Here is a 144,179-nt window from a genome sequence, read left to right as displayed (position 1 = left end):
CGTGTGCACGAGGCCTCATGTTCGGTTAGAAGCAGTGGCAGTTACAGGGAAAGCGCTGCAGCAAAAAGGACACGCTCCCTGAAGATAATCTATCAGAGCATTTGGAGCAATGAATGTGGAGGTACACGGCTGGTTCTGGCTTTGTTAGAAAGGTATTGTCATGTACTGTATGATATCTGATCTTTCATTTTTTGTACATTAATCATGGGATAAAGCCTTTATAAACCCTTTATAGGGTTATAGACATCTCAGTCAGTGATTGTATATCACCAGGATATGCCATCCATGTCAGGTAGCTGCAGGTCCCACTTCCGTGACCCACTCCCATCCCCAAAACAGGGCCCCTGAAGGGACAGAGAGCGCACTGCACATGTGTGGTGGGCCCTCCATTCACTGCTATGGGAGTTCTGAAAACATTGGAGCAAGGGCGCCCGGTTATTTTCCTAAAGTGCACAGGCTACCAGATGATTGAATGTGGGGGTCCCTGCAGCAACTTTGAGAAGGTCGGTCCTGGGGAGAAGAGGACACTGGCAGCTTTCCTCTATACCTAGAAGTCATCTCAGCTCTGATCGTGTCTATAATAAACTGGGGAGTTTCTATAACAATCTATCAAGTTTTTTATATGAACATGGGCCAGTCAGAGCCTGACTAAAAATCAGTGAATGCTCCTTAGCTGCATTGTGTATAGGAGGTCCTGTCTCCACATAAACTTGAACTGCTGTTCTGTATCTCCCTCATGCTTTACACTGCAACACTGCCTGTTCAATTTTGCTGCTGTGTGTAAGTGGAAGGCGGGTATGTGGAGAGATGATTAGGTTACAGTAAGGTCAGAAGATTATAAACTACAGGGACCCAAGCCCTCAGAGAGAAGAGGACTGTCAGGAAGCAGCTGAATGTAGATGCAGGGGACGGACATTAATAAGGGGGAAGGGCCGGGGAGGTGATTTCATCAGCCATTCATTAGTAAACTCTTGACTTCTCCTCCCGAACGGTGCTGTCAAGAATAATGGGGAGAGGAGGGACACCAGAAAGGCAACAGAAAGAAGAGGACAAAAAACTAGGCCTCCAGGCTAGGGAGGAGGGAAAGGTCACCTCCTAGGAAACCTCTAGAACTGGCCCTGACTCCTGTCAGTATGTATAGACCTTGAAGGTGGGAAAATACATGGGCCGGAACCTAAACACTAGGAGCCCTGATATGCCCTAGAGGTAGTGAAAGGGAATGAAACTACTGGTTCCTTCCCAGGTGAACAAACAAGCGTCTCCCTGAGGCCTAGTAAACAACAAGCACAGGGCAACAACCAAATACAAGAGCAGTACAACTTAACTTAGAGAAAATGGATGAGCAGGAACACAGGAAGGTCCACACACCAACACTTCCAAATCCAAGCAGAGAATATCAACCGCATGGTATGAAGTGTGACTCCAAACTAAATAGGGAAGCAGTAATGACCGCCAGCTGCACCTGACAAGAGGTGTGGTCATTACCAAACCACAACACTGAGAATCAAGAGACTGTCAGTTAACCTCACGTGCAGTCAGTCTCTCTGATCTTCTAACCTCTGTCAGCAGGTACAGAAGGTACTGTGACAGGTGCAGGACTCGCTGCGGGAGGAGAGGTTTTGGGGAAGTTGCTTGGGGTGTTTCCAAATTTTGTGCCTAGTTACACCCTTAGGTACAGTAAGGCCCCATAGATTACTTTGGGGGCTGTATTATTCCTGCGTACCATTTACATATTACTCTGGTGTCAATGGGTGGCTGAAATTAATTGGACTCTACGATTTAGACAACCCCTTTGTAATCACCAGTGTGGGCACAACACCAAAATGCACATCTTATATACTCGTAGAGGGGTAGGCGCCACTTACATCTCTCCCATTTTTAAAAGGTAATGTTAGTTTAGGTTTTCATTGTGTTTCATGTCCTGCATTTCAATGCCACTCTATCTATAGGCTACTGCAGGTTGCTTTCAGACAATAAGACGCAGTTAGCACCTTTGTACGCCATCCAGACATACCTATACCGGCAGATTAGCCTTTGTGGTTACATGTCTATAATCATATTTATATTGCTGGACATGTATTTACCCATAGCATGGGTTCCAGTGGTGGGTGACATGAAGCCAGATTCTCTGCTATGGGACCTCTCTCCAATTGATATTGGTTAATTTTTTTATTTATTTTTTTTAATTCATTTCCCTATCCACATTTGTTTGCAGGGGACATAGCTATGGAACTGGGACCTAGCTCATTGTCGGTTTTCTGGTGGGGATTAAGTGGCACCTTATTATTGACTCCCTACTATATGTATTTGATTAATTTTATGATGATTTAAATAAAGTGATATTTTTAAAGGGATATAACATTACTCACTTGTTTTTCTTGGTAATATCTTATATACTGCAGACCTTCTTATGAGAAGGACGAGACCTTATCCAAGCAATCAACGGTGGACAGGAATCTCTTCCTTACTTTTCAGAAAAGAGGTTCTGCAGCATCTGCATCTCAAAGTCTGTCATTTTATTTAAAGGATTAGAGGTTTCATATAATATAAAGATCTGACCCCTGTTTTGGAACTATACAGATTAGGCTACTTTCACATCTGCACTTTCCCTTTCAGCTATTGAGATCCGTCATAGGATATCAATACGGGTGAAAACGCTTCCGTTTTGTCGCCATTCATTGTCAATGGGGACAAAACTAAACTGAACTAAATGGAATGCATTCCGTTCTGTTTGGTTGCGTCCCCATCGCGGACAGAATAATGCTCTGACACAATAGAAAACGGATCCGTCCCCCATTGACTTTCAATTGTGTTCATGATGGATCAGACATTGCTATGGTTTAGATAATACAACCGGATATGTTCATAACGGATGCAGATGGTTGTATTAGGCCCCTTGCATACGAGCGTGTCCAGATTAGGCCCGGATGCGTTGCGGATGCGTTCAGTGAAAACTGCGCGATTTCGCAAGCAAGACCATTCAGTTTTGTTTGCGATCGTGTTCAGTTGTTCAGTTTTTATCGCGCGGGTGCAATGAGATTTAATGCGTTTTGTAAGCGCGTGATAAAAAACCTGAATGTTTACAAACAACATCTCTTAGCAACCATCCATGAAAAACACATCGCATCCGCAAGCAAGTGCAGCTCCATTCACTTTTATGGGACAAGCGTTGCGTGAAAATCGCAGAATATAGAACATGCTGCGATTTTCACGCAACGCACAAGTAATGCGTGAAAACCAACGCACATGTACACAGCCCCATTGAAATGAATGGGTCCGGATTCTGTGCGGGCGCAATGCGTTCGCATCACGCATTGCACCCAGGCGGAATACTTGCACGTGTGAAAGGGGCCTTATTGTGACGGAAGCGTTTTTTAACTTATCCATTACGGATCCAGCAAAAACGCTGGTGTGAAAGTATCATTTTCAATCTAATGAGGCACCGATGCAGACTATCGGGAATGCGGCCGGATTAATGTGGTAACCATACTCATCAGTTACCCCCTGAGATCATCTGTGCTGTCTACACTATTGCATAGTCTGTTCATTTGTGTGCCTTCAGCACCATCTAGTGACCTTTATCTGTAAGTGCATCTTTTGCCTTGTTAAGTTATGCATATTCATTAGGTCACCTGACTTCCTGCTCACAGTGCTTTATGGGAAAGAGACAGGCTCCTGCTTCCTTTTCTCTCCACCTCATGGAAGGAGCAGCTACTCATTGTGTGTCTCCTACTAAGCATCGTCGGTAAGGGATTAATTCATGTTTTTGTATTAGTTTTGTGTACACTGTACTGTATACTCAGTTCTTGTATGTTCATTTTCCTATAGTTTACCTTATCTACTGCCGGTTAATAAAAACCACAGACTACAGAAACAAGTCTCATCTTATTAACTAGTAGAATGGTGATATCTGCCTGTTGAACTGCATACAGACCCCGGGGGTACATGTTGTGAGAACAGGACAGTAAACGACGACTTCTAGCGAGAGAGACGCACCTGACTACACAGAAGTCTGTTACGGTCCACGCAATATCTGCAAACGGACACCACAGCGACTTCTATACAGTCCAGTGCTGCAAGGGGATAGCCGCTTCAAGCAATGTAGACACATTTGATTGCATACTGTGACCGCTCTCTAAGCACAGCGACCGGCATTCCACAGCACGGTAGTCTCCACGCAGTTAAGTGTCTTCACCAACACCATGTCGTGTAGCACAGTATCAAGCTACAAGACAAGATCAAGGAAGGATGGTTCCACTAAGTCGTCTTCCGTTAGCAATGCGGCTGCCATTGCCCGCGCAAAGGCAGAAGCCGCGAAGGTCAAAGCAGCCTTTGCCGAACAAGAAATGAAGATGAAAGAAGAAAAGGCACAGCTAGAGGCTGAGAAAGCAAAGCAACAGGCTTCAATAGACATGCAAAAGGTCCTCTTAGATGCGAAGCTAGAGAAACTCGCCGTAGAGAAAGAAACGGCAGCCGCCATAGCTGAAGCAGAGTTCTTGGAAGCAATGGAATACAAGAAAACCGGAAGTCACCACAGCGTGCTTAGCCAAGAACTCGGCCAGCAAGATCCCGTACAACGCACTTCAGAGTACGTCCGTCAACACTCTAGACCAAACAGCAATGCTGATCCATTCCCAGGAACCGAAGACGTCACCTATGTCATAGAAGAATCATACCGTCCAAAAGAAAGAGTCACGCTCGGAACCCAGTCCTACAAACAAGAGAGCCCAGAGCCACGTGACAAAACTCCAGCTAACTTCCCTGCACACCGAGGAAGCCAGCTTCCAGTCCAGCCTGCAGAACCACCTTATCCCACAAGACGGTATGATATGGGCTGGCCTAAGTCAGAGACTCCATACAGGTATGATCGCCCACCACACTCTCACTGTGACTTTCCACCTCCAACCAACCTTAGTAGTAACCAGAGCACAATAGACTTTGCCAGGTTCTTTACTAAACGTGAGCTAGTTACAAAGGGACTGGCGAAGTTCAGTGATCGCCCTGAAAACTATAGAGCATGGCGGGCCTCCTTTTATAACATTACAAAAGACTTGGGTCTGTCACACAGTGAGGAGATAGACTTCCTTGTAGATCGGCTTGGAAAAGACTCTGTAGAACATGCCAAGAGAATCAGGGATATTAATATAAACTACCCAGAGATTGGCCTAAAAATGATCTGGGATAGACTTGAGGAATGTTATGGTTCTGCAGAGGTCATAGAGGATGCGTTGTTTAAAAGAATTGACGAATTTCCTAGAATATCTAGCAAAGGGTTCCAGAAACTTAGGGATTTAAGTGATCTACTGATGGAATTACAGGTTGCCAAAGCCGAAGGGGATTTACCGGGGCTTGCTTTCCTCGACACTGCCAGAGGTGTCAAACCGATTGTATTAAAGCTTCCCCACAACCTGCAGGAGAAATGGGTCTCCCATGGGTCAAGGTACAAACATATCCACAATGTGCCATTCCCTCCCTTCAGTGTGTTTGTTGACTTTGTAAGGCTAGAGGCCAATATTCGTAATGACCCTAGCTTTGATCTATCACAGTCTTGTGCCACTCCCTATGACCACAGACCACACAAAGGGTCAGTGGCAGTGCACAAAACTAACATTTCACCTGCAGATTCTTACAGGCATTACAGCTCCGCCAGCCACGAAACAGTCAAAGATCCTGGTAAGCAGTGCCCTCTACACAAGAAGCCACACCCTCTTCTGAAGTGCAGAGCCTTTAGAGAAATGTCCATAGGAGATCGCAAAGCCTTCCTCAAGGAGAACCGCATTTGCTACAAGTGCTGCTCATCAACATCACATATTGCCAAAGACTGTCAGGTTAGTGTAAAATGCACTGAATGCAACAACTCAGATCACAACACGGCCTTACATCCTGGGCCTTTCCCATGGACCTCATCACAGAGTAACGGTGCCAGAGAGCATGGCGGGGAGGAAAGTAACTCTGAAGCTAACCCACCAGCAGTTACTTCACAATGCACTGAAGTCTGTAAAGGACTCATAGGCGGCAGGTCCTGCTCAAAAATCTGCCTAACAAAAGTTTACCCAAAGGGTTGCAGAGACAAAGCCATCAATGTTTACGCTATCCTAGATGACCAAAGTAATGCGTCCCTAGCCAAATCTACTTTCTTTGACATTTTCAACATCAAAGGGCCTAACACTCCTTATTCTCTAAAGACTTGTGCGGGTACTGTAGAAACAGCGGGGAGGAGAGCTAGTGGCTACCTAATTGAGTCCATAGATGGTAAAACGTGTCTTTCCTTACCAACTATTACTGAATGTAACCAAATCCCTGATAATAGACACGAGATCCCTACACCAGAGGTAGCCATACATCACCCCCATTTACAGCGTATAGCCCATCTCTTACCAAAACTCGATCCTAACGCTCAGATAATCCTACTCCTAGGAGAGATATCTTACAAGTTCATAAAACTAGAGAACAGATTAATGGCCCACATCATGCTCCTTATGCCCAAAGGCATGACCTAGGATGGGTCATAGTAGGAGATGTCTGCTTAGGAAGCATACACAAACCAACCTCCATTAATAGCATGCTCACAAGCACATTAGATAATGGACGTCCCTCTATTTTCCAACCATGTAAAAACAACTTCCCCATAAAGGAACTGCCACATAGTACTCAACTACCTTGTTCTTTCATAGACTCTGTAGACCACGACATAGCTTGTGACAGTGACGAAGACCACTTAGGTTGCTCAGTGTTCCAAAGGACCAAGGAGGACAATCAGGTAGCAATGTCCCACGAAGACAGATTGTTTTTAGAAACCATGCAAAAGGAAATCACTAAGGATGAAACAAATAGTTGGGTCGCACCCCTTCCCTTCAGGCCTCAAAGACAACGTTTGCCTAACAACAGAGAGCAAGTCTACAGACGTTTTGTCTCTCTAAGACGTAGCTTCCACAAGAAGCCAGAAATGAAAGATCACTTCTTTACTTTCATGAGGAAAATATTTGAGAATGGTCATGCTGAGGTAGCTCCCACCCTTAAAAACTCAGAAGAATGTTGGTATTTACCCATATTCGGGGTTTACCACCCAAAGAAACCAGGTCAAATTAGAGTAGTGTTTGACTCTAGTGCTAAATATGAAGGAGTCTCCCTAAACGACGTCCTGCTCTCAGGTCCAGATCTTAACAACAAGCTCCTAGGAGTACTGCTTCGTTTTCATAAAGACTCTGTTGCCTTCATGGCGGACATTCAGCAGATGTTTCATTGCTTTCTCGTTAAAGAGGAACACAGAAACTTCTTAAGATTTCTTTGGTTTATTGACAATGACCCCACAAAAGATATTGCGGAGTACCGCATGCGGGTACATATCTTTGGTAACAGCCCCTCCCCTGCAGTTGCAACTTATGGTCTCAGACACTCTGCTCAGGAAGGCGAACTAGAATATGGGTCAGACGTCAGACAATTCGTAGAGAGAGACTTTTATGTAGATGACTGTCTAAAATCACTACCAACTGTTGATTGCGCAGTAAGTCTCCTTAAGAGAGCTCAAGAAATGCTCGCATGCTCAAACCTGAGACTCCACAAAATAGCCTCCAATAGTAAGCAGCTGATAGAAGCATTTCCCTCTCAAGACCACTCAAACGACCTACAGAGCTTAGACTTAGGGACTGACTCCCTTCCTATACAACGTAGCCTTGGTCTCCTCTGGGATCTAAAATCAGACACGTTTACCTTCCAAGTCAGCCAGGAAGATAAGCCCTTTACCCGTAGAGGTGTCCTGTCTGCCATAAACAGTCTTTATGATCCCTTGGGATTCACAGCCCCCGTTACAATCCAGGGCAAATCACTACTTAGAGACTTAACTCAGGAGACATTGGATTGGGATCACCCACTTTCCCCTGAAAAAAGAAACATATGGATAGAGTGGAGAAACTCCCTAAAGACTTTATCTAACCTGCATGTTCCACGTTCTTACGCTCCTGTGCCATCCACAGAAGTAAAAACACAAAGACTTTACGTATTCTCTGACGCGTCCGTCAAAGCAATTGCCGCTGTAGCTTATCTTAAAACTATAGACAACAAAGGTCAGTGCCACACAGGGTTTGTCATGGGCAAAGCAAAACTCGCACCACTTCTCGAACATACAATACCCAGGTTAGAACTCTGTGCCGCTGTACTAGCCGTTGAATTAGCTGAATTAATTACATCAGAGATAAACCTAGAGATTCGAGACACCGAGTTTTATACAGACAGTAAAGTAGTCCTGGGCTACATTTACAACCAAACTAGGCGTTTCTACGTTTACGTTAACAACCGAGTGTTAAGAATCAGAAGGTCCACTTTCCCAAAGCAATGGCACTTTGTACCTACTGACCATAACCCAGCAGACTTAGCAACCAGGTCAGTTGCTGCCAGTCACCTTAAGGACACAGTTTGGTTCAGGGGTCCTGCTTTTCTATACAACTCAGAACATTCTTCTGCCTGTGACTCATATGAGTTGTTAGATGCAGATTCTGACAAAGAAATCCGCCCCCAGGTATCTGTGCTACTTACTGTAAATTCGTACAATCAGCTCGGTAGCCACCGTTTCATCAGATTTTCCACCTGGAAGTCACTCGTGCGAGCTATCACCTGTTTAGCACACGTAGCCCGTTCCTTCAAGCATGCCCCATTTGTTATGGAATGTAACTGCAAAGGTTGGCACCATTGTAAGAATGGATACTCAGTAAGTGAGCTAGAACAATCAAAAAATCTAATTATTTGTTCCATGCAACAAGAGACATTCGCCAAGGAACTCTACTGCATCAACAACAAAAAACCTGTGTCAAAAGACTGTGTTAGTGAAGCTCGATCCAGTCCTTGACGAGAATGGTCTGCTAAGAGTGGGAGGGCGGCTTAAAGAGGCCAAATTAGGGTTTAATGAGAAACATCCTATCATAATACCTGGTCATCATCATTTAGCTTCCTTGCTTGTAGAGCACTACCACAGTAAGATAAAACACCAGGGCCGACTATTCACCGAAGGAGCATTACGTGCTGCTGGGCTGTGGGTCGTTGGTGTAAAAAGGTGTATTAACAAATGTATATTCAAATGTATTACTTGCCGCAAGCTACGCGGGGGTTTACAAACGCAAAAAATGGCCAATCTCCCATCCGACAGGGTTAACATGGACCCTCCATTTACTAACGTGGGCCTTGACGTGTTTGGTCCCTGGTCGGTTATCACACGCCAAACAAGAAGTAGCCACGCTAGCTCCAAGCGATGGGCAGTCATTTTCAGTTGTATGTCAATTCGAGCCGTCCACATTGAAGTTATTGAGTGTATGGACACTTCTAGCTTCATAAATGCCCTCAGGCGCTTTATAGCAATCAGAGGTCCTGTAAAACAAATCCGCTCTGACAGAGGCACAAATTTTGTTGGAGCTGCTAATGAGCTAAAGATTCTCTCCAACTTGGATAATAACAGTGTAAAAAGATTCCTTAGTGAGCAAGGATGCACTTGGATTTTCAATTTCCCTCATTCTTCTCACATGGGAGGAGCCTGGGAAAGAATGATTGGTATAGCCCGCAGAATCTTGAACTCTATCTTCCTACAAGTGGGCAATGCTAGACTCTCTCATGAATGCCTTACAACCTTTATGGCCGAAGTCTCAGCCATTATCAATGCCAGACCCTTGGCTCCAATATCAAATGATCCAGGAGATCCAATACTGCTTACACCTGCCTCTCTACTTACCCAAAAGACTGGAGTAGTGAGTGCCCCTTCTGGAGAGTTCGGCACCAAAGATCTCTACAAACGCCAATGGAGACAAGTGCAAGGCCTTGCCGATACTTTCTGGAATAGGTGGAAGAAGCAATATCTTCCCACCTTACAGACAAGAACCAAATGGCACACAGTTAAGCCCAACCTAAAACCTGATGACATTGTTCTTGTTAAAGACTCTCAGGCTCAAAGAAATCATTGGCCTTTGGGCCTCATTACTAAAGTGTTTCCAAGTGAAGACGGACATGTCCGTAAAGTTGAGGTCAAGATTTTCAAACAAAATGAGACCAAACTGTTTACCAGACCTACTTCCGAACTAATCCTACTGTTATCTGTTGAGGACTCTAATAGTGACATCGGCTGATGTCAAGCGGGGAGTGTGCTGTCTTCACTATTGCATAGTCTGTTCATTTGTGTGCCTTCAGCACCATCTAGTGACCTTTATCTGTAAGTGCATCTTTTGCCTTGTTAAGTTATGCATATTCATTAGGTCACCTGACTTCCTGCTCACAGTGCTTTCTGGGAAAGAGACAGGCTCCTGCTTCCTTTTCTCTCCACCTCATGGAAGGAGCAGCTACTCATTGTGTGTCTCCTACTAAGCATCGTCGGTAAGGGATTAATTCATGTTTTTGTATTAGTTTTGTGTACACTGTACTGTATACTCAGTTCTTGTATGTTCATTTTCCTATAGTTTACCTTATCTACTGCCGGTTAATAAAAACCACAGACTACAGAAACAAGTCTCATCTTATTAACTAGTAGAATGGTGATATCTGCCTGTTGAACTGCATACAGACCCCGGGGGTACATGTTGTGAGAACAGGACATCATCTATCCCGGGGCACGCAAGTACCACTGACATATTAATAGGGTGTAATATCATTTATGCACCACATTTCCCTGAAGCCTATGTGAACCTTATTCACCAATATTGATGTGAAGGGGCATATAAGGGTCCATATGTCGGACTAGATATATGGTTTATTGTTATAATTGTTTGCTGAAAATGACAAATCTATCATTGTCATCAGTGGGATAATTGATCTTAATCTATACATGATGCCTATTGGGACACTGTATTAGGTGTCCCCTGAAGAGCCCAAATTATTGTTGTGGGCGAAACGCGTTGGGATTTAGGGGCCTAAAGCGTGGTGTTGCCAAGTGTAATGGCTTAGGTACCCATATTATTGAATCTAAACTGGCGAACAGTGTACTTGGCATCCACTGGATGATAGTTATATTTTCTATCGCATACTTCAATATTGTATTAATCATCAAATCGCCTGATACATGGCATATAAGTATGATAAAATTCTAACTGCCTGCAGTTACCACTAGGGGGAGCTCTCATTGACCTTGAAATGTAGATTACCTTGAGCAATGGCTCCCAGAATTTTAACTATGGAAGTATGTAAGAAAGCAGGGGTTTTGGCGATTTGTATCAGGAAAACTGAGCTCCAAACACTATAAAAAATATATGAAAATAAATCAGCCCACGATTATAAGGTGTATTCTTTTTATGTTGGATACAGCAGTGTGTCCCAGAACAAGAGTAACAGCTATAACAGTCAATGACATCGATAAGCGTTGGTATCGATGTTAGAAACATGGGATTACAATGACCCTCAGTGACTGGGAGTAAATTGTGTGTCACTTACATGTCATTTTCTGCTGCTCCATGTTCAGTCATAATTAATTTTTTTGCATCTGCAGATCACTGTACCACAGCGGGGGTCTCACTGTGTCCCTGCAATGAATATGGGATACAGCTGGAGGTGATGACTCTACCACAAGTCAGCGACATGGTGGCCACCGTGTCAGGATCAAATGACCTGCGCTTCAGCAAGAGGCAGATTCCGGGCTCGGTCTCTGCACTCACCCACCGGACTTTCTGCAGTCAGACATATTCACTAAAGAAGTGAGTTTCCTGCTGCATCAAAGGCAGATTCCAGGCTTGGTCTCTGCAATAACCACTGGACTTGACATTCACCGGACTTTCCGCAGACAGATGTATTCACCAAAGAAGTGAGTTTCCTGCTGCATAAGGGGCAGATTCCGGGCTCGGTCTCTGCATTTACCACTGGACTTGTCATTTACTAGACTTTCCGCAGTCAGATGTATTCACAGGAGAAGTGAGTTTCCTGCTGCATCACAAGGCAGATTCCAGGCTTGGTCTCTGCAGAAGTCAACGCACTTAACATTCACCATTGATTCAAGGAAAAATCTACCGTCCTTATTACATGCCATTGTTTTCCTCCACTGCCTAGGGGAAGGGCAGTCCTTCGGCCATGGTTCCCTAGAGGTTTCCTCCACTGGAGGTTTTTCCTCTCCTGAGTGCTGAAGGCCCGACTCTACACGAGTCAAAGGCCCATCATCAACAGGGCCACATTTAAGACCAGTGCCCTGATACCTTGCAGTTAATAAAGAAGTCAGTGTATATTAAGTAGCGGTGTGTCTGAACCTCTTTATGAATCTTCATAGTCAACTGGATGGGGGTGCAGGGTCTTGTAACCTTGCTGATCAGATAGTGATGGTCTCTCTTGGTTTTACAGCTCAGCTTATTTTTTTATCCCCTACCTACTACCTACAGGATAGGGGATATGTATCTGATTTGTGGGGATTGATGGGCCCCCCATGATCATGAGAATGGGGATCCTGTGTCCCCAACGAAATGGAATGGTAGGTCAACCATGTTCCTTCTGCTTAACCACCTCCGGACCGCCTAACGCAGGATTGCGTTCCGGAGGTGGCAGCGCTGCGCAGAGTCACGCATATACGCGTCATCTCGCGAGACGCGAGATTTCGCTCAAAGCCCGCATGCGCATCGCGGGCCGGCAAAATTTAAAGAAGTATTTCGTCACCAGCCTGCCAGCAACGATCATTGGCTGGCAGGCTGGCGATTTTCAAAAAATCCAATCCAAAGTCATATAACAGATCATATTAGTAAATATGATCTGTTATATGGCTTGTCTGCTCCTGTGCTGGTCCTTTTCGTCGGTTGGATCCAGCACAGGAGCAGACTGAACTGTGAGTAGCACCAACACTACACCTTAGCCCCAGATCACCCACCTGCACCCCAATTAACCCTTTGATCACCCCTTTGATCGCCCCTGTCAATCACTAGTGAAAGGAAAAAAAGTGATCAGTGTAAACTGTCACTTTTTTTTTTTCACTGGTATTGGCTGTTAGGTTTTAGGGATAGTTTAGGCCCCTTGGTTAGGTAGTTAGCGTCAGTTAGCGCCCACCCCACCGCACCGCAGTCACTTTTATTCGCTGTTTAGCGTATCGCTAATCAGCATTTGTACTTTTATAGTATCTGTAAGTGATCAAAACTGATCACGGTCAGATCTATAATAGTATTAGTGTCACCTTAGCTCGCCCTCCACCCAAAACGCAGTGTTTGCCCGATCAGGCCTGATCGGTCGCCCACACGTGCGTTCACCCACGCCCGCCCCACCGCAGTGACAAAAAATATATATTTTTTGATCACTGCACATTCATTTTACACGCACTGCGGCGATAAAAAAATCAGTTTTGATATTTTTTATCAACTGCAGCAGCCTCCGGTACTTCGCTAGCCTCCCCTTTGTAAGACAGGTTTGCTTTTTTTCTTGGGTAGTCTCAGGGAATACCCCTAAATTTAGTAGTCCAAAATGTCAAACAGGGGGTATTCTTCTGAAGAGGCCTACAGGATTCTGACCCAGTCGGATGAGGAGTGGGAACCCTCATCTGACGAATCTAGCGGGTCAGAATATGAACCTGTGGAAAGCAGTGGCTCTCTGACCCAAAGTTCGGACGAGGAGGTGGAGGTCCCTGGCAGCACCAGGCGTACCCGGCCCCATGTCGCTAGACCACAGGTTACGCAGGATCCGCTTCAAGAGCAGCAGAGTGGGGCTGTCGCTGCCGGATCACGTGGTGAGGCATACACCAGCAGCGCAGCCCTTCCTGGACCTAGTACCAGCACTGCCGTACAACATGGTGAAGTAGCGAGCACCAGAAGGGCAGTTGAAGCTGGTACGGTGGCACGTGCAATAGTTACCCCGTCGCAGCCACCGCAAAGACGGGCCCGTAGAGCCCCTAGAGTCCCTGAGGTGCTGGCAAATCCTGATTGGCAGTCACCAACTTCAGCCGCACCAGTAGTTCCCCCTTTCACCGCCCAGTCTGGAGTTCGGGTTGAGACGGCTCAAATCGGTTCGGCCCTGGGATTTTTTGAGCTGTTCTTGACTGCGGAGCTCTTGGACTTAGTCGTGGCAGAGACCAACCAGTATGCCACACAATTTATAACCGCTAACCCGGGAAGCTATTATGCCCAGCCTTTCCGGTGGAAACCAGTCCAAGTTTCCGAACTTAAAATTTTTTTGGGCCTTCTCCTCAACATGGGCCTGACAAAAAAGCATGAATTGCGGTCATATTGGTCAACGCACCCAATTCATCACATGCCCATGTTCTCTGCTGCTATGTCCAGGACACGATTTGAGACCATCCTACGTTTTCTGCATTTTAGCGACAATACCACCTCCCGTCCCAGAGGCCACCCTGCTTTTGACCGGCTCCACAAAATTCGGCCCCTCATAGACCATTTCAACCTGAAATTTGCAGATTTGTATACCCCTGAGCAAAACATCTGCGTAGACGAGTCCCTAATACATTTTACCGGGCGCCTTGGCTTCAAACAATACATCCCAAGCAAGCGTGCCCGGTATGGGGTCAAATTGTATAAGCTCTGTGAAAGGGCCACAGGCTATACCCACAAATTTCGGATCTATGAGGGAAAAGATCAGACCCTGGAGTCGGTCGGTTGCCCTGACTACCTGGGGAGCAGTGGGAAGACAGTCTGGGACTTGGTGTCACCCTTATTCGGCAAGGGGTACCATCTTTATGTGGACAATTTCTACACAAGTGTGGCCCTCTTTAGGCATTTGTTTCTAGAACGGATTTGCGCCTGTGGCACCGCGCGAACTAGTCGCGTGGGCTTCCCCCAACGGCTTGTAACCACCCGTCTTGCAAGGGGGCAGAGGGCTGCCTTGTGTAACGAAGAACTGCTCGCGGTGAAAGACAAGCGTGACGTTTACATGCTCTCCTCCATTCACGCAGACACGACAATCCAAATTGAGCGAGCAACCCGTGTCATTGAAAAGCCCCTCTGTGTCCACGACTATAATGCGCTCATGGGAGGGGTGGACTTCAATGACCAGATGTTGTCTCCGTATTTAGTTTCCCGCAGAACCAGACGCTGGTATAAGAAGGTGTCTGTATATTTAATTCAATTGGCGCTCTACAATAGTTTTGTTCTCTACAGTAAGGCTGGGAGAACAGGATCCTTCCTCAAATTCCAGGAAGAGATCATCGAGAACCTCCTTTACCCAGGAGGTTCCGTGGCCCCATCCACCAGTGTAGTTAGCCGTCTACACGAGCGACATTTCCCCAGTGTCGTTCCTGGTACCTCAACCCAACCGTCACCCCGAAAAAGATGTCGTGTCTGTAGCAGGAGTGGAATAAGGCGTGACACCCGCTATTTCTGTCCTGACTGTGCTGACCACCCTGCCCTATGCTATGGAGAGTGTTTCCGGAAGTACCACACACAGGTACACCTAGCATAGGGATCACATCTCACCAGGACAGGCACACAGGGCTATTAGGGCCCATTCACTCACAGCTGCTGCAAACCTCTCCTTTCACCTGGGATAAAGTGCATAACGTACTTCGCCACATCTTTGGGCGATTTGCGCTTTGCACATTGTCCCATGGGGAAGGAGAGGTTTGTTCTATAAAGGTAAAAAAAACTAAACAAAAAAAAAAATACCGGTAAGTAAAAAAGTTAAATGTTCAGTTAAAAAAGTTTAAAAAAGTTTCTATGTTCTGTTCAACAGTTAATAAAGTTATTGCTTTGCGGCCTGGTTTTTTCTTTTTTGTTTTGTTTTTTTTACCTTTCAGGTGGACCAACCGATCGACTAGCTGCAGCACTGATGTGCATTCGGACAGAAGCATTGCGCTGCTGTCAGATTACACGCAAGTCGGTGTATGCGGCGCTGCAAGACGAGATTTCTCCTCTGCAGTAAAAGATACGTTTGCCGAGGCATATGAGCTGAGGAGGTGGCGGTGTTCATATACTTTGGCAAACACTTTGTATATATAAAAAAAAAAATCCCGGCAATGATTTATTCATCCACATCGATTGATGTGAATGGAGAAATCTGGTTTGCCAGGGCATACGAGCTGAAGTGGGTATGGATGTTGGGCGGAGCTCCTATGTCCTGGCAGACGCCTTTCCCCTCCTTTTTCTTTTTTTGGCAGAGATTTTTTCATCCACATTGATCGATGCGAATGAAGAAATCTGTGCCGTTCATTTTTTTCTTTCAGCCCAGAGGCTGAACGGAAAAAAAAAATCTCATTACCCGTATGCTCAATATAAGGAGAATAGCAGAAACTCCTAATGCTGGGCATACATGTAATGATTGCGGAGACCCTCAAATGCCAGGGCAGTACAAACACCCCACAAATAACACCATTTTGGAAAGAAGACACCCCAAGGTATTCGCTGAGGGGCATATTGAGTCCATGAAAGATTGAAATTTTTGTCCCAAGTTAGCGGAAAGGGAGACTTTGTGAGAACAAAATCAAAAAAATCTATTTCCGCTAACTTGTGCCAAAATTTTTTTTTTCAATGAACTCGCCATGCCCCTCATTGAATACCTTGGGGTGTCTTCTTTCCAAAATGGGGTCACATGTGGGGTATTTATACTGCCCTGGCATTTTAGGGGCCCCAAAGCGTGAGAAGAAGTCTGGTATCCAAATGTCTAAAAATGCCCTCCTAAAAGGAATTTGGGCACCTTTGCCCACCTAGGCTGCAAAAAAGTGTCACACATGTGGTATCTCCGTATTCAGCAGAAGTTGGGGAATATGTTTTGGGGTGTCATTTTACATATACCCATGCTGGGTGAGATAAATATCTTGGTCAAATGCCAACTTTGTATAAAAAAAATGGGAAAAGTTGTCTCTTGCCAAGATATTTCTCTCACCCAGCATGGGTATATGTAAAATGACACCCCAAAACACATTCCCCACCTTCTCCTGAGTACGGAGATACCAGATGTGTGACACTTTTTTGCAGCCTAGGTGGGCAAAGGGGCCCACATTCCAAAGAGCACCTTTCGGATTTCACAGGTCATTTACCTACTTACCAGACATTAGGGCCCCTGGAAAATGCCAGGGCAGTATAACTACCCCACAAGTGACCCCATTTTGGAAAGAAGACACCCCAAGGTATTCCGTGAGGGGCATGGCAAGTTCCTAGAATTTTTTATTTTTTGTCACAAGTTAGTGGAAAATGATGATTTTTTTTTTTTTTCATACAAAGTCTCATATTCCACTAACTTGTGACAAAAAATAAAAATTTCCATGAACTCACTATGCCCATCAGCGAATACCCTGGGGTCTCTTCTTTCCAAAATGGGGTTACTTGTGGGGTAGTTATACTGCCCTGGCATTCTAGGGGCCCAAATGTGTGGTAAGGAGTTTGAAATCAAATTCTGAAAAAAATGACCTGTCAAATCCGAAAGGTGCTCTTTGGAATATGGGCCCCTTTGCCCACCTAGGCTGCAAAAAAGTGTCACACATCTGGTATCTCCGTACTCAGGAGAAGGTGGGGAATGTGTTTTGGGGTGTCATTTTACATATACCCATGCTGGGTGAGAGAAATATCTTGGCAAAAGACAACTTTTCCCATTTTTTTATACAAAGTTGGCATTTGACCAAGATATTTATCTCACCCAGCATGGGTATATGTAAAAAGACACCCCAAAACACATTCCTCAACTTCTCCTGAGTACGGGGATACCAGATGTGTGACACTTTTTTGCAGCCTAGGTGGGCAAAGGGGCCCACATTCCAAAGAGCACCTTTTGGATTTCATAGGTCATTTTTTACTGAATTTGATTTCAAACTCCTTACCACACATTTGGGCCCCTAGAATGCCAGGGCAGTATAACTACCCCACAAGTGACCCCATTTTGGAAAGAAGAGACCCCAAGGTATTCGCTGATGGGCATAGTGAGTTCATGGAAGTTTTTATTTTTTGTCACAAGTTAGTGGAATATGAGACTTTGTATGAAAAAAAAAAAAAAAATAAATCATCATTTTCCACTAACTTGTGACAAAAAATAAAAAATTCTAGGAACTCGCCATGCCCCTCACGGAATACCTTGGGGTGTCTTCTTTCCAAAATGGGGTCACTTGTGGGGTAGTTATACTGCCCTGGCATTCTAGGGGCCCAAATGTGTGGTAAGGAGTTTGAAATCAAATTCTGAAAAAAATGACCTGTCAAATCCGAAAGGTGCTCTTTGGAATATGGGCCCCTTTGCCCACCTAGGCTGCAAAAAAGTGTCACACATCTGGTATCTCCGTACTCAGGAGAAGGTGGGGAATGTGTTTTGGGGTGTCATTTTACATATACCCATGCTGGGTGAGAGAAATATCTTGGCAAAAGACAACTTTTCCCATTTTTTTATACAAAGTTGGCATTTGACCAAGATATTTATCTCACCCAGCATGGGTATATGTAAAAAGACACCCCAAAACACATTCCTCAACTTCTCCTGAGTACGGGGATACCAGATGTGTGACACTTTTTTGCAGCCTAGGTGGGCAAAGGGGCCCACATTCCAAAGAGCACCTTTTGGATTTCATAGGTCATTTTTTACTGAATTTGATTTCAAACTCCTTACCACACATTTGGGCCCCTAGAATGCCAGGGCAGTATAACTACCCCACAAGTGACCCCATTTTGGAAAGAAGAGACCCCAAGGTATTCGCTGATGGGCATAGTGAGTTCATGGAAGTTTTTATTTTTTGTCACAAGTTAGTGGAATATGAGACTTTGTATGAAAAAAAAAAAAAAAAAAAAATCATCATTTTCCACTAACTTGTGACAAAAAATAAAAAATTCTAGGAACTCGCCATGCCCCTCACGGAATACCTTGGGGTGTCTTCTTTCCAAAATGGGGTCACTTGTGGGGTAGTTATACTGCCCTGGCATTCTAGGGGCCCAAATGTGTGGTAAGGAGTTTGAAATCAAATTCTGAAAAAAATGACCTGTCAAATCCGAAAGGTGCTCTTTGGAATATGGGCCCCTTTGCCCACCTAGGCTGCAAAAAAGTGTCACACATCTGGTATCTCCGTACTCAGGAGAAGGTGGGGAATGTGTTTTGGGGTGTCATTTTATATATACCCATGCTGGGTGAGATAAATATCTTGGTCAAATGCCAACTTTGTATAAAAAAATGGGAAAAGTTGTCTTTTGCCAAGATATTTCTCTCTCCCAGCATGGGTATATATAAAATGACACCCCAAAACACATTCCCCACCTTCTCCTGAGTACGGAGATACCAGATGTGTGACACTTTTTTGCAGCCTAGGTGGGCAAAGGGGCCCATATTCCAAAGAGCACCTTTCGGATTTGACAGGTCATTTTTTTCAGAATTTGATTTCAAACTCCTTACCACACATTTGGGCCCCTAGAATGCCAGGGCAGTATAACTACCCCACAAGTGACCCCATTTTGGAAAGAAGAGACCCCAAGGTATTTCGTGATGGGCATAGTGAGTTCATAGAAGTTTTTATTTTTTGTCACAAGTTAGTGGAATATGAGACTTTGTAAGAAAAAAAAAAAAAAAAAAATAAATCATCATTTTCCGCTAACTTGTGACAAAAAATAAAAAGTTCTATGAACTCACTATGCCCATCAGCGAATACCTTAGGGTGTGTACTTTCCGAAATGGGGTCATTTGTGGGGTATTTGTACTGTCTGGGCATTGTAGAACCTCAGGAAACATGACAGGTGCTCAGAAAGTCAGAGCTGCTTCAAAAAGCGGAAATTCACATTTTTGTACCATAGTTTGTAAACGCTATAACTTTTACCCAAACCATTTTTTTTTTACCCAAACATTTTTTTTTTATCAAAGACATGTAGAACTATAAATTTTGAGCAAAATTTCTATATGGATCTCGTTTTTTTTGCAAAATTTTACAACTGAAAGTGAAAAATGTCATTTTTTTGCAAAAAAATCGTTAAATTTCGATTAATAACAAAAAAAGTAAAAATGTCAGCAGCAATGAAATACCACCAAATGAAAGCTCTATTAGTGAGAAGAAAAGGAGGTAAAATTCATTTGGGTGGTAAGTTGCATGACCGAGCAATAAACGGTGAAAGTAGTGTAGGTCAGAAGTGTAAAAAGTGGCCTGGTCTTTCAGGGTGTTTAAGCACTGGGGGCTGAAGTGGTTAATTCAATGTCTATGGGACTTATTGAAATAGCTGAGCATTGTACTTGGCTATCTCCAGCAGTCCCATAGAGCGTGTACAGAGTAGCTATGTGCATGCTCGACCTACCACTTCATTCAGAAGGGGACACAGGATCCAGTTCTCGTGATCAGTGGTGTCCCAGATATTCTGTGGATAGGGAAAAGTTTTGTATTGACAAAAACTATCTCTGGACCACATACCCATTGAAGTCAACAGGTCCGCAAAAAATGTGGATGTAACATGGATCCCATCCATATTTTTTGTGGATCCGCGATTTTCAGACCGCAAAACGGATATGGTTGTGTGCATGGGGCCTTATATAGATTAAAAATAAGAGGTACAGTCAGCAGTGTACCTCTAACGGAGACAGACCACGCAGCTGCTATGGGGCCCCTGGAGGAAGGGGACCCGGTATTGGACAAAAGGCTCCTGTCTTGAGTCCCTGTCCGGGGCTCAGGCTCTGCTTTCCAGCGCCCTGCTTCCTCTGTCCTGTCCTCGGGGGCCCCCCTTTAGTCAGTACATCATCAGAGGCTAGTGCTGTACCTGCTGGAGTCCCGACTAGCGCTCTATGTTGTCTCGCTACTGGGCTGGCCAATCAGCATTAGCAGTTCTAGCAGAGCCTGCTGCTGATTGGCTTGCCTAGCGCTCAGCAGGGAAACTTTAGTGTCCTGTGCCACGGGAGTCAGGATTTCATTCCTCTGCAAGCAACTTGCCAGTGTAGAGGATGATGAGAGTGATTTCGGCGGAAAGGTGAGAAGTGACTTTGCTGTCAGTAATATGTGTTTTGGGTGTGAGGTGAACCCCTCGTTTCCAGTGCTGAACCCCCAGTTCTACTTTCTAAGCTTTGCAGATGAACCTGAATCTTCACCCTCTCAGTCACCGACACAGTGTAACACCAACATGCCCTGCGCTGTGCACTCAGGTACAGTAAGTGTCTCTGTGTCAGCTTCGTGCACTGATGTAGAGACACATTGTTTGTCCTGCTTTACACTGCAGCTTAGCTCCGTAAGGGCATTACTATGAATCTTCCAGAAATAGCTGGGAGGTGTGTGTCCTGTCCTAGATGCACAAAATGTAAAGAATACCTGCGTCATATCACTGATAGCAAGTGTACCGTCTGGTAGTGAGGTGACCACACAATGTAGACATGGACAAAAAGCCACGGTGGCCTCCTCCTAGAACAACGTCAACGGAATTCCTCCCAAGTGCCCTCTTTTGGAGGGACAGTCCGTCTTTTTGACTTAAGTTCCTCTGTCCCACTTTTCTCCTTAAATGTCCCTCTTTTTGACCTGGGAAATAAATGTGCATCAAGAAGCGTACTTATGTGTTCTGTTCAGTCTGCTTCCATCCTGTATAGTAGACTTCAAGCTATACATGTCTTCGTTACTTGGTGTATTTACTACCTTAAAATGTCTAAAATCAGATGATTTTTGTGCTGATATAAAAAAGTTATTCCAGTACAAGAAAAAAAACAGTCCCAGGGGCTACACATGCTGTAAGAAACAGCAGAACATGTACCCACTTCACTGATCTCTGCAGCTTTGACAGTGCCTCTTCCCGTTGCACTCCACCTCCTGCTACTGTCTCAACATGGCAGAAAATGGCTGTGAATACTGCTCGACCAATCACCGGCCGCAGCCATGTCCCGCCTTAACAAATCTGGGCATAACTACTGGTAGGGGTCACATGTCTGGCTTAACTACTATGAGGGGACACATATCTGGCCATAACTACTGTGAAGGGTCACATATCTGAGCAGAACTATTGTGAGTGGGCACATATCTAGCCATAACTACTCTGAGGGGGCACATATCTGGGCATAACTATTGTGAGGGAGCACATATCTGGGCATACCTATGGTAAGGGGGCACATATCTGAGCATACCTATGGTAAGAGGGCACATATATGGGCATAACTACTGTGAGGGGGCACATATCTGGGCATAACTATGGCGAGGGGCATATATCTGTGCATACCTATGGTAAGGGGGCACATATCTGAGCATAACTACTGTGAGGGGCACAGTTCTGAGCATAACTACTGTGAGGGGCACATATTGAGCCATAACTACTGTGAAGGGGCACAGTTCTGAGCATAACTACTGTGAGGGGGCACATATCTGGGTATTACTACTGTGAGGGGGCACATATCAGGCCATAACTACTGTGAGGGGGCACATAGCTGGGCATAATACTGTGAGGGGGCACATATCTGGACATTACTGTGAGGGGGCACATATCTAGTCATAACTACTGTGAGGGGAGGGGGCATATATCTTTGCATAACTACAGTGAGTAGGTACATAACAGGGCAAAACTACTGTGAAGGGGGCGCATATCTGGGCATAACTACAGTGAGGGGGCACATATCTGGGCATAACTATTGTGAGGGGGCGCATATCTGGGCATATCTACTGTGAGGGGGCGCATATCTGGGCATAACTACTGTGAGGGGGCACATATCTGGTATAACTACTGTGAGGGGGCACATATGAGGGCATAACTACTATGGTGAGGGTCACATATCTGGGCATACCCATGGTAAGGGGGCACATATCTGGGCATACCTATGGTAAGGGGGCACATATCTAGGCATAACTATGGTAAGGGGGCACATATCTGAGCATAACTACTGTGAGGGGCACATATTGAGCCATAACTACTGTGAGGGGGCACATTTCTGAGCATAGCTACTGTGAGGGTGCACATATCTGGGCATAAATACTGTGAAGGGGCGCATATCTGGGCATAACTATTGTGAGGGGGGACAGTGTGGGCGTTACTATTACATGATGGCACAAAGGGGGAATAATTACCATGTGAGGGCATTAAAGGGACTGGGTGTGTATAGTTATGCTTTGGGCAGAGTTAGAGGGGAGGTCATGCCACACATATTGTTCCCTTTGCAATTTTATAAAGTTGAGCCATAACTACTGTGAAGGGGCACAGTTCTGAGCATAACTACTGTGAGGGGGCACATATCTGGGTATTACTACTGTGAGGGGGGCACATATCAGGCCATAACTACTGTGAGGGGGCACAAATCTGGGCATAATACTGTGAGGGGGCACATATCTGGAAATATTACTGTGAGGGGGCATATATCTTTGCATAACTACAGTGAGTAGGTACATGACAGGGCAAAACTACTGTGAAGGGGGTGCATATCTGGGCATAACTACAGTGAGGTGGCACATATCTAGGCATAACTATTGTCAGGGGGCACATATCTGGGCATAACTACTGTGATGGGGCACATATCTGGGCATAACTACTGTGAGGGGGCGCATATCTGGGCATAACTACTGTGAGGGGGCACATATGAGGGCATAACTACTATGGTGAGGGGCATATATCTGGGCATACCCATGGTAAGGGGGCACATATCTGGGCATACCTATGGTAAGGGGGCACATATCTGGGTATAACTACTGTGAGGGGGCACATATCTGGGCATAACTATGGTAAGGGGCACATATCTGAGCATAACTACTGTGAGGGTGCACATATCTGGGCATAACTATTGTGAGGGGGGACAGTGTGGGCGTTACTATTACATGATGGCACAAAGGGGCAAAGGGGGAATAATTACCATGTGAGGGCATTAAAGGGACTGGGTGTGTAAAGTTATGCTTTGGGCAGAGTTAGAGTGGAGGTCATGCCACACATATTGTCCCCCTTTGCAATTTTATAAAGTTGGGAGTTATTTGACAGATCGTCACATGACTGTACACTATATTTATTACAGGATTATGGGTTACCAGTCTTTCATTTGACTTTTTTTAAGCACCTACTGTAAATGACAGTGCTCCGCCTATAGGAAGACTCAACTCGCGCACCATGAAAAATGACGTCACCACGCGGCGCTCCGCTGTCCATGACGCCGTTCCCCGCCGCGCGCTCTGGTTGTCTATAAAGGGGGCGTGTCGTCGCTATGGAAACACTGCGTGTGCTGAGCTGCGCGCCACTGTAGTGCCCGCCACCGACAGGTAAACTGCAGGGAGCGCGTCTGTGTGCGGCGCCATAGAGGAGAGCGGGCCGTCTTCACATGTAATAAGCACCTACCGTCACAGATCAGGCTCTGGTGGTCAAAAAGTGCGCAGTAGTGTCTGTGTGGTCCTCACACGTGTGCTCCTCTGCGGTCTGTAGTGGTCGGCCATGCAGAATCACATAAGTAATAATTCAGTCACATTATTAAGCACTGGGTTTGCGCCTCACTGGCTGTAAGTTGCTATTTTGACGCAATTTACCAATGGACACGTGTTTTAAGGCTGTTTTAAGCAGTCCTGGACTAGAAAACGGCAGCTGCCGTTTGTTTGGTCAGGTGTTAACAAAATCTGAAGTATCCATAAGATCCAATGTATCCCTATGTGTATCAGTCACTGCGTGCTGCCATATGGGCCCAGCCTGGCTGTAGGGCGCCCCATTGCATCTGGTCAAGGTGCTTTAGTTTAGATTCACATGTGCAGGATTTGTTCCGGTTTTGAAGCCAGAACTAGCAGTGGATTACAAAAACAGTAACCTGTCCTTTTATACCTTTCCTTTCAAAAACTGCATGAAAAAAAACTACACGTGTGAATCTATTTGCAACTAACAGGATGACTCCATTGGATAGGTGATACATTTTCGATCAGTGGGGGTTAAACTGTTTGGACTCCCAGTATGGATGGATGGGGGGGGGGGGTTTCTGGTTTTCCCAGTTAGGCTGAATTCACATCACTGTTTAGTTTTCTGATCCATCAGAAGAACAGAAAAATAAAGAACCCGGTCTTAGTTGCGAGATCGTGGCTAGGATAGATTTGAAGGGAGCTGCCGACCAGTAGGTGTCCTGCTGCGTCATTCAAGATCTGTGGCTGACGGACACTGCTAAGTGCAGGCTGTAGATGGGGGATGGCCGTGTGCACGCCGTGATGCGGGCCCATTGACTTGGGTCTGCAATCTGCCAAAGATGAAACCTGTTCTATCTTTTAGCGTTGCGGAGAGAAGGGCTTCCGATCCCTACCTCCGCTCTGCAAAAGATAGGTGTAGTCCTATCTTCGGTCGTATGAAACGGATTGCGGACCCATTCAAGTCCATGGGTCTGCCTCCACAGCACGAAGTGCACTCAACCAGTGGCCGAATGTTGCGGACTGGCCGCTGTACGGTCCACAATTCGGGTAATGAACCAGTACACTCGTGGACATGAGCCCTAAGGCTTTCTGCATATACTGCAGATTACGCCTGGATTTTTATGCAGAAAAAAACGAAGTGTAAGGGTGCAGTCACACGACCGTAAGTGTTTTGCGGTCTGCAAATTGCAGATCCGCAAAACATGCATACTGGCTGTGTGCGTTCCGCATTTTGCGGACCGCACATGGCCGGCGCTGTATAGAGAATGCCTATTCTTGCGGACAAGAATAGGACATGCTCTATCTTTTTTTGTGGGGCCATGGAACGGAACAACGGATGCGGACAGCACACTGTGTGCTGTCCGTATCTTTTGCGACCCCGTTGAAATGTATGGGTCCGCACCTGTTCCGCAAATTTGCGGAACGGATGCGGATCCATTTATACGGTCGTGTGAATGCACCCTAATACAGTACCAGCAAAGTGTATGAGATTAGACAGATCTCATGTACACTGTGCTTTATTAGGCCTCATGCACACGGCCGTTGATTTGGTCCGCATTCAAACCGCCGTTTTGGCGGATCGGATGCGGACCTATTCACTGCAATGGGGCCACAAAAGATGCGGGCAGCACTCGGTGTGCTGTCCGCATCCGTTGCTCCGTTCCGTGGCCCCGCTAAAAAAGTATAACATGTCCTATTCTTGTCCGCGCTTTGCGGACAAGAATAGGCATTTATATTAAAGACTGTCCGTGCCGTTCCGCAAATTGCGGACAGCAAAACACACCACGGTCGTGTGCATGAGGCCTTATTCTGTGCTGAAATTGACCTACCGTGTGGATATAGAAATCCTCAAGTCAACATATCAAATTTTTTTTGGGCGGATTTCACCTCTTTTTAATGGAAGTATGAGATCTGTGGAAATACTGCATCAAATCCACACCAAAAACTGCAAGTAACACGTGGTTTTTGGTAGGAAAAAAATCCACACGTGAATTTGTGCAGAATTTCCATTACAGCTTTCACACGTATGCAATGTAGCCTTAGGGCTCTTGCTCACGACTCTGTATTTTGTGATCCGTAAAAAATACAGACTATGTTCATGTGGATTCCGTATTTTGCATAACAGAACATCTGGCCCCTAATAGAACAGTCCTATCCTTGTCCGTAATGCAGACAATATTAGGACATGTTCTATTATTTTGCAGAACTGAAACTGAATTCACACGGAGTAACTTCAGTTTTTTTTGCGGACCCATTGAAATGAATGGTTCCGCGAATAAAAAGAAACGGAAAGAAAATACACGTGTGTGAGCCCTTAGGCCTCCTGCGCACGAACGTGTGCGCCCTGTGGTCGTGCCGTGGCCCGCAATGCACGAATACTGTCCGTGGGGCAGCCACAGCGGATCGCGGACCCATTCACTTTAATGGGTCCGCGATCCGGCCGTTTTTGCGGAACGGAAGTACGGGACGAAACCCCACGGAAGCACTCCGTAGTGCTCCCGTAGGGTTCCGTTCCGTGCTTCTGACCCGCACCATTCCGCATCTCTGGATTTGTGGACCCATTGAAGTGATTGGGTCCGCATTAGAACGGCACCTGTGTATTGCGGGTCCGCAATACGGCAACGGGGCGCACACGTTCGTGTGCAGGAGGCCTTAGGTTACGTTCACACTAATAAAATCGGTTGAGGATTTCATCATGGGAAAATGGATGTTTTCCGCTGTGAAATCTCCGATTCAAACACCATCAATAGCTTTTCATTGACTTCAATGGAAAAACGTTACTATGTACACATGGTGGCGATATTTTCCGGCATTGAATTGAGATCCGCTTCTGAAGTGGCATGTTACTACTTAGAAGCAGATTTTGTATTGAAGTCAATGGGGAAGCAGAAAAAAAAAAAACTAGTGGCCAGAGATTCTGCCGCCAAAAATGCTTCTGAATTATACAGAATATCCCAACCAAGGGATGGATAACAAAAAGAAAAAGCCGCCAACACCTATTCTAAGGCTACACGGCGTTACCGTTCCCATAGAAATGAATGGGATCACCCCGGCAGTCGCAAGAAATCTCAGCAATTCCATTAATTTCTGCGGGATCACCGCAACTCTGCGATCCAGGCCGTGACCATTGTAGCCTTAGCCTAAATCCCCTTCTAAAATCTGCCCCCAAAAATGACCTGTTTTCAGTTACTAATCTGCTGCTGATTTTGCAGTGTGAACTTGGCCTCAGCATGCCCTCAAATGCAGCAGAATTTGTCGCGGAAAATTCAGTTCCATTCTTTAGAATGGGATGTTTTGGCGGGAAGCACACGGGTCTGCGTATCGGATGATTGTTACATGTGTCCTCTGAATTGTAAAGCGCTGCGGCGGAATATGGTGGCGCTATATAAAAAAAGATTAGTATTATTTCAGGGGGTGCCGCAAAAGATTCGGGCCCATCAGAGAATCCATTACACAGCAAGTTGTCTGCATCTGCTTCTCAGGCAGGATGACTTCTCTTGGCACTAACCAATTTGAATCCCACAGACAAGTGAGGTGTAGTCCCCTAGTTTGGGACTTGTCCTAAATTGCAGCGACACTAGGCCATGTTACATTCGATAAGGGTTTATGCACATGACCGTGTGTATTTTGTAGTCCACAAAACAAGGATCCACAAAAAAAACGGATGACGTCCGTGTTCCAGTAGTATTTTTTGCGGATCTAATGCCAGTCCTGGTCTGCAAAACAGACAAGAATAGGACTTGCGGATATACGGACACGAAATGCGCACAGAGTAATTTCCTTTTTTTTTTTTGTGGCCCCATTGAAATTAATGGTTCTGCATACGGGTCGCAAAAAAAACCCGGAATGGACACGGACAAAAAATACTTCTGTGTGCATGAGCCCTAATACTGTACCCTTATATTAACACCCCGTATCTGTCTCTTTCAGGGGTATGTGTGTCCAGAAAGTAAACTGGATTGATGCACCATGTCAAGCAGACAGCTGCACTTATCAGTCGTGAATCCGCCTCCGCCAGAATACATTAATCGCAAGAAGACCGGGCGTCTGACTACCCAGCTTCAGTACCTGGAGAAGGTGGTGTTGAAGACATTATGGAAACACAATTTTTCCTGGCCATTCCAACAGCCTGTAGATGCTGCAAAGTTGAACCTCCCTGTAAGGCTGTGAATCTGTAACTTGTACCACGTATCGCTGTGTAAGAGAACGTGTGAGGTTAAAGGGAACCTGTCGCCTCCCAACACCATCCCAAGCCGCCAGCAGTAAAAGAACGGGCCCATCACTAAATTGACTTTCAATGTTTTTAGTGACGGATCCGTTTTTTTTTCCGTTTTGATTTAACACAACCGCCTCCTAACGGAATGGATGCATCCTGATGTGCAAAATCAAAATGGATCCGTTTAATTCTGGTATTGAGATCCTCTGACAGACCTCAATACCGGAATTAACAACGCATGTGTGAAAGTAGCCTTACTACTTATGCTTTCACTTTTGGGAACTGCCTCAGCCATGTAGCAGAGTCGAGAGCGGTTACTTAAAGGGAACCTGTCACCTCCCAAAACCTTCCCAAGCCGCCAGCAGTACCTGCGTGTAGCCAGTGGCGTGTTTCTGATGATGCCTTTCTTCCTGAAGGCAGATGCAGCAAAAGTACTGAAAACGTTGTTTTATCCCCTGCCGGCGCGCTTCTCCACTCATGCTTGAAGTCACGATAACCGCGCCCCCTTCCCCTTTGCTTTGACTGACAGCTGGCTTTGCCGAACTCTCTGCATAAGCGCTGTCAGTCACGGCGAAGGAAGAAAGGCATCATCAGAAACACGCAGGTACTGCGGGCAGCTTGGGAAGGTTTTGCGAAGTGACAGGTTCCCTTTAAGTAACCGCTCTCGACTCTGCTACATGGCTGAGGCAGTTCCCAAAAGTGAGAGTATAAGTAGTAAGGCTACTTTCACACAAGCGTTGTTAATTCCGGTATTAAGGTCTGTCAGAGGATCTCAATACCAGAATTAAACGGATCCATTTTGATTTTGCACATCAGGATGCATCCATTCCGTTAGGATGCGGTTGGGTGAAATCAAAACGGGAAAAAACTGATCCGTCACTAAATACATTGAAAGTCAATGAGTGATGGGTCAGTTTTTGTTAGGCTCCATACATTGTTTTCAGTGCCGGATCCGTTTTTATGACCGGACACAAAACCGCAGCTTGCAGCAGTTTTGTGTCCGGTCACAAAACAGAATGCTCACAGAATGGAAGACATCCTGAGCGGATCTCTTTCCATTCAGAAATAATGCATGAGGACTAAGGCTACTTTCACACCAGCGTTTTGGCTTTCTTTTTCCGAGATCCGTCATGGGCTCTCACAAGCGGTCCAAAACGGATCAGTTTTGCCCAAATGCATACCGAGAGGAAAATGATCCGCTCAGAATGCATCAGTTTGCCTTCGATCAGTCACCATTCCGCTCTGGAGGCGGACACCAAAACGCTGCTTGCGGTGTTTTGCTGTCCGCCTGACGAAGCGGAGCCAAACAGATCCGTCCTGACACACAATGTAAGTCACTGGGGATGGATCCATTTTCTCTGACACAATAGAAAACGGATCCATCCCCCATTGACTTTCCATGGTGTTCAAGACTGATCCATCATGGCTATAGAAGACATAATACAACCAGATCCGTTCATGACGGATGCATGCTGTTGCATTATTGTAACGGAGGCGTTTTTGCAGATCCATGACGGATCTGCAAAAAAAACACTAATGTAAAACTGGCCTAAATGGAAACGTTTTTTCCCACAACGCAAGTGTGAAAGTAGCCTTAGCACCTTTGGATGTTATGTCTGCCTTTAAGATCTGTGATATAAGGGCATCTGTAAAGTGCCAGACGGTAAATGAATCTGACCTTGAACATGTCCTTGTTTCCAGTACAACCATTAGGTTGTGGTCACAAGGGGGGGGGGGGGGGGGGGGGGGTGGAATCCGCAGCAGAAATTCCACTGCAGTTTTCCAGTGATTTTCACTCTCTGCATCACAAAGGGGGAAATCAATAAATTGACAGGCTGAAAAATGAAATTCCAAACTACAGGTCAATTTCTGCTGCAGATTTTTTTTTTAACAGCGTATGGAGGAAATTTCTTAATATCTAATCACTTTGCTGTTACTGTTAATGGGAAGGAGCAGTTGTAGTTATACTCCGTCCCATTCGCATGAATAGGACGGAGGAGCTGTGATTGCACAGATGTCAGCAGTAAAGAGAGAACCTCAGGGATTGGCAGCACTACTTATCCCACAGGCTTCAAGCCGGGTGGTGCACGCAGATAGGGATTCTGGCTGGGGGGTCCCAACTCATCCAGAAGCTTCAATAACCCGCAGCACTCGCCACTAGTTGATGTAAAATGGTGATTTATTCAGTCAGACAGCTAGATTATAGCGACGTTTCGACCATGGTTGGTCTTTATCAAGCAATGAAGTCCCATTTCCCAGAGTGCCTTAAATAGTGTACAGAAGTGGGTACATTGGTGGCTGTGTACAGAAGTGGGAGTATACTTATGTCTGCACATAAAGAAAAGCTCAGAATAACATCAATGACATCAAGGTGATATAACTTATTAGAGAGGATGATCCCTGCAAAGGCCGCGCAATCCACGCTAGTATCAGTGAAGCGCCAAATGCCGGCGTTCCCGTCTCCTCATCGCGCATGCGTCAGCGCCCTATCACAGCTAATAGCTAAAGGGCTATTACGGACCAACAGTCTCTAGCTAGAGACCCACAAGAAAAAACACGGAGGGACCGTGTTTTTTCTTGTGGGTCTCTAGCTAGAGACTGTTGGTCCGTAATAGCCCTTTAATGGCCTCTATATAATATGGCATGGAAGTTTTGACTGGTACTCCCCCTGCTGTTAAATGGCTGTCGGCCTACCCAGCTCCCCGACTGACAGATGAGACGGACCCCTTCCCTCTTGGTTAAGGAAGCGTCTCCCTGACGACCGGAGGGTATACGTGACTAGCCAGCTTATAGGCCGTGCTGAGAAGAGTAATCTCCTCCCCACGCGGCAACAGCTGACGTCATAATAGGCCTCCTTTTTTCTATTGGCTCCAGCTTCCCCTTTTTTCTATTGGCTCTGGGGTTGGCAACCGCTGACGTCACGGATGGCCTTTTTTCTTATTGGCCGACGTCATGTAATGCCTCCGCTGCCTATTAGCTGTGATAGGGCGCTGACGCATGCGCGATGAGACGGGAACGCCGGTATTTGGCGCTTCACCGAGACTAGCGTGGATTGCGCGGCCTTTGCAGGGATCATCATCTCTAATAAGGTATATCACCTTGATGTCATTGATGTTATTCTGAGCTTTTCTTTACTTGAATCATGTTATGTGCAGACATAAGTATACTGTACACAGCCACCAATGTACCCACTTCTGTACACTATTTAAGGCACTCTGAGATATGGGACTTCATTGCTTGATAAAGACCAACCATGGTCGAAACGTCGCTATAATCTCGCTGTCTGAGTGAATAAATCGCCATTTTACACCAACTACTGACGAGTGCTGCGGATTATTGAAGCTTCCAGCAGTAAAGAGAAGGCATCGCTCGCACAAGCACTGCATTCTCTTCAAACAGCTGATTAATGTTGGTGCCGAGAGTCGGACCCCCGCTGATCTGATATTGATGACCTATCCTGAAGATAGGTTATCAATATAGGAAACTGGACATCCCCCTTTAAATTTACTTTTCCATGTCAATATCTTTATTAAAAGAAACTTATAAAATCCTGCAATTTCTGCAATATCCACCAGGCCTTATAATAGACCCCACTTCTTCATCAGTACAGATAGTTTTACTGTTATCTGCTTATTACAGGCAGGATTAGAATGACAGATATCACGTATATATAGATAACACAGGAACCAGCTTTAACAATAGGTGATATCACAGCTTATCTGCTCCCTCCTGACCTCTGCACAGGTCACAGAGCATGCCTAGAAAACTCTCCCATAGAAGTCAGAGGTCTTTTCCTGTCCATTGTGGTCTATGGCCCATGGCAGCTGCCGTAAAGCATGTCTCTTCATGCTGTTAACAACTTCTAAAGCAAGATGGCCGCCCCCATAATCATGGTCAGGAAACGGAATAAAAAAAATCTGCAGTCAGAAAATAAAGAGATTTGGGGAAAAAAGGATGGGTGTCAAAATCTGGTTTTCAACGGCAGGAAAAAATGTGGGTGACTTTCCCTTTAAGCAAATCCTATCTAGGGGTGGACTGTTACCTCGAAATATTTTTGAAATGTCTTGATCTATTGTACCAGACAAATGTTTCTGACACTGTATGTAAGTAATTAGTTGACCGATATCTAGATAATACCCGCTTATACACTTCATGGCTTTCACGGTATACACAGGTGACGGCAAAATCAACTTTTAATCCCATTTTATGATTTTGGTTGCGTAATGCAGGTCACATACTTTAGCTTTATGTGCAATCTAGCGATATCTAGGATATCGCTATATTCGCCAGCTGTTTGGGGGGCGGAGGGAAGGTTTGTACTAAAAGCACAATAATGACACCAAATACTGGCGCTTGCGAGCATACCAAAGTCTTCATTTTAGTGTCTTATTAAAAGCATAACTCGTCTGTGAAGATTATGCAAGGCAAATTAATTGTCTGGTTCCTGACAACTTACCCCAATTAGTCTGTTTTTCTGAGATATGATGAATAATTGACACAAGGGGTAAAGATAGAAAGGTCGCCCTATCAGTCTTGCAGCAGCTAAAGTATTTCATCACGAGCTACCAAGTCTCTGAGCGATAAAGTTCATTTTCATACTTGTCGCTTAGTAAGCAATTATTGTGTATCACGTTCTATAATTTATTATTAAAGGGGTCTCTATGAGCATCGGTGTTTGATTGGTAAGGTCTGACCACTGGCACACCCACCCATGTTTATAACTCAGCGGTATAAGAGGTAAGTAAGGTGCACTAGCCGATGCAGCTGCTTTCCAAAACTATACCAGTGCTGACCAGGGGCGAAACTAAAGGCTCATGGGCCCTGGTGCAAGAGTTCAGCTTGGGCCCCCTTCCTTCAATGCACATAGCCTTCCTGCTGCCTGAGGAAAAAATTTTAACTGTCTCAAAAATGATATTCGAATGGGGAGAGAAAAATCTAAAGTCCATTTCAGCTGTTCATTTAAAAGGAGAAGAGAACATTTTAGCAGACTATCTCAGCAGACAGACTCTCAGGGAAAGAGAATGGTACTTGAATCAAGAAATCTTCAGACAGATCTAGGAGAAGTGGGGTCTTCCAGTCCTGGATCTGTTTGCCTCAAAACAGAACAGGAAGGTGAATTTTTCCCCTCACCCATGACGGCACCCTGTGCGACTCAGGACCTCCCATCAGGACAGGAAACCTGAGAAGATAAAAAGGACACACCTCCACACAACACCAGTTCAGGTTTCCTGTCCTCCGGATGGGAGATCCTGAGAAGCAGCACTGCTGAAGACGTACCTCCAAGACACCGGAGCTGGGGAAGGTCTGTGGCTGAGTGCCGTGGGAAGTCCTATCCCTGGGGAGCGGTAGTTCTGTGGCCGTGCCGGAAGCCGCTCCCCATAAGTCTGCCTGCGCTTGCCCTCTCTCCGGCCCTGCGGGGAGCCGCTGTGGCCGTGTCCAGGCGGCTCCCCATGCTCTTCCTCGCTCTGCCCAGTTCCAAGATGGCGCCCGCGCGTCCGTGCGCTTATGCGCATGCGCGGGGCCGTCTCCTGGAGATGACGTCGGGGGGGGGCGGGGCTTAGCCCGTGCAGGACCCGGAAGTAGAGGCCGGAGCGCGTCCTTTAAAATACAAATACGGCGGCAGGTTCAGGCAGCCAGCTGGGGCACAATTTGGATGTGCCACGTAGCGATCCTGGGCAATCATGTCGGAGCCTACAGAAGGACGCGCTGAATCCCAGGAACCCTTGAGGCCTGCAAGTCCGGTACCGGTCTGAGGATGGGGAAAAAAGGAAAAGCTTCAGGGTGAGAGCGTTCCTTTTTATTCTAATATGGTGTTTCTTATGATTGTTTTTAGATCCCTAAACCACCTAAAAAATCGTCTTCTAAGACAAGACACAAGGAATGTGCGGAGTGTAAAGTGCCCCTATCTGCATCTTATCAGAAGGCGTTATGCTCAGCGTGTATAGATAATCTGGTAGCAGAGCAATCCCAGACCCTTACTAAATCCATGAAGTCTATTATTAAGGCGTCCTTTAAAGCATTCAGTAAGAGCCGTGCCAGGTCCCCAGATAAACCAGGAAAGGATACAGAGTACGACAGTATTGAGTTGGACTCTTCCGAAGATGGCGGAGAATCCGGACAACTATTGTCTAGTGATTCGGACTCCTCGGATGAAGATTATTCAGGGAGATCCTTCTTTTCCCCAGAGGACACGCAGCCGTTATTAAAAGCGGTCAGAGCAACCATGCAATTAGAAGAAGTTAAGCAGACCAGATCAGTTGCGGACCAGGCCTTTCAGGCATTAGGCCCTAAAAAACATCGGGTCTTCCCTATTCATGATAACATGCAAGCGATCATCAATAGAGAATGGAAGAATCCTGATAGAAAGTTTTTCTTACCCTCCTCGGTGAAAAGGAAATATCCTTATGAAGAGAAAGTTTCCTCCAGCTGGGATAGGGCTCCTACGGTAGATGCTCCAGTCGCTAAGATAGCTAAGAGATCTGCCCTCCCCTTTGATGATCTGGGTTGCCTGTCGGACCCATTAGATAAGAAAGCAGATATATACCTTAAACGGGCATGGGAAACTTCCGCTACTTGTCTTAGACCCGCAGTGGCAGCCACTTGGGTATCCCGGTCCTTAAGATTGTGGATTGAACAGCTAGAGAAACATCTTAGGGAAAAAAAGCCCAGGGAGGAAATCTTAGCTTCTCTTCCCACCTTTGCTAAAGCGGCAGATTTTTTAACGGATGCTTCTACGGATGTTATGCGCTTTGCTGCCAAGTCCTCAGCTATGACAAATGCGGCTAGAAGAGCCATTTGGCTTAGGTCATGGAAGGGTGACCAGGGGTCTAAGGCCAGGCTGTGTGCCCTTCCGTGTGAGGGTGATAGATTGTTTGGATCCTCCCTGGATGACATCTTGGAGAAGGCATCTGACAAGAAAAAAGGGTTTCCTGTCCCTCAAAAACCCCCCTTTTTTCGTAAACCCCAGCAGGGCTTTAGAAAACAGAGGGGTAAGCCCTATGATAGGAAGGAAAGGGATAGATTTCCAAGAAAAACTAGCGGTTTCCTGTTTAAATCCCAGGATAACAAACCAAAAGACAAGCAATGACGCCAGACTCCAGGTTGGGGGGAGACTCTCTGCCTTTCTCCCGGCTTGGGCGAACGTCACCCAAAACAAGTGGGTTTTGGGGGGGATAGCGGAGGGATTCAGGTTAGAGTTCCGCTCCTATCCCCAAGTCTTTTTCACCCACACTCCAACTCCAAAGGATCCTCTAAAATCCACAGTTCTGGAGAGAGAGGTTCAGTTATTGTTGGACAAAGGAGTGGTTTGCCAGGTCCCGGGGAGGGAGGAGGGCAGGGGGTTTTACTCCCCACTCTTTTTAATAAAGAAACCCAATGGTTCCTTTCGTATGATTCTGAACCTAAAGCGTCTAAACAAATTCCTGAGATACAAAAAATTCCGGATGGAAACTATAAAGACAACTTTAGACCTGTTATACCAGGGTTGCTGGATGGCAAGTATAGACCTAGAGGATGCCTATTATCACGTCCCAATTCACTCTTCCTCCCAAAAGTATTTAAGGACGGCTGTCCAAGTACGGGGCCAACTTCTGCACCTGCAATACAGGGCACTGCCGTTTGGGGTCTCTCAAGCCCCGAGAATTTTCACCAAGGTCGTGTCGGAGATGGTGGCATTCCTTCGATCATCTGGGATAGTAGTAGTACCATATCTGGACGACTTTTTGTTCATAGCCCAAACAAGGGAGCAGTTACAAGCAGAGCTCGCCCTGGTGTGCTCTCTGTTGAAGGATCTGGGGTGGAAAATGAATCAAGAAAAATCTTGTCTAACCCCTTCTCAAGTTTGCACCTTTTTAGGAATGCAGCTAGATTCTACGGCTCAGAAGACATTCCTCCCTCAGAAGAAAGTGTCCTCGACAATAGAGCATGTTTGGTTCCTTTTCCGGTCCTTCCAATGTTCCATCAGGGAGGCGATGGCAGTACTGGGGCACCTGACGGCTACAATTCCAGCCGTACCATTCGCTCAGATCCACACGAGACCGTTACAGTCAGATATCTTGAAGATTTGGAATGGTCTTCCACAAACACTAGAGAGAAAATTTCATCTTTCCTCCAGAGCAAGGTACTCCCTTCTGTGGTGGACGTCCGAGAAGAACCTCTCGATAGGAATGCCTTGGTCCTTCATAGAACCCATGCTGATAACGACAGACGCCAGTCCGTGGGGCTGGGGAGCTCATTCAGAAGGAAAATACTGGCAGGGAAGATGGGATTTAAAAACCCGGGTCTGCACGTCAAATTACAAGGAGCTCAAGGCGGTAGAAAGAGTACTAAAGGTGGCAGTTCCAGAGGTCTCCAACAGAAAGTTGGTATTTTACTCGGACAATTCAACAACAGTGGCCTATATAAATCATCAAGGCGGGACAAAAGTACCATCCCTAATCTTCCTCTGCCAGGAAATTTTCAAAATAGCGGAAGACAGGAACCTGGTCTTATCCGCAATACACTTGAAAGGGAAAGAGAACACGGTGGCCGATTTTCTAAGTCGAGTAGAACTCAGGCAGGCAGAGTGGAGTCTGAACGAGGAAGTTTTTTCCCAGATTGTAACAATGTTTGGGACCCCAACTATAGATCTCTTTGCCACCCGGAAGAACAGGAAGACAAAGAGGTTCTTCTCCCTAGATTACACAGAGAATCCTACAGCGGTAGACAGTCTGGCTCAGGATTGGAGCCAGGAACTCGGCTATGCCTTCCCACCTATTTCCCTAATCCCGCAGGTTCTGAAAAAAGTACGGACGGAGGGAGCCACCATAATCATGATAGCCCCAAAGTGGCCCAAGAGAATCTGGTACCCCACCCTCTTAAGTCTAGCCAGGGGCCCTCCCTGGGTGATCCCTCCGAGGGAGGATCTACTCTCCCAGGGGCCTGTATGGCATCCCAATCCGGGGATTCTTCAGTTGGCAGTATGGAGATTGACAGGGACATCTGGTTGAAGAGAGGGCTTTCTAGCAAAGTTGTTTCCACCCTTCTAGGTAGCAAAAAAGCGTCAACAGCTAGGAAGTATAATAGGGTGTGGAATGTCTTTTCTTCCTTTTTGGGTTCTAGCCCTGATCCATTTAGTCCTCCTGAAATCCCTAAGGTTTTGGACTTTCTACAAGCAGGGTTAGACAAAGGGCTCAAGGCCTCCACCTTAAAAGTTCAGGTGTCGGCCTTGAGCTACTTTTTTGACTTCCAATTAGCAAACCACCCGTGGGTCAAGCGTTTCCTTTCTGCCGCTGCCAGAATCTGTCCTTCCGTTAGACCTCTTTCCCCTCCTTGGGACCTAAATAGGGTCTTGACGGCCCTAACCGATAGACCCTTTGAACCCTTACTAGAGGTTCCCATTGACATCTTATCCATTAAGATGGCTTTCCTCCTGGCTATTACCTCGGCTAGGAGGATATCGGAGATCCAGGCCTTCTCGGCATTTCCGCCCTATACGATCATCCAGGATGACCAGATAGTTATTAGGCCCTTGCCTTCTTTTCTTCCCAAGGTTGTCTCCGATTTTCATAGGAGCCAAGATATTGTGTTGCCTTCCTTTTTTCCTAACCCCTCCAATAGCTTGGAGGAAAAGTTTCATTGCTTGGATGTCAAGAGATGCTTGTTAGTCTACTTAGATGTTACGGCTCCTTGGAGAAAGGACGAGAACCTCCTGATTCAGTTTTTAGGAGGAAATAGGGGGAAAAAAAGCATCCCGAGGGGTTATTGCTAGATGGGTGAAGAAGGCCATAGCTAGAGCTTATATTTCCCTGGGTCTCCCCCCCCCTTCAGGTTTTGGGGCCCATTCTACGAGGGCGGTGTCTACTTCGTGGGCTGAGAAAGCTGATGTATCGTTAGCCCAGATTTGCAGGGCGGCTACCTGGAGCTCCCCGCATACTTTTCTTAAACATTACAGATTACAGCTCCATTCTGATGCTTCCTTTGGAGAGAAAGTCCTTCAGGCTGTGGCCCCCCCCTAGGTTCTACTTATAGTTTATCTCGCACAGGGTGCCGTCATGGGTGAGGGGAAAACAACATTGCTTACCGGTAATCGTTTTTCTCGATACCCATGACGGCACCCGATATTTCCCTTCCCAAGCAGATATATATATATTTGTTGATGGCTTTTTGCCAGGTCTATATGACGTAATATAGATATAAAAAAAAAAAAAAAAAAAAAAAAAGGGTTTTTAACCCTTTGTCACTTCTCTCCGGAGAACAATTTATTTCTTCTACTGGTGTTGTGTGGAGGTGTGTCCTTTTTATCTTCTCAGGTTTCCTGTCCTGATGGGAGGTCCTGAGTCGCACAGGGTGCCGTCATGGGTATCGAGAAAAACGATTACCGGTAAGCAATGTTGTTTTTTTATTCCTTCTGAGGGTCTAAATAAAGTAGACGCGCTTTCGCTGACATGGCCCAGGGGCCTGCTTTATGCATTTCCACCGTTCTCCCTGATTCCAAGGACTCTGAAGATAAGAGAAGGGGCACAGGTCATAATGATTGCTCCTTATTGGCCAAAAATATATTGGTTCCCCCTGCTTCAGAATCTTTCTGCAGGGGAACATTGGATTCTGCCTTAAATTCCTGACCTCCTCCATCAGGACTCTTCCCTCCATCCCAACATTCAGCAACTAGACCTAGCGGCTTGGAGATTATTAAAAAAAGATTGTGTTTTCTGAGGCCGTTATATCTACTTTGCTACATAGCAGAAAGCAGATTACATCAAAAATCTATGTACGCACCCGGAATACGTTTTTCTTGTTTGCGGGTAGTCGCTGGGACCCTCAAGGTAGTTTTGATGTGGGCCTGATTTTACACTGCTCAAAAAAATAAAGGGAACACAAAAATAACACATCCTAGATCTGAGTTAATTAAATATTCTTCTGAAATACTTTGTTCTTTACATAGTTGAATGTGTTGACAACAAAATCACACAAAAATAAAAAAATGGAAATCAAATTTTTCAACCCATGGAGGTCTGGATTTGGAGTCACACTCAAAATTAAAGTGGAAAAACACACTACAGGCTGATCCAACTTTGATTTAATGTCCTTAAAACAAGTCAAAATGAGGCTCAGTAGTGTGTGTGGCCTCCACGTGCCTGTATGACCTCCCTACAATGCCTGTGCATGCTCCTGATGAGGTGGCGGACAGTCTCCTGAGGGATCTCCTCCCAGACCTGGACTAAAGCATCTGCCAACTCCTGGACAGTCTGTGGTGCAACGTGACGGTGGATAGAGCGAGACATGATGTCCCAGATGTGCTCAATTGGATTCAGGTCTGGGGAACGGGCGGGCCAGTCCATAGCATCAATGCCTTCGTCTTGCAGGAACTGCTGACACACTCCAGCCTCATGAGGTCTAGCATTGTCTTGCATTAGGAGGAACCCAGGGCCAACCGCACCAGCATATGGTCTCACAAGGGGTCTGAGGATCTCATCTCGGTACCTAATGGCAGTCAGGCTACCCCTGGCGAGCACATGAAGGGCTGTGTGGCCCTCCAAAGAAATGCCACCCCACACCATTACTGACCCAATGCCAAACCGGTCATGCTGGAGGATGTTGCAGGCAGCAGAACGTTCTCCACGGCGTCTCCAGACTCTGTCACATGTGCTCAGTGTGAACCTGCTTTCATCTGTGAAGAGCACAGGGCGCCAGTGGCGAATTTGCCAATCTTCGTGTTCTCTGGCAAATGCCAAACGTCCTACACGGTGTTGGGCTGTAAGCCCAACCCCCACCTGTGGACGTCGGGCCCTCATATCACTCTCATGGAGTCTGTTTCTGACCGTTTGAGCAGACACATGCACATTTGTGGCCTGCTGGAGGTCATTTTGCAGGGCTCTGGGAGTGTTCCTCCTTGCACAAAGGCGGAGGTAGCGGTCCTGCTGCTGGGTTGTTGCCCTTCTACGGCCTCCTCCACGTCTCCTGATGTACTGGCCTGTCTCCTGGTAGCGCCTCCATGCTCTGGACACTACGCTGACAGACACAGCAAACCTTCTTGCCACAGCTCGCATTGATGTGCCATCCTGGATAAGCTGCACTACCTGAGCCACTTGTGTGGGTTGTAGACTCCGTCTCATGCTACCACTAGAGTGAAAGCACCGCCAGCATTCAAAAGTGACCAAAACATCAGCCAGGAAGCATAGGAACTGAGAAGTGGTCTGTGATCACCACCTGCAGAACCACTCCTTTATTGGGGGTGTCTTGCTAATTGCCTATAATTTCCACCTGTTGTCTATCCCATTTGCCCAACAGCATGTGAAATTGATCGTCATTTAGTGTTGCTTCCTAAGTGGACAGTTTGATTTCACAGAAGTGTGATTTGACTTGGAGTTACATTGTGTTGTTTAAGTGTTCCCTTTATTTTTTTGAGCAGTGTAGAATTCTTGCAAGCAGGATTTGATAAAGGTCTTGGAACGAGTACGCTAAAGGTACAGATATCCGCCCTCAGTACCTTTCTACTTATTAAACTAGCAAAAATTCCCCTGGTTATTAGATTCCTTAAAGGTACAAGTAGATTATGGCCTTCTCTTTTTTTCGTGACAGTTCCTCCTTGGGATCTAAACATTGTTCTCTCTGCCCTCACGTTTGTGCCTTTTAAGCCGCTTTCAGATTTATCCCTGAGATTGTTGACTCTGAAAACCACCTTTCTTGTAGCTATTACTACCGTAGGGAGGTACAGGAGGGTGGGAGAAATCCAGGCCTTTTCCTGTGAAAAACCATACCTTTCAGTGCTGGGTGACAGAGTGATTTTTAGGCATTCCCCAGAGTTTCTTCCTATGGTTTTCTCCCAGTTTCACTGCCAACAAAAAATAGCGTTACCATCCTTTCCATAGCATCACCACAACGACAACACAAGGAGATTGACCCCTGACCTCTGTAGGGGCAGAAAGCAGAGAAAGGTTTAAATACCCCCTCCCACCACCAACACCAGTGTTTCCTGTCCCTACAAGAGGACAGGGGTGGAGAAAGGTCTCCTTGTGTGCCTCAGGCCGGAGAGATGAAGACAACGTGTACCTTTTACACCATAGTTTACATGGTGCCTCCCTGACCTCCTGCGGTCTTCGTACTAACGCTGGGCAGCGGGAGGGCTCGCTCCGGTATTATCTGGGGCCTGCTCCTGGGGTGCTGGTCTCCCACCTGGGCTCTAGTAGTCTTTAGCTGGGTTATGCACCCAGCGCCGTCCGGGTGCTATATAAATTGTCTGCTGCGCCGCCTTCCGTAAGTCCCCCAGTGGGGGAAAGGACTTTTTAATGCCTTTTAACTTTTCTGGGAAAATATTGTGGATCCTTTATGCCTTCCCTAATACTAATGGGGCTCCGATCTCTTTGCTCTTAGATTCCTAAAGAAACGCAAAGAAAGCCTAACAAATCCACATTTCTTGCTATAAAAGTTTACCAGACGATCATTCGAAAAAACTATGCAGTGATTGCATTGCCAGGATTATACTTGATGAACAACCATCATTAATGGATTAGTTCAGAGCCATGATGCAGGAGGAAATTAAATCTTTTGCGTCTGTCTGCGTTACACAAAGATACCCCTCTTCAAATCGAGTCTCCACATAAGCGACTGAAAACAGGGGATTCCATTTCCTCTGAGTCAGATGACTTTGGGGATAGTGCCTCTTCTTCCAAAGTATGGGAGTAGGAAGACCGACAATCTGAGAGAGATATCTCTGAAGGCAGAAGAAAATTCTATTTTGTGTCAGAGGATATGCCCAAGCTACTGAAAGCAGCCAGGGCAACCATAGGGGTAGAAGAAATACTAACAGCTCCTTCTGTTCAGGAAGAAATGTTTGGAGGTCTTAGAGTGAAGAAAACTAGGGTCTTTCCTATTAATGAGAACATTAAAGGAATGATATTGGACGAATGGTTCGTAGAAGCATCTAGGAATTTCCAGAGCTTATCAGAATCGTTTGCTGTTTGATCAGGAGGAAGCAAAAATCTTTAATACGATTCCTAAAATAGATGCTCAGGTAGCGAAGGTCAGTAAAAAGACCTCCTTACCTTTTGAGGACGCTTCACAACTAAGGGACCCTATGGACAGGAAGGCTGATCTATTACGTAGGTCCTGGGACGCTGCTATGTACAATCAAAAATTTAACAAAGCTGCTACCTCTGTAGCCAGGTCCATGTTTGTCTGGCTTTCTGAGTTAGAAAATCGCGTCTCTAGTAATGAAGTTCTAAATGCGCTCCCCCTTTTAAAATCTGCCATGGTATTCCTAGCGGATGCCTCCGCAGAATCTGTACGTTTTGCGGCTAAGGACGCTGGACTCTCAAATACGTCTCAGAGAGCCCTTTGGGTAAAATGTTGGTCTGGAGACAAGGTCTCTAAATAAAAACTCTGTTCTATTCCTTTCTCAGGTGAATATATATTCGGACCTGAATTGCATAAAATCCTTGAAGGCTTCTGATAAAAAGAAAGGGTTACCAGAAGAAAGTCTACAAAAAGAAATATCCCTTTCGTGCCCCCTCTAATCAGAACCGATCCTACAGTGGTATAGGGAAAACGGGGCGTTATAGCTACTCTAAAGGAGGGAGAGGAAAGGGTTTCCTCATCTCAGAAGGGAAACGAAAATCATTGACGCCAGGGTGGGGGGAAGGCTGAAGATGTTTCTTCCTTTCTGGGAGAAAATATCTTCAAACCCATGGGCTCTTAAGAATTATCAAATCGGGTTACAGTATTCAATTCTCTACCCTTCCCCCAAGAAGATTTATAGTTTCAAAACTCCCTGCTCTAATGTCTCAAAGCCCAATTTGGAAGAGTGTTCAGGAGTTAATATCCAAACATGTGATAACAGAAGTCCCCACATTGGAAAGAGGAAAGGGGTTCTATTCAAACCTTTTTAAGGGGTGAAAAAGAAAGAGGGTTCCTTTCGAACCATTATAAATATGAAGCTCCTAAACAAGTTCATTTCCTACCGAAAATTTTGTATGGAGACCCTATATTCCATCATTCCCCTGTTACAGGAAGATTCAGTTATGTGCACGGTAGATTTAAGCGACACATACTACCATGTCCCAATACATCAGTTCCCAACAATTCCTGAGATTTGCAATAAAAGACCACAAGCGCGGTATTCACCATTACCAATTTACCTCTCTCCCTTTCGGCATATCTTCGGCCCCGCGAGTGTTTACAAAACTGATAATAGAGGTAGTAGCATATCTGAGGAAGAAGGCATTGACAATCTTCCCTTACCTGGACAATTTTTTAATAACCAACAACTCTGCCCCCCAACTACAAAGAGACCTAGACGTCTTTCTACTTACCTTGGACAGACTCGGATGGATGGTCAACAGAGTGAAGTCAAACCTAGTACAGTCGACCAAAATGAGGTTTCTAGGAGTTATCCTAGACTTTCAAACAGTTAACCAGTCTACCTCGGGACAAGATATCAGATATCCAAAGGAAGATCACAGTATTTTCTTCCAGAAAGACATATTCCATCAGAGACTCAATGAGTCTTCTAGGTATCCTCACTTCCTGCATCCCATCAGTCCAATGGTGTCAGATTCACTTCAGACCTCTTCAAATGTGGATACTCAGCGTATGGGACAAACAAGTTTTCTCTCTAGGTCAGAGTTACCATACCTCAAAGAACAAAATCCTCACTTCAGTGGTGGATGATCCAGGAAAATATGTCCAGAGGAGTAACATGGAGGAAGATACCTCACACCCAGATTACCACAGATGCAAGCCAGTTGGGCTGGGGTTTGAAAGTCTGAGATGTATATTATCAGGGTCTATGATCCAATTCAATCAGGATTCAGTCGTCGAACTATCGGGAGCTGAGGGCGGTATGGAAAACTCTAAAGATTGCAGAGTCACAGCTCCAGGGCCATCACTTAAAAATTCTTTCAGACAGTGCACAGCATCTCCATATTGCCGCATGTTTTATAAAATAAAAAACCCACTTACCTCTCCTGTTCCTAGCCGCCGCCGCCGCTCCTCACCCACAGCGCGATCCTCTTCATCCTGCTGTCGGCTATGTTGTGAAGGCTGCGCACAGAGTGAGATCATAGAGCGCACTCGCGCTGTGCGCAGCCTTTACAGCTGAAAGCCAAGGACCTGTAAGCGGTGATTACAGTGCCTTCACCGCTTCCTGGTCCTCCGGTACTAATGAGCGCATCCATAATGGAAGCGCCCATTAGTATTCGCCCCATAACACGCAGGGGCATTTTCCCCCCACTTTTGGCAGAAAAAATGCGTCTTATGGGGCGAAAAATAAGGTACCATCCTTTGTTACAAAGAAAAGAAGGTTACACCTCCCACTGGGTTGAACGCCCATTCCACAAGGGCTTTGTCCACTTCTTGGGCTGAAAGGTGCAGTTTTAGATGATCAGATATGTAGGGCAGCCACATGGTCCAACCCTATGACCTTTAGACATTATAAACTTGATGTTATGGCCAACCAGGATCTGGCGTTTGGACGGAAAGTCCTATAGACTGTAGTTCCTCCCCCCTAAAAAAGTTATACTCTGAAAGTCCTATTAGTGCTGGTGTGGAGGCGTTGGGGAAAGATAACAATTACTCTTACCGGTAATTTCATTTCCCGTTGCCTCCACAACGGCACTGTGTTTTCCCCTCCCACACAAAAAAAAAGAGAATTCTATATTGTTTGTTTGTTCTATGCTACACATTGTATTTTCATGTGAAGATATTATGAAATGTCTTCGGTTCTCTGTTATTAACTGAAGTAGGTAGGAGGTGTGTTTTTATTTTGGGCTTCCGCTGTTTCCTGTCCTCAGGAGGTGGGATCAAGCTCCTATCAGTGCCGTTGTGGAGGCTATGAGAAATCAAATTACCATTAAAGGGTTTCTGTCATGAGAAATAACGTTATGTAGCTGACTGATATTAGCGATGTACATAACAATTTGCTTTATAACTCCCTGCCTGCCGCCGTTCTCTTAACCCCTTAGGGACACATGACGTACCGGTAAGGCATGTTTCCCGAGTCCTTAAGGACACATGACGTACCGGTACGTCATGTGGTGTTCCGATCACAGCGGGCGGTGATCGGAACACCGTGTTGGCGATCGCCGCAAACCGCAGGTCAATTCAGACCTGCGGTTTGCGGCTTTTTATTGTGTGGTCAGCAGTGCCATCGGGTCCCCATGGGGCTGTGGGGGGGACCCGATGGCATGGAAGGCATCGCGCTGCCTTCCGGTGAAGAGCCTGTGAGATCCAGCCCCCTGGATCTCACAGGCCGAAAGCTGTATGAGTAATACACACAGTATTACTCATACAGCCAATGCATTCCAATACAGAAGTATTGGAATGCATTGTAAAGGATTAGACCCCCAAAAGTTCAAGTGCCAAAGTGGGACAAAAAATAAAGTGAAAAAATAGTTTCCCCCCCCCCCAAAAAATTAAGTTTCAAGTAAAAAATAAACAAAAACTTCATTTTCCCCAAATAAAGTAAAAAAAAATAGGGAAAAAAAAAGTATACATATTAGGTATCGCCGCGTCCGTATTGACCGGCTCTATAAACATATCACATGACCTAACCCCTCAGATGAACACCGTAAAAAACAAAAACTGTGCTAAATAAACCATTTTTTGTCACCTTACATCACAAAAAGTACAACAGCAACCGATCAAAAAGGCGTTTGCCCACCAAAATAGTACTAATTAAACTGTCATCTCATCCCGCAAAAAATGAGACCCTACCTAAGATAATCGCCCAAAAAATAAAAAAACTATGGCTCAGAATATGGAGACACTAAAACATTTTTTTTGTTTTAAAAAAGCTGTTATTGTGTAAAACTTACATAAATAAAAAGTATAAATATTAGGTATCGCCGCGTCCGTATAGACCGGCTCTATAAAAAAATCACATGACCTAACCCTTTAGATGAACACCGTAAAAAATTTAAAATAAAAACTGTGCTAAATAAACCATTTTTTGTCACCTTACATCACAAAAAGTGTAATAGCAAGCGATCAAAAAGTCACACGTATCCCAAAATAGTGCCAATAAAACCGTCATCTCATCCCGCAAAAATCATACCCTACCCAAGGTAATCGCCCAAAAACTGAAAAAATTATGGCTCTCAGACTATGGAAACACTAAAACATGATTTTTTTGCTTCAAACCTGGTCTATAAAAAGATCACATGATCTAACCTGTCAGATGAATGTTATAAATAACAAAAAATAAAAACGGTGCCAAAACAGCTATTTCTTGTTATCTTGCCTCACAAAAAGTGTAATATAGAGCAACCAAAAATCATATATACCCTAAACTAGTATCAACAATACTGCCACCCTATCCCATAGTTTCTAAAATGGGGGCATTTTTTTGGAGTTTCTACTCTAGGGGTGCATCAGGGGGGCTTCAAATGGGACATGGTGTCAAAAAAACCAGTCCAGCAAAATCTGCCTTCAAAAAACCGTATGGCATTCCTTTCCTTCTGCGCCCTGCCGTGTGCCCGTACAGTAGTTTACGACAACATATGGGGTGTTTCTGTAAACTACAGAATCAGGGCCATAAATATTGAGTTTGGTTTGGCTGTTAACCCTTGCTTTGTAACTGGATAAAAATTATTAAAATGGAAAATCTGCCAAAAAAGTGAAATTTTGAAATTGTATCTCTATTTTCCATTAATTCTTGTGGAACACCTAAAGGGTTAACAAGGTTTGTAAAATCAGTTTTGAATACCTTGAGGGGTGTAGTTTATAGAATGGGATCATTTTTGGGTGGTTTCTATTATGTAAGCCTTGCTAAGTGACTTCAGACCTGAACTGGTCCCTAAAAATTGGGTTTTTGAAAATTTCTGAAAAATTTCAAGATTTGCTTCTAAACTTCTAAGCCTTGTAACATCCCCAAAAAATAAAATATCTGTCCCAAAATGATCCAAACATGAAGTAGACATATGGGGAATGTAAAGTAATAACTATTTTTGGAGTTATTACTATGTATTATAGAAGTAGAGAAATTGAAACTTGGAAATTTGCTAATTTTTCCAAATTGTGGGTAATGTAACGGCCTGGGTAAGTAAAAGCGTTTTAAAGTTATCAGCACTTAAAGTGACACTGGTCAGATTTGCAAAAAATGACCAAGTCCTTAAGGTGAAATAGGGCTGAGTCCTTAAGGGGTTAAAATAAAGACTTTTAAAATATGCTAATGAGCCGCTAGGTTTTATTACGGCATTGCTTCAGCACCTAGAGGCTCAGTCTACGCACCCTTTGGCACGCCCAGGTCCAGTTGATTGACTTTCGAGTTCTCCTCAGTGTCCCATAAATCCCACGCCTGCGCCGTCTCGTTTAGTATTCGGCACAGGCTCAGTGAGTGATGGACGTGCTCCTGCTGCCGGCGCCGAAGGAAGGACCCCTTTAGGGTCCATTCACGTGGATCCGCAAAACACGGACATCAGCGATGTGCGTTCCTCATTTTGCGGACCGCACATCACCGGCATTTTCCTAGAATAGGACATGTTCTATTTTTTTCGGTATCGGAATTGCGGACGCGGAAGCGCGGATCCGCAATTCCGGATCCGGGCAGCACATCGTGCTGCCCCATAGAAATGAATGCGTCTGAAATTCTATTCTGCAAAATGCGGAACGAAATTGCGGACGTGTGAATAGACCCTAAAGGGGTTATCAAACATTAAATTTTAACAGACCCCATCAGAGTGGCTATACCCGCAGTGGGGTTCATACTTACCTGGTCCCCACAACTGGGTTTTGGCTCCAATTGTATTGTTATATCTCACTTGGGGTCCTGTTCATTAAAATTTATCCAAATCCTTTGACAACCTAATATCTGCAGGTATCTCCCAGCTTGATTCCTATGTCTATTTCTGAACGCGCAAAGGGACATTTATGGAACTGTTGTACCATAAAAAGTCACAAATTATGTTGCATGCCATATTTCTACTCTAATGTGCAAATTTTCACTTCTCCCACCACTTGTCAAAAGTGGTGAGAAAACTGGCTGTGCTTGGCAGTATAATTAAGATCTACTTGAGCTCATAGCCTATTCATCCAGAAGAGCATTTGTGAGGTCAGAGGAACTAGCCCGCAGTCTCCATTCAAGTTCATCCCAAAGGTGTTGGATGGGGTTGAGGTCAGGACTCTGGGCAGACCAGTCAAGTTTTTCCACACTAAACTCGCCTCACCATGCCTTTATGGACTGTGCACTGGTAGTACAGTCTTGCTGGAACAGAAAAGGGCCTTCACTAAAAAAGTTCCCACAAAGTTGGAAAGGTACAGTCGTCGAAAATGTCTTAGCATGCCGAAGCATTAAAAGGGTTGGCTCATTTCATACATTGATGGCATATCACTAGAATATGCCATCAGTGTCAGATAGGTGCTGGTCCTCTGGGAACCCGGTCCTATATCTAGAACAGGTAGTTCTATAGCTGTGAATGGAGAGTGCACCGCGCAAGAGAGGATGCCGCTCATGGCTAAGGCAGTACTCTATTTTCGGAACTCCCATAGCAGCAGCTGCCCTCTTCATTTCAGGGCTGTATTGAGGAAATAGCGTGAGTTTCAGAGGTGGGACCCACATCAATTTGACAATAATGGCATATCCTAGTGATATGCCATCAATGTGTGTGATGAGCCAGCCCCTTTAATATCTGGAACTAAGGAACCTAAGCCAGTCCCTGAAAAACAGCCCCATAGTATTATCCCTCCACCATATTTTAAAGTTGGCACAATGCAGTCAGGCAGGTAGCATTCTCCTGGCATTCACCAAACCCATACTCCTCCGTCAGCCAGGTGGAGATGTGTGATTCTTCACTCCACAGAACATGTTTCCACTGCTTCAGAGTCCAGTGGCATTGTGCTCTGCACCACTCCATCTGATGCTTGGTGAAGGTAGTCCTACACGCAGCTGTGTAAACCCATGCCATCAAGCTCTAGTGTTTAGGCTGATGTTCATGCAGCAAGCCCCTGAGGAGTGTGTGCATAGGATGGGAGTAGTAGTGGCTCAGATGAGAGGACGTGTCAGTACTCCCTCACTCTGTTACTCCCTGTGGATCAGTGCAGTGGAAAGGTGATATAAAGACTCAGGCCAGAAGTAAAGGGATAAGTCTCTTTACTCCGTGCAAAAGATAACTGAGCCATAGTCACTGACCTGCAGCAGAGTCTGCAAAGCTGTGGCTTTCCGGTCATAGTGCTGACTATATAAAACTGTAGCTTTTCAGGACAGCCGTCATAATTCTGTTAATCTCTCTGGAGTAGTGGTCCCACCGAAGAGCTGGATAGTGACTGGTCCCGAAGACCTTTTGGAGCAAGAGCAGTTGGACCTGACTCCGTACTCCACACTGTCCCCCCTCTGGGTAGGAAGTAGTACCAGCCCATCCTACCAAGCGGTGAGGAACAGGGTTGTTAACCCAGTCCCTTCCAGCCATACCTTGTCATGCTGGTGTAAAGGCATAGCATAACATAACCGCTAAATAATAGCAGATACCCCCACTTAGAGCTCTGCAGTTATTTAGTCGGCAGAGCGTTGATGCACCTCGGCACTCGGTGACTTTACGTGGTCTCCACTTCTTGGCTGAGTCGCTGTGATTCCTAAAGTTTTCCACTTTGCCATAATACCACTTGTAGTTGATGGTGAAATATGTCGGAAGGAAGAAATTATACCAACTGACTTGTCAGTGGTGACTTTTTAGATTAACCCATTCCTTTAGAAATGTTTGTACAGGCAGACCGCATGGCGAGGGCTGGATTTTATACGCCCTTGGCAATGGGACCGAATAAGACATCTGAACTCAAGAATTAGGAGGTGCGTCCCAGTACATTTGTCCATATAGCGTATCTACTCCATAGGATTTTAACCTGTAAAATCCATTCTACACTGGGAGAAAAGTGGTAGCTGGTGATCTCTTCTACTGAAATATACCATTCTCTCTTGCCCACTCTGAACATGCATGTTTATTGGGGTGTATTGCTAACGGCTTCACACCATGTCAGGGACAGTGCTGTCATTTAAATATGTCCCTCACATTGCTTCATATCTACATCACCCCACTTTTTTCACTTTAACCCCTTCATGTTGTAACCAGTTTTAATTATTATTATTATTTTTTTTTTTTTTTACTTTCACTTTCTCCCTTATAAAAACATGTTTTCTGTTCACATAGTGGTGAAGGATTTTTTTGCGGGACAAGATGTACTTTCTAATGGTATCATTTATTATTCCATACAATATAATGGGAAGCTGGGAAAAAAATAAGACCCTGCTATTTTCCATTTTTGCTTTTTTAATTTTTTACTGCCTTCCCAAAGCCATAACTTTTTTTTGTTTTTCCGTTCACATAGCTGTATGAGGGCTTTTGTTCTGTTGAACCATTTGCACTTTTTTAATGGCACCATTTAATATTGCATAAGATGTAGTGGAAAGTTTGCAAAAATAACCAAAAGGGGAGGAATGCAATTCCGCCAAGGTTTCATGGGCTTGATTTTTACAGCATGCCCTATGTGGTGCACCAGTCACCTTCATACTCTGGGTCAGTACGATTACAGTAATACAACATTTTAGTAGTTTTTCTTGTGTTTTAATCCTTAAAAAAAAATTAAAACTTTGAAAAAAAATAATTTTTTCTTCTTCTTTGCATTGCCATATTCTGACCCCTAAAACTTTTTATAGCCATTTCTATAGAGTTGTGTGAGGGCTACTTTTTTTTTGGGTGCTCTGTAGTTTTTATTAATACAATTTTTTGGTGTATGACTTTTTGATCACCCTTTCTTTAATTTTATTGCCGAGGTGAAGCAACAAAAAAAATGGTGAATCAGCAATTTAGATTAATTTTTTTTTAAATAATTACTTTGAAACACTCTTTTTGTAACATTTTTTAAGTCCCCCTAGGGGACTTAAACATGTGATCATCTGTGCAAGACAGCAGACATCTGGGAGCTATGGCACTTACTCAGCTTCTGAACGAGTGCCATGTTAAAATACCCCACATGTACAGTGGAGGTCGGGAAGGTGTTAAAGGGATTCTGTCACCTTGTTTTACCCTATAGAGCTGCGGACCTGCACGGCTAGATCACCGCTAGCATTTCCGCCATATACCTGTCCCATAAAGCTGTGTCCTTTTATTGTGTTTAAAAAATGATTTTACAGATATGTAAATGAGCCTGGTAAGGTGCCCAAGAGGCTGCACTAACCTTGGTGCCCAGCCTTGCCCCTGTGAAGGAGCCCAGCACCGCCTGCGTCCTCCGAATCTCCTCCTTGCTCACAGTTAGATCGCCGTTATCTCGCGATGTGCGAGCTCGTGCATGTGCAGTGCCGGCATAGTGTTCCTTCCCTGTGCTAGCATCAGCCTCATGGAAGGAACTGCGCATTCGCAAGCTTGCGCATTGCGAGATTACGGCGATCTAACTTGATAAGCAAGGAGGAGATTCGGAGGACGCAGGCGGTGCTGGGCTCCTTAACAGGGGGCGAGGCTGGGCACCAAGGTTAGTGCAGCCCCTTACCAGGCTCATTTACATATCTATAAAATCATTTTTTAAACACCATAAAACCACTCAGAGATATGGGACAGGTATATGGCGGACATGCTAGCGGCGATCTAGCCGTGCATGTCCACATCTCTATAGGCTAAAACGAGGTGACAGAATCCCTTTAATGGGGTAAAATTGCACCACAGTTTTGCGGGTTTCACTTTTACGTCATTTACTGGGCAGTAAAAATGACATGTTGCTTTTATTCAGTGGGTCAGTATGAATACAGCGATACCAACTTTATGTAGTTTTTATTATGCTTTAATACATGAAAAAATACACTTTGAAAATACATTTTTCTGTGCGTCATCATATTCTGACACCCATAACTCCTTTTACATTTCCTTCTAAGGAGCTGTGTGAGAGCTTTCTGTGTTGGGCGATCTGTAGTTTTTATTGATACCATTTTGGGGTATGATCACTTTTTATTCACATTAAGACATTTACCATACAAGATAAATACTTTTATAGTTTAATAACTCTGCCTACCCGGACTTCAGCCTTTCCCTGATCTCTTGGTGCTCCACACTGGTGGCTTTTGAACTCCGTGGACCAGCAGTCACTTTGAACCGAGACTATTCCAAGAAGTAGCGGCCTGGTGGTTCCCCCGCAGCGAAGTCCAAATCTCTGTATAGGTGTTAAAGGGTGAAGACCAGAGGGCCCGCTTTCAGAAGTCTCTTAAAAGTGGACACAAGCCATATCTGTGTAAGTGACGCAGTGGATCCACATCTGCTTTGTAAAGCTAGTTTCACACTAGAGCTAAAATCTTCCTGCCAGATACGACCTTTCCCCGCCGGAACTTGTTGACTATAATGGGACCTCGCGGGATCCAGCCTGCTTCCAGCATTAGTGACGGGATTCGGCAGGACAAAAACCGCTGCTTGCAACGGTGCTCCAGCCATTTCTGGCTATGTCAGATACGATGGATTTTAACACTAGCTTCAGCCTGTCCCTTACATAGATTTTCCCACCCCACAGGTGCTTTTTATGCCATGGTGGTCAGAAGTTGGAAGAGAGGGCTTGGCTTACTGAGGGGGGTGCGGTGTAGACTTTTTGACAGATTTATTAATACTAAGGCTGCATTCACGTGACCCAATGCAGTTTAAAAATGAGGTCGTTGAGCAACTGTGGCTTATGTAAGCGGAACTCACTACATCATAGTGATTTATAATGCTGTGACTTCCACACTAAAGGCCCCATTCACACGTCCGCAATTTCGTTCCGCATTTTGCAGAACGGAATTGCGGACCCATTCATTTCTATGGGGCCGCACGATATGCTGCCCGGATACGCACTTCCGGGTCTGCAATTCCGTTCCCGAAAAAAATAGAACATGTCCTATTCTTGTCCGCAATTGCGTCAGACGGACTCTTAAGCCAGAAAATGCAGGGACATTTTATTTTCTGACAGTCCAAAATGTATTAGGGGGAAGCGCACATACGATAGCTCTCTGTAATGGGGGACCCTGTTAGGATTTCATGCTGCTTGTGGTTCTGGCAGCGTGAAAGTGATGACAGGTTCCATTTGATATCTTTTTAGTAACGTATTGCATTCCCCATGTGATAATAATTCTGGAGCACCTATTCTTATTAAGCCTCTTGAACACGAACGTGTGCGCCCCATTGCCGTATTGTGGACCGCATTTGCCCATCTGCAATACACGGGTGCCGTTCCGTGGGCATTCCGCATCACTTGAATGGGTCCGCAAATCCGGCGATGCGGAATGGTGCGGAACAGAAGCACGGAGCGAAGCACTACGGAGTGCTTTCGTGGGGTTTCGTCCCCGTACTTCCGTTCCGCAAAAAGATAGGACATGTTCTATCTTTTTGCGGATCGGCCGGATCACGGACCCATTAAAGTGAATAAGTTCCGCGATCCACTGCGGCTGCCCCACGGACAGTGTTCGTGCATTGCGGCCCGCATTTTACCGGGCGCAGACGTTCGTGTGCAAGAGGCCTTACTCTCTGATGTGCCATTCCTGACACCCCAACAGGGTAAGACCCATCTGGAGCCTCATTGCAAATTTAGTAATTCATTCAAAACAAATAACAGGAATAGTAAAGGAATGGGACATCATAGAGTTGTAAGAACAGATGCTCCTCAATTGTTATCATATGGGGAATGCAAGAAGGTACTAAAAATACATATAAGGAGAGGTGACGGGTTCTCTTTAACAATGCTGTTTAATGAAATGAATGTAAAAATATGCTAAAAAGTGATTATGGTAAAAGGGTTTTCCGACTGTTTAATACTGATGACCTATCTGGGTTGGTCATCATCAGTATCTGACCAGTGGGGGTCCGACACCCAGGATCCCCGCCGATCAGCTGCTCCTGTGAGTGCCGTGGTCTTCTCACAGCTTTCCCTAGGCCAGTGACGTCACCTTCATCCGTCACATGGCCTAGGAGCAGATCAGTGCCATAAAAGTGAATGGGGCTGAGTGTGATACCAAGCACAGCGCTGTACATTATACAGGGGAGGATTGGCCATAGACCAATTTCCATAGGGAAATTTTCAGTTGGGCCGATGCCTAGAAGGGCCACCTAAGCCCTCCTCACGGCCACCAGTCAGGTACATAATGATCTGATTCTCTCCTCGCCTGGCCAGCAGCCCTCCTGAATTCGACTGTACAGTTCAATACTGTGGCACGGGTGGTAGTATTTTGTGCTGCACTGTGGTATTTGGTATATTGCTCTGCCCCATGATGTTGCTGGCCATTCTCCCTGCCTTCTTTCAGTATGGACCCGCATGCAACATGGGGCCACTTAAAAGTTTATTTTAATTTTTTTCCAGGGCCACTTTTAGTTCCCAGTCCACCCCTGCCCTTGTATAGCGGTTTTGCTTGGTATTGCACTAAGCCCCATTCATTTGGGGAAGGGGTGGGGGGGGGGGGGGGGGGGGGTTAGGGGCCCCCCCATTCTCATCATTAGTTTGGTTCCCAGTGGTAGGAACATTCTAATAGTTGTCCCCTATCCACAACTTAGTCTCACTGGGTTACCCCTCTAACTTCCAGTCATCCAGAACATGTGATAGACCAGCACCCACTTATGTTATGTTTTCTGACTTTACCTGCAGGATTATTATCAAATTATAAAGAATCCAATGGATCTGAGTACAATAAGAAAGAGGCTGGAATATAATTATTACCCAAGGGCTGTGGACTGCACGCAGGATTTCAATGCCATGTTCACCAATTGCTATATTTACAATAAGGTAAATTCGTCATACCTAAGTCTTCGTTCACCTGTCGTAGACGTTTAGGCCGTTTGGAACTTGTGGTGGCAGAATGTGACCGATCCATGTGAAATGGCAATTGTATTTCAAATTCAGTTATGAAGTGAATATTCCATTGCAGCCTGGAGATGATATTGTCTTAATGGCTCAAGAACTGGAAAAAGTGTTTTTGCAGAAAATTGCCGACATGCCCCATGAAGAAATTGAATTGTCTGTTGTCGGAAACAGAAGTGTTAAGAAGAAGATGCGCACATCGTCTGAAGGAGGTAATCGTCTGAAGTGACGCGGAAATCTGTCATTCAGAGCTTCTTATTTTGTGTAACAGCAAAAGTAAAGATCTTTAAAGTGTCATTTCAGTTTATTTGTAATTTTGTGTAAGGAACCTGATGTTAACCCCTTTTACCCCGGGCCAGTTTTCACCTTCCTGCCCAGGCCATTTTTTGCAAATCCGACATGTCACTTTGTGATAATAACTTCGGAACACTTTTACTTATCCAGGCCATTCTGAAACTGTTTTCCAGTGACACATTGTACTTCAATATAGTCATATAGTCAATATATTTTTCCTTTATTTAAAAAAAAATAATCCAAAGATTTGGAAAAATTCACAATTTTCTAAATTTGAATTATTCTACTTTTAAGACAGATAGTAATGCCTCATAAAATAGTTATCAGTCATCATTCCCCATATGTCTGCTTTATGTTGGCATCATCTGAAAACACTTGGCTGTGAAAATAAAAAGTTTCATTTCTGCCATTAAAATGTTGCTTAAGGCTACTTTCACACTTGCGACAGTGTGATCCGGCGGGCAGTTCCGTCGTCGGAACTGCCCGCCGATCTGCATGTGACTGAAAGCATTTGTGAGACTCATCCGGATGCGGATCCGTCTCACAAATGCATTGCAAGAACGGATCAGTCTCTCCGCTTGTCATGTGGACAGACGGATCCGTCTTGTATCTTTTTTTCACATTTTTACCGGTCTGCGCAGGCCGGAAGAATGGATCCGGCATTCCGGTATTTTGAATGGATCCGGCACTAATACATTCCTATGGGGAAAAAGGCATTCAGGCAAGTCTTCAGTTTTTTTCGCCGGAGATAAAACCGTAGCATGCTATGGATTTCTCTTTTGCCTGAAATGACTGAACTGAAGACATCCTGATGCATCCTGAACGGATTACTCTCCATTCAGAATGCATGGGGATATGCCTGATCAGTTCTTTTCCGGTATAGAGCCCCTGTGACGGAACTCTATGCCGGAAAAGAAAAACGCTAGTGTGAAAGTACCCTTAGCCCCAAATTTTTCATTTTCACAAGGAGTAACAGGAGAAAAAGCATAATATTTTACCCATTTTCTCCTGAATACGGCAACACCCCATATGTGGTGGTAAACTGCTGGGGGCGCACATGGCAGGACTCAGAACGGAAGGAGAGCCATGTGGCTTTTGCAGCACAGATTTTGATGGATTGGTTTATGGGCGCCATTGGTTTTTATTTTTTGAGGGATTGTCTTATGTGGGGGCTTATTTTTGCGGGATAAGGTGACCTTTTCATTGGTACCATTTTAGGGTACATAGGACTTTTTGATCGCTTGGTATTACACTTTTTGTGAGGCAAGGTGAAAAAAACGCTGTTTTGGCGTAGTTTAAAATTTTTTTTTTTACAGTATTCAACTGAGGGGGCATGTGATTTTTTTTTTTTAGAAAGGTTATGTACGCGACAATACCTAATATGTCTATTGTTTTTATTTTTGTTAAGTTTTACACAGTAAATGCATTTTTGAACAGAATGAAATCTTGTTTTTGTGTTGCCATTTTCTGACTGCCCTATTATTATTTTTATTTTTCTGGCGATTGTCTTATGTAGGGTATCATTTTTTGTGGGCTGAGATGGCAGTTTGATTGGTACCATTTTGTGTTACATAAGACTTTTTGATCGCTTGGTATTATACTTTTTGTGAGGCAAGGTGACCAAAAATGGCTGTTTTGCCATTTTTTTTTAAACTTTTTACAGCATTCACCTGAGGGGGCATCTCATGTGATTTTTATTTTTTTATATAGAGCAGGTTGTTACGGACGTGACAATACCTATGTCTATCATTTTTATTTAAAAGTTTTACACAGTAAATGCATTTTTGAACAGAATTAAATCTTGTTTTTGTGTTTTTGGCAATTGTCGTAGGTAGGGTCTCATTTTTTGTGAAATGAGATGACTGGTACCATTTTGGGCTAAATACGCCTTTTTGATCGCTTGGTATTACACTTTTTTGCGAGGGAAGGTGACAAAAAATGGCTGTTTTGGCACGGTTTTATTTATTTATTTTACTGCATTCACCTGACAGAGTGGATCATGTGATATTTTCATAGAGCCGGTCGATACGGACTCAGCAATACCTAATATGTACACTTCTCCTTTTTTTTTTATTTATATTTTTTACAACAAAAAAATTATTACTTAATTATGGGAAAAGAACGCATTTTTTTTTTGCTTGAAACTTTTTTTTTTTTTTTTTTTCTCCACAACTTTCAGGGGTCTGATCCCCTGTACAATGCATTACAATACTTCTGTATTGTAATGCATTGGCTGTAAGTATATTACACACTGTAATACACTTGCAGCCTTCCTGCCTGTGAGATCCAGGGGGCTGGGTCTCAGTCTTAGGCTACTTTCACACTAGCGTTCGGGTGTCCGCTCGTGCGCACCGTTTGAAGGGGCTCACGAGCGGCCCCGAACGCATCCGTCTGGCCCCAATGCATTCTCAGTGGAGGCGGATCCGCTCAGAATGCATCAGTCTGCCAGCGCTCAGCCTCCGCTCCGCTCAGTGAGCGGACACCTGAACGCTGCTTGCAATGGGGAGGGATCCGCTTGAAGATGACACTATATGGCTACATTGACTTTCAATGTAAAGTCTGAACGGATCCGCTCAGGCTACTTTCAGACTTAGAAAATTTTCTAAGTTATAATGCAGACGGATCCGTTCTGAACGGATGCAAACGTCTGCATTATCGGAGCGGATCCGTCTGATGTTTCATCAGACGGATCCGCTCCGAACGCTAGTGTGAAAGTAGCCTTACATGGAAGGCAGCGGGCTGCCTTCCCTGCCATCGGGTCCCTGTCACAGCAGTGCGGGGACACACCCTGCACATGCTGTGGTCAGCGCTGGCCGCGGCATAGTGAGGGTTAATGTGCCGGCATCAGTGTTTTCACCGATGCGGGCGCATACAGCTGGGGTCCGGCTAACGGGAACAGCCGGTCCCCAGCAGCTGATCGGGCGGGCGCCGCTCCTGCACCGCCGCACACTTCCCACAGCGCCATACTATTACGGCGCTGGTCGGGAAGGGGTTAAAGAGGACCTTTCACCACAGAATGCAATGCAGTCTAAAATCACCATGTTATAGAGCAGGAGAAGCTGAGTGGATTAGTATATATCAAAGTCAGTAAAATTAGTAATTTATACATTTATATCTTAGCATTTTACGCTTCCCGTGAACAGCTATCGGTACAGGAGGGAGGAGGATTGTGTGCATAAGAGACCGCTGTCAGTCACTGTACCAATAGCTGCTCACAGGGGGTGTAAAGCAAAGATAGAAATGTTCCAAATGTTTTTATTTTCTGAAGCACAATGTACAATTACTTTTAGTCACATTTTGATAGCAAATTTATTCATTTACATAAGTCTTTAAGATCTTAATTTCCTCTGCAAAGATATAAATGTATAAATTACAGGTTTTACTGAATCTTTTCCCATAAAACGATGAATGAATCTGCTCATCATCTTCTGCTCTAGAACATGCTGCCTGCAGATTACATTGCATTTTGTGATGACAGCCTGTCCTTTGTAACCGTTTTTGTAATAAACTGTGTTAGGAAAAGGTACTTATTTTTACTAGAATACATCATGTTAAGAGTCTCCTTAGCAGCCTCTGTGTGTTGCTATGTCTGGTCCGTCTTCAGCATCTACGTGACTCTGGAGACAGCTGTGTTGCACACACTTCTCAGCCTGCCTCTTAGCTCCCTACCCCAGCCCCGCATCGCTAGATGTGCCCTAAAGATCTCTATCTGACTTGCTGTCAGCGCTGATCTCTGGCGGCTCTGCTCTTTTTTCTGAATTGTCTACCCTTATCAGTTACTGAGGCAAAGAAGAGAAAAGAATGGGACTGCCAGCGATTAGCGCTTGTAGAAGGAATACAAAAACGCAGTACGTGGTCAGTGCTAATTGCTGGCAGTCCCATTCTCATCTCTCTTCCTTGTACTTAGTAACTAGCAGAGAAGCACATGGAGCAGAGCTCTCAATGTTCACAGCCCTCAGCAAGCCGGATGGGCTGGGACACAGGCAAGGATCATTACAGAACATGTAGAAAGGCAGGGCGTGGGTTAGTAAGATAAGAGGCAGGCTGGGAAGCCTCCAAGTTCCAAGCCATCTTTAGCTTTTCCAGTAGATGCTGAAGATGGACTTTCCTCAGCAACGCTCAGTATTGCTAAGGAGATGCTATGGAGGCATCCAGGTTCCGTATGGAATCCTGCTGCACATTCGCACACAGACGTTACAGTTGGGCCTGTAGATCCTGCACACTCGTAGGTTGCCGAAGCTGGTGTCCCTGCTGGTCCTATAAATGCTTGAGTGGTGATAAATCTGGTGACCATACAGGCCAAAGAAGTGTTATAATCTGCCGAAGACAATACTGGGCAACCCTTGCTGCGTGTCGGGGAACGTTATCCTGCAAAAAAAGATTCCAGTTGGAAGCCCTGCCGTGAGAGGCAAGACACGTGGCCGCGGGATCTCTTAGTGTCCCTCATTTCACTACTAGAGGTGACCGACTGTCATATGTGATGGCTCCCAGATCACCAGCAGTTGGGGCAGTGTCCCTCCACAGCAAAGGCAGTATTGACGTGCTCACCAAGAGGCCTCTATACTCCAACCCGACCGTGATCCGATCCCAGACAGAGCCTGGATTTGTTGCTGAAGATGATACAGTTCCAGTCAGTATCAGTCCAGGCTTCTTATTTACTATACTACTGCAAACCAATGTGATGATGGTTGGTGGTAGGACATGTAATTGATACCGTGACACCAAATGTCTTTCTGCTAAGTTCCTGAAAATAATCTGGGCAGACACAAGGGTGTGTAATGAAGCTGCTACCTATGTCTGGATGGTGGGCAGCAAAACTGTGGAGCTTGCTGGTGCTTGTCAAATGATCCTCCATACTGGTGGGCTGTCTGAAGCCTACTGTGTGACCATACAAACACCTCCTAACCGTCAGAATGTCCTAGATGGTGAGAAATTTGTTGAAATGAGTATCCTGCTTCTCTCAGTCCATTAATGCGATGTAGTGTCCTGACCATGAATTCTTACTATAAGGTTACCCTCCCCAAAGTAGCCTCTGAGAGTATTTTTGTAAAGCAGCGGGGGAAGCATCTTTATGCCCACTTGTGGCAAGAGCCAGTATCTAATCACAGACATGACTGCATGCCGAGTTTTGCAGCAATCAAACTCTTCTATCTGTGTGCATTATTTTATTTTTTGTCAATGAGTATATATAAGGCTACTTTCACACTCGCGTTTTGTGCGGATCCGTCATGGACGGATCCGTTCAGATAATACGATTGTCTGCATCCGTTCAGAACGGATCCGTTTGTATTATCTATAACATAGCCAAGACGGATCCGTTTTCTATTGTCAGATTGTGTCAGTGAAAACGGATCCCATTGACTTACATTGTGTGTCAGGACGGATCCGTTTGGCTCAGTTTCATCAGACGCTGCAAGCAGCGTTTTGGTGTCCGCCTCCAAAGCAGAATAGAGACAAAACGGAGGCAAACTGATGCATTCTGAGCGGATCCTTTTCCATTCAGAATGCATTTGAATGCAAACTGATCCGTTTTGGACCTATTGTGAGAGCCCTGAACGGATCTCACAAACGGAAAGCCAAAACGCAAGTGTGCAAGTAGACTAAGTCTACTTTCACACTGGCATTTTGGCTTTTCATTTGTGAGATCCGTTCAGGGCTCTCACAATAGCTCCAAAATGGATCAGTTTTGCCCTAATGCATTCTGAATGGAAAAGGATCCGCTCAGAATGCATCAGTTTGCCTCCGTTTTGTCTCTATTCTGCTTTGGAGGCGGACACCAAAACGCTTCTTGCAGCGTCTGACGAAACTGAGCCAAATTCATCCGTTCTGATACACAATGTAAGTCAATGGGGACGGATCCGTTTTCACTGACACAATCTGGCACAATAGAAAACGGATCCGTCCCCATTGACTTTCAATGGTGTTCAAGACGGATCCGTCTTGGCTATGTTAACCCTTTCATGACCAAGGGTCATTGATGCCCCAGTGTCCAGGTCAAAATTTACAAATCTGACATGCGTCACTTTGTGGTAATTGCTTTGGAACACTTTATTTACTCATCCAAGCCATTCTGAGATTTTCTCGTGACATATTGTACTTCATGACAGTCATAAATTTGAGTCAATATATTTCACCTTTATTGTGATGTAAGGTGACAAAAATGGCTTTTTTGGCACAGTTTATTTATATTTTTTTTAGGTCATGTGATATTTTTATCGAGCAGGTTATTACGGATGCAGCGATACCTAATATGTACACTTTTTTTAATTTATTTCACTTTAACACAATAATAGCATATTTGAAATAAAAAAATTGTCTCAATGTTCTAAGAACTATAGTTTTTTTATTTTTTGAGAGATTTTCTTATGTAGGGTCTCATTTTTTGCGGGATGAGGTGACTGTTTTATTGGTACCATTTTGTTTGATATTCACCTTTTTGATCGCTTGGTATTGCACTTTTTGTGATGTAAGGTGACAAAAATAGCTTTTTTACTGGTTTTTTTTTATGGTGTTTATCGGACGGGGTCTATCATGTGATATTTATAGAGACGGTCATTACGGACGCGGTGATACCTAATATGTGTAGTTTTTTTGGGGGTGGTTTAATTTTTTATAGGAAAAGGCAATTTTTTTTAATTTTACATTTTTTAAAATTTATTTATTTTTACTTTTATTATTTTACTTTTTTTTTTTTATCAAGTCCCTCTTGGATCTTGAAGATCCAGTGGGGCTGATGGCTGTACTATACTTTGCAATGCTCTTGCATTGCAAAGTATAATGCTATCAGATGTCCTGTAGGCAACCATCGGGCGCTGCCATCGCAGCGCGGCAGCCCTGATGGTGGAGAGAGGGAGCCCCCTCCCTCTATTAACCCCATGGCTGCCGCGGCATCTAAGGGGTTACAGCAGAGTGTCAGCATAAAGCTGACTCTCGCTGCTGATGGCGGCGGCTCAGGAATGGAGCCGCCGCCATCAAACACAGCAGGGGGACTGCATCGGAGGCAGGGGGCAGCGCTGGAAAAGGGGGGGGGGGGGTACGGCCAGCATTGAGGGAGGCAGCACAAATGGGGGCAGGAGGAATGTATGGGGGGGCGGACCGCATCAGGGCAGGCTGCATGAATATGGATGGGAGCGGGGGGAACGGCATCAGGGGCAGGCGGGGACAAGGTGGGGCTTGGAGGCGCACAGATCGGGGGGCACGAGGACACTACCTGATTTCAGGCTCTGATCTGCAGAGCTCAGATCAGAGCCTGGAACAGGCATTTTCTCGCCCAATTTCCTTGGGGGACACAGAAGACCTTGGGTATAGCTCATCTCCCTAGGAGGCGTGACACTAAGTGAAGACTGTTAAGCCCCTCCTCCACAGCTATACCCTCAGCCTGGAGAGAGAGACTGCCAGTTTTTGCTTAGTGTCCAAGGAGGCAAGACACTCCCTGCTCTGCAGGGCTGGTTTCTCCTTGTTTCAATTTTAGATTTTTACTTTGTTTTATTTTCTTTTTGTTCCAGATCATCAGGGATAACAGAGACGCACTAGACCTCTCTGTTCTCCCGGGGTTGAGCTGCGCCAGTGCCGGTCACCCGCACTGCTGCCTCCCCCACAGAAGGCAAGGTGGACCAGGGCAGCCCAGCTCCCCTGCATCCCGCCAGCGCAAGGGTCGCCCGCACGCCAAGTCCCTCCCCCGGCGTCCTGCCACTACGGTGCCAGTAGCTGAAGGGGCGACCCTGCTGGAACGGACCGAGGGTGAAGACGGCTATGGTGAGAGATTGGCTTCTCCAGCCCTACGTCCCCCCCCCCCCCACTCGGTCTCCTGCGTGCCTGACCCTTACCTGGGCCTATGGACCCTTCTGTCCCTGCTAGACCTAGGCTGGCCCTGGGCTGCCGCAGGGCGACATCTGCTCCCTCTCTCCTGGCCTCCAGGACATTGGCACCCTTGTTCCTACAAGAGGAATGCCTAGGGAGCTGCGGAGGTCCGCACCTAGCTGCCCCTGACGGAGGGGTCATGCAGGCGTCCCACCCTCACAGACCCGGTCTCAGGGTCCCCCTCCCTCTTACCGGCCACTACTTCAGGGCCAGAGGGCCCGCGCCTTGCTGCCACTGACCCTCCCTGCTCTCACGGGCACCGGTCCAGGGGAAAGGTGGTTGTAGCTGCCGGCAGGGGTGAAATCATATGGAGCGCTGTTCTAGGCCAGGGGCCCGCTCCAGGGGTAAAATGGCTGCCGGGTGCAGGGTCCTGACTTCCGGACACCTGGGTGGGCACCGCGGCCTGCAAAGGAGCGCTTCAACAGCCCCGGCCGACCGTCGGAACCTTCCGGTCGGCCGGGCGCCGAAGTCTTGTGTTCCACTTCAAGACGATCCCGCTCTATCCGGGTCCCCGGCTCGCGGGGTGGGCACCCGCGGACGGTATGTGCCGCTCCGTAGGCCCGGCTGGTACTTTAAGTACTTGCGGCCCCGGTCAGCCGGGCGCCGCTAAAAATTTAGGCCCCGGCTCTTCCGGCCCGCGGGGTGGGCACCCGCGGCCGGTATGTGCCGCTCCGTAGGCCCGGCCGCTACTTTAAATACTGTGCGGCCCCGGTTCGCCGGGTGCCGCTAAAAATTTAGGCCCCAGCTTCACGGCCTACTAGGCCGCAAAAATTCAGGCCTCTGTTGGAGGGGGCTGGAACTTCTCCAGGCGCGAATTTTTCCCGCCTGGAGGTTCCCCCGCCCACAGAGGATGGGCCTGTATGGGTGGACACTGCAGCCTCATCTCAGAGTGCTGCCTGTATACATGCCCCCCTTCCATAGGCGGCATGGTGTCGCGCTCCCCGGCTGCGGCGCTGCCAGGTTCTTTTTTCCCCTTCTAGGGTTTTTTTTTGCCCTCTCCGCGCTACGGCGCTGGTCAAGGTGCATGCCTTTTCTGTAGGCAACATTCGTCACCCTCTCCAGTTATGGTGCCTGCCATGTGCAGGACCCCCCCTCCTGGGCGGGATACTGCACTCTCCCTAACTGCGGGTTGGCCTTGTGCATGATCCCCCTTTCTTTGGCGGCCTACTGCAGTTTCTCCGGATACAATGCTGGCCATGTGCACGACCCCCTTACATAGGTGGAACACGGCACTCTCACTGGATTCGCTGCTGGCCATGTGCGTGCCCCCCTTCCATAGGCGGAACGCTACACTCTCACTGGATTCGTTGCCGATCATGTGCATGACCCCCTTTTTTAGGCGGAATACTGCACTTTCACCGGATACGGTGCTGGCCATGTGCACGACCCCCTTCCTTAGGCGGAACTCTGCACTCTCACTGGATTAGCTGCCGGCCATGTGCGTGCCCCCCTTCCATAGGCGGAACGCTACACTCTCACTGGATTCGTTGCCGATCATGTGCGTGACCCCCCTTTTTTAGGCGGAATACTGCACTTTCACCGGATACGGTGCTGGCCATGTGCACGACCCCCTTCCTTAGGCGGAACGCTGCACTCTCTCTGGATTCGCTGCCTGCCATAGGCATGACTCCCTTCTGTGGACGGCATTCGGCACTCTCACTGGATTCACTGCCAGCCATGTGCATGACCACCTTCCATAGGCGATATGATGTACTCTCATTGGATTCACTACCGGCCTTGGGCATGCCTCCTTCCCGGGTGGCGGCATACATACACTCCCTCGGTCGGTGGTTGTTCTCTCGCCTGTACATTGTTGGCCATGTGCATGACCCCTATACATGCACTCTCTCTGGATCCACCGTCGGCCACATCATGACCCCCCTTCCGTGGGCGGTGTACGCACTCTCACTGGATTCGCTGCCGGCCATGGGCATGCCTCCTTCAGGTGGCATACACACATTCTCACCGACTGCTCGCATTCTCCCTGAATGCGATGCTGGCCTTGTGCATGATTTCCCCCCCCCCCCCCTTCCTTTTCTGGGCGGCATACTACGCTCACCAGATACGTTGCTGGCCTTGAGCATGGCCTCTAACATGGGCGGAACGCTTGCGCTCCCCTTGGATACGGTGCTGGCCTTGTGCGTGACCACCCCTCATTCCATGGGTGGAATTTTGCACGCTCACAAGATTCAAGGCTGTCCTTGTATGTGCTGTACTGGACTTGCACATGTTCCCCTTCATTGGCGGAGTAGTTACACTCTCACGAAATTTCGGTGTTGGGTGAATTGTTGCACACTCACTTAATGCTAGGATAGCCCTATGCATGTCCCCCTTTTCACTAGGTGGACCTCCTGCGTTTCCGCTGGATACTGTGTGGCCATGTGCATGGCGCCTTTCTGGGCGAAGTATGGTATGCCCTACTTCTCTGACGTAGGTACGGCCTTGGGCATCTCCCCCTTTTTGGGGCAGGCCTTTGCATTCTTGCCCACTGCAGTTTGCCAGGTACATTTCCTCCCTTTCGGGGCGGTCAGTTTGCATTCCATCGCATTCCATACTAGTCTTGTGCATAACTCCTTTCAGTTTGCACTCCCGTAGATACTGTGGCACTCTGTGGCTGGCCCTCTTCGCGGTGTTATATTTTTGCAGTGAGCGGACGTTCTTGTGCGTTGTTTGGGCCGTGTATGCCTTCTCGTCCTGTAGGTGGGTTGGCCTTCTCACTGCTTACGGGGCTACTCGTACGTAGCCTCCTTCCTCCTGCGACATTCTTTTTCTCTTGGGATACGATGATTGCCGCAAGCCTTGCACTATTCTCTAAGGAGATCATTCTGGTGCAGTGTGGTATGATTCTTTCCGGATTGGCGCCCTCGGTGCTTCAGTCTGATCTGCTACCAGGTTCGGGCCGCTCTTCTTGGGAAGGTCACCCAACTTCTCTTGGGTGCTCGCTTATACAGGTCCGGGGGACCTCCACCTTGGGTTCTTCAGGGTATTCGCCTTCTGCGTGGCGGTGAACCGGGCGTCTCTGTGTAGCGGTGTTCTGCTTTTGAGCTGTCCTATGGCCTCTCTGTTGCCCACTCCCCCTTTTTTGGTTGGAGGGTGTTATACCGGCCTCTGTCTCGCCTGCCTTTTCTCGCCGGCTCTGTTTGACTCCCACTCGGTACAGATCATTCCGATGTGGCGTCTGTTCCGGCCACGCTTCAGAGGCTGTTCCTTCACTGCCCTTCCCTCTGGGGAGAGCATGTTTGTTCATTTGGATGGTTCTGGTGTTCCTTTTCAGTCTCCCTTGTCCACACTGGCTGTACTAGCTGTGTGCCTAGTTACCGGGTCTACCGCTTTCTGTCCTCCCGCTGGGTGCAGATTGCGTTTTTTCCATTCTAGGCAATGTTTCGGCTTTGGATTCACCTTCTCGGTAACTTGGGAGGACTACCATTTGGTCAGGATTGTCTTTTGATCTCCCACACCGGAACTGTAGTCTGTCTTCCTGTGGTGGCTACATTGGCTTCGGCTTTAGCCTGTCTTGTCCTGGCGGTTGCTGGGCGGACCCTTCGGTTCCTGTCCGTTTGTCCTTCTGCTTCCCCACTCTGGGGGGATACGGGACAACCTTGCTCGGGGGCCGACGGGACCAGTTCTACCGACTGTTCTACCCGTGTTACTGGTCCGCGCCTGATCATTGGGTTTTCACCCGCTTGCCCAGGCGACTCTAGTGGGCTCGCTAGTGTTCGCTTCTAGCCGAGTTTTCGTCCAGGATCTGTGGTAGGACTTAGGGCTTTACCTGGGGTTCTGTGGGAAGCTGGGCGTTCCCCCACTCTGCCTTTCTCCATGGTTGTCTTTCTCCAGTCCGGCCTGGACCTGGGGCTGGGACTCTGTTGCTTGAAGTATCAAGTGTCATTCCTGTCCTTCCTCTTTCAGCGTTCCCCGTCCCTCTGGGCCTGTCAGGAACTTCTTCCATGGAGCGGCTCTTGGGTTCCTTTGTACTGCCCTCCGGTACCGTCCTGGGAACTACATACTGGGCTCTTGGCGCTCCAATTTTTCCTTGGAGCCGTTACAGAAGTTCTCTCTACTCCTTCTGTCCTGTACGGTTGGGTTTCTGTAGCCATCGTGTCTCTGACGGGTGCCTGAGTGGCGGCCCTTCTTGTTCCGAGCCTTCTGTCTTCCCCCAGGACAGGACTGTTCTCCATTCCGTCTCTTCCTTCCTTCTGAAGGTGGTATTTGTCCTTCATTTCATTGAGGCAGTTGTCCTCCCCTTCCCCCCCCCGGGAACGGACACTTCACCGATTTGGACGTTGTTTGGGCCTTGCAGTTTTTACTTGGAGATCTCCGACTCTTGTCGACGTTCGGTCTCTTATGTTTCCAGGAGGTCCGAGCAAAGGGTTGACGGCCTCCAGGGTGGCTTTCTTCCGCTTTCTCAGAGTGGCTCTTGTTGTGGTTGCCGCACCAAGGGCAGGGTTCTGCTTTTGGTGTCACCATTCATTTGGCCAGGGCCGTCGGTTTTTTCCTGGGCCGGAGGCTTTAGGCTTCGGCCATCCATTTGTGCAAGGCGGTCACTGGTCTTCCTTGCACACCTTACCGAGTTCTACAGGGTGCATACTCGGGCTTCGGCGTATGCTGCCTTGGGCCGCCTGGTCTGCAGGCGGCGGGTTTTTTTGATGCCTTCGGGTGCTTCGCCTTGGTGCTGTGGTCCCTCCCCCTTTGGACTGCTTTTGAACGTCCCAAGGTCTTCTGTGTCCCCCAAGGAAATTGGGCGAGAAAACGAGATTTTTGTATAACTTACCAGTAAAATCTCTTTCTCGCTCTTTCCTTGGGGGACACAGCACCCACCCATTCTTTGTTCTTCTCTGACTGTTTCCGAGTTTGTTTTACCCTTTGGGTAGTTGGCTTGTTGGTTCCAATTTTTTGGACTTTGCCTTTTCTCACTACTTGGACACGCAACTGGCAGTCTCTCTCTCCAGGCTGAGGGTATAGCTGTGGAGGAGGGGCTTAACAGTCTTCACTTAGTGTCACGCCTCCTAGGGAGATGAGCTATACCCAAGGTCTTCTGTGTCCCCCCAAGGAAAGAGCGAGAAAGAGATTTTACTGGTAAGTTATACAAAAATCTCGTTTTTTCACTGCCGTGATCCGATTGGTTAGTCTGCATAGACTAATCAATCTGATCGATTGCCGGCAAGGGCCCACTCTGATTGGTCCCTTGCCGGCATTACTGCACTGTATGCTGTTCGTGCTTTGCAGCGCTTGGATTAAAGAGCTGGCTTGACGTTTATACACGTGGTAGCTGCACAGGCCATGTGCAAATATCACGTATATAAACTGATTGCAGTCGGGAAGGGGTTAAAGAGAATACAAGCGGATCAGTTCTGAACGGATGCAGACGGCTGTATTATCTGAACGGATCCGCACCAAACACGAGTGTGAAAGTAGCCTAACCATCTCATCTGAGAATGAGCGTCCTGAGTCACCCGAGTGAATGGAGTAAGTTAAATATCACTTTATATAAATCCAAGATTGTACACGGTGACTATTTCAATAAACTTTTTTTTTGTTAAGTAAAATATTCCTTTATCTTTTTTTCCAGAGTCAAAAGACGATATGGAGCAGACATCTATTCCAAAGAGAAAAGTGCCTTCTCAAAAAATGCACAGGAATCCATTTCCACGGCCAGTTATTGCAATGATGCCTCAGAGAACCACCCTTGTTCCATTATCTATCATTCGGACTACACCCAAGACTGCACCCACCAGCCCTCCATCCAAAGTAAGCTGGGGCTTGGGCTCCTGTTTGCTTAATTTAATACATTTTGAGTCATTTGTGCTGCACAGACATTGTATTTAAAGCAGATCAGTTGCTCCTTTTGTGCTACTCTGAGGGAGGTATAGCACAGAGGGAGATGCTAAACGTGATGACCTATAAAGAAGTTTCTATATTACTGAATTTCATGTAGCTGTTTTAAAAGAAATGTGTCATCAGAAAATGACCTATTGTTTAAATCACGTTTGTATGCTAAACTTTTTTTTTTTAAACTCGTTTTATTGAAGTTTCAATAAAAGGCATACATTAAGGCATCAAAAACAAAACTGTAGCAGCCCGCGCAGGGGAGCTCCAGGTATCATGGCGTTTTACATGAAAATCACATATGGGCAGGTACAGTAACTCGGAATAGGAGCATATACAAGCGAATAAACATAACATCATGCTTCATAAAGCACTGAGCCAGGCATTAACTACATCATTGCACAATATTCATCAAAGGGGTGCATCATGTAGACCTTGCTTATATAGAGTGCATGTGCATGGGTTGCAAAGTCAAAGGTGAGGAGCACCACTCCCCCCATACCTTTTGAAATTTCTGCGGGCACCTTCTATTAGTGTATACTACTTTCTCCATAGACATGGCTTGATTCACCAGTGCTTTCCATTGATTGACAGTTGGAGGCCTGTCAGCCATCCACCTCAGCGCTATTGCCTTCCTAGCCATGAATAAAGCCTCTCCTAAAAATATCCTCTGGTGATGTGTCCACTGCTCCTCATCCAGGACTCCCAGGACACAAACTTTAGGACAAACAGCTAGCTGAGCAGGGACCATTGTTGAAAGAACGTCCACAACCTTATCCCAGAAGGCCTGAATATAGCTGCATCCCCACATCAAATGCCAGAAATCAGCCCTTTCCTCTTGACACCTATGACATCTACTACTGGGAGACCTTCCCATTCTATATAACCTTAGAGGAGATAAGTAGCTCCTATGGAGAATAAATAGCTGGGTTAGTCTGTTGTTCACTGAAGGGGAAACCCTAGTGGGCACCAGCAGAGCCTCCTCCCAATCCTCGGCATCAAATGTAATGATGGAGTCTCTCCACTTTGCCTCTACCTCCAAAGGTTGGAGTGCCATGCGTTCTCCCAACAGATGAGTATATAACACAGAAATTACTCCCCTGGGACCCTGTGACCTTAATACCCCTATCAAGGGATACTTAGAGATGTTCTTACTCTCACCTCTAAATTGAGCAGTTAGGGCATGCCGCAACTGAAGATATCTATAGAATTGTGTATGAGGGATCTCAAACTTCTCTTGCAATTGCTGTAGAGATCGCAAAACGCCTCCTATATATAAGTCCTCCAAGGTCCGAATCCCTTGCTCTTTCCAATCCGCTGCTCCCTCCAAATTCACCAAATGTGGAAACATAGGATTATCCCAAAGAGGAGCAGTATCTGGCAAATCCTTGTATGAGTTAAGTTTGGCCGCCCTCCAGACCTGGTTGGCTAACCTATGGGCAGGGAGAAGCCTACCAAGCACCTGATTTGGGGGTTTCCAACACAGGCCACAAAGTGGAAAGGTTAAGATACTCCCTCAGCCAGTATTCCGGTCCCGGCAGTTCCCCCTGCCCCACCCATGCCGCTATGTATTTCAGCTGACTAGCTAAGTAATACAGAAAAAAGTCAGGCAGGGCCACTCCACCGTGAAGCTTGGACCTCTGTAGGACGTTCAAGGAAAGCTTCCTCCTAGCTCCCCCCCAGACAAAAGCCGCTGTTATCTTGTGCAATCTGTCAAAGAAGGTTTTAGAGACCGGGGCGCATGCGTGTGACAGGAGATAAAGACCCTTCGGAAGTAAAACCATTTTGACCAAATTCAATCTACCCATTATCGAAAGCGGTAAGGACTTCCATGTTTTAAATTTGTCAATGAATAAAGATTCTATAGGGTCTATATTTCTTGCCACTGATGCATGAGGATCCCTAGTGATCACAATGCCAAGGTATTTAAATTGATCCACCACTGGTAAGTTAAGTAGCCTTTCGGGCCAGTCATGTGTCCAGAGGGGCATGATAGCAGATTTTGTCCAATTTATGTGCAAGCCCGAATAAGTACCAAACCTCTCTATCCCTTCCATCGCACTTCGGAGGGTTCTCTCGGGCTCATCCATAAACAGAAGCAAATCATCAGCGTAGAGCCCTATTTTCTCTGCTCTATTCCCTCTAGAGATCCCCAGAAAGGCCTCGTCCTGTCTAATGCGTAGCGCAAGATGCTCTATCACAACCGCAAACAGCAGCGGGGAAAGGGGACAGCCCTGCCTCGTACCTCTGTGAAGCGCAAAGGAATCAGATTGAGTGCCATTCACTAGTATATTTGCTTTAGGGCTCTGATACAGTATTTCAATCCAGCTTACAAACTGAGGGCCAAAGCCGAAATCTCTTAAAATCTGCAGCAGGAAGGGCCATTCCACAGAGTCAAAGGCCTTAGCAGTGTCAAGGGACGCCAGGGCCCACCTCCTACCTTCCGCTGCCCCGATCTGCGCTATTACCTGCGCCCTTCTAATGTTATCAGAGGTCGTCCTGCCCGGCATAAATCCAGCCTGATCCTTATGTATTATGGATGTCACCACTTTATTTAGGCGTGAAGCCAAAAGCCTAGTCAATATCTTGTAGTCTAAATTTAACAATGAGATTGGTCTATAGGACCCACACTCATTTGGATCCTTGTCTGGTTTTAAAATTACTACAATGGTGGCATCATACAGGGAATCAGGTAATAGACGCCGCCGAATCGACTCCGAATACAGTTTAAGGAGTTGGGGTCCTAGGATATTGCTGTATCTGACATATACTTCCACAGGGATCCCATCCGGGCCTGGCGCCTTCCCCTTAGGTAGATCCTTAATGGCTAGTTGAATCTCCTCCAGTGTTATATCTGCATCCAACAACCGTCTATCCTCCGCGCTAATCTTAGGGTGGGACACCTCAGCAATATAGTCACACAGCTCTCCAACAGTATATTGAGCTGAGGAACTGTAAAGCGACTTATAAAAGCATTTGAAAGTATCTAGAATACCCTCCACTGATTCCAGCAGCTGCCCTCCAGAGTTTAATATGCGCAGAACAGGGGGGGACATCTGATTGGTTCTTGCAATCTGGGCGAGGAGTTTGCCCGCTCTATCCCCAGATTCAAATGACTGCTGCTTCATGAAGAACATCCTGCGCTCGCTTTTTTCTTTAATGTGCAGCATATAAGATCGACCCCTCGTCATCCATTCAATTCTATTCGCCTCTGTGGGATCTAGACAAAAAGAGGCTTCTGCCTCCCTACACTTGGTGTGTAGCTCAAGCTCCTGGCGGGCAGTGCACTTTTTTACATAAGAAATGGAGGACTTCAGGCAGCCCCTCAGGTAGGCCTTCAAGGTGTCCCACAATAACAAACCCTCCGTCTCATCTCCCTGCATCTCCAAGAACACCTCCAGTTGGTCAGGAATCCTATCATTCTGAGTAAAAAGCGTGAGCCAAAAGGGGTGAATCCTCACTTTACCCCCCCCAGAGGCGGCACCAGGGACATTCAGACGCGCTACTATTGGAGCATGATCTGAGGGGCCCTGTGGCACATAGGTAATATCAATCAGATCTGTATACACTGTGGCATTGCCCAAAACATAGTCGATTCTAGACAGCGCGCCTCTAGCGGGGGTGAAGCAGGAGTACTCCCTCAACCGCGGGTTCCTAAGTCTCCAAAGGTCCAGCCATCCCAATTCTGCAGCAATTCTAGATAATGCAGTGACAGAGGAGGATTCATTTATCTGCATCCCGGGTGGGCGGTGCCTGTCTAGCTCCTCCCCCATGACCATATTGAAGTCGCCCATGCAGATTAATCGGGCCGAGGGATATTGTGCTGCAAATCCCAATGTCGTCTGCAAGAGTGAAACCCTGGCCGGAGGGGGGTTGTATAGGTTAACAATAACATAAGGCATATGATTAATAAACCCGTACACCATTACGTATTGCCCCTCAGGATCTACAGCAGTCTGCTGTGGCTCCCATATTAGGCCCTTACGAACCAGTATTGCTACTCCTCTAGAGTGTGAGGTGCCATACGCCTGCATAGACCATTGCACCCATGATTTAACTATTCTGTGCCCAGTGTCTGGCGTCAAATGAGTTTCCTGAAGTCCCAGAATGTGAGGGCAGTATCTCCTGACATGCGAGAATACCGCGATCCTCTTATTTGGTGCACCCAAGCCTCTCACATTCCAGGACGTCATTGTTAAAGACCCCATGGCTCAGCCATCAATACATCTACCATACTAATGAGGGTCACTCTGTCAGATCCAGCACAGTACCCCCCTTTCCTAAGCGGTCTCTTCACCTCCTTAGCCCATGATAGATATGCAGATGCCCATGCCTTAATCAACAGTATAAACATAGAACATAACATATGATGAATTAACAACTCTAGATATTCATCCAGTACAACCATTAATGCGTTAGTTTCGTGGTAACGTGTTCGGGGACCGGTACGGCAAAGAAGTTGTTCAGGCCCATACCGGTGGCCGGACATTCCCTGTACATGTTGTAGTACAGCTGTAATTATTAAGAGGAACAGCGGATAACAAAATATAATGCGCAACCAGGCCTCATACCAGCTATTAATGAACAACAGTAGCCAGCATTACACTTCTAGAAGGCCCAGCGGCTGAGAGTGTCCGTAACATACAAGTGAGAAGGAGAACACAGCATCACATACACTTGGACACTGCGGCAGGTACCATATTACTCAGTACAATACCCCATAATACTTGCGGCGCAGTCCCAATGTCCCGGTTAGCGCGGTCTTGGGCGCCTGGATAACCAGTCCTCTGCTTCCTTTGGATCAGTGAAGAAGAGTGGTCTGTCCCCATCGATCACGCGGAGACGAGCTGGGTAGGCCATCGAATATTGCAAATTTAATTCACGGAGACGTCTCTTTACCGAGACAAAAGTGGCCCTCTTCTTCTGCAATTCCGCAGAAAAGTCCGGAAATAATGATATGTTGGCGTTGTCGTACATCAGCGCTCCTTTGCATCTTGCCTGACTTAGGATTAAGTCCCGGTCCTTCCAGTTGAGCATACGGGCCAGCAATGGTCTCGGCGGGGCTCCCGGGGGAGGTGGTCTGGCAGGAATCCTATGCGCTCTCTCTACCGCGTACGCGGTCGAGAACGCGGCATCGGGAAACTGGGCCTTGAACCATGCCTCCAGGAAATTAGCAGGATCCCTTCCCTCCGCTCTTTCGGGAATACCTAGAATCCGCACGTTGTTGCGGCGGGACCGATTCTCCAGGTCGTCGCACTTCTGCCGCCATAATCCCACGGATCTCTCCACCTCCTGCAGTCTTGTGTCCAGGGGCCTAGTATAATCCTCCAGCGCCGACACTCGATCTTCCGTCTGCTTAACCCTCTCTCTCAGCTGCTGTACGTCCTGCCTCAACAGGCCCAGGTCCACCCGTACCTCCTCGATCTTACACGTGAGAGAGGACTGGCAGGAGGAGATTGCCGTTAGAAGCTGCTCCGATACTGCTTTTAGGGTAATTTCTGGTTCCCCAGCATCATCAGGCTCTATCTGTTGCGCGACCTGCCCGCGAGTCGCCGCACGTGGAGTGGCGGGAGGACCGGCGCCATGCTGGTTATCTTGGCGGGCATATTCCTTCAGCTTCTCAGCTGCCGATTGCGCCTTGCTGGGACCCATATCGAGCTGCCTGGGCTTCCTCCTTTTCCTCTGCACTTGCCACTCGGTATATGGCATAGACAGCTTGGCAGGATTGATTAGGATTTAGTACAGGGAACGGAGCCTCTCTCAGATGCGTGCGTTCATGCCGGCAGTCAGGCCACGCCCCCATGCTAAACTTTTTAATAGACTTTTTGGTAATTTTTTGTCCCTCTCTATATTGAAAACAATAATCCTAAAATCATGAACATTTCACACTGACCACTAGGCCTGAAAAATGTTAAGACTTCTTGGTCCTCAACAGCAGCCACATGGTTCGTAGACACAATAGTGTGGTGGGTGTGTGACCTGTGCAGAGGTCAGGAGGGAGTAGATAAGCTGTGATATCACCTATTGTGAATGGTGAATCTATATATATATATATATATATATATATATATATATATATATATATATATATATAGGTGTCGTCTGTCATTCTAATTCTGCCTGTGATAATACAGTGACTACTGAAAAGAACAGGAAGTCTCAACATATTAGGCCTAGTGGCCAGTACAAAAAAGTGCACGATATTAGATATTTTTTAAACATAAATATTAACAAAGAAGATTAAAACAGTAATCGCCATAAAAAAATTCCTTAGCATGAAAACGTGATTTAAACATTAGGTCATTTTCCGATGACACATTCCAGGACTCGGGGTGCGATGGTGAAAGATAATTTTTCCTGTATCTGGGGAAGAAGGAGGATTCACAGGTTTTATCTTCGAGTCCCGGCTGCGTTTAAACAGCTTTTTACATGAATATATTGGATTAATTAATAAAAAATGAAGTATTCTCAGGCTCTGCAAAGACAAGGGGGTTAGTCAGCACATCCCAATGCGCAGGTGCACGCTGCCATGGCTGAAAACATAGAGAAAAAAAGACAATGCAACAGCACTCCGCAAACCAGAAAAAGTACAATAAAGCCATAGTCACAAAAAATGTTATAGTGCTAATGCTACGCTTATTTATAAAGTGAGATGCTTGGCAAATACATTTTGTACAAAACCATTTGAGCCCGTCTGCCGAACGTCAAGGCGATCTCTGTAAGGCTACTTTCACACTAGCGTTCGGGGTTCCGCTTGTGAGCTCCGTTTGAAGGGTCTCACAAGCGGCCCCGAACGCATCCGTACTGCCCCAATGCATTCTGAGTGGATGCGGATCCGCTCAGAATGCATCAGTCTGGCAGCGTTCAGCCTCCGCTCCGCTCAGCAAGCGGACACCCGAACACAGCTTGCAGCGTTTGGGTGTCCGCCTGGCCGTGCGGAGGCAAACTGATCCGTCAGTTGGGGACGGATCCGTTTGAAGTTGACACAATATGGCTCAATCTTCAAACGGATCCGTCCCCCATTGACTTTCAATGTAAAGTCTGGACGGATCCGTCTGAACTACTTTCACACTTAGAATTATTTTTAAACTATAATGCAGACGGATCCATTCTGTACGGATCCAAACGTCTGAATTATAGGAGAGGATATGTCTGTGCAGACATCAGACGGACCCGCTCTGAACGCAAGTGTGAAAGTAGCCTAAGACTGGAACCTAACACTAAATACTACCTGTTATGTGTCATAATGGCCGCCATAAAGTTCAGGAAGTGTTGGTTCCACATGCATGCTGGGTCCACTCTGCCTTTTACAATTTTTGGTGCCATCTCACTTTATAAATAAGCGTAGCATTAGCACTATAATATTTTTTGTGACTATGGCATTATTGTATTTGGCTGTTGCATTGTATTTTTTTCTCTGTATTCTCGGGCTCAACATCCACCCTCAGCTAGAGGGGGGCACATTTACTAAGACCTTTAGTAAGAAGTTTTGCGCCAGTTTTGGTTTACCTGTTGCCCCTCCATAGGATTAGTAAAATTTATGACCAGATGTACATAATGGAATAAATCACAGTCCTTGGCCTGGCGAAAAAAACTGCTGTAGCTCCTGGCTGCTATAGTTTTCTGGTAAAATTTATGCTGGTGTCCAGGCATACCCGTGAGTAAATTTGCTGTGGCCAGAATCCCAGCCCTGGCACCCCCCTGCCCACCTAACTGAAACGGGCCGTGTGACTAAAAGGGATTTGCGACTATTTTTTCGACTAGAATAGTTGCAAGTCCCTTAATAATTGACCCCAGCATACATAGTAAATCACTGATTCCTGAAAGTAAGGGGCAGAAGCAGTTGAGTGCTACAACCCTTCATCTGTATTTAGCTCCTCTTCGGAGAGGTGTGGTTAGTGGCGTATGTGCTTATAGAACGTACATGAGCCCATACGTCCTCTGCTCCAATCTACAAGGAGAGGTGCTCAAAGCTGAACTGAGATGAAGGAACATAGCACTCATCTGAACACTTCTGCCCCTTGCTTCAGAGGTAATCTTCTCCAATGCCTTTGCTTTGTTTTTACTTCGAGGTGTACAATGCATTGGGTTCAGCTTTGCTTACATGTGTTTTTAGGCCAAGAAGGGTATAAAACGGAAGGCAGATACTACAACTCCTGCTGTGTCTCTGATTTCAACCTCCCGTGAATACACACCTTCTCTACCCGGACCAAGACAAACCCAGGAAGCCTCAAGTTCAGAAATACCCCCGGCTGACACATCAGTCAGAGATCTTCCTGACTCTCAGCATCAAGTTCAAGCAATTATTCATAGTTCACTATCAGAGCAGCTGAAACACTGTCATAATATACTTAATGAGATGATGTCTAAAAGACATGCTAGCTATGCCTGGCCTTTCTACAAGCCTGTCGATACTGCATGCCTCAACTTTCCTGGCTTTAGTGACATTATAAACTGTCCAATAGATCTGGGAACCATCAGAGTAAGTACTTGTAGGATGCTGGGAGCTGTTGAGAGATTTGGGAGATGTTCCAGTTGATAAGGATGTGTGTTTGTAATATTTTTTATTTCACATGAACAAAAAAAAATGATTTAGCAGGAAGAATACATTTGTCAGTTTCTGTGTTGTGCTATGGGCTTTCTCCCAAGACTACAACACAGTTTACAGTCATCTGCAGCCACTCAAAAATTTGGGATAAAACAAAGTAAAAGAAGATTGTCAGTTCTGTTCTACTTTGGATTGTCATTTCTGCACATATGTTTCAATTGCATAGTAAAAGCAAATATAGGAAACCTTATAATATATCTTAATAGAGAAAAATATCACTTTCTGTATTTCTTCTCCACCCAGCCTCTAGAACTGTTTATTCACCATCAGTTCAAACATCAAATCTTTCTTAAACGACAAGACAGACTGAGGGATCAGGTTACTGCCCATAGAAGTTCATGAAAAGGCTGGGGTGGAATGAGCTGTTGTAGGGAGGCAGAGGTAGAGATACATAGTGAAGCTGCTGCAGACTTTAAGAACTTTTCTCTCTCGCCCCCATGCTGGATTCACGGCTACACTGCTCAGTACTGCTAATGTTCTCCATGCTGCTGCTATTTCTGAGAGGATGCTACAGAAAGATAAGGAACCAGGATCTCTTCTTCTCTGTGTATATGGTATATGGGAGACACAATGACCTCATGTATTTTGTAATCTGCAAACGTGGGTCCGCAAAAAATATGGAAGACGTCCATGTTTTGTGTGTCCATTGTAATAATGCCAATACTTGTACGCAAAGTGGACAAGAATAGGACATGTTCTATCTTTTTTTTGGGGCTGTGGAAAGGGAAAGACTTACAGATGTGGACAGCAAACTGTGCAGTCGTTTTTTTTGTTTTTTGTTTTTTTTAAAGATATGAATGGGTTTGCAGTCCACAAAAAATGCAGCTTGGATGCAGACCAAAATAGTCGTGTGAATGGGGCATAACAGTTTCCACTGACTAGCTCACAGAATATTAAAGGAAATCTGTCACCAGGATATTCGCTATTGAAGTAAAGCCAATAGCACTTAATACCTTATTTCCAGAGGTGCCTTTGTTCCAGCAATAGATGTTTTTTATCCTCTGAAAATCCATGTTTATTTGGTATGCAAATGAGCCAGTAAGGTGCCCAGGCACGCCTCCTGCCAAAATGTGTCCACCCACCCCTCCTACATCACATTCAAGCCATAACTTGGGCGCTAGCAGAAGGCGTACTTGGGCTTCTTCCTGCAAGAATGACTCCCCTCTGGTCACCTTATTGGCTCTTTTGCATACCAAATAAACTGGATTTTTAGAAGATGGCAAAATCTATTGCTGAAAAAAAGGCACATCTAGAAATAAGGTACGAAGTGCTATTAGGCTATGGCTTTACTTCAATAGCGATTATCGTGGTGACAGATTTCCTTTTAAATATCACCAATATTAAACACTCGGACAACCCCTTTAAGCTGACAGGTTCACTTCAAAGGAACACAAAACCCTCTAAAAACATAAATATATTTAGTCCATAGTGCACACAAGCTATGTCTACATAGTGCTCACCAAACTGCTCTCATAAGCAGTTTAGAAGAGATCTTGCAGACCAACAGCTTTTTTCTTCCCCCAGTCTTCTCCATCTTCAGCTACAGAACAGCTAACTGCATGACTGCCACACATAAACACACTGAACAGAAAGTTCAGGAGCGGGGCAGAGCTTAAGCCTCCAACAAACTGAAACGCTAGCAGATCAGTCTTCTTGCACTGCTTTAGGAATCCCTGCCCTTTATCCCCACATCCTCTTTCTCTCTCACTCCCCAAAAATCTATCATCTGCCTCCCAGCCTTTTCAGCTTGCTCATTCTACCGAAGCCAATTTCATTTCAGCGCATTTTCCCTCCACCCCAACACGTTCCCAGTCTGTATGCTTTGAAGTTACTCATCAATTTCTTCCCCCGGTTCTCACCACCTCTGCGCTGCGAACTGATCGCTCCCTTTTACTGACACGCTCCAGATATGCCAACACCAGAGCGACGATCAGCCTGCCATTGTCACTTGGCTCCCAACACCTTCGTTATTCTCAGAGATGAGGAGCTTTCCTGAATACCGTTCAGCGAGCCTCTAGGAGTGCTCTGCTCTCCATGAATTCCTCTGTGCCTCCCGTCGCTCTCCAGTCCGCTCCCGGAGAGCTTGCTGAGGCTGGACTGCGCCAGAGATGCAGAGGCAACCGCATTACCCCAGTACAGGTGTTTGGTTTGTAATGTTATTGAATATTTACACTGTACACCAGCAGTTGGAGCTATGGTTGGCATCAGGAATGTAGCTAACCACCCCATTCCTCCCCTCTTGGCAAGAGTGGATTGGTCCTACTTCCTGCCAGTAGAGTGGAGTCATAGCTAGGACTGTGAGGAGTAAGGAAGCATGTCCTATTGTTCCTGCTCTAAGGGCTTTAGGGACCAGAGAATCAACTCATCTGTGAGATCACTACTCCAGAGAGACTTCAAAAACAAAACTACAGGTATTCTGCAAAACTACAGCATTACAGTAACTAGAGTGAATAGCAACCATACCAATTCAGACTTTGCTGCAGGTGAGGGACTACGGCTTAGACACCCATCACCTTAGTTCACATGCAAGCCAAGTCCACTCAAAAAGCCAGCATCACGCAGTAGACACATATAGCCACAAGTACCAGCTTTCAGCTATTAGCCAGAGCTTCAGGAGAACGACATCAGCAAGGTAGCATACCAGAGGTACCATTATCTACCACTTTGCCCGCTCTCATTCATTATTTGGGAAGAGGAATTGCACTGTGTACAAACTTCTGCTGTATGCACTACAACTTCTGTTTTGCACTTAGTAAAGAGCAACTTTTACTTTTCTACTTCTGGCCTGATTCCTTATACCTCCATTTCACCCCACTGATCCACAGGGCGCAACGACCTGAAGGAGTACACACGTGACACATCATGTCATCAAGGCTACTACTACCACTCCCATCCTCTGCACTGGCTTCTCAGGGGGTCGCTGCACAACCAGATCACTTCTCCAGGCCGGGACTGGCCATCTGCCTGACCGAGCTGCTCATTGTGTGCCGCCCACCCACTTAACCACTTGCCGCAACTGTAACGCCGAATAGCGTCATCGCGGCGGCTCCCCCAGGCTACGCTAACGCCGATTGGCGTCATCTCGCGTGAGCCGAGATTTCCTGTGAGCGCGCGCTCACAGGAACGTAAGGTAAGAGAGTGGATCTCCAGCCTGCCAGCGGCGATCGTTCGCTGGCAGGCTGGAGATGTGTTTTTTTTAACCCCTGAAAGGTATATCAGACGCTGTTTTGATAACAGCGTCTAATATACCTGCTACCTGGTCCTCTGGTGGTCCCCTTTGTTTGGATCGACCACCAGAGGACACAGGTAGCTCAGTAATATGTTGCACCAAGCACTACTACACTACACCCCCCCCCCCCCCCCCTGTCACTTATTAACCCCTTATTCACCCTTGATCACCCCATATAGACTCCCTGATTACCCCCCTGTCATTGATTACCCCCCTGTCATTGATTACCCCCCTGTAAAGCTCTATTCAGACGTCCGCATGATTTTTACGGATCCACTGATAGATGGATCGGATCCGCAAAACGCATACAAACGTCTGAATGGAGCCTTACAGGGGCGTGATCAATGACTGTGGTGATCACCCCATATAGACTCCCTGATCACCCCCCTGTCATTGATTACCCCCCTGTAAAGCTCCATTCAGACGTCCACATGATTTTTACGGATCCACTGATAGATGGATCGGATCCGCAAAACGCATACGGACGTCTGAATGGAGCCTTACAGGGGCGTGATCAATGACTGTGGTGATCACCCCATATAGACTCCCTGATCACCCCCCTGTCATTGATTACCCCCCTGTAAAGCTCCATTCAGACGTCCGCATGATTTTTACGGATCCACTGATAGATGGATCGGATCCGCAAAACGCATATGGACGTCTGAATGGAGCCTTACAGGGGCGTGATCAATGACTGTGGTGATCACCCCATATAGACTCCCTGATCACCCCCCTGTCATTGATCACCCCCCTGTCATTGATTACCCCCCTGTCATTGATTACCCCCCTGTCATTGATTACCCCCCTGTCATTGATTACCCCCCTGTCATTGATCACCCCCCTGTAAAGCTCCATTCAGACGTCCGCATGATTTTTACGGATCCACTGATAGATGGATCGGATCCGCAAAACGCATATGGACGTCTGAATGGAGCCTTACAGGGGCGTGATCAATGACTGTGGTGATCACCCCATATAGACTCCCTGATCACCCCCCTGTCATTGATTACCCCCCTGTAAAGCTCCATTCAGATGTCCGCATGATTTTTACGGATCCACTGATAGATGGATTGGATCCGCAAAACGCATACGGACGTCTGAATGGAGCCTTACAGGGGCGTGATCAATGACTGTGGTGATCACCCCATATAGACTCCCTGATCACCCCCCCCCCCTGTCATTGATTACCCCCCTGTCATTGATCACCCCCCTGTAAAGCTCCATTCAGACGTCCGCATGATTTTTACGGATCCACTGATAGATGGATCGGATCCGCAAAACACATACAGGCGTCTCCCTGGAGCCTTCCAGGGGGTGTGATCACCCCATATAGACTCCCTGATCACCCCCCCTGTCATTGATCACCCCCCCCCCCCCCCCCCTGTCATTGATCACCCCCCCTGTCAGGCTGCCTTCAGATGTCCGTATGATTTTTACGGATACATGGATCGGATCCGCAAAACACATACGGACATCTGAATGGAGCCTTATAGGGGGGTGATCAATGACAGGGGGGTGATCACCCCATATAGACTCCCTGATCACCCCCCTGTCATTGATCACCCCCCTGTCATTGATCACCCCCCCTGTAAGGCTCCATTCAGACATTTTTTTGGCCCAAGTTAGCGGAATTTTTTTTTTTTTTCTTACAAAGTCTCATATTCCACTAACTTGTGTCAAAAAATAAAATCTCACATGAACTCACCATACCCCTCACGGAATCCAAATGCGTAAAATTTTTTAGAGATTTATATTCCAGACTTCTTCTCACGCTTTAGGGCCCCTAGAATGCCAGGGCAGTATAAATACCCCACATGTGACCCCATTTCGGAAAGAAGACACCCCAAGGTATTCCGTGAGGGGCATATTGAGTCCATGAACGATTGAAATTTTTGTCCCAAGTTAGCGGAAAGGGAGACTTTGTGAGAAAAAATAAATAAAATCAATTTCCGCTAACTTGTGCCAAAAAAAAAAAAATTCTATGAACTCGCCATGCCCCTCATTGAATACCTTGGGGTGTCTTCTTTCCAAAATGGGGTCACATGTGGGGTATTTATACTGCCCTGGCATTCTAGGGGCCCTAAAGCGTGAGAAGAAGTCTGGGATCCAAATGTCTAAAAATGCCCTCATAAAAGGAATGTGGGCCCCTTTGTGCATCTAGGCTGCAAAAAAGTGTCACACATCTGGTATCGCCGTACTCAGGAGAAGTTGGGCAATGTCTTTTGGGGTGTCATTTTACATATACCCATGCTGGGTGAGATAAATATCTTGGTCAAATGCCAACTTTGTATAAAAAAATGGGAAAAGTTGTCTTTTGCTGAGATATTTCTCTCACCCAGCATGAGTATATGTAAAAAGACACCCCAAAACACATTGCCCAACTTCTCCTGAATACGGCGATACCACGTGTGACACTTTTTTGCAGCCTAGGTGGGAAAAGGGGCCCACATTCCAAAGAGCACCTTTAGGATTTCACAGGTCATTTACCTACTTACCACACATTAGGGCCCCTGGAAAATGCCAGGGCAGTATAACTACCCCACAAGTGACCCCATTTTGGAAAGAAGACACCCCAAGGTATTCCGTGAGGGGCATGGCGAGTTCCTAGAATTTTATATTTTTTGTCACAAGTTAGCGGAAAATGATGATTTATTTTTTTTTCCTTACAAAGTCTCATATTCCACTAACTTGTGACAAAAAATAAAAACTTCCATGAACTCACTATGCCCATCACGAAATACCTGGGGGTGTCTTCTTTCCAAAATGGGGTCACTTGTGGGGTAGTTATACTGCCCTGGCATTCTAGGGGCCCAAATGTGTGGTAAGAAGTTTGAAATCAAAATGTGTAAAAAATGACCAGTGAAATCCGAAAGGTGCTCTTTGGAATATGGGCCCCTTTGCCCACCTAGGCTGCAAAAAAGTGTCACACATCTGGTATCTCCGTACTCAGGAGAAGTTGGGGAATGTGTTTTGGGGTGTCATTTTACATATACCCATGCTGGGTGAGAGAAATATCTTGGCAAAAGACAACTTTTCCCATTTTTTTATACAAAGTTGGCATTTGACCAAGATATTTCTCACCCAGCATGGGTATATGTAAAATGACACCCCAAAACACATTCCCCAACTTCTCCTGAGTACGGCGATACCACATGTGTGGCACTTTTTTGCAGCCTAGGTGGGCAAAGGGGCCCATATTCCAAAGAGCACCTTTCGGATTTCACTGGTCATTTTTTACAGAATTTGATTTCAAACTCCTTACCACACATTTGGGCCCCTAGAATGCCAGGGCAGTATAACTACCCCACAAGTGACCCCATTTTGGAAAGAAGACACCCCAAGGTATTCGCTGATGGGCATAGTGAGTTCATGGAAGTTTTTATTTTTTGTCACAAGTTAGTGGAATATGAGACTTTGTAAGGAAAAAAAAAAAAATCATCATTTTCCGCTAACTTGTGACAAAAAATAAAAAGTTCTATGAACTCACTATGCCCATCAGCGAATACCTTAGGGTGTCTACTTTCCGAAATGGGGTCATTTGTGGGGTGTTTGTACTGTCTGGGCATTGTAGAACCTCAGGAAACATGACAGGTGCTCAGAAAGTCAGAGCTGCTTCAAAAAGCGGAAATTCACATTTTTGTACCATAGTTTGTAAACGCTATAACTTTTACCCAAACCATTTTTTTTTTTACCCAAACATTTTTTTTTTATCAAAGACATGTAGAACAATAAATTTAGAGAAAAATTTATATATGTATGTCGTTTGTTTTGCAAAATTTTGCAACTGGAAAATGTCATTTTTTTGCAAAAAAATCGTTAAATTTCGATTAATAACAAAAAAAGTAAAAATGTCAGCAGCAATGAAATACCACCAAATGAAAGCTCTATTAGTGAGAAGAAAAGGAGGTAAAATTCATTTGGGTGGTAAGTTGCATGACCGAGCAATAAACCGCTAAAGTTGTGGAGTGCCGATTTGTAAAAAAGGGCCTGGTCTTTAGGGGGGTATAAACCTGTGGTCCTTAAGTGGTTAAATACTACAATTCAAATGGTCCTGGCTGCCCACCCAACACAGCACACAAGGTCCTGACAAATGTCCAGATGTTGTGAGCAGTGGCCACGGTGTGCACACAAAGTCCTGACGACGTCAGGATGTTCTGTGCTGAGCTGAATGCACGGCTCAGCTCTGCTACCTTTCCTCTTACCAGGACCATGCCGCAAGTGGCTGTGTCATGATGAGTGCAATAGTGTTCAAAGCCAATGCGTGTCTATAATTGAGAATTGCTGCTGTATTGTGCTGACATGATTCCTTTACATTGGGTTCTGGTATGAATTCTGTATCAGCCCCTACAGAACTCCTAGCCCCTACATAGGAACTGTTCTGTTCCACATTTTCCTCTAAATGGGTTCCTAGGCCCCTATAGTTCCAAAAATGTATAGATTTAACCCTAAAATATAGCCTCCAACAAGCCCCTATATTCTCATAAAAACAACATTTATCCCCTTTGCACTTGATAGGAGGTAAATGCATGATCCGTGGGAGTCTGACTGCTGGGGCCCCCTTAGATGACAAGAACCAGGGTCGTCTGTGTGAGTGGAGTGCTAGTACACAGGTGACCACCGCTTTTTCCATTCTCTGGTATTTGGATTTTTCCACATTGACCTCAGGTGAATGGGATGGAGGATCTGTAATTACACTGCTCGCTGCTGCAATGTCGACAGCTTGCAGGTAAACAGTGAAGAGAAGACAAACAGCTGATCGGCAAGGGTGCTGCCGATCAGCTTTTGATGAAATCTGGGTATGGGTACTTTCACACTACCGTTTACGTTTTCCGGTATTGAGTTCCGTCATAGGGGCTCAATACTGGAAAAAAACGCTTCCGTTTTGTCCCCATTCATTGTCAGTGGGGACAAAACTGAACTGAACAGAACGGAGTGCTCCAAAATGCACTCTGTTCCGTTTAGTTGCGTTTCCAGACCGGAGCGCAAACTGCAACATGTATTTTGCTTTCCGTCCTGGGATGCGGAGCAAGACGGATCCGGCATTACCACCAATGCAAGTCAATGGGGACGGATCAGTTTTATCTGCCACAATAGAAAACTTATCTGTCCCCCATTGACTTTCAATGGAGTTAATGACTGATCCGTCTTGGCAATGTTACAGATAATACAACCGGATCTGTTCATAACGGATGCAGATGGTTGTATTATCAGTAACAGAAGCACTGCCGGATCCAGCAAAAACGCTAGTGTCAGAACTTCTGCAGTGATATCATGGAGACCAGACTTGATACGTACATTCTTTTTACACTATATCTATAAATATATCAGAATGGCTGTGAGTATATCCTATATATATAGTTTGATCTCCAGAATACCTCCGCATACTCCCCATTTATTCTGACTATTACGGACTAGGAGATTCCTTCCAACAAAATGGCCACATTCACTGTGTAGACAAAACTTATCCAGACTAAACCCAGCCCCCTGCTCCTACACTTCCTTTGTCACATGCACCAGCGAGGGGTGAGAAGACATGGCTGCAGCCTGAGAGCTTATTATTTTTTTAGGGGTTGTCCTCTACTTTACTATCGATGGCCTATCCTCAGGATTGGCCATCAGTATCTGAATAGCAGGATCCTTTCTAACACCCTAATATGACTTGAAGAAATAAAATTGCACCAAACTGCAGTGTACAGTATGTGAGCCTGGTCTATGGCAATTTTTAGTTATTCTGGATATGGAGAATTTGCTAATTGAGTAGCTGTATTTAATATGCTTTCTATCACTTTGCTAAGTATCTTTTATTTCTATATTCAGGATAAAATGGAGAACGGGCAGTACAAAGACACCCGAGAATTTGCCTCTGATGTTCGGTTAATGTTCATGAGTTGTTACAAACAAAATGCGCCTGACAGCGAAGTGGTGAACATGGCACGAAAGCTGCAGGTAGGTGGTTCCTGATGATCTATGTTGTCATTGGAAAACACTGTGCACCATAGGCTGTGAATACCTAATTTTCATATACTGAATATAGTAAATTCATGAACACATGAAGAAAAGAATATTCGTTTCTGGGGTTTTCCAGGCTTTTATTGTTGGTGACCTATCCTCAGGATAGGTCATCAATATCAGATTGGCGAAATAGACATTTTGGGAGACATGTATGAAATTGTTGAAAAGAAAAACTTTTACTTCTACAGCAACCAGTTAGCTTTAATTTTGTATACTGCTATCAAAAATGTAAGCGGTTGTCCCATAAAAAAAAAATATAATTCTGCATTTTGCAAACCAGTACCTGGATTTGAATATTTTTGCAATTGCATGTAATAAAAAATTTACTATAGTCAGTTAGTTATACTATGAAATATTTTTTTATAGCACCAACTGCTATTTGTCCTTTTTCCTATTTCTCCATCCACCTCAGTAACATCGCTGAAGTGGTCGCACTTGCTCAGTTCCATCCTTTAACTGCCACCAGCTGTATGTTCTGTTAGAAGCTGGGACAGTTAGGCCTCTTTCACACTTGCGTTGTTGGGATCCGGCATGCACTTCCGTTGCCGGAGGTGCCTGCCGGATCCGTAACAACGCAAGTGTACTGAAAGCATTTGAAGACGGAACCGTCTTCCAAATGCTTTCAGTGTTACTATGGCACCCAGGACGCTATTAAAGTCCTGGTTGCCATAGTAGGAGCGGGGAGCGGTATACTTACAGTCCGTGCGGCTCCCCGGGCGCTCCAGAATGACGTCAGAGCGCCCCATGCGCATGGATGACGTGATCCATGTGATCACGTGATCCATGCGCTTGGGGCGCCCTGACGTCACTCTGGAGCGCCCGGGGAGCCGCACGGACGGTAAGTATGCTGCTCCCCTGCTCCCCGCTACACTTACCATGGCTGTCAGGACTTTAGCGTCCCGGCAGCCATGGTAACTATTCAGAAAAAGCTAAACGTCGGGTCCGGCAATGCGCCGAAACGACGTTTAGCTTAAGGCCGGATCCGGATCAATGCCTTTCAATGGGCATTGATCCCGGATCCGGCCTTGCGGCAAGTCTTCAGGATTTTTGGCCGGAGCAAAAAGCGCAGCATGCTGCGGTATTTTCTCCGGCCAAAAAACGTTCCGTACCGGAACTGAAGACATCCTGATGCATCCTGAACGGATTACTCTCCATTCAGAATGCATTAGGATAATCCTGATCAGTATTCTTCCGGCATAGAGTCCCGACGACGGAACTCTATGCCGGAAGACAATAACGCAAGTGTGAAAGAGCCCTTACAGGGAGAGAGCTGCAGCAGAAAGGACAAGCAATTATTGGATAAATGAATGGGGAGATCTCTGGATCCATGTGAGGTACAGGGCTGGTTCTAGCTTTGGTAGAAATAGACTGCAATGTACTATATAATGTCCTATTCAAAAAAAATTTTACATTCTGATCATTTTAAAACAGTGCTGTGTGTGTGTTTTTATTTTTTTGCTATTACAATTTTTGTGATGTAAGGTGACAAAAAAAAAACTTTTTCTGCACTTTTTTTTTTTTTTTTACCGTTTTCATCTGAGGGTTTGGGGGGGTATTTTTATAGAGCAGATTTTTACAGACGCGGCGATACCTAATAAGTCTTTTTTTTAAGTCTTTTTTTTTTTACTTATTTTAGTTTTACTAAATAATAATTTTTTTTGTTTTAGTGCCTCAAGTCTGAGAACCAGTTTTTTATCCGATTGTCAGTGTCTAAATTGGGATATAAATTTAGTACTCCATGGAAGTGTGGTACTCCCTGAAGCAACCAATAATGCAGAGACCCGGAGGATCGGGGCACGTGTCTTATTGAGTAGTAGTGTCCTTCTGTATCCCCCACCTGTGACACACTCTGCACCTTTTTTGGGTCCATCCCTTCTTTCCAGTATGGGGGACCACACCTGGAAAGTGTTGGCCAGGGACGATCTGGGCGCCTCCAGTTCCCGAGGTACTCCGGCCTGCTCTTTCCCGGTCCAAAAAGATCAGGGCCTTGAGGACTGCCTCATAGAACTGAAGGAATGTCCCTGTGTTGCCAACGCTCCACGAAAGCACAAAAGAGTTGTACAAGGCATTCTGCACCAAGTAGACCGCAACTTTTTTTGTACCATGCCCGGGTTTTGCGCATGGGGTTATATGGCTTGAGGACTTGATCAGATAGATAAACTCCTCCCATATACCGATTGCAGTCGACGATGCAATCGGGCTTGAGGACCGTTGCCGCGGTACCTCGCACAGGGACAGGGGCGATGCCGTTACCGTGAATTGTGGACAGTACAAGGACATCCCTCTTGTCTTTATATCTGACCAGCAACAGGTTTCCAGTGGTAAGGGCACTGGTCTCACCCCTGGGGAGAGGTACCTGGAGGGGGTGGGCAGGGAGGCCACGTAGATTTTTCTGCACGGTCCCACAAGCGGACGTGGATCTGGCGGCGAGGGACTGGAACAAGGGGATACTAGTATAAAAGTTATACACGTACAGGTGGTAACCCTTATCTAGCAGTGGGTGCGTAAGGTCCCACACAAGTTTCCCGCTAGCACCCAGAGTGGGGAGACATTCTGGGGGTTAAATACGGGAATCTCGCCCCTCGTACACATGAAACTTGTAAGTGTACCCTGAGGTACTCTCACAAAGTTTGTACAGCTTCACGCCATACCTCGCCCGCTTTGAGGGAACATACTGGCGGAAAATGAGTCTCCCCTTGAACGCAATGAGAGACTCATCAACCGCGACCTCCCTTCCAGGTACAAAGTGATCGAAAACTATACGAGCCCCAGAGCTGCTCGTACTAGGGTGGGCCACAGGGTCCCTATCATGGCAGTCCCCTTGCTCCGCCTGGCGGCGTCTCCGCCCCCTTGGGGGCTCATCATCATCGTTAGATGATGAGGAGGACGCAGATGACAACAGGAAAGTGGGGTCATCCTCGTCCTCACTGGGACTCTCGGACTCGGAGGCAAGCTGGGCGTATGCCTCCTCGGCCGAGAACATCCGGCGGGCCATAGGGGAGTGTGTGTCTGTATGCGTGTAAATCTTTATTCAGTGTGCGTGTGTGTGGGGGCACTGGTGTTCGCGTACTTATCCCTAAAACTAACAGAAAAAAAAAGACTAAAAAAAGGGGAAAAAATTAGAAAGAAAAAAAAAATACAAATAAAAAAAAAATCGCTGATCAACTGTCTGAAGTTGATCAGCGGTTGGGTGTGCGATGCGCTAACAGTGGCCGGACGCCAAGAGTGCCGGCCACAGTTAGCTTATGCTAACTGGGGGGTTTTAGAGTCACACAGCTGTGCTGTGGACCCCAGACACCCGATTTAGGGTGATGCAATCACAAACTTTTTTTTTTTTTTTTTTTTACTTCCACTAACTTTGTAATAGCAAGCGATCAAAAAGTCATATGCCCCCCAAAATAGTGCCAATAAAACCGTCCTCTCATCCCGCAAAAATTGAGCCCCTACATAAGATAATCGGCTAAAAACTAAAAAAAAATCAAAATTCTCAAATTTCATCCCCATTTGCCAATAACTCTTGTGTAACACCTAAAGGGTTAACAACGTTTTTAAAATCAGTTTTGAATAGCTTGAGGGGTGTAATTTCATTTTTGGGTGATTTATTTTATGTAAGCCTCACTAAGTGACTTCAGACCTGAACTGGACCCTAAAAATTGGGTTTTTGAAAATTTCTGAAAAATTTCAAGATTTGCTTCTAAACTTCTAAGCCTTGTAACATCCCCAAAATATAAAATATAATTCCCAAAATGATCCAAACATGAAGTAGACATATGGGGAATGTAAAGTAATAACTATTTTTGGAGGTTTTACTATGTATTATGGAAGTAGAGAAATTGAAACTTGGAAATTTGCAATTTTTTAAAGCATTTTGGTAAATTTGGTATTTTTTTATAAATAAAAATGAAATTTTTTTTGCTTCATTTTACCAGTGTCATGAAGTCCAATATGTGACAAAAAAAACAATCTCAGAATGGCCTGGATAAGTCAAAGCGTTTTAAAGTTATCACCACTTAAAGTGACACTGGTCAGATTTGCAAAAAATGGCCTGGTCCTTAAGGTGAAATAAGGCTGTGTCCTAAAGGGGTTAAAGAGAAGGTAGTGAAGTTCCAGAGCTCCACAGATGCTGTATTCGGAATGCGATGAGTGTTTTGGGTCTCCTAACCTCTTGCATAATTTCAGTCCCGTGGAGTCAAGCCCACACCAGAATTATGCAAGCATGGATCTTACGGAATTGAGACAGGAGACAATCATCCCTAGACAGACTAATCAGTATTCCACTTTCAGTCAAAATTGACCTAAACGGGTGGAGGGAACAAGTTGAATCAAAATTCCATAATGACCGATGCCAGCGCTTCAGGTTGGGGGACAAAAATAGGAACTCATTACTTCCAGGGGGATTGGTCAGAGGTCATGAAGAACAGATCCTTAAACTACAGAGAACTGTATGCAGTTCTTAGTTCTTATGGCCCTTACAAAAGCTCAGTGTCTTCTAAAAAAAAATCTGAAGATTTTTTCGAACAACATCACAACGGTGGCATACCTAAAACACCAAGGCGGCACAAGATCCAACCCTCTGGGGGACGTATCAAAAAAACTTTTCTATTAGGCAGAGTAGTTGTTGCTACTCCCTTCAGAATATACCTGTCCCCCGGGTATCAAAGCTCATTCTACCAGGGCAATGGCCTCCACTTGGGCGGAAAAAGCCAGGGTTTCCCTAGACCAGATTTGCAAGGCGGCCACTTGGTCTAGTATTAACACTTTTGTTAAACATTATCGCCTTAATCTATCCGCTATTGCAGATTTAACATTTGGAAAAAACGTACTGTAGGCGGTAACCCACCCTATGTAAATATTCGTTAGTTCTCACTTGTGGCCGTCATGATGAATGGAATGCCCTAATTAGACTTACCGGTAATTCCGTTTCCTTGAATCCACCATGACTGGGTCCACAATCTGCAACAGATGGTTGGCACCACCAAAAAAATAGGGCATGTTCTATTATTTGCGGTGCGGAGGCATGGACCGAAATCCCATGGAAGCGTATCATAGTGCTCCTGTGGCCTTCCAATCCGTGCCTCCTCTCTGCACTACTCCGTATACTGAGGATTGCGGACCCATTAAAGTCATTGGGTCCGTATCCCTGTTACAGACTCGGAGTACACGCACTCGTGTGCATGAGTCCTAAGGGTACCTGTACACTGGTGCAGGTCAACGTGCAGAAGATCCACGTGGATTTCTGTGTGTTCCGTATACTGAGGATTGCGGACCCATTAAAGTCAATGGGTCCGTATCCCTGTTACAGACTCGGAGTACACGCACTCGTGTGCATGAGTCCTAAGGGTACCTGTACACTGGTGCAGGTCAACGTGCAGAAGATCCACGTGGATTTCTGTGTGTTTCCGTACCCAAACCACAACTTCTAAAAGCGGATTTAGTGCATTTTTGCTGCAGATCTCACCCTTTGTGAGATTAGGGTAAAATCCGAAGCTAAAACTGCAAACATAATTGACATGCTGCGGATTTCTAAATGCGAACAGGGGGTACATTTCTGCACAGAAAACATCCATAAAGTGTGCATGAGATTTGTTTAATCTCATACTTTTTGCTGGTGCTGTACTGCGCGTGTATTCCACTAAATGTGCAGGAAGCCTAAACGTATTCTTGTGCAGATACTGGAGTTTAAGCCATAGATTTTTATTCAGATTTGAAACCCACGTCAAGTAGTGACATGTTTCTTTTGGGGCCCCATAGACATGCAAACTGTAAATTTGCGGCAAAAAATGCAATTTACATAATTGAGTACTTCAGGCTATTGGAAGCACTAAGGGCTTTGGCTTTGGAAAATGAATCAATATGATTGGTTGTCACTTTTCCTTTACACCTATTTTTATAAATCTCCCCCTAAATTCCTACCCATATACAGCCTGATTATGACCCAGTCATATCATTGAGTACAAAGATATTGATTTGTGTATGATCATAACAGATTCTTCAAATGTCACCCCTTGCATGTTGGTTAGACCAATTTGGTTGGATTTGGAAGCTTCTGTGGTATGACTGTAAACAATGTTTAGTGCTCCTCTTCATGTGTTTCAACTTTCAGGATGTATTTGAGATGCTGTTTGCTAAAATCCCAGATGAACCTGTTGATGCTTCTGTAGACCCGCCAAATGTGGTAACCAGATACAAGTCCACTTCCAGTGAGAGCAGCAGTCCAAGCTCCTCGGAGAGCTCTTCAGAGTCGGAAGATGATAGAGCTCGACAGCTTGCCTTGTTACAAGATCAGGTAAGTTTGTACTCTGGAAAATAAAACTGAAGTCCAACTAAAGCCTATAAGGCCTCTTTCACACGGGCGAGTATTCCGCGCGGATGCGATGCGGGAGGTGAACGCATTGCACCCGCACTGAATCCTGACACATTCATTTCTATGGGGCAGTGCACATGAGCGGTGATTTTCACGCATCACTTGTGCGTTGCGTGAAAATTGCAGCATGCTCCTCTTTGTGCGTTTTTCACGCAACGCAGGCCCCATAGAAGTGAATGGGGTTGCCTGAAAATCGCAAGCATCCGCAAGCAAGTGCGGATGCGGTGCGATTTTCACGCACGGTTGCTAGGAGACTATCGGGATGGAGCCCCGATCATTATTATTTTCCTTTATAACCATGTTATAAGGGAAAATAATGGCATTCTGAATACAGAATGCTTAGTAAAAAAGCGCTGGAGGGGTTAAAAAACAAATTAAAAAATTATTAACTCACCTTAATCCCCTTAATCGCGTAGCCTGGCATCTGCTTCTGTCTCCTTTGTTGAATAGGACCTGTGGTGAGCATTAAGTACAGTTACAGGACCTTTGATGACGTCACTCCGGTCATCACATGGTACGTCACATGATCTTTTACCATGGTGATGGATCATGTGATGACCGGAGTGACGTCATCAAAGGTCCTGGAATGAATGCTCACCACAGGTCCTGTTCAGCACAGAAGGAGACAGACGAGATGCCGGCAGCGCCAGCAAGTGGATTAAGGTGAGTTAAATTATTATTATTTTTTTTAACCCCTCCAGCGCTAGTTTACTTTGCATTCTGTATTCAGAATGCTATTATTTTCCTTTATAACCATGTTATAAGGTAAAATAATTCAATCTACAGAACACCGATCCCAAGCCCGAACTTCTGTAAAGAAGTTCGGGTTTGGGTACCAAACATGCGCGATTTTTCTCACGCGAGTGCAAAACGCATTACAATGTTTTGCACTCGCGCAGAAAAATCGCGGGTGTTCCCGTAACGCACTCGCACATTTTCCCGCAACGCCCGTGTGAAAGGGGCCTAAGTCCTCCTCTTTTGCTTTTTGTGTTACTTTTCCTAAATCTGGAACCTTTTCTATTAGTTGCAGAACACCCTTAACATCTTTCTAAAATAGATACATTAACATATTTATAGGATTTTCCAGGTGAATATTTTGAATAAAATGACAGAATGGGTTAAAGGTAATAATCCTTCCCTCTCCAAACCCCCAATGCTGCTCCGCTCCCTGCTGCTCTCCATTTTCTAGTCCTGGGGTTGACGTGCAGGAAATGGCATGGACTGCCAATCACTGGCTAAAGAATGGGACATAAGCAAACAGAAAAACATATGCTCCTCTTCCTTGTCTTTCATTTACTATAATAGTGACAATGTATGCTTGGTCACCTCTCCACCAAGAAAAATGGGCACCTAATTGTTGTGATAAGCGTGGTTTATTCTTTCTATATATTATAAATAACAATGATGTTCAGACTTGCTTTTTTTAGATTCTAAGTTTTAATGATCTTTGTCTTTTACTGTACATTTTCCCATCATCATTTCTATTTGTTCAATGCATTGGTTGTGGTGTTTGTAGATGTTTGTCACCAAAAGAAGCTTCAAAACTGTGTTTCATTCTTGGTTGACAGCTGAGAGTTGTACACGAACAACTCAAAGTCTTGACAGAAGGCGTGACCTCCAAACCCAAGAACAAGAAATCCAAAAAGGAAAAGAAAAAGAAGAAAATGAAGGAGAAGAAAAAGAAGCTGAAAAAGAAAATTAGTCTAAATCAGAAGAAGAAGAAATTGAAACAGAAAGCACTGAAGAGGAAATCTGTGCTCAAGTAAGACAGTCTTTGGTGTACAAATGACTAGAATTAACCGCCTCTACACATAAGGGATGAGTGTTGCCTCTTTCATATAGATGGCAGACACCATACAGTCAGGTCCATAAATATTGGGACATCGACACAATTCGAACATTTTTGGCTCTATACACCACCACAATGGATTTGAAATTAAACAACCAAGATGTGCTTTAACTGCAGACTGTCAGCTTTAATTTGAGGGTATTTACATCCAAATCAGGTGAACGGTGTAGGAATTGCCGTATTTGTCGCCCTATAAGACGCACCTAGGTTTTTGAGGAGGAAAATAAGAAAAATATATATTTTGAACCAAAAGGTGTGCTTTTGGTGGGTTTTGAACTAATGGTGGTCTGTGGATGACACTATTATGGGGGATCTGTGAATAACGCACTTTTATGGGGGTCTGTGGCTGGCACTGTTATGGGGGCATCTGTGGATGGCACTGTTATGTGTGGGGGGGAATCTGTGGACAGCACTGTTATGTGGGGGGGGATCTGTGGATGACACATAAATAGCATCCACAGATCTCTTCCCCCTCCCCATAACAATCTCCCTGTGTAGTGTGAATGACCCCCAATACAGGGGGTGGGGACCGGCATCTAGTTTTGTAATGGCAGCGGGGCTCGATGCAGTCACTGTATTCTATTGCACCGGGCCCCACTCACTGTAGTAATCTTATCGAAGTGTAGGCCTTGTTCAACAATAGAATAATACTTCATTCTAGCAGCCTATACTACCATGCTTAATAACTTTAGTAGCAGGCAGGAGGGCGGGTGGCTGTAGCGTAACTCACTACGTCACGCGCCCGCGCCGCCTGCTTCATTGATAAAGTGGGAGGAGCAGGCGCGTGATGTAGTGAGTTACACTACAGCCTCCCTCCTGCCTCTTGCCTGCTACGGAAATTAGTAAGTACGGTAGTATAGGCTGCTGGAATGACAATTTATTCTATTGTTAAACAATGCCTACACTTAGGATTACTACAGTGAATGGGGCCCGGTGCAATAGAAAACAGTGACTGCATCGGGCCCGGCTGCCGTTCCTAAACCAGATGCCAGCCCCTAGCCCCTCCTCCCTTCCCGCTGATACACCCTCCGGCCGCACTGTGCAGCATGCGGTCGGTGGTGCATCAGTGTAAACTGCAGCATTCGCCCCATAAGACGCACTGCCATTTTCCCCCACTTTGGGGGGGGGGGGGGGGGGGAGTGAGTCTTTTATAGGGCGAAAAATACAGTACAACAGTTTGCATATGTGCCTCCCACTTGTTCAGGGACCAAAAGTAATGGGACAGAACAATAATCATAAATCAAACTTTCACTTTTTAATACTTGGTTGCAAATTCTTTGCAGTCAATTACAGCCTGAAGTCTGGAACGCATAGACATCACCAGATGCTGGGTTTCATCCCTGGTGATGCTCTGCCAGGTCTCTACTGCAACTGTCTTCTGTTCCTGCTTGTTCTTGGGGCATTTTCCATTCAGTTTTGTCTTCAGCAAGTGAAATGCATGCTCAATCGGATTCAGCTCAGGTGATTGACTTTACCATTGCATAACATTCCACTTCTTTCCCTTAAAACAGCTCCCAAGTGCCTAAAGCAAACCAGATTGAAGAGGGGAGGGTTGCTTTAGCTGCTCATATCTTAGGATTGTTACCAGCTAGAAATATGAACCTGAAAACTCTTTGGTTGCTTTTGCAGTATGCTTTGGGTCACTGTCCATCTGCACTGTGAAGCGCCGTCCAATGAGTTCTGAAGCATTTGGCTGAATATGAGCAGATAATATTGCCCGAAACACTTCAGAATTCATCCCGCTGCTTTTGTTAGTAGTCACATCATCAATAAATACAAGAGAACCATTGGCAGCCATACATGCCCACGCCATGACACTACCACCACCATGCTTCACTGATGAGGTGATATTCTTAGGATCATGAGCAGTTCCTTTCCTTCTCCATGCTCTTCTCTTCCTATCACTCTGGTACAAGTTGATCTTGGTCTCATCTGTCCATAGGATGTTGTTCCAGAACTGTGAAGGCTTTTTTAGATGTCGTTTGGTAAACTCTAATCTGGCCTTCCTGTTTTTGAGGCTCACCAATGGTTTACATCTTGTGGTGAACCCTCTGTATTCACTCTGGTGAAGTCTTCTCTTGATTGTTGACTTTGACACACATACACCTACCTCCTGGAGAGTGTTCTTGATCTGGCCAACTGTTGTGAAGGGTGTGTTCTTCACCAGGGAAAGAATTCTTCGGTCATCCACCACAGTTGTTTTCCGTGGTCTTCCGGGTCTTTTGGTGTTGCTGAGATCACCGGTGCGTTCCTTTTTTTTAACAATGTTCCAAACAGTTGTTTTGGCCACGCTTAATGTTTTTGCTATCTCTCTGATGGGTTTGTTTTGTTTTTTCAGCCTAATGATGGCTTGCTTCACTGATAGTGATGATAATGAGGGAATAACACAGACCTGGCCATGGAACAGCTGAGAAGCCAATTGTCCCATTACTTTTGGTCCCTTAGCAAGTGGGAGGCACATATGCAAACTGTTCACCTGATTTGGATCTAAATACCCTCAAATTAAAGCTGACAGTCTGCAGTTAAAGCACATCTTGTTTGTTTTATTTCAAATCCATTGTGACAGTGTGTAGTGCCAAAAATATTAGAATTGTCCATGTCCCAATATTTATGGACCTGACTGTATATGGCCAACCAAAGGTTGGTTATTAAAATCTTTGCCCACACTAGTTTAACCAAAGAAACCTAATGAGCTGATGCTCGGTCACTTTCCCTAAAGCCAGTTCCCTACATAGTGATCCTGAAAGACTAGACAAGTTTAGAGTAGGTGAAAAGACTCCTATGTCAGGAGAATTAAGAAGGGACTACATTGTCATCCGCTGCCAGAGGGGGAAGGATACTTATTCTGGTAAGCGCTTCGGTCAGGGCCTCTGTCACAGAGTTCATCAAAAATAGCAGAGAGAAAAGTTCTGCATGCAGGACTTTTTTCTCTGCTAAAAATATTTACCAGAATGGATCCAGTTATAGTCAATGGAACCCATAAGGCTCTGTTCATGTCAGTTATTTGCCAAATCCGGCACTTCCATTATTTTTGTTGTTCTGCTCCTATAACAGAGCAGAAGAACGGAAATAATTCAGCTCATGTGAAAGTGCCCTTAGATGCATCACCAGTGGGGGAACATCATGTTAAGGGTATATTTTATGCTAGAAGATCTGTAAATGGCTCAAAATAGGCTACTAACAACCTTTTGGTGTGTCTTACAACTACTGAATTTCTGTTGTTTTTTTTCAGCGATTCCAAGAAAAAGAAAAAGAAGCTGCCAGTATCTGATGATGAAGATCAGGCCAAGCCTATGACTTATGATGAAAAGAGGCAGTTGAGTTTGGACATCAACAAACTGCCCGGGGATAAGCTTGGTCGCATAGTCCATATCATTCAGTCCAGAGAGCCGTCATTGAAAGACTCTGATCCTAATGAAATTGAAATTGATTTTGAGACACTAAAGCCGTCAACCTTGAGGCACTTAGAACGATACGTGATGATTAGCCTTCGAAAGAGACCCAAAAAAACAAATGGTATGTGCATTTAAGATTCAGACCCTCTTTGAAACCACGTGAAAGTTCAGGAATCCTCACATCAATCTCTTTTTTTTGTAGCCGAAAAGCCCTCAAAATCAAAAGATCAGCTAAATAAAGAGAAGAAACTGGAACTGGAGAAAAGACTTCAAGATGTCAGCGGGCAATTGAACTCCGCCAAAAAACGTAGAATTGCAGGTCTGTTTTACAACAATCGCAATTATTATAGGAAATGAAATATTTTATATACTAGAATACACACAAGTTAAACCTAAAATACAATGAGAGAAATTGATCTGTGTGGTTACACCACTATTGGTGCATTAAACAGTAGCAAATTATGACGCATGCCATATTTGCACCATAAATTGAGCTTCTCACCACTTTTCTTGATGGGGTTATCCCATGATTAATGTAAAAAATGAAAATCAGAAATATAGTACATGACAGTCACTTTCTAACAAAGACAGAGCCAGCTTTGTACCTGGCGTGGATCCAGAGATCTCCCCATTGCTCTGCTAGATTTATATCAAGCTGGCAGTTCAAGGGGAGTGTCTTTTCTTCTGAAGCTAAGGGAGCGTATCCACGCTCTCCCTATCACAGCTCAGAGGGTGTGTCCACGCTCTCCCTATCACAGCTCAGAGGGTGTGTCCACGCTCTCCCTATCACAGCTCAGAGGGTGTGTCCACGCTCTCCCTATCACAGCTCAGAGGGTGTGTCCACGCTCTCCCTATCACAGCTCAGAGGGTGTGTCCACGCTCTCCCTATCACAGCTCAGAGGGTGTGTCCACGCTCTCCCTATCACAGCTCAGAGGGTGTGTCCACGCTCTCCCTATCACAGCTCAGAGGGTGTGTCCACGCTCTCCCTATCACAGCTCAGAGGGTGTGTCCACGCTCTCCCTATCACAGCTCAGAGGGTGTGTCCACGCTCTCCCTATCACAGCTCAGAGGGTGTGTCCACGCTCTCCCTATCACAGCTCAGAGGGTGTGTCCACGCTCTCCCTATCACAGCTCAGAGGGTGTGTCCACGCTCTCCCTATCACAGCTCAGAGGGTGTGTCCACGCTCTCCCTATCACAGCTCAGAGGGTGTGTCCACGCTCTCCCTATCACAGCTCAGAGGGTGTGTCCACGCTCTCCCTATCACAGATCAGGAGGCAGTTAAAGGGAGTCTGTCACCACTATATGACCATATACAGCACTTACATGGTACCTTTATTATATTCTTTAGACATCCAGAAGCAGGAAAAACGACGTTTATTTCATATGCAAATGAGCACTCGCAAGTGCCCAGGGGCGGTGTTCCGTGTGTAGGTGCCCAGGCTGCCCTGCCTTTTTAACCGTTACTCCTCCCCCAGCCTCTTGCTTTGCCCGCCCTCCTATTCCCTTGTATTATCCCTAGGTTCGGTCGAGATACCGCGCCTGCGCACTGCTTCGCCGGCTGGCGCATGCGCACTAGTTGAATTGATGCTGTACCCAAAATGGGCATTGCAGTGTGCATGCCCCGGCCCGGCGAAGCAGTGCGCAGGTGCGGGATCTCGGCCGGACCTAGCGATGATACAAGGGAATAGGCGGGCGGGCAAAGGAAGAGGCTGGGGGAGAAGTAAAAAGGCAGGGCAGCCTGGGCACCTACACACGGAACACCGCCCCTGGGCACTTGCGAGTGCTCATTTGCATATGAAATAAACGTCGTTTTTCCTGCTTCTGGATGTCTAAAGAAAATAACAAAGGTACCATTAGAATCCTGTATAGGTGTGCTACAGCGCCATGTAAGTGCTGTATATGGTCATATAGTGGTGACAGACTCAATTTAAAGGATAAAAACTGAGCATGTGCGGCCTTCTTAGTGAGTCGGACAAAGAAATAAGGAAAAGAACAAACAGCAGGTGGCGCTATACAGATACATTTTATTAAATAATTTTTGATTACCTGCAATTACTAAATTATTCAGAGCCAGGTGCTCGTTTGAAAACTGTAGAATATTTTTTGCGGGACAACCCTTTTAAGTAGTGAGAAAAGGTGTGGAGCTTACTGAGAGGGGAGGAACCTACCACAGGCCGCCGGATTTACTCTGGCGCACAGGGGATCTGTCAATCTTGATAAATGTCCCCATGTGTTCATAGGAATTGACATGAAAGGATTGACTTGTGTCTTGGATTCTCCTATTGTAGGTGCAGATGTTCTTTAAACACTATGGGCCAGATTTATCATGACTCTGACAACTCACTCCACTTTCACATATGGCTAAAGTCCGTTTTAGCGAAGTCAGATTTCTGATCGGCCCTTTAAGACTGTAATAAATGTGGTTTGACGGTAGCAGTTTATCCGTCAGTAAGCGGCTTTACAAAAGTCGCACATCTTTACGAAAAAGTCTCATAAGATAAGCATGGTCCTCACTGGAGTGAAATTGTGCATTTTATTTGCGACTTTTTTGCGACTTTTCAAATAGTCGCAATAGTAAATCTGTCTAGAGATTCATTTACATAAGAAAACACTCCCACTTTCAGAAAACTGGCGAGCATAGTGCAGAGCAGAAAAAAGTAGCAAATTTCTGCGCAGTTTTAGCGATTGCGTAAAAATTTGCGACTTTTTCTCTCCATTATTCTGACTTGAGCTAATGATAAATCTGGCCCTATGTTGGAAAACAACGGCAATTCAGACAATTCTCTAATATGTTTTTGGAATTTCATCTCTTACCCATTTTGAAATTAGCATTCGGTCTGGATTAAACAGCTGCCTATAATCTGCTGGGTTTTGGAGAAACCATGGGGAGTTATTTATACGTTTACCTCATATATCCATTAGACCTCACTGACCTGCTTGTGTTAATTTATAACATGAATCATGTTTTTGGGCCTTTTCCCGCAGATGAGGCCACATCAGTCACGCAGTCAATCGGTGGTCCAAAACGTTTGAGTGAGAGCAGCAGCAGTTCCTCTTCCACTTCGGAGAGCAGCAGTGATTCCAGTTCTTCAGACAGCAGTGACTCTGACTCAGGTTAGACGACCTGGCACTATTCATTGGCCGTACACTAATCCGTTCTATGCAAAATGCTTACTTCTTTGGGGGTTAGCTGTTATAGGGTTTCTCTTGAACATTGGGTGACATTGGACGGGACAGTTGCAGAAGCACCCAGCAACGTCCATGCAGAATAGGACACATCTAGAGAATAATGAAGTATTGGAAAATTCGATTTGGCTGCTTTGCCGAATTTTACAAAAACATTTGCTGCGTGACTAATAACTTTGTCACAAAGCGCATTTCTTTAAGTAGTTTGTGCAGTGACAGGGAGAGGCGATTGCTTCAGTAGTCCACCTGCTTGGCATGCCCATGTCTGATTTGGTGACAGAAGGATTGCACAACCCCTTTAAATGGTCATTTTATTAGATGTTAAATTTAAAGTGTACCTAAAACTTTCTATATAATTTATTAAAAACGGTTGTAAATGCCATGAAATAAGTTTTTCTAATATGCTTTTTTTTTTTTTTTTTTTTTTAACACTTTACCAGTGAAATGGGCACCTGAAGTTCAGGTACCTATTGTGCTTTAGAATCCATATTCCCGTACACTGCCGGATCCTCTCCAAAAACCACAAGCTGAAAATGCAGTTTTCTATTGAAGTAAACCCAAAAAGGGTCAAAAAGCTGCGTCAAAAACTGCATGAAAAATGTGTGTAAAAATGCACTGAAAAAAACACATTCCGCACTGAGTTTTGTAGGCTGGTTTTCAAAATCCATTGTGTGAACATACCTTTATGGTTATCTCCTATGTGTCTCAGTTGTATTAACCTTGAAGTAACAAAGTTGCCAGTTATTATTGTTGAGTTGTCCGTTTCAGCTTATCATAGATGCATCTTCTCTGGGCAGGGAGGATGGAAAATCTAACTAGATAAGTGGGGCATGTATTACTGCACGAATAGGCTGGAATGCATTATGTGGCTTGTTTTTTTTATACAGTTTTTTTTTTTTTTTGTTGAAAGGCCAGAAGTAAATTACAAAAGCTGGATTCATTTCTGAAGACTCTCAAAAAACTGCACGTGTGATAACTGCCTTATGGGGATTTGTCATGCTGTAGTCCTGTAAGGCTACTTTCACACTCGCGGCAGTGTGATCCGTCGGGCAGTTCCATCGTCGGAACTGCCTGCCGGATCCGCCGATTTGGATGTGACGGAAAGCATTTGTGAGACTGATCCGGATGCGGATCCGTCTCACAAATGCATTGCAAGAACGGATCCGTCTCTCCGCTTGTCATGCGGACAGACGAATCCGTCTTGTATTTATTTATTTTTTCACATTTTTACCGGTCTGCGCATGCACAGACCGGAAGGACGGATCCGGCATTCCGGTATTTTGAATGCCGGATCCGACACTAATACATTCCTATGTGGAAAAATCCGGCATTCAGGCAAGTCTTCAGTTTTTTTTCGCCGGAGATAAAACCGTAGCATGCTGCGGTATTATCTCCGTCCTGATCAGTCAAAACGATTGAACTGAAGACATCCTGATGCATCCTGAACGGATTACTCTCCATTCAGAATGCATGAGGATATGCCTGATCAGTTCTTTTCCGGTATAGAGCCCCTGTGACGGAACTCTATGCCGGAAAAGAAAAACGCTAGTGTGAAAGTACCCTAACACTGGTTCCTGTAGGATCTTTAGCGGTAGCCATTCATTCTTCTTTACCAGCAACAGATATACCGTAACTTAGGCTTTTTTCACACTGCGGGCATTGGATCCGGCCTTGCCGGGAATTACCGGAATACCCACAGGCGGTGTCATGCAGCAGTGGTTGTCTGGCCGAATCCTGGCATATTTGCCTGGTAGCAGCCAGATCTCTGCCTAACCCAATTATAATCAATGGGGCTGGCGGGCATTCTGGTAACTTCCTGCAGTGCCGGATCCAGAAAGCTCCAGCACGCTGATTTCTGCCTGAACGGCCTGCCGAAACAATGCCGGCAGTGTGAAACTAGCCTTAGACATTGCAACTTGCGAATGACTCGAGGACTTATTTTTGGAAAAAGTGCCTCTTGTTAATCATCAGCCTGGATTTCTAGAGCCGTTATGTGTATATGCAGATTTCTTGAACATCTCTCCGGATATTGCAAAACTAAATATCCCCGCTTGCTCATCCGTAAAACCTTGCGTTTCTTTCGGTTGTCCTATTAGATTATAGTAAGGATCATGTTGCACATCTGGGCAAGTCGCTGCGTGTGCATTGCCTGGGGATTGCAATACTGCACTGAGGATTCCTACTTTGCCACAAGATTTACAATATGATCTTTTCTTCAAGAGATCACATTACATCTGCTCGGTTATAAAGTAGGCATCATGGTTTATATATTGCATTTTCCCAGTATACACGATTTCCACTTTCAGTTAGTTTGAATTCATGCATCGGTTTGTAATTGCATAACCATTGTTGGCATTCTTCCCATGTGACTACATCTAAATTAATAATAAAAAATGAACAGCACATCGGTGTCCTTATTTTCATTTTACTTAGATTTTAGCTCTTGGTTTATACTATATTATCATATATTTATTAGATCCAAAATGTATTAGTATTGAGATCAAAGGGAGTCTGCCCCAGGAAATTCATGGTTACACCAGGCACAATGTAAGGCTAGCTCAGCTGATTGTAATGATACTGTCACTCACTATCCCCGCAGGTGAAATGGGCGAAACTACAAGGGGGGGATCGATCTCCACTCAATCTTGCCTGCACCTTCCAATTTTGGTTGCAAATCAAGCATAGATCACAGTCCACAAACCCCAAATATCTACTGCCACCACCCATCTTTACAGCCAAAAAGATGCGATCCGTTCACACACGAGTTCACACGGACACATACTGCTTTCACTTAACTGCTTGTTTGCATATGGTTAAAATAACTTTTTCTCCAGAATGAAGCAATGGATCTCTAAGTGAAAGGTATCATTGCATTTAGTTGAGCTAGCCCTGCAAGGCAGTGTGCCTGGTGTAACTATATTTCCTGTAGACCGGGTTCTTTTAAAGGGGTTATCCAAAACGATTAAATGCCCGGGCCCCTCTAACTGAATATACTTGCCTCGCTCCCCACGCCACTCCTGGTCCCCACACCGCCGCTGGTGCTTCTGCCCTTGCGCGGATGAAAACATCCGGTGTCGGGGGGTTAGCAGCCAGTGGCAGACGGGGACGAGCCTCACCAGAAGCAGCCGCGTCAGTGCGGGGAGCGAGGTAATTATATTCAGTGTGGGGGGCATTTAATAGTCTTGGAATAACCCCTTTAAGTGCCAGGAAATTATCATTTTTGCTAACTGACACATTTATATAGACCACAAAGTAAATATAACGCGGTAAAAGCCCTGCTTAAGATTGGCCATATTTATTGTAATACTATGTTCCAAGTTTTAGGATCAGGAAAAAGGTTTATAGGCAATGGTTACATTTATTAAAGGGGACCTAAACCTTTGCAGAAACTACAAAGATGCAGCAGCGCGCCTCCGAGCACTCTGCACCTTTGGGTTCATCAGTTCTGCTCGGTCTCTCCGGCGTGTAAAGTATGGATCCCATATCGTTTTTCTGAATCCGTATTCTGCATGCTGATGAAACCCAGAGGTGCAGAGGTCTCGGAGACTTACTGCTGTACCTCCATAGTTTCTGCAGGTATAGGTCCCCTACTCCCCTTTATATTTTTTACAAAACATTTCTCAGTACAGTTTTTCAGATAAATTGGGGAAGCTTGCCCAACCAATCACAGCACTGCTTTATTTTTTGAGGAGCAGAATATTGAATGAAAGCTGCGGTGTGATTAGTTGCTATGGGCAATTGCACAAATCTCCCTTAGGTTCAAATCCTAGATAAACTCAGCAGGTGCTGATTGTACAGCTACAGGGGTGGACTCAATGGTACCCAATAGTCCAAGGCCCGGGTGTGGGGGCAGAACTCTTCTCCGTTTTCTTACCACCATGCCCATTCTTCTAAGCATATGAAAAACGGTATACCCCACTCTTTGTAACCTTTGGTTCTACAGAACCACTGTGTTAATTTTGGGCTCGTGTTCCATGAATACACCCCTCCACCCCTTTCTGACATAAATATCTAGAAGAGCTGTCAAAAACCATTTTATTCTGAAAACCTATCGGCTGCTGCAGAGCCTCTTTGTTTGAAGAGAAAAGGATGATTGACCTAAAACCCATGTTCTCTTCATAGATGGTTTCTCCATGAGGGAAGCGTTTACCTTCCTCTGGATCAATACTGCAGCAGAATCCTTATCTATAAAAGGTTGTCATTTTTCAACCTTACTATGAGACTGAAATGTGTTATTACAAGCTGCGCCAGCTGCTGCAGAACCTCATAAATCACTCTCCAACACGAAGGTGGAGCCCGTGTCAGTCCTATGCAGACAGAGGTGTAGGCCAGTATTCCACGCTCCACAGCCTGATGTGCAATGTTCAGTATATTCAGTGATCTGTAAATATAGACCTGGTGACATCTAATGTCATCATTTACAGCAGAAGATGCATAATCCCATGTATAATGGGTAGGACACAGAACTATTTGCAGCAGGTGTCATAGACCTCTCAAGCCTCTAGATGGTGCTGTTTACTCATTTTCATTTCACATGCTCTCATTCTGTTATAATGGGGCGACTACAACCTTCATGCATTGATCGTACATTTACAATTAGGAAAAATGTATATTTTTGCAAGCAGATTAGTTGTACGACATCTTTGCATTTCCTATATTTCAAATGACAGTATAAAAGGCAGGACTACATACATGCTAGTATGTATGCAAACAGACCTGAAATGAAGGTCCATTTGTTTGGGCTTAGTTTGGGACTATTTTGTTGCATGGTGTACATGGCCAGACTTAAAGGAGTTGTCTCACTTCAACAAATTTATCATGTAAAGAAAGTTAATACAAGGCACTTACTAATGTATTGTGATTGTCCATATGGCTTCCTTTGCTGACTAAATTCATTTTTCAATCACATTATACACTGCTTGTTTCCATGGTTACGACCACCCTGTAATCCAGTAGCAGTGGTCGTGAAGAAGCTCAGGCCTCTCTGGTGGCTGGAACCGTGGGAGTGTGCATAGTCCAGCACTTTTTTCTATAGTGTGCGAGCACGACCACTGCTGCTGGATTGCTGGGTGGTCGTAACCATGGCAATGAGCACTGCCATAATGTGATGGAAAAATAAATCCAGCCAGCAAAGGAAGCAATATGGACAATCACAATACATTAGTTAAGTGCCTTGTATTAACTTTCTTTACATAAGTGACAAACCCTTTAAGTGGACAAAGGAGTGTCATGGTCTGTATATGTTTGGTGACCATCTTACGCCAGAATCACAGGGGTGCACCCAGCCATTCTGTCTGAGGGTAATGGCTCCCCTAAGCTATGGCAGAGGTTCAAAAACAGCAAAGGGGGTTTAGGCTTCTAAATAATGATGGCCTAACCTCATCAATATGGCGGTCTGACTCTGAGCAAACCGTCAATCAGCTGTCTGAAGGGGCCACAGCCATCGTGTGAGTGCTACAGACTCTTCACACCGTCTACTTATGTAGATGGAGTGTTGGTGAATATTGAAATGGGTGGAGGTTTTGAGACAGATTCTCCTGCAGGTTTCAGCCAAAGCTAGCCAGTGGATACAGCATAGACGAATAAACTCCCCCTTCCCCTTTATATTTCCAGTTCCTTTCGAATCTACTTCTGAATTAAAAAAAAAAAACCTGCAGAAAAATCGGCCTCAATACCTCTTACCGCAATAACGAGCTGGTGTTTATGGCCTATCCTGGGGGTAGGTGATCAGTATAACCCTTTTCAAAGGCTATGGATACCTTTGCAAGTGTTTTTAGTGCATTGTATGTAATATGTTATATCAAACATTTCTGCACCTTTTAAATGAAAACGGTTTTTCTTCTGCAGCTTGGATGTGTTAAAATACACTGCAAGCTGAAACAATGAAAAGAGTACTTTTGCCGCGTCCATATGATAAAAGTGCTTTGAACCTGATGTTCTGATGGAGCGAACACTTGGGAAAAATGACTAGGAGAATTCAGCACTTGTATAAAATTGAAGCTTCTTTCTTGAAGCCAACAATACATGGTGTAGACAAATTCCGAAAAAAAAGAACCTGCCTGATTCCATTTCATTAAACCAATTGTAGAAATGTATTTGTCTCATAATACTATACATACACTGCAGTAAAAAAAAAAAAAAAATGGCGCACAAAAATAACTAGTGCTATGTAAGTTGGACGGTGCGGGGATAAAAGTGCATAGAATGCTACATGTTAAAAACTGATCCATTAACATTGGTGCTTCTAGGGGAATACAGTGTGGTGTACTGTACATCATCCATTAAGGAACAGGACCGTTCTGTATTGTGGACTGAAACGCACACAGTCCTGTGGTTAGGCTTAGTCCTGTGTTCACATTCACCTGCTGTCCTCTGTGGTAAGATGCTTATTGCACCAGATGTCTAAGGCCCAGATTTCATCCTCGTTTTATACATTATCAATCTACAGATGTAGTTAGCATTGCTATATCATCCATTACCATAGCTAATGGTAACCTATAGGGGAGGGGGGTGCATGAAACAACATTTACAAATGTTGTAATGGCAGTTTCTAATGTATTCCAATTTATACATGCAGGCAGTAGCATACGGGAAAAGGAGAGTTTGTCCTACACCAGGGAGGATCACTTGCTAACTTTATTATTGAGCATTAAAATCCGGACCAGAGCTGCCTATACACAAGTATAGTTTAGGCGCTTTGGACTCTGTACTCATTCTTACATGGCTGGAGTGTGGCCTGTGTACTGGAGAAGGCAGTAAAGCTGCTTCCTTTCTTTCATGCAGTGGCATATGACAGCCATTAACACCCATTAGGAAGATAAAACAATAAATCGTATGCCACATTATTTGCGTTATGGATTCCTTTATGGTCCGTGGTAGCAGAATCCACATCAGGATTCTTCAATAACCCGAACTTTGGACGCAGAACTTAAAAAACAAGTTCACTCAACACTAGTCACTAACCTTTCCACAAACTTTTCAGAAAATATTTAAATTTTACAGTTGAATATATGAAACTTTGTAATATATCTTATCTGAGAAAAATACCTGTTTCTCCCTTTAGCAGCTTATTCCTCCTCAGGCCTCTCCTCTCCATAAACTTCTATGGGCAGTTGTAATCTGATACTTCAGTGAGCTGACAGTCTGTCTCCTATCTCAAAACAGACCTAGAAGGGGATGCTAGTTTAGAAGCAGGGAAAAGGGGCATTTTTCTGATAAAATATTACAAATTTTCTTATATCCACCTGTACTATTGTTGTGCAGAGCTCGTTGAATTATTACTGACCATTTAAAACATGAATAAAGAAATCTGTGTCCCAAGAGCTCAGTCATGTTCTCCCTCCTCCTCAATGTCAAGTGACAAGCTGTAAAACACGTGGCTAGAGCAGGATCGTCCCTGCTTTGCTTTCTCTGCAGTAGGGCAAAAGAAAATGTTAAGCACTGTCCCCTTCCAGTCTACATCTGATGATGGAGCAGATCAGCAGGAGACTAACCCCTTTGTTCTCTGCAGGATTTCTACAAAATAGTTTGTGCCAGGATCATGTTGGTGGCATGTTGGTTTCTTGTACATACATACATTAATATGTCACTGAGTTTTCTGAAAATTTTTGATAAGTCATATAGATGTATCAAAAGTTTTGATCGGTGGTTCTCTGAGTGCTGAAATCCCCACCGATCTCTAGAATGAGCAGAAAGAAGCGCTTGCATATTGCGCTCTCTTCTCACAGCAGGAGAGGAATCAAGATGGACTCGATAGAAAGTCTATGGGCCCATCTCGCTTCCTGAAGTGAGGAGCTGGAGCGTTCTGTGCGAGCGCGTGTCTCTCCTTGTTCTAGGTATCATTGGGGGTCCCAGTACTCAGATGCCCACTGATCAAAACCTTCAAAAGTTTTCAGAAAACTCAAAAATTTCAAATCACCAAATGCAGAAGGTAGTTGGGGGTGTGTACCTGCACAGACTCACTCTATCCAATCAGTGATGCCATTTTCAGTCTGTGCAGGTACACCCCCTCCCCAACTGGTTACCTCCCCTCTGTGCCCTTACTGCAGACTGCTAGCATTTCATTCATAACTTCTAGTAGAAATAATACTGGAATGGCACAACATAGAACCATGGGAATAGATGTTCCAGAATTGTGATTACATGGGGAATGCATGAAGCTATTAAAACAGGCAGGCATGTCAGGAGAGGTGAAAGGTCCTCTTTAAAACATATAATTTGCTCACAAATGGGTAGTACATTTATACAGGGAGACTGTACTTTACTTCATGCACGGTTAAAGTGTAAACCATTTTAAGGTACTTGTGTAAAGAAGACTAGGCTAGAGGCTCATAGCAAACTATCATGTTGCTTCCCAACCCCCGCGGCCCAGATACTTACAGGAACGGGGATAAGTTCTTATGGTGGAACGGCCCCTTTAATCATAGGTGTAATGTAAGTTATACACACTTATCACCATTTATAAGATCTCTGCTTGAGAAAAGGGTAAAAATCTGTTCTGAAATTACACAAGCCCTTTCCCCACCACATAACATCAGAGGATACAGCTGTATTAAAAAAAAAAAACATGTATCTAAACATTTACTGATGTTCCCATAGGGCCAAATTATGCTAAATGCGTAATTTTGACAAATGTTTGGCAGGTTCTCTTCCTTCCTTTCTCCTGACTGCCTTTTTTTTGCCTTTTTCTTCTTTGCCCTTTTCGTTTCTTTTTTATGCTGTATAGAAATAAATGGTATGGTATATGTAATACCACAAAAATTATTATATATATATATATATATATATATATATATATAATATATATATTTTTTTTTATTATTTTTTTACCGTTTAAAGAGGCACTGTCATCATATAATACAGTGCAATCTGCAGGTAGCATGGTATAGAGCAAATTTTGAGCAGATTAATGTATAGTTTTGTGAAAAAAGATTCCATAGATATCCATTTCTATCTTTCCTTTTTCTGACTTCAGTTGTACACGGGGTGGTGTTATCATTGATTGCATTCCCTGTGTAAGGCCTCTTTCACACGTCAGTGATTCCTGTACGTGTGCTTTCTGTGGTCTCCACAGACAGCGCACATATCCATTGACTTTAATGTGCGTTTTTACACATCAGTGGTTTACCAAGGACCGTGGGTCTGTGGTGACACCACGGAAGCATTCCGAGGTTGTTACCGGCATCCTCTGTGGCCAGTGAGGATGGCGGTAATTGATTTGAATGCGCTGAGCCTCGCAGCCTGAGGGCATTCATGCTGCAATTCTTATTTTGGCCACCAGGTGGCAGGCCAACATAAGAAATGAGCAATAGTCAATAATAAATGCATTTTAAAAATCGATGATTGTCCAAAATTTAAAAATTTTATACGCTCAAATACAAGCTTCAAAATTACTACAAAAAAAGTTAACAAAAACTGTTAAAAAAATCTATAAAAATTTCCATATAATAAAATAAATACCTAAATAACAAAAAATATAAACACCATGGGTATCAACACGACCAAAAATGCCCATATTATTAAAATATAAAAATATTTTTCCAATATGGCGAATGACATAACGGAAAAAAGGGTCAATATTAGCAATTTTTTCATTGCTTTCTTACCCAATTTTTTTAAAATAAAATGTGATCAAAAAGTCACACACACTCCAAAATGGTAACAGTAAAAACTACAGATTGTCCCACACAGCTCGGTAGATATAACTATAAAAAAAAGTTATGGGGTCAGAATATGGTGATGTGTAAAAAAAAAAAATATATATATATCTTTTTTTCAAAGTTAAAATTTATTTTTACACTGTTTAGACATAAAAAACATATACATATGGGGTATCGTTGTAATCGTACTGACCCAGAGAATGAAGGGCATAGGTCAGTTTTGCCACAAACGGAATGCCGTGGGAACAAAACCCGTAAACCTGGCGTTTGTTTTTTCAAATCTACCCCATTTGGAATTTTTTTTTTTACCGCTTTCCACTACATTGTATGCCATAATTAATGGTGGCATTAGAAAGTACAACTTAAAGTAAGCCCTCATACAGCTATGTGAACGGAAATATAAAAAAGGTATGGCTCAAGGAAGATAGGGAAGAAAAATGAAAACTAAAAAACATCCAGTATGCTAAGGGTTAATAATGTAGCAACTTTATGACTTTGATATGTAAAAAAAATAAAATAAAACTGTGTTCTCTTATTTTATAGGATGGTATTATTTTCTATACTGTCATTTATTTAACACCCATATGTGCAAACAGATAATAAAAAAATGATTGCTGATTCATTTTCCCCATCTTAATTTATATAAAGCCCGACCCTATTAATTTGTGCTGTCTGTTTTTTTGCTTCTTTATCACGATGGCTGTCAGCACCCCCGCTTGCTGGATGAAAATACATTGCAGTCTTATTCAAAATGTCACAAAACTGTATAACTTTTTTTATTTGTTTTCTGCTGTTCAAATGTATACCCTGGAAGTCATTATGTGAGCCGTGAGAATATTTTTCCCTAATAGCAAATGTTAAGTTTATTTGTTCATGTAAAATGTAGCGTTTGGCATATTTGTGCCATTGCCTGCTCATGAAACCAGTTATAAATCTGACAGGTAGTAGTGTGGGAGGATTTATCAAGCAGGGTGCATTTTATTGCAAAGATGATCATTCACATGAATTACTGTGTTAATAGGTGAAGTATGTTTTTGCATGTGGTGATGTATTTAACCGGCGTAAGTCTACTCTGGAGATCACTGTTTACAGTGTATTCAGTAGGAGAACTTTAGAGAATGTAGCAACATATCTGTGTGTAGAAAATAAATCCTGGGGTTCCTTGAGCTTTGATCGAGGGTTCCCAGAACATGGCAACAACATATCTGTCACAGTAGGGAAGGCAAAGTGATTTCAGCCTGATCAAAGATGCCATGCAAAGCGTTTAAAATGTGCCTCCAGTTAAAAGCAAGTTTTTAGGAATGAGTACTACTGGTGAATATAAGAAGCTTTGTAATATATATCATTAAAGAATTATGCTTCATCATGGGCCTCTCAGACTGCTTTCCTTCTCTTTCCCTTCACTCAGCCTCTTATCTCTCGTAGCACCCTTTATCTCCAGCATTACACACAAAAGTCTACGGAGAGAGCAGGAGGGATCAGGAGGCTGCTGCCAGCTAGCAAGTGATGTATTGCCTTACTCAGTGGTAGAGCCTTATCTTACTAGATATAGTAGGTGCAAAAGTGTAGCAGAGCTAAGAAACTGTACTCATCCAGCAGCCTCCTCTCACCAGAGATGATGTTAAAAGCAGGAAAGGGCAAAGCAGCCTGATAAAAGCAGATAGAAGCATTTTTTTACAAGACCTATTACAAACTTTCTTATCTTCATCTTTACTATTCATGTATGGAAAGTTGTTTTATAACTGCAGGTACTAAAACCTATCTGAGCCAATTTACAGAACTGGAGATGATGGAATGATTTACCTGCCCCCACACCAAGCTACTCTGAGGCAGGATTGGCATTTGGGGTTCCTTAGGAGTGGAGGGATATAATTTTTCTGGGGTTTTAGTGCGTCCCAATTAGTGTGACAATTATAAGGCTTTGCTCCCATCTTCTTTTTTTGGAGCTCCTGTCACATATTGAGGAACATGTATTAAGCTGGCGTAAAAAAAAATTTTTTTACAATTAATGGCACATGCCATATTTGCGCCATAATATGTAACTTTTTGAGCTTCTTTACACTTTACAGAAGTGGCAAGATAAGGGAAGTGGCTTATCCAAAAGGGTCAGGGGCTTCACTCTGCCCACCAGATTTACTATAACTTTCACCAGACTATAAATTAAGACTTAAACTTCTGGCACACAGCAGGGCAGAGATGCGCTTCATTTATTAACAGACATCTTGCTCTTAATAGATCAGGCGCATCTCGCTCCAGTGCAGGGAATTTAAGACTGGCATATGGGAACACCAGTCTTGATAAATCTGCCCCTTCTGTCATATCTAAGGGGCAGTATTTTGCTGAATGCATTGATCATTTTCCAGTCAATCCAACTGATACATGGGCAGAGCCGGACGGACACCATTATAATTCAGTGGGGTTCCTCAAGCGCTGTTTGTGTCCATCATGCTATGGTCCCCCAGAGTCTAGTGGCTTCTGTAACGAGCAGAAGCCATATATTATAGTATAAAGCCAGCTACGTTTTTATCCTCCGCGGTAATCTGTCATTAGTTGTATTGGCGCTTTTAGACTTCTACCTCTGCTCCAGAGATATCTATACCTCTACTAACCCATTGGATGACCCCTTCCAAGGCTTATGTTTCATTGTGGTCCAGGCCATACTACACTGTGGGCTATTGCCAATGTCAAACCTCTTTCATACAAATCTAATTTAATTTGATTATTGCAAGCTACACCATATTTCCTGCTGTATTTGGTCATATGTAATGATTTCACGAAAATGCAATTTTGCCTACAGCCAGCAGAATTGTATCTTAGGGGATTATGCCCCTATTGTCATTAGGATCTGTGTATCCATTTACCTTTTTTGTTATATGTGGCAGAAATACATTTGACGTGCTTGCAGTGGTCTCATGACTTCTTGATATTTTAACGTGCTTTAGTTACACTGTCATTTTATAATGTTGCGTTTGTAGTCCACATAGATCGAACAAGAATAGTCCAGATCGATTTTAAAATGGGAAACAATAGTTAATTTCAGTGGTCATAGTTACTCACCACATATTCCCCTTGCTTGAAAATAAGTCTCTGTTCACGGTTCAGTCTCTACAATTTGGGGTCTTTACTCCCCCTACCACAGTTGCGCCATACATTCGCAGCAGCTGCATACAAGTATCTGTCTGCCGGTCTTATGTATGTTACTCAAGTCTTTGTTCCTTGCCTTGGAAGCCTGCTTGGAACGGTAGACAAGGGGAAAGTAGGTAAGAATCCTCTGATGATCGCATGCTTTACCATGGTAGCGAGCGGTGTAACCTTCTCCCAGGTTGAGTTTACGCTCCGCAGCTGCTGCATACGGCTGAAACAAATGGACACACGATTTTGAGGGAACCTGAGTTTTGCCTGTAAAACAATGTGGGCCATTGGCCATCTTGGGCAAGTGTGGTTGTGGCCGCATGTGGCACACCTCGCGTGAACCCAACCTTAGAGCACTATAGAGGTATTCTGGTTTCATTAGATTGGTGACCTATCCTCAGGACAGGACATCGGTTTTGTATTGATGGAGGTCCGACTTTTAGCACCCTGACGATCAGCTTTTTGAAGGGACCGTGGTGCTAGTGCCAGAGCTGCATGCTATCTACATTGTAGTGCTGGTGCAGGGTAATTACAGCTGTTCGTCCCATTGAAGTGAATCTGAGAGGAGACTGTGAATTACACTGCACCACCACCACCACGTAGACATTAAGGAGAGCGTCTCTCTCACTAGTACTGCAGCCTCTTCAAACAGCAGATTGTCGGGGGAGCTGAGAGTCGGACCTCCACCAGTCTGGAACTGATGACCTATACTTCAAACCGGAATATCCAGCGATTGGACATTTATGAGTAAAAAATATGTATGGGTTTTATAGTTCACCTCGAGGCATGCCTGTGCAAGAATGTTAACATACAAATGGAGATCTGTGTTCCTCAGTCTTCTTTTTTAGGGCTCGTGCACACGACCGTGTCTGCGGTCCGTGATGCTCGGGCACCGACCACAGTGCCGCCGCATGCGGACGCGGACCTATTCACTTAAATGGGGTCCGCGATCCACATCCAATGGACCGCACCACAAAAAAGTAGTGCAGAAACCCTAGGGAAGCACTCCGTTCCACACCGACCTTCCAGATTGCAGACCCATTTAAGTGAATGGGTTTGCTTCTCTGATGCGGGGTGCCCATGGCCCGTCCCCGTGTATTGGGGACCCGCTGTTTGCAGGCCACAATACGTGCACGGCCGACACACTGTTGTGTGCATGAGCCTTTATCCAGGATCTTTTTTTTTTAACCCAGAAACAGAAGCACCTTTGTCCATAAAGGCTCTTTTACACATGCAGATGATCTGGCCAATTATTGGGAGCAAACGATCTTATGAACAATTTCCCCATAATTGGTTCTAGTAAATGAGCAATCGCACTTTTGTCAGCTGATTGAACCCTTTCGGCAAGGATCAAAATGTTTGATGGTCGGCAGCGCATCTCAGCGGTAAACCGGAAAATATAGAGGAAGAGCAGTCGTAACAACAACAGTTTTCCCTAATGGTCTTTCCATTTCCCTGTGTAAGAGCACCGACTGAATTGTTTTGTCATAGATGAGCGCTCCTTATCACCCAGAATTTGGCCACGTAAAAGGACGCCAGGTTGTCCCTGGATGTACAGCCCAGTTGCATTTACTTGAAAGGTATTAAGCTGCAGTTCCAGACACCCTCTTTGGACAATAGTGGTGCAGTTTTAGACCATTTTATTCTAATCTCATACAAACCCATTGACTCAAACGCTTTGTGCACCACCAAGACCTAAGGAATAAACTTGCTTAATGGTTACATCGGCGTCGCTGATATTTGTCATGTTTTCTATTTTGATGTTTATTATAGAAATGTGTTTTTACACGTTTTGTTTTGTAGAAACCCAGGACCGAAATAAGAATGCCCCCCCTGCAAAGCAAGAGCAGGTAAATACAGTAATAAAAACCTTCTGTCACGTGTCACATTTTCTTTGTTTACAGGCAAATTTTTATCCAAATGTTCATAGAAAAAGAAAAAAGTCTATTTACGGTAACTATTTGAATTCAAAGCATTTCTAAGTTTAAAAAAATATATAATTTATCAGTGGACTTCCCTGAGGGCGTAGTTTAGAACTTACAATGAGTGGGTAGACTTTGGAATTGAAGGAGGATATAATATAGCTGATACAGTGGCATAACTCGAAATGACTGGGCCCCACAGCACATTTTTGAGTCGATCAGAGGACATATTTCTTACAGGCTGTAGTCGCTGTTGATGGTGGCCTATGAAGAGCTGAACAACAAGGTTCTGAGTCATTTCTGATTGTGGCCACGGCCGACACCTGCCGCATATAGAGCGGAACCCAATTCATCCGCTGTTCGTGCATCTTGGACATACAGTTACATTTAGGCGCACAAAGGGAGTTAAAGGCAAAATAAAAATTTAATCTCACAATTTAACTCACCTGAATTTATTAAGGCTCCATTCACACGTCCGCAAATGGGTCCGCATCCATTCCGCAATTTTGCGGAACGGGTGCGGACCCGTTCATTCTCTATGGGGACGGAATGGATGCGGACAGCACACAGTGTGCTATCCGCATTTGCGGAGCGCGGCCCCGATCTTCGGGTCCGCAGCTCCGCAAAAGATAGAACATGTCCTATTCTTGTCCGCAGCTGCAGACAAGAATAAACATTTCTATAGGGGTGCCGTCCGGGTGTGTTGCGGGTCTGCAACACACCACGGACGTGTGAATGGGAATTTTTTTAGGGTTTTTTTGCGGCCTGTATGCGGTACCATTTATTTCAATGGGGCTGCAAAAAAAAAACAGAAATGACACTGCATTCTGTTTCTGTATGTCCGCTCCGCAAAAAAGATAAAACATGTCCTATTCTTGTACGTTTTGCAGACAAGTATAGGCATTGTTACAATGGATCCACAAAAAAAACAGATGCAATACGGATGTCACACAAACGTCATCCGTATTTTTGGCAGATCCATGTTTTGCGGACCACAAAATACTTAGTCTTGTGCATAAGCCCCAATAGGGAGAAAGCTGTCAATTAGCTGCAGGAGGGAGGGGGATCGCACGGTTCTTGTATACTGAGGATTCCTACCTTGTATACTGAGGATTCCTACCGCACTTGGCACCTGACAAAGTTTTTAGTTTTTTTTTGGTGTGTTAAAAGCTACACTATATTGACGGGTAAGTGACACAGCTATGATCAGAGTGCATGTCACTACTTTATACTGCCCTCAGATAGGGCAGCCTTAACCTGGTGACAGATTCCCTGTAATTCATACAAACAACAGTTGTCAGGAAATATCTGCAAAGCTACTCTTTTACGAGTACGAATCACAAAGATGTAGGAAGGGATTTGAACTACTGAACATGGTTTTCTTGCTGAGCATTCCTGAAAAAGCTAAGGTGTAGTAAATATGGAAAAGGATTTCTATTGTCAAGTCTGTCAAAGTTTATAATGGATGCTGGTCTGATGTGGGATAATGGGGTATTATAACATAAACCGGTTCCCCCTGGCATTTTTTCCCCAAGTATCACGTATGTTTTACCAAGTGGACTATCGTAAATTGAGGTCAGGAGTAGGGATAAGCGATTCGTCTTTAGATGAAACATCCGAAGTTGATTCGCATTAAAACTTTGTTCCAATACTGTACAGAGCAGGAGCAAAGTTTTATCCCTAGTCAGGAGGTTTGGTATAGGGCAGCACGTCATCTATGTAGCTTCAATAATGCACCTTCTTGTCGTTTCAGGTAATTCCAAGTGCAGTGTCCAGAGATTTCATCGTCTCTCAGCCTTCCCTTTCAAAAGACTGTCCACAGTCCACACAAGCCCCCTCAGTCAGCAATCCATGCACACTGACGGTTACAGATAGACATCAAGACAGTATTCACTTGTCGCCTCTAGGTAATGGGTCAGTTATGCAGCTGTCAGCAATAGCAGATCCCAGATGACAGAAAATGCACTCATGCCACAACTGATGCGTATATTCTGTGCAATTAGAAATTTATATATGTATGTAAAATCATACCTTTTGTTGGAGAGTTTCTCATCAGAAGTATGAATATGAAGTTTTATTCTGCTTCTGCAAGTGCCCCAGAGGCAGAGCTTTACTGCCATTTTATTTCCCCTAATGATTGCTCCCCAGACAAAACAAGCCAGTCCAAGTAATGAAAGGTATTTGGGAATATATTTATAATCACTTAATATTTAAGTATTTTGATTTTCTTAATTCCTGGAAAATCATTTTAAGGAGAAGAATTTAGCAGAATAAAACTTCATATTCAGAAACTCACTGCAAAAGGTATGTTTGTACTGCTCTCCCCAGCTCCTAACTGTTGACAGATACCTTTTAAGGTTACTGTAAATTATTACCTATCCTTCTCTCTCTGTACCTTTACACTGTAATCTTATAGATGTGTAAGCACCACGTTCTGCCATTTAAATTATCCTATTGGATGAGTATAGAGTATTCTTGCATTCAGGTCCTCTAGACAATTACCAAACCTGATGGCAGTGCCTTATTATTTATCACCCTTCCATAATTTCTGCTTTCTTTTGGAAACCGCTCCACACCTATCTATACTTTGGGTCTGATACTGCAGTTCATCTCGATTGAAATGAATGAGACAGAGCTGTAATACCATGCGCAACCTGCCAGACAGGTGTGGCACCGTTTTATGGATGAAATCAACCATGGTTTTTTTCTAAACCTGGACAACCTCTGTAGATAGATGTTCTATTCTTCATATAAATAAAGTGTCTATTTCAGAGATGGAAATTGTGAGACCTTTTGCCGCTGTCCTGTTTTATTGCCATATCCCCTTCTGTTTGTCAATGAGCCATTTTTTTTTTGCTGAATTCAGATATATTTCATTTTTTGTAGCTATAAAGAAGTTGTTGTCCCCAATCTTGTCTCCCATGTGTGAGACCATTGCTCCAACTAAGAAAGAAACGCCAAATTTCTGTACTACAAAGACTGAGAATACTGAACCCGAGGTAATTCCTGCCTTTTGGTTTATTGATTTGTTTTATTTGCTATTATTTATTAACGTGACATTTTATTTCTTGCCATAGTATTTGGGGCAATTGTTTTTCATAATAAGTTATTAAAGTCATGTCCTAATAATGGCTGGCACATAAAACTAATGGAAGAGGATTGTAGGGAACTTAGATTTTTTATGTTAAATAAAAATTTTATAGAAAAAATAAAACATTACAATGGCTAGAAAGTGAACATTCAGCCAGGCATTATCTAGGGATTGTGGCAATAGAGAATGAACTGAAGACGGTTTTCTACTTTACCAGGCTTCATTGATTTCTAAGAAAGAGGAATGTCTTGGGATTAAAGACACAGTTGATAACCCTGAAAGATCTATTGAATGTAAAAATGACCCTGGGGAAATCCTTCCTAAACCTGAAGGTGAGTAAGCATCTTCTACTGGTACCTATATATATATATATTGTACTAAGCACTCTGCAGGGGAACTATGAGGCTCATACACCTCACTGCCCGCTTTGAATACATAAAGCTCTGTTCTGATATGTTAGATCTTTTAGTAACAGGTTCATGAACCACTGAATGGCTATGAACTTCCCAGTGGAGACAAACAGCAGAGATCACGTGCATGGTGCCTAAGCCCCTGGGTCTGTGTTGACTGATACGCCTCATGGCACCTTTACGAAAACGGTGCCCTGGTGCCAATCACACGATCATGTTTAATGGCTCCAATAGTATATATTTGTCTATTAGGATATGTACAAAATTCAGTCATTTAAAGTAGTCTAAAATGTAATTAGGGCACAGTCGGTCTGGCCGACCAGAGTACCAGAGGATCACTAGTGGGCCCAGGCTATGATACCATCGTGGGCTCCATAGGTCCAGTAGAAAATAACCTATTCACTTACCACTTGGGTCTATTTTTTTTAATCAAATCCTATTAGACTTTATTCATAATATACTGGTTGAGCCCCAAGAATAATTTCCTCTGCTGGGCCCAAGGAACCCTAGTCTAACACTGAATTAGGGCCTCATTTATGATCACCCAGTGCAGACATGTGCAGGTAGGCGAGATGAATTATGGGCTTGTAAAATGTATTTTAATATTTGCTTAAATGGAGAATTCCATCCAAAAATAAGGTTGTGCTTTGTAAAATATACATATCATTAGATATGCTTTGAAAAAATGAGGATGCAGCACACTGCAAAAATGCTGGGGGCAGATCAGGCCAGTGTGAACCGGCACCGGGGTCCAAGGCAATATAGAGGTCAAAGAAGGCCAGCAGCACACCACGGATGTCAACGAAAAACGTGTCGTTTATTCACCCAGAGTCAGCAGCTTGTTGCCGTCTTTCTCAAGCTATGTGCACATGTGTTACAAGCATGCATTTTAAAGGTGCATCAATTGAAAATACAATTAAAACAATTTATCCATGCAAGGAAAAATACATAAGATCCATGATTTTGGATCGCCACATTTGTTTTTGTGGGGGGCCAGGGTATACGGGTGTCCAGACCTATTTTTCAATATGCAGATTCCTTAATACAGCCTATGTACTTGTTGACATCTGATCATGTGATTTGAATCACGTGACCATCGATGGGAGGCCGATACTTGTACATGGACATGCGCACATTGACCGGGAGACAGACCCGGCCATCTTTGTTGTGGTTACTGATCAGTTTCTCGGCGCATGTAGTACCGCGCGATTTGATTTTCTCGCGCATGCGCAGAGACTGAACAGGGACGCCGCTCATGAACAGGGACGCCGAGATCATGATGCCGGCTCTACACTGAACATCAGCTGATCGTGAGTTTTTAATGTGTTAATTATGTATGACACACCTGCACCAATTAGGGGTATTTACAGTACTTGCCCTATATTACAATCACTATGTATTTTTATTTGACATTTCACATATGTACTGTATTTTGTAACTTTTTGGATACAATTCATGTATTTTGTATAGTATGTTGAATCATGGATCTTATGTATTTTTCCTTGCATGGATAAATTGTTTTAATTGTATTTTCAATTGATGCACCTTTAAAATGCATGCTTGTAACACATGTGCACATAGCTTGAGAAAGACAGCAACAAGCTGTTGAAACGTCGCTGCTGACTCTGGGTGAATAAACTACACGTTTTTCGTTGACATCCGTGGTGTGCTGCTGGCCTTCTTTGACCTCTATATCATTAGATATGGATAGATATCACCCAACTCCCCTGTGCATGCATACCTTCACAGAACCTCTACATTTAAAAGCAGGTCTGTTTGTCCTGATTGATCCAGACTTGACAGACACAGACCTTTGATGCAGACTTGACAGACACTGTATCTAATGAGCAGGAGGCTTTGTTGTATCGTTAGACGCAGAACTGATCCAGAGTAAGTTTATTAAAAGCACAGAGAACTCTCCCTCACATCAGACCCGCAAAAACTGTACAGTGCTAATTATTCCCCACTACTACAAAAAACCAAAAGCCAATTGCTCTCCTTGACTCTACCCTGGGTTTCATGGCTAGGCAGAAAAAATCTGCCCCAAACGTATATTATGCCTAAACTATTATATCTGTTACAGATGGTCCCCATCCCACTCTCAAACAGGTTCTTCGGGCAGATCAGATCCATATTTATATCATTTTTATGGGGGGAAAAAAAAAACAAGAATTGCACATGACCGGCTGACTAAAAGCCGAAAACATGGAGGATTTGGTCTGCCCGACCTGCCGACTTATTATAAAGCTTTTCAGCTAAAGAGATGGCTACAACTCTGCACCCCGAACTATAAAACTATAAGCTCAAATAAAGAACTAGCTTTTATGTCCGATAGACAAATTACAGCTCTTTGGGGACTTGATGGCACTGCTGACACCCCGACTGGCGTAGCGAAGGGACCCTTCTTAACTTTTCGCTCAATCCACATTCAAACTCCCCTCTTGTCAGTCCCACCCAGATCCTTATCGGCAGATTATATTCCTTATATGCTGGACAAAGCTACGTCCACGGCGCCTCCCTTTTGGAAACTTCTTAAAAATGTGTCTGTCCATTCGATCCTGACAATGAAAGGATCCCAGAACTCGCCTATTTCAGCAAGCTACCAAGTCACAGGGTCAAGCAACTTCCTGGCTAAAGCCGAACTTGAGCGTTCCTAAAGCACTAATCGCTAAATTTACCCCAGCCCAAGAATCTACATGGTTTGAAAGATTAGCATTAGGTCCGGCTACCCCGAAACATCTTATCTCCATTCTCTATAAGGCTTTAAATACTCCATCAGAACAAAGTATTCCTACCTATATTAGAGCTTGGGAGAGAGATTTAAAAATCTTTTTCAGCTCCTGAAGTTGCAGACATTCACAGGAAATCACATGGCTTTTCTAGGTTTGTAAAAGTTCAAGAACACTCCTTTAAAACCATGACACGGTGGTATAACGACCCCAGCAAACTCCATAGGATGGGTCTGAGGAGCTCTAACCTATGTTGGAGATGCAAACAACACGAAGGGACCTTGGGACACATAATGTGGTCTTGTTTCAACATCCGCCCCTTTTGGGACCAAATAGAACAAACCATTAATATGATTTGTAAGTCCAAGATCCAGCTCGCGCCGTCATCAGTCCTATTATGGCTGCCCTCTCCCACATGGAAACCATCGATATCAGACCTGCCAACCATATTGGTTCAAGCAGCAAGACTACTAATTCCAATACATTGGCTCCAAGCAGAACCTCCTACTTGGGAGCAGTGGCTGTCGAAGGTTGACCAGATATGCCTGATGGAGGAACTGGCGAGCTGGGCGGACAGGTCGCATTCTAAATATACCTTTTTGTGGCAGCCTTGGAAAACATTCCGCGATCAAAATAGCAACACACCTGATAAGTCACCTGATCGACGGCTTGTCTTTATATGTCTCCGGACATGAGGGGACCAAATGCAGCTCACTCTCTTTTCCACTTATCCTGGTAACCCGGGGAAATCCATTTCAATGCCACGAGTTTACCTAAGTTTAATGTTCTGAATGTTTACTCTGTATACATTAGACGACGATATGTGGATAGACCACCTGACACCTGCTACCTTCTACCCCCCCCCCCCCACTCCTTCCCATACCCTTGATCTCCTTTCCCTCTCCTCCCAATCCGTACCCTCTCCCCCCCCCTTTTCTTCTGTCTGTGAGAAGGTCTAAATCTTCTGAGTTATTGAATGTGCACATTTTTGCCGTTTACTTGCCATGTAATAACTCTGCAATTTTACTTTGTCCACTGAAAACTCTCAATAAAAAGAGATTTGTTAAAAAAATTAATTAAAAAAAAGCACAGAGAACATTTTTGTCAAGCCCCTTCCTCCCCAGGGATTTTCAAGGGTGGTTTTGGAAAGTGATCAGACTGGTGGCAGCAGGTGCACTCTGGAGATTACGTATTCTGGGGCTCAGGAATATGGATATAGATGTATGTAAAGTAGATCATCGCATTAGGCCCTTTTATCCACAGAGAATAGCTACCCCCTGATCACTGGCAGAGGGAACCCAATGGAAAGTATCCCTGATAATCACAAGGGTAAGTATATGGATGTTTATGTGTATACATGCCATATGGATGTATTTAAAAAGGAAAACAATTTGTAATAGTTTAACATTACCCAGCAACTGCACGTTTCTGAATTTCACTTTAAATTCATAGTCTCTGACCTGTGGCTCCCCAGCTGTTGCAGGACTACAACTCTCAACATACAGTTCTGCAATAGCAGGAGAGCCACAGGTTGGTTGCATGACTAAAGCCTTGCCCCAGTTGTGTGAAATAAACTTTTGATTTAGTGCATTCATTTATCACTGAAGGGGAGAATGAAAGAATTTCTTGTTCCTGGAGACAGAATTTGATGTTTTGTGGGTTTTCGTTTCTTGTTTTTAGATCCAGTTACAGAATCAAATGAGTTTCAGAAAACAGCTATAGAACAAAGTCCGACAGAAAATGGTACTGAGTATAATCAGGGGGATAATATTATGAAGACCCCACCGGAAAAGGTATTGTAGGACTGGGTACGATGAAATCGTAATCATTGGGTCTGCTGGCTAATTAAAGAAAATCTGTCACCACAGTTCTGGACTATTATCAGCAGTAATACAGGAGTAGTGCTGCCGATAAGGAGTTCAGATCACTCATTTTTCTTTTCCTACTGCTCCCTGGTTTACCCCATTGTCAGCACTGAAATACATTCCGGACTGCTGTGCTAATATGATGGAGAGGACGCATGCACAGCAGTGCTAACCGTGTATTCCAGTGCAACTCTGAGCACATGCAGTGGGGAACAGGGGCCAGTAGGAAAATAAAAAATAGGGATCTGGAGTCCTTATCTGCCATATTACTCATGTATTGCTGCAGATAATAGTCCAAGAACACGGTGAGAGATTCTTTTTAAAGTAGCTGTCCAAGTTCAGTTAAAACTCCCCCATCAACAATATATGTTCTAAAATAACAAAATACATGATACTTACCATTGGGGTGTCTGGAAACAACAGAGAAGGAAAGTGGTGTGTATCATGTCTTTTAGTATTTTAGCATATTTGCTGTTGCAGGGAAAGTTTTAATTGAAATTAGAGAACCACTCAAACTCCAATGTAGTGCTGCCTGGAGCCCAGTTCAAATATAACCTGGTACAATATACAGAGCATCAGTGTAGATAATGTTCACATAAGATTCCGACCTCAAAACAGAAGAGATCTGTACTTTGAGTAGTGATGAGCAGTGTACAGTATGATAAATGATAGGCGGCTAGTCAGGAATGATGAGGGAGGAGGTAAGTGAAGAGCCAAATGACGAGGCAGCTAAAATATCTAGGGGTTATGTCCTTGTATAGTTTGCAAATATTTGTGTTGTCTTCTTGCACACATCAATTATGGAATAAAAACTGCCATCAAATTTGATGGGTCCAGTTTGATTTATGTACTTCACTTGACACCTATCATCCATATTTCTCAGATTTTTCTGCAAAACGTAAATGCTTGTGTGAGATGTTTGACAGTCCAAATTGTCTCATGTTCCCTACTCAACCATTGACTAGGGCCAGATTAAGGTTTGTGGGGGATCCCATCCCACCTGTGGGATGTGGACATCACAGCTACGTATATAAGACTATGCATGCACTTGGCTCTCTGAAGTCTGTGGCATCCTCCAATACAGCCATTACTATACTTGTCCCTGTTCTCATGTATTTAGCCTTTTCTGGTCCCAGGAACTACTGGAAGACCCTACTTAGAAAGGCTTGTGGTAGAGGTCTCCTAGGCCTCCAAGCTGATGGAGGGGATGGATCGTGCACCATCTGTATAATTCTTCCCTGGGGCCATCTTTACATTACCAAAGGCCAGACTGTACACCAAACACATGGTTATTATGATGGCATTCACCTATCTTGGTTCAGGGGAGTAACTGGTGGGCTGGTAGAACATAGGTATCAGGTCGTCGGTGTGAACAAGCCCACTCTATTTTGGCCATAAAGGAAAGTCTAGATACAAGTTTATATTATAATTCTAGCAGGATTTATCCACATGCTGAAATAACCAAATCCCGAATTTCAATTCATACTTCAAAATGAATTTCAGATTTGTGATTAGGTTGAACCATATTGAAACATTGAACTATATTGGAAGTGTTTTAAAAAAAAAAAATTCTCTTTTATAGACTGTCAAAGTCCAAAGATCCTGCTGGGTGACATTTTCCAAAGCTCTCAATACCACTCCTGTGACCATAAAGACTTCAAGTGACAGCTTCCAGCAGTTCAGAAAAGCTGCAATAGCCAAAGAAGAACGAGAGAGAGCGCTGAAAGCTCAAGAATTAAAGAGACAGCAAGAACTGCAGGCTGATAGAGGAGACAAACTAAGGTTGGAGCTTTAACTTTGGTCTCCTGATTTACCCCGATCCAGGGATGGAGTTGTCAATGCAAATAACAGACCCATAGACATTACCTTCTTATCAGCCATAATCCTTGAGTTACAGAGAAAGATATAGTATTGTTTGCTTACATATTTAATAACTATAACCAAATATAGATGAATATTGGGAGGACATTTATGAAGATCGATTTAGATGACGGTCTTTGTCCCTCCTGAGCTGGCGGTGAATCCGCCTAAGTTATGTACAGGCGCCAGCCTCTACATAACAGGCGGACTTTACACTTGTCTAAATCTGCGCCTGCTCCCTTGCTGGTGTAGATTTAGACCATTTTCTATGCCTAAAGCAGGCGTAGAAAATGATAAATGAGAGAGGCCTGCTGGCCCTTTCCCCACCCATGCTACGCCCTTTTTTTTTTAGACCTGGCTTGAGCAGCGGAAAAGGGGGAAAAGTCTATTTTGCGCCACAATGTGTGACAGATATACGCTGAAGTGGCGTATATTTGTTCATATGTGACCACCATTGAGTTTACGTTATAATGGATGTTCACCTTTGTTTTGGAGGCTAAGTAGAGTAAAAAAAAAACTTTTTTTTTTTTTTACTTTACAGTGAACTTAGACTTTCTGACTTCATTATTAAAGGGGTTGTCCAGTTTAAGAAACTGTTCAGGATCCTCAGCTTTTGGACAGAGTAGAAGGCCACTTAAAAAGAGCATTTCTCGCTCTGGAGGACCTATCCTGTATTACCCAGACAATCCATTGATTTGAATTAGTTCTGTATAATGTGTTATTTCCCCTGTGATGGCGCTTTTTTTTTATCTACCTCTTGCAATTGTCCTACAGTATGTGTAAACACCCCTTTTAAAGGGGTTTTCCGAGACTTTAATACTGATGACCTATCCTCTGAATATATTATCAGTATCTCATCGGGGGGTACTACAGCCTTCTCCACCGATCAGATACTGATGACCTATTCAAAGGATAGGTCCTCAGTATATAAGTCTCGGAAAACCCTTTTAAATATTATCAAAGCTTGACACTTGGTAAATATGAAAATAGTATTTCTCCAAATAGTTTACTGTTTGGATCTTCTTGCTTCTGAGTGATTTCAGTGATAGCGCCCAGCATGTTGCTGGTCAAACTATTCCTCATTATCTATTGAGGTCTTCCAAGAATGATTTCTAGTAAGATGAGGCCTCTCATGATGTGTTGAAAAAAAAGATAAAGTTTGACACTTTTTTTAAATTTAAAATAATAGGTTTGACGTCATGAATCTATTGGGCAAAAATGAAAACTTCACATAGCATGACATTGGCTGTACAGGTTTCTCCTGCCTCCTAATTCAGAAGCAGGAGCTGTTTGTTCCCTTAATGATGGAGGGGCTGCTTGTTTCCCTGGTCCCAAGTAGTAGCCTTGTTTATGTTCCCCCTCTTCCTATCTGTAAGTCATATTGTGACTTGTTGTTACACCACAAATTCAGTGAACTAATGGATAAGTTGTGAAAAGTCCTGGAGGGGCTGTAGTGAAGCATCTCCTATTACAGTCAGGGTTGGACTGGGATCTTAGTGGCCCTGGAAAAAAGCTTAAAAGTGGCCCCATGTTGTAGGTAGGTCCAACTTGACAGGAGGAGAAGGCAACACAAGTAGGCACTGCCAACACTTGTAGGCAGAGGTAACAAAAGTAGACACCCCAGATAGTCCATGCATCCCAGATACACTGTCACCATGTGTAGCTATGGCCAACGAGATGCTGAACCGTTAACACACACGTACATACCAATACACACTGCTTTCAAACATAAAATGCTCTTAAAATGGTTGTGGATTATTAGAACTACAGGGACTAAGCTTCAAAGTTTAAAACTTTCATACAAAATGGTAATGTGTATACAAAATATAAAAAAGACTAAATAAAAAGACATTTAACATAAAAGGCATAAAATGACTGTAGACCGAACACAAGTCTCTCTGCAGGAGAATATAATGGATCGACATCCAGATATCTGGCCTCAGTTGTGTGAACCCTGATTTATTTTTCCAGAACCATTCTTCTGCTTTATTATCCAAATCCATTGTATGAGCAAATACTATAAATAATAAAGTAGTAATTTTCTTTACTGTTCTTAGATGGGGAGGAGTGTCAGTGTACACCACAAGAGATCCATCTTTCAAGGCCTTAGGTGTCTACCACTTTGTATTGACCATGCCACCAACCTCCTCAGCTCTGGCTACATGGTTCTGCATACACACAAAGGGTTAATTGGCTTTCTCCAGAAATTAACCATTTTAAGGCCAGTGACAGTCATGTCACTTTTTCATTGCACAAAGATTCTATACATTTATTTAAGCTTTTTTGTTATTTTGTAAATCATCTAAACCTTTTTTTTTAAGTCATCAGGTTTTTCTGATGAGGCCAGATCTTGAGGTAAGTATTGTAATGCTCCACAGCTTTTACAGTAAGAACAGATTCTGCCTTTGGGCTTTAAACCATCTTTACTCTCCAACCAGAAACATTGTACCTTTTGTCTTTTCTAAAAGAAAGCAAAAAATTATTTATAAAGTGATAAGATTCTGTCCACCCATATTTTTATATATATAGCAGTATCCTGCTGACCTTAGAGACAGCAGATAGACATTAAAGGGGTCATTTATTAAACAGAAATACGCGTATTTCTGGCGCAGAAGGTCCTTTGCATCGCAATCTGCGACTTTTCCATGCTCACGCCAGGTCTAAAAAAGTGGGCGTGGTGGAGACTGGCCGGCAGGCATGTTGATAGGCATAGAAAATGGTCTGAATGAAAAACAGCTTGGAAGCTGGCTTACGTTTAGAAGCGTCGGCGGATCCCCTGAAGTTATGTAGAGGCCGGCACCTCTTCAAAACTCCGGCAAATCCACCGCCAGCACAGGGGCTTGTTAAGACCGTCGTCTAAAACGCCAGTCTTAATAAATGTGCCCTTAAGTGCTGCTATTTAGGCTATGATCTACAAGTGCACCCAGATCCTTCTCTACAAGTGATTCTCCCAGTCCCCCCTCCTTATGATATATGGTGATTATTAGTACCGAGATGTCTATATTTACATCTATCCACATTGAATATCACTTGTCAAATGTATGGCCAAACTTTAAAGGAGAGTTGCCGTAAAATGTTTCACTCTAAACTTTATTTTCATCAATTACTCTAGCTACCATTCTTCCTTGGATTTTTTTTTCTCAGCTTTACCTCATTTGCATTTTTCTCTTATCCCCCGTGCTTGAATCCTACTTCCTGGTTTGTCAGGAAGTGGGAATGAGTAAAATAAATAAATAGAATGGTCATGTGCCCGCTGTCCCATTATGGGTCAAATAGATGTGTCCCATTAGATTGTGTCCCAGATATGACCTGACATCAGCAGAGCATGTGACACTAACCACGGCCCTTGTTCTTACCAATGACATTTGTCGTCCTACATTACAAGGCTCCGGTGTAGGACATAACCTACAGCAACTGAATATCAAAACAGATTTTCCACAGGGTGCAATGGTAGGCTAATAACTTTAGAATAAGACCGTTTTGATAAATGGTATTCGGGGAAAGTGATCTAACAGCCATATCTGTTGTGTGGGATACATTAAAATTTGTGGCACAACCCCATAATGCATAATGCCATACATGTATGTCCCTGTGGTGAGCCCTCGCCATACAGTGCCTTGCAAAAGTATTCACCCCCTTAACTTTTTTCGGGTTTTGTTACATTACAGCCTTAAGTTCAATGTTCTGTTAATCAGAATTTTGTTATTGATCAGAACACCATAGTCTAAGTTGGTGAAGCGAAATGAGAAAAATATATTAATAAAACTATTGTTTAGAAATAGAAAACAGAAAATTGTCATGTGCGTATGTCTTCACCCCCTTTGCTAGGAAGCCCATAAAAAGCTCTGACGCAACCAATTACCTTCAGAAGTCACATAATTAGTGAAATGATGTCCACCTGTGTGCAAGTGTCACATGATCAGTCATTACATATACACACCTTTTTTGAAAGGCCCCAGAGGTCGCAAAACACCTAAGCAAGAGGCATCACTAACCAAACACTGCCATAAAGACCAAGGAACTCTCCAAACAAGTAAGGGACAATGTTGTTGAGAAGTACAAGTCAGGGTTAGGTTATAAAAAAATATCCAAATCTTTGATGATCCCCAGGAGCACCATCAACCAAATCATAACCAAATGTAAAGAACATGGCACAACAGCAAACCTGCTAAGAGACGGTCACTCACCAAAACTCGCGGACCGGGCAAGGAGGGCATTAATCAAACAGGCAGCACAGAGACCTAAGGTAACCCTGGAGGAGCTACGGAGTTCCACAGCAGAGACTGGAGTATCTGTACATAGGGTGACAATAAGCCGTACGCTCCATAGAGTTGGGCTTTATGGCAGAGGGCCAGAAGAAAGCCATTACTTTCAGCTAAAAACAAAAAGGCACGTTGTGAGTTTGCGAAAAGGCATGTGGGAGACTCCCAAAATGTATGGCGGAAGGTTCTCTGGTCTGATGAGACTAAAATTGAACTTTTCGGCCTTAAAAGAAAACGCTTTGTCTGGCGCAAACCCAACACATCACATCACCCAAAGAACACCATCCCCACAGTGAAACATCCTGGTGGCAGCATCATGCTGGGGGGAGGTTTTTCAGCAGCCGGGACTGGGAAACTGGTCAGAGTTGAGGGAAAGATGGATGGTGCTAAATACAGGGATATTCTTGAGCAAAACCTGTACCACTCTAGTCAAAGCCCAGATCTCAATCTAATAGAAAATCTGTGGTCAGACTTAAAGATTGCTGTTCACAAGTGCAAACCATCCAACTTGATGGATGGTTTGCGCTTGTGAACTGCAATTTTTGCAAGGAGGAACTGGCAAAAATCCCAGTGGTAAGATGTGGCAAGCTCATAAAGACTTATCCAAAGCGACTTGGAGCTGTGATTGCTGCAAAAGGTGGCTCTACAAAGTATTGACTTTAGGGGGGTGAATAGTTTTGCACATTGACCTTTTCTGTTATTTTGTCCTATTTGTTGTTTGCGTCACGATAAAATAAAATCTTCAAAGTTGTGGGCGTGTTCTGTAAATTAAATGATGCAAATCCTCAAACAATCCATGTTAATTCCAGGTTGTGAGGCACCAAAACACGAAAAAAGTCAAGGGGGGTGAATACTTTTGCAAGCCACTTGTATGTGGTGGGTGGCGGCTGTATCATACAGCAGGCACCCGGCCGCAATAACTGCAATCACGCCGCACCCCGTCATTTAACACCTCAAATGCCACGATCAGCACTGATTGCTGCATCTGTGAGGCAAGGCAGAGGGATGCGGCTCCCTCTGCCTTCCGATCAGAGCCCCCACAGTGAAATTGCAAGGGTCTGATCGGTTACCATGACAGCCTGGACGCTTTTGAAGGCTCAGCGGGGATAGTGTAAGAATCCTATTCACCCAAACAGATCTCTATTAGGGTGAATAGGACAAGGGATCAGAAGATCCCAGGTTCTAGCCCCCTAAGGAGGCAAGTAGTATAAATCTAAAGTAAAAAAACACCAAAATATTAAAATTTGAAATCACCCTCCTTTTCCAATTTTACATATAAAAATGTATAAACAATAAAAAAAATAAACCTATTAGGTATTGCTGCATCCAAAAATGTCTGAACTGTTAAAATATTTATTTATAGTTTTTATATATATTTGGTGCGGGGGGGGGAATGAAAACATGTGATTTGCCATTGAATAATAGTGATCAAAAAGTCATACATACTACAAAAATTATACCAATAAAAACTACAGTTCATTATGCAAAAAAACATGCCCTCATACTGCTCTGTAGACCGAACTATGAAACTTTTTTTTTTTCCCCACCAATACGCCTTTTTACTGACGTAAACAAAGGGGGTTTAAGACAGATAGCTGGTGTTAATCAATGATGCATTAAAAACTATAACTTGTCCTGCAAAAAATAAGGCATCATAAAGGTATATTGATGAAAAAACTAAAAAGTTATAGTTCTTGGAATGCAATTTTGAAAAACTGTGCATGGTCACTAAGGGGTTAAACAAAATAAAACCTTTATAATTTCGGCATTGCCATAATTGTATTGAGCTACAGAATAAGGATGTCATGTCATTTTTAGCGCACAGTAAATTCTTTGATGTCAAAACCCCAAAAACCTTGGCAGTTTTCCAACACAGGACATGTTAAATAAATGGTGGCATTAAAAATGCATCTTGTCCTGCAAATAATATGAATGTGAAGAGAAAATTAAAAAAGGTTATAGCTCTTGGGAACGTGAGGAAGAAAAATAAATAAATAAATAAATAAACTAAGTTAAAGAGGACCTTTCACTAGAATAAAAAATCTAAACTAAGTATACAGACACGGAGAGCGGCGCCCAGGGATCTCCCTGCACTTACTATTATCCCTGGACGCCGCTCCGTTCTCCCAGTATAGGCTTCGGTATCTTCATATGTTCGGCCCCACCCAGTTGAGCCTGCCGGCGTCTCCTTCTCCCAGGCTGTAGCGCTGGCCAATCGCAGCGCTCAGCTCATAGCCTGAGAGAAAAAAAAAACTCTCAGGCTATGAGCTGAGCGCTGCGATTGGCCAGCGCTACAGCCTGGGAGAAGGAGACGCCGGCAGGCTCAACTGGGTGGAGCCGAACATATGAAGATACATGAGCCTATCCCGGTCGAACGGAGCGGCACCCAGGTATAACAGTAAGTGCAGGGAGATCCCTGGGCGCCGCTCTCTATGGCTACTTTCACACTTGCGTTCAGAGCGGGTCCATCTGATGTCTGCACAGACGGATCCGCTCCTATAATGCAGATGTTTGGATCCGTTCAGAACGGATCCGTCTGCATTATAGTTTAAAAAAATTTCTAAGTGTGAAAGTAGCTTCAGACGGATCCGTCCAGACTTTACATTGAAAGTCAATGGGGGACGGATCCGTTTGAAAATTGAGCCATACTGTGTGTCAACTTCAAACGGATCCGTCCCCATTGACTTACATTGTAAGTCTGGACGGATCCGTTTGCCTCCACACGGCCAGGCGGACACCCGAACGCTGCAGCGGAGGCTGCACGCCGCCAGACTGATGCATTCTGAGCGGATCCGCATCCACTCAGAATGCATTGGTAGCTGGACGGATGCGTTCGGGGCTGCTTGTGAGACCCTTCAAACGGAACTCACAAGCAGAACCCCGAACGCTAGTGTGAAAGTAGCCTAAGTCTGTATACTTAGTTTAGATTTTTTATTCTAGTGAAAGGTCCTCTTTAACTTGAACTGGAGTGATTCTTTAGGGGAACTACCTGTCATAAAACTTTATGGGATGATTTTTGATGTTTTTGGGGTTACTTTTTATGCTAGAGAGGCGAAACAGTAGTGTTGCAATATGGCAAACCACTGATTTTGCTTACATTTCATACCTTTTATTGTAGTATTTACATTTTTAATGCCCGGAATGTTTTGCAGAGAACCAAAGGAAATGGAAACCAGTAGCAGTACGTCCTCTGAGACACACAATCCCGAAGTCCAACCTCTAATTATGCAAGAGCTGTCTAAAGATCTCCATACACCTATGATTATCACCCCAGAGGGCCGAACTGAGGAAGAACGTGACCTGGCAAGGAAGAAGGAGCAAGAAAGGCGCCGAAGGGAGACTGTGAGTATAACGGTCACAGCAGCCATGACCTTTATCATCTATATTGTTACTGTAATTATTGTATATATTTTATATTTGACCCTGTTAAAGCGTAGAATGCATAAAGCAGTGTGTGGTTACGGATGTGAGGGACAATATTTCTGCATACTGTGGAGACATCTTCGCCTCTAGCCATCTCACTAGATGTTCCATGGCACCAGCAGATCCTTTAAATAGGCGAACTCTATAAGCGGCAGCAGCTATCTGATGTTTCTTTTTGATAGCTTCCCTCCCCAGAAACCTCCCAATGTCCTCTAACGATGACCTCTACATGAAAATGTGACAATGACTTTTCAAAGCACACCGAAATGTGTGAAATAAATTCATACTGTGCCTTCTTTTCCTTTCCAGATGGCTGGAACTATTGACATGTATCTGCAGAGTGATATTATGGCAGATTTTGAAGAAAATCTATGCTGAACCCCGGCAACGTTGCCTTCTACTGTAAATGTATTTATTTATTTTGTGACTTTTGTAAAAACGCAATTATTACATTTCTAAGGCACTTAATGTAAGTCTAATAAAAAGACTCATCTAGTAGAGCATGACACCTCATCCTGTCTTTCTCGAATTGGACAATGTTTATTGCAGTACCCTGTAATATTCGGTGGCACATGCAACAAAATGGATTATACTTTTTCTCTCGCTTTTAAAGGGAAATTCCCCTTTAAGGACTATTGAAGCTGTAGATGATCTATCCCATTATTTAAATGGAGACTTTATATTTATTTTGCTTCAATGTTGAATCTATTTGGTTGTGTGTGTTGTAAAGTAAAGGTGATTTATATATATTTTTTCTTTCTTTTGTTATTAGCCTTTCGTTATTTTTGTTGCCTTGGTACAGCTGTCACTATAATAAAAGCTGTTATATCCTTAATGTCGATGTGGTTTAAGAATACAGCCTATGGCTACAGATGGCAGCAATATCAGTCAGCCAAAGCATTGTGCTGTACAAATGGTTTCCATTTGGATAGTATACTGAATAGAGACTGTACTTCTGTAAAAAATAAAATAGAAGAGAAAAGGGGCATGGCCTTTTTCATTGAAATAAGACAAACCATATCAGAAGTATTGTTACCATGATGGTTCTCGTTAGAGATGAGCGAAGCGAACTTCAGATGCTACATCCGAAGCCCCTTCGCTAAAAAATTCGTTATAAAACTGTAAAACCCACTTTAAAACTTGGAACCGAACTCAGCTTTGGTTCCGAGTGGTTTCTCACTGTAATAATCAATTACCGAAGTTATTCAACGTAGTCTCGCACGACTTTGTGAATAACTGACTTTGGCTCATCGGAGCCCATACATTCTAATACTGTACGGAGACGAATCTCCATACAGTATTATAATAAATTTTTGTGAATAATCATTTTTATTGAATTTTTACATCAACAAATGAAGCCTTTTGGTAGTTACAACATGACAAAATGGAAATATATCTATTAACAGGAGCAAGTGATATGAATAAAACGGTGGAAACTATGGAAGTCTCCTGGGAAAACACCCATCTGTGGTATAACGGTATACAAGTTACAGAACAAGTATAGAAAAGTACAAAATAAACATTCATATAACACTTCTCTCAGTGGTTTGCCGTTGAATAAGCTTACGCTTCATGGGACATGTAGTGGAGTTATTAACCAGGGGGCCTATGTAGCGTTTCTCTTTCTGGGATCAATAATGGAGGGTGGGAGGCGTTTCTCATATCTGCATGTATTATTCACTATACCTATAACTTCCTGCAAGTCAGGGGGATTCACTGATTTCCAGTGGCGAGTAACAACTAATTTGGCACTCAATAATATGTGGCCTTTCAGGCCCATATAGTCCCTATTACAATGGTGGATGCCCAAAAATAATAGCCGGAGTGAAATACCATCTTAAGAGGGTCTTCACACCTGCCTCGTAATGGGTTACACATTTAAAGTTGTAAGAAAGGAAACCAATAGCCCTAGACCACTCTTCTTCAGGGTATGAAAGTCCCAAGCAGTGATGACCAGTTCGCAGTTTTCTGCCAGTGAACACATGCGGGCTGCCATCTTGACTGACAAGTCCGGCGATGCACAGGATAGCCCTTACCTGTGACTGTGCCGCGAGCTGGTCTGAAATCAAATGCGGTCACCGGGAGCAGGCAGTTCTGAGAACAGCCGCCGGGGACCTTCATCGGGCTGTTCTCGGAACTGCCTGCTCCCGGTGACCGCATTTGTTTCAGACCGGCTCCCGGCACAGGTAAAGGCTTACCTATGCATCGCCGGACTTGTGAGTCAAGATGGCAGCCCGCATGTGTTTGCTGGCGAACACTGCGAACTGGCCATCACTGGTCCCAAGTCGGTTTCCCATGCCAAGATGGGTTTAGATTTAACAAACGTGTTTTTGTCCCCTATCAATTCGTATATACATCTTGTGGTTTGCTTTTTATGTAGTGTCGGGTTTAGGAATAACCTAAGAAGATCTGAATTGATTTTTAAAGAGGACCTTTCATTATGATAAAAAAATCTAAAGTAAGTATACAGACATGGAGAGCGGCGCCCAGGGATCTCCCTGCACTTACTATTATCCCTGGGCGCCGCTCCGGTATCTTCAGATTTTCGGCTCAACCGGGAGGAGCCTGCTCTTGTTCTCCTGGGTGTCTCCTTCTCCTAGGCTGGAGTGCTTGCCAATCGCAGCGCTCCGCTCATAGCCTGAGAGAAGGAGACGCCCAGGAGAACAAGAGCAGGCTCCTCCCGGTTGAGCTGAAAATCTGAAGATACCGGAGCTTATACCGGGAGAACGGAGCGGCGCGCAGGGATAATAGTAAGTGCAGGGAGATCTCTGGGCGCAGCAATCTATGTCTGTATACTTAGTTTAGATTTTTTATTGCAATGAAAGGTCCTCTTTAAAGGCTTCTTTAAGCTTGTGTCATAGTAATGTCTCACTCTTAGGTAGTTATAAAATTCCCTATTGGGGATATGGAAGCGGTCTCGAATAGACTCAAAAGGAATCATCATTGAGGTTCCCTGAACAATCTGATCCAAGGTGTATACTCCGGCTTTGCGCCATATAGACAGATCAAGACCCTCAGAGCCACTTTCAAGGATGTGGGTCGAGACCATCTGGATTGGGAGTTGTCCCATCTTCCCATGAACTTGATGGATTTGCCGTGTGAACCACGGTAAGTAGCTGTGTTTGGGGAGTTTTGGGAGACCATAATGATGGGACTAAATAGTTTCTCAATGAGTGGGATTTTATTGTTTCCAACTTAATTTGAATCCACTGTTTATCAGGTGAGTGTCACGGGAAGGGAAGGTAGAAGGAAGTGCACCCCCTAGACTGCCACCCTCAACCCTGTCCCTGCCTACTTGCACCACCCGCCCTAGGTGACTGGGCGCAACTGGGTGACGGTCCCTAACCTCCGTAAGTGCCGGGTAGGGGAGGAAGGAACAGAGAGGGTACCGGACAGCTAGGCAGAGAACGGTACGCGAGATGCAGGCAGACAAATTGACAAGGAAGTGGACAAGAGAGAGGTACCCTGTGAAGGAGAAGGCGAAGGCGGGTTAGCTAGCTGAGGTCAGTCCGGGAGGTCACGTCAATACAACGGGAAGAGGCAGGTGGCAAATCCGAGAACGAGCCAAGGTCAGAATCAGAGATGTAGCGTCAAAACCAAGGGAGCAGGCAAAGGGAGGTCAGGAAACGGTCAAGGTCAAATTCCAGAGGTCAATCAATAGAGTAGCTAACAATACACACAGCCTAAGAGACTAAAATCACAGGCAACCTGTAGACAGCAGGCCGCCTGTATTTATAGTGGGGAGTGAGGGTCATGTGACGTGGCCAGCGTCACATGACCGACAGACAAGTCGAGCACCGAGTTATCAGCTCTGCGCTCAAGGCAGACCTAGGAGCAGGGAGCCTCCCAGCTAGCAAAGCCGCCCTGGGAACGAGGCCAAACACAGATCCTCACTCCCGAAGCTAAGCAGCAGGTCTGCCATCTGATGGGAGACAGAGTGCGCCTTCGGCGCCCCGTTACTGTGAGTCTGTCTACCACTCCCTTAGGAACAATAGTCCTATAGCGCAGTGGTAATCTTTTATTGATGGAAGTCCCAAACCTCCTGCACCCCTCCTCCGTGTCATCAAACTGTGTGCAATGCGAGGTCGGACAGATTTCCAAAGATACCTATTCAGAATTGCCCTGAAAACATAAATAAGTTTGGGTAATGTCATCATCTGGAAAGAAGCTATTCTCCCTATCCAGGATATATCTTTCATGAGGAAACTGTTGAGATCCTGAGTAAGTGTGGACAGAAGAGGTTCATAATTTTGTTTATATAACAGAGAGCTAGAATTAGTTAGCTTAATTCCCAAGTATTTTAACTCTGTCTGCCAGTCTAGGGGATACATAGCCTGTAATGTCTGATAACTGGATGAGGAATATTAATCGGGAGAGCTTGTGACTTTGATTTGTTAACCTTGTAATAGGACAATGAGCCAAAGTGAGAGATGATCTTCAAAGCGGCCCCTAAGGAATATGGAGGGTCTGACAAAGTTAGAATAATATCGTCAGCATATAACGAAATGGTCATCTGAATTACGGATGTGCTGAGCTAAAGTTTCCAAGGCCAGAATGAAAAGGATCGGGGATAGTGGGCAGCCTTGACGAGACCCGTTTGAGATCTGAAAGCTAGAAGATGGCACACCGTTCACAAAAACATTTGCGGTTGGATTAGAATATAGGCTGTAAATATAGCATTTAAAATAGGACCCTGGAAACTCATCTTGTCTAGAACAGAGAAAGCGTATTGCCAATGCAGTCGGTCAAACGCCTTCTCGGCATCTAAGGCCACTGCCAACAGGGGTAGTTTATGCATTTCGGCATAATTAAATAAATCCATTACTCTGCGGGTTTTGTCAGACGCAAGACGTCCTTTAGTAAAGCCAGTTTGATCCTTTTTTATTAATAAAGGAAGTACAGCGGAAAGCCTAGATGCAATCAGTTTCGCAAATATTTTTATATCCGAGTTTAAAAGGTATATGGGTCTAAAATTCTGCGGTGAATGGGTAGGTTTGCCCGATTTAGGAAGCATTATAATCCATGCTTGTAACATGTCCTTAGGGAAGGGAGTTCCTCTCATACATTGATTGAATATGGTCAAGAGCTTGGGAGCTAGTAGTGTCTGGAATTGCTTATAAAACTCATTCTGCTTATAAAATTGCTTATAAAACTCCCTGCGGAAGAGCTAAAAACAATTTATTAATTTCTAGCTCCGTGAGGGGGGAATTTAAAACTTGTAGCTGGACTTGGGTGAGCGATAGTAGTGCTGCCTTTGCTAAGAAGTCTGATACCAATGCAGTATACAGTAGTTCCCTGGCAGAGAAATAGACTCTTCGAGGTTGTATAGATTCATATAATAAAGTCTAAACTGTTTGGCATTTCTCTAGGGTCTATTAATTTTGCCCATGTCTGTGAATGAAGTATATATGGGATCTTTGATTTAGTTTGTTGTGTTTTAAGTTGTTTAGCTAATAAACGTCCCACTTTATTTCCTTGTGCATAGTATCTGGATTTTAACCTAAGCAGGCTTTTCTCATAATCCTGCATCAACAATAATCTCAATTTGTCTCTTTCCAATCTCAGCTCCACCGTAACCGGGGCCGTGGGAGTCCATTTATTTATTGTTTCTAACTTTGAGATTTTTTTCAAGCAATGCCTTAGTGTCCCGCTCCTTCTTCTCTTTGTGATTTATTTTAATGAGCAGCCCACAAATGAAGGCCTTATGGGCTTGCCAGATGATAAAGGGGTCTGAAACTGACCCTTCATTGAAAAGGAAGTATTCCTGCATGGCCTGTGAGATTTCCGCCTGGTAGGAAGGGACGTTAAACAAAAGAGTTATTCCTCCACATCGGGCAGCGTGAAACTGATAGAGATCTTCTAGTGTAATTATTACAGGAGCATGATCAGAAATACTAATAAGGCCAATATCAGATGACATAGCGTGGTAGTCTGATCCACTAAGAAGAGGTCTATACGTGAGTATGATTTATGATGGGGGGGGGGGGGGGGGCGGGAGGTGTAGTCCTTCTCCTGACTATGTTGTGCTTTCTAGAGATCTACTAGTCCTTCCGATTGGATAAAGGAAGTCAAACCGCCCATGGTCCTTCTAGAGGGGTTAGTGGAATCCAGGGACGGGTCTATCACAGCATTGAAGTCCCTGCATAAAACTAGTTTACGCTGCTCGAGTCTGTGCACCTGTCTCATAACTTTGTGTAAGAAGGATAACTGGGGTTCGTTCGGGGCGTAGATGTTCAGTAACGTGTGCACAATATTGTTAATGGAACAGACTATTGTAATGCATCTCCTGCTCTTATCCACTTTTTAGGAAATTTGTGTGAAATAAACTGAATTTTTGACAGCTATAAACACACCTCTAGCATTTATATAATGTGAGTGGACTATGTTGGGAAATAACCAATGTTTAATACGATGGGCATCACTACATAAAAGGTGGGATTCCTGCACACATAATATATCAGCGTGCAATGACAGTGCCTCCCTCCATACAAATGACCTCTTCTGAGGACAATTGAGCCCCTTGGCATTCAAGGATAGCTAACACAACCATGAAAAACAATATAACCAGTAAAGCAACAAAATTAAAAACGTGAATACCAGAACAGTGATTTCCGTTTGGAACAGAGAGGGGCAAAAGTCCTTGCGAAGAAGCCGGGTTGTCATTGTCCCAGGTCTCGTCAGCTTCTGTTAGTGAGAGCAAGATACTGCACCTAAAAGAAGAAAAAAAGGACATACTAATGAAAGAAAAACCTCTTAAACTTCAATTATCAAAGGTCCTCCAAAGACTACGTTTCAGTCATACTGAACTCCTGCAGGTCGCGAGGCCAGCAGTATATGAGGCTGGGGGTCAGGCAAAGAGCTTGCATGAAACTCCATTGAGTCCTCCTAGGATTATCTAGATTTTCTGTTGGTCACTTGTCGCCAATCAGGAGTGACTGGGGAGATCTTAGGAGAATTCCTAAGCTCCGGGTATGATAGTTGGAGTTTCCATTCCTGAAGTAAGCCTTTTTCCTTTTCCAAAGTATGAATGACATACATGTGTCCATTCCTAGAAAGCAGAAGCTTTTGAGGGGAAACCCCAGCGATGGGGTATGTTAGAGTTGCATAGAGACAGAGTAATGGGTAAGAGAGAATGTCTTTGTCTCAAGGTCACTGCAGACAAGTCGGCAAATATTTTTACTGGTTGAAAAGGCGGGGGTAGGGTGCCTATTTTCCTAACCACAGCCATTATTGCTTCCTTGACGGTCCCAGGTGTTTCAGCTTTGGAACTCTGAGCCCTGTCTTTGATAAGATCATGTTTTGACAAGTCCAGCAAAAGCTTGCTAAAAAGCCTTTTTATATAGGTAGGCAGTTCCTGAGGGGGTACGCTTTCAGGTATGCCCCTGAACTTTATTTCTGCGTGAACGGTCTTCAATGTCCGCCATTTTTCTTTTAATAGCTTCCACTTCCTCCGTTAAGTTGTTTTGAGCGTCTATCACTGTATTCTGAGACGCGGCAAATTCACCCATCTTGGTTTCTACATGCATGACCCTGTCTTCTACATCTTGCAAGTGGTAACTGGGTGTAACACTGAAACAATATCTTGTTGGATGGAGGCTTTTAATGCTAAGAGCATTATTATTATGGGGGACTTCAACTACCCAGATATAGACTAGAAACTGAAACTTGTATATCTCATAAAGGAAACAGGTTCTTGGGAATAACCAAAGACAATTACCTCTCCCAACTGGTTCAGGACCCGACTAGAGGGACGGCCATACTGGACTTAGTATTAACCCATAGACCTGACCGAACAACAGACGTGCAGGCTGGGGGATACTTGGGAAATAGTGACCATAAAGTAATAACCTTCCAATTATCATTCAAAAGAGCATTTCTACAGGGAGGAACAAAAATACCAAACTTCAAAAAAGCTAAATTTAGCCAACTAAGAGAGGCCATAGGCCTAACTAAATGGGATAAAGTCCTCACAAATAAAAATACAGCCACAAAATGGAATATCTTTAAAAGCATCCTAAAATCTCATTGTGAGAGGTACATACCGTATGGGAATAAAAGGTTAAGGAACAAAAAGAAACCAATGTGGATAAACAGAACTGTAAAGAAAGCAATAAATGACAAAAATAAAGCATATAAAACACTAAAACAGGAGGGTAGCACTGAAAAACTATAAGGAAAAAAATAGAACATGTAAAAAACAAATAAAAGCAGCCAAACTAGAGACCGAGAGATTAATTGCCAAAGAGAGTAAAACTAACCATAAAATGTTCTTCAATTATATAAATGTTAAAAAGTATAAATCTGAAGGTGTCGGCCCTTTAAAGAGTAATGAGGGGGGAGTCGCAGAGAGCGACGAGGAGAAAGCAAAGCTGTTAAATATTTTTTTCTCCAATGTATTCACTGAGGAAAATAAACTGTCAGATGAAATGCTGAATGTTGAAATAAATTCCCCATTAAAAGTGTCCTGTCTGACCCAGGAAGAAGTAAAACAGCGACTTAAAAAGATTAAAATAGACAAATCGCCAGGACCGGATGGCATACACCCCAGTATCCTAAGGGAATTAAGTAATGTCATAGCCAGACCCTTATTTCTGATATTTGCAGATTCTATACTGACAGGGAATGTCCCACAGGATTGGCGCATGGCAAATGTGGTACCAATATTCAAAAAGGGTCCAAAAACAGAGCCTGGAAACTATAGGCCGGTAAGTTTAACATCTGTTGTGGGTAAACTGTTTGAAGGTTTTCTGAGAGATGCTATGTTAGAACATCTTAATGGAAATAAGCAAATAACGCCATATCAGCATGGCTTCGTGAGGGATTGGTCATGTCAAACTAATTTAATCAGTTTCTATGAGGAGGTAAGTTCTAGACTTGACAGCGGCGAATCAATGGATGTCGTGTATCTGGACTTCTCCAAAGCATTTGACACTGTACCACATAAAAGGTTAGTATATAAAATGAGAATGCTCGGACTGGGAGAAAACGTCTATAAGTGGGTAAGTAACTGGCTCAATGATAGAAAACAGAGGGTGGTTATTAACGGTACACACTCAGATTGGGTCACTGTCACTAGTGGAGTACCTCAGGGGTCAGTACTGGGCCCTATTCTCTTCAATATATTTATTAATGATCTTGTAGAAGGCTTGCATAGTAAAATATAAATTTTCGCAGATGACCCTAAACTGTGTAAAGTAATTAACACTGAAGAGGACAGTATACTACTACAGAGGGATCTGGATAGATTGCAGGCTTGGGCAGATAAGTAGCAGATGAGGTTTAACACTGACAAATGTAAAGTTATGCACATGGGAAGGAATAATGCAAGTCACCCGTACATACTAAATGGTAAAACACTCGGTAACACTGACATGGAAAAGGATCTAGGAACTTTGATAAACAGCAAACTAAGCTGCAAAAAACAGTGTCAGGCAGCTGCTGCCAAGGCCAATAAGATAATGGGTTGCATCAAAAGGGGCATGGATGCCCGTGATGAGAACATATTCCTACTACTTTACAAATCATTAGTCAGACCACACATGGAGTACTGTGTACAGTTATGGGCTCCAGTGAACAAGGCAGACATAGCAGAGCTGGAGAGGGTCCAGAGGAGGGCAACTAAAGTAATAACTGGAATGGGGCAACTACAGTACCCTGAAAGATTATCAAAATTAGGGTTATTCACGTTAGAAAAAAGACGACTGAGGGGAGATCTAATTACTATGTATAAATATATCAGGGGTCAGTACAGAGATCTCTCCCATCATCTATTTATCCCCAGGACTGTGACTGTGACGAGGGAACATCCTCTGCGTCTGAAGGAAAGAAGGTTTGTACACAAACATAGAAAAGGATTCTTTACGGTAAGAGCAGTGAGACTATGGAACTCTCTGCCTGAGGAGGTGGTCATGGTGAGTACAATAAAGGAATTCAAGAGGGGCCTGGATGTATTTCTGGAGTGTAATAATATTACAGGCTATAGCTACTAGAGAGGGGTCGTTGATCCAGGGAGTTATTCTGATTGCCTGATTGGAGTCGGGAAGGAATTTTTTATTCCCCTAAAGTGGGGAAAATTGG

The 144,179-nt window shown here is 44.5% G+C and overlaps 1 protein-coding gene across 1 annotated transcript; it reads left to right on the top strand.

Moving 5' to 3' along the window:
• The first annotated feature begins 23,945 nt into the window (after positions 1-23,945).
• BRDT (bromodomain testis associated) lies at positions 23,946-134,480 on the top strand. The gene is made up of 21 exons (XM_040408742.1): positions 23,946-24,028; positions 28,079-28,306; positions 54,915-55,052; positions 55,195-55,345; positions 68,848-69,026; positions 77,221-77,586; positions 86,759-86,887; positions 93,057-93,239; positions 94,886-95,079; positions 98,399-98,682; positions 98,764-98,880; positions 101,549-101,677; positions 116,344-116,390; positions 118,216-118,369; positions 118,716-118,766; positions 119,349-119,461; positions 119,771-119,885; positions 124,373-124,485; positions 126,140-126,339; positions 133,856-134,021; positions 134,412-134,480. The coding sequence occupies exons 2-21, from the start codon at positions 28,118-28,120 to the stop codon at positions 134,478-134,480; spliced, it is 3,087 nt and encodes a 1,028-aa protein (XP_040264676.1). The 5' UTR covers positions 23,946-24,028; positions 28,079-28,117.
• Positions 134,481-144,179: the final 9,699 nt, after the last annotated feature.

This window comes from Bufo bufo, chromosome 9 (assembly GCF_905171765.1).
Source record: "Bufo bufo chromosome 9, aBufBuf1.1, whole genome shotgun sequence".
In the NCBI taxonomy this organism is placed as follows: Eukaryota; Metazoa; Chordata; class Amphibia; order Anura; family Bufonidae; genus Bufo; species Bufo bufo.
This window is presented reverse-complemented; position numbering and strand designations above follow the sequence as displayed.

Bases quoted from the DNA above. Each gene is read 5' to 3' on its own strand.
- BRDT (XM_040408742.1), top strand. From the start codon at position 28,118: ATGTCAAGCAGACAGCTGCACTTATCAGTCGTGAATCCGCCTCCGCCA. The intron at 55,346-68,847 runs GTCTGAAGTGAC...CTTTTTTTCCAG, and splicing joins ATCGTCTGAAGGAGGTAATC to AGTCAAAAGACGATATGGAG. The intron at 116,391-118,215 runs GTAAATACAGTA...TTGTCGTTTCAG, and splicing joins CCCCTGCAAAGCAAGAGCAG to GTAATTCCAAGTGCAGTGTC.